Here is a 135,641-nt window from a genome sequence, read left to right as displayed (position 1 = left end):
AGAGCTGTCCGATTTGGCTGTATTTCCCTTCTCGACGCATCCTGTGAAATGCGAGTGAGGAAAGTATTCAAGCAAAAGCAGGTAGGCTCCCGAGGATCGTTGCACAATCTTCAAAACACCTTGAGGCTTCTCTCTCTTCCCCTAGTATTTGTTACGGAGCAAAAACAAGTCTGGTGTTTAACTGGGACAAAGACATCAGCCCTGTCCATGACTTCGGAACAGCAGAAAGGGTCACAGACTCTCGTCTGTACCTACATGCTGCCAGGCAGGCTTAAAACTAGACTTGAAATTCGTCACTGTGCCCCATTCACAGTATGTTGCTATTACCATAGACGATTCACTCCTGTATTTCTTTAAAGCTTTGTGACTACGCTGCCCTATTAAAAGAAAAATACCCCTTCCCAAACATCCTGAGTATTATGTGGAGGGAGGGTTGTGAGCTGGCCTCAAAATACAAACACTCATCATTTGATTGTGCACATTTAGTGCTGTTTGTTTGGTTTCCTTTTTTTTTTTTTTTTTTTTTTTTTTTTTTTTTTAAAGGCAGCAGCTCCTGGAGTCACGTTGTCACCGTGGCAGCCCGGCTGCTGTGTCATTAGCAGGACGGAGGCGCAGGTTCGCAGCGGGGTGAGAGGCGCAGCGCCTCTGGGAGCCAGGCCGACTGGTATGACTGCACGGGGGGTGAGGTGAGGCAGGGTGTGAAGGCACCGTGCCTGAGGTATGCCATAAATACTTGGGTGCATGCTTTTATGCAGAGGCACGTGTGACACACTTTTATCACGCAGCTCGGCTTTACCATCGGGCTGCATAGCTCTGCGCCACGCCGCATCCGTGCACCAACGTGCCATGGCTCCAGAGGCAGCAGCCTGGTCTCTGCTGGGCTGCTAAGGGCACACCTGAGCTGGGAAGGAGTCCTGTCCCTCTTACCAACACGCTGTGGAGCACAGGCGTCTTCAGGGCTCTTCAGAGGAGCACAGACCTGTTTTTTCCAGGGTAGATTCCCAGATTCTGTGTCCCCAGAGTCTGTGTCAGATGCCTTATGGAAAAAAAATAAAAGAAAAGAAAGTAATTATATGCTAGCGTGCCACAAGCATACATATTAAAACAGAGAGGAGCTCGAAATGGTTCAGATTTTAGACCCAGAGCCATGGAGGGGGGGGAACACGCACCTCAAGAGCCAGAGGAGAGGTGGTGGAGGTGGTGGCCGGAGAGGTGCAGCTCGTGCTGTGATTTTGGGAACTGTCCCTTGCCCTCCCCCCGCCCCCGACATCCGCCCGCAGCTGTCAGACGCAGCAAAAAGTCATTAATTATCTAGTGACCTGCTCGGCGCAATTATGCTGAGAACGATGCCTCCTAATTAATGTGACGTGCGAGATCGCGCTCTGCCAACGCCAATCAGGGCCTGGCCGGGCCCAGCAGGGCGGTCACCGGCCCTGCCCAATGTCCTGCCCCCAGCCCAGGCCAGCACAGTCACCCTGGGGTCCCACACGGTCACCCCCATATCCCACACGGTCACCCCCATGTCCCACACGGTCACCCCCTTGTCCCACACGGTCACCCTGAGGTCCCTGCATGGCCACCTCAGGGATCACACCGTCACTGCACCTCACGGTCATTTTGGGGACACATATGGGCAGTCCAAGGAGCCCCCTATCACCCCAAGCTCCACTCCTGTCACCCTGGGGAACTGTCAGTGTCACTCTGGGGTCCCAGTGGCAGGCTGAGGTCCCATGGCAGTCACCTCAGGGTCCCACACGGTCATCTTGGGGACCCACACAGTCGCCTCAGGGTCTCAGACAGACATCATGGGGCCTGACATGATCACCTCGGGGTCTCACACAGCCACCTTGTGTCCCCACATGGTCACATTGGGGTCCCACTGGTCACCTCAGGGTCCCCCATGGTCACCTAGGGACCCCACACAGTCCCCTTGGGGCCCCACACTGGTGACATACACAGCCACCAAATGGGCCCTGGCTGTCACCATCAGGTCCCACATGGCCTCCACAAAGCCCCACAAGCCCTCATTCGGTCACCGGGGGGTCCCCCCCGGCCACCACAGGGTCCCTCAGGGTCCCTCAGGGTCCCCATGGACCGGCCCCTCCCGCCACACCGCCTCCCCAGGACCGCCCTCAACAGCCATAGTAGCGAACCTGCTTTCAGCCGCCTCGTTAGCGCAGTAGGTAGCGCGTCAGTCTCATAATCTGAAGGTCGTGAGTTCGATCCTCACACGGGGCAAAGGCGGATGGCTTTTTTTTTTCCGCTTTTCTTTCTTTCACCAGCGTGACAGGGCTCCTCCCAGCGCTCATGCGGCACCCACAGCTTCTCTGGGCAGCCTCTTCCAGTGCCTCAGCATCCTCTGAGTGAAGAATTTCCTCCTAATGTCTAGTCTAAATCTCCCCTCTTTTAATTTAAGACCACTCCCAACTTGTCCTATCATCTCTATCAGAGTAGAGAGTCCTTCTTTTTTATAATCCCTCTTTAAGTACTGAAAGGCTCTAATAAGGTCATCCTGGAGCCTTCTCTTCTCCAGGCTGAACAGCCCCATCTCCCTCAGCCTTTCCCCACAGGGGAGGTGCTCCAGCCCTCTCATCATCCTCGTGGCCCTCCTCTGGACCCTCTCTAACAGCCCCACATCCTTCTGGTGCTGGGGGCCCCAGACCAGGACTCAGGGCTCCATGTGGGGCCTCACAAGGGCAGAGCAGAGGGGGACAATCCCCTCCCTCCCCTGCTGCCACCCCTCTGGTGATGCAGCCCAGGATGCAGTTGGCCTTCTGGGCTGCAAGCACGCACTGCTGGCTCGTGTTGAGCCTTTAGTCCACCAGAAATCCCAAATCCTTCTCTGCAGGGCTACTTTCAGTGAGTTTTCCCATGTCACCGATGAAGATATTAAAAAGCACCGGTCCCAAGACAGACCCCTGAGGGACACCACTTGTCACTGGCCTCCACCAGAAGCCATAGAACCATTGACCACTAATAAACTAGAATCACAGAACCATTAAGGTTAGAAAAGCCCTCCAAGATCATCTGGTCCAACCATCCCCCTACCCCCAATGTCACCCACTAAACCATGTCCCCAAGCACCACGTCCAACCTTTCCTTGAACACCCCCAGGGACGGTGACCCCACCACCTCCCTGGGCAACCCGTCCCAATAACACACAACTGCAACATCTTTTACAAACCATAGTCGTGTACACATATGGCCCAAGGTGCTAGCCAAAAATCTGTTTTTCTTTTTTTCTTTCTTTTTTTTTTTTTTTTTTTTCCCTCTTAAATATAGAAATAATCACATGTAAACTCAAAGACAATTGCAGTTGTCAAAAAAAGACAGTTTTTGCATCTACTCATTCTGCACCCCAAAGATCTTTGTTTGCTGTTTTTCTTCAAAAAAAAAAACAGTGCTGCTACACTTTCCCCAAGCTCTACTGAGGATCTTTGATGAGTTTTCCAAGAATTTTGGTGCCTGCTAATGTGACTATGGGTCTAGACACAGAGTATGTTAATTTAATAAGTAAGTACCTCTGGCATTTACATCTTCACGGAATTTAATGTGAAATTGGGAGGCTGCCATCTGCCTCAGGTGACGAAGAGGAGCTGTTCAGCGGTATTGCCCAAGCCTGCCTTCCGTGTATGCTTGGCACTCACAGGAGCCCTTCTCTGATACTGCTGCCCCAAAGAGCGTCATCAAAACTGCAGGGGAAGCAGAACACCTAGGCAAGAGGTTTAGGGATTTTTCTTTGCATCCCAGCATCGTTCAACTATCAGTATCACATCTGGATTACACTGCTGCTTTGGAGCTTTTGAAAATGTGTGTTCTTATCTTGGAGCTCAAATGAATGGGATACATAGAAAACTAAAAGGGATTTTCAGTGTATCTGGCTGAAAATGAACAAATTAAGTCCCAGGTCTTTGGGACATAATGTTGTACTCTTGGTTAAAAGCATCAGCCAGTGAAAATCAGCCTTGCAGCACCAAAAATCATTATTTTTATTTAGTTCCTCTCCCTTCTCTCAGGAAATGTGCTTTGCTAATATATATGCATCTAATATATATGCTAATATACACACACATCTCCAGCAACTAGGATTCCACAGCCTCTCTGGGCCCTGTTTTCAGTGTTTGGCTCTTGCTGTCAAGTTTTTTTTTTCCTCTAACTGCAAATATCCCTGCTGCAACTTGCAGAATGCACTTACACATCACTCACAGAAGCAGTATTTTCACAGTGGTTTGTTGCTTCAAGTGATGGCTTTGACCAGAGCCAATAAAGCACACAAATACTCCAAGTGTAATAACAATGGTAAAAAGTGAGTTTATTTTACAAGTAAAAATAGTATTATAATTAATGAGAAAATAACGAGGTTACAAACACTGCACATTTTTCTAGCTAGAATTTTATTTTTTATATAAAAAATATTTCCAAAGGCCTTTAAAATAAACAACCTATGATCAATCTTAAATCACATTACACATAGGGTTTCAGTGATTGATAATTTAGAAGTACAGCTGAGGTCCCGAGCACATCATCTCAAGTTGTCCACTTTGTAGATGAGAGATGAGTTGGAGGATGTCTAACTCGAGCCTGTGCAGTAAGCTTCTGTCTGAGCTGTCTGACTTCTGCCATCAGTTCCCGCTCTTGGCATGCCAGTTCTCGTCTTCTAACTGAAGACACTTAAATGCAAGAAACTCAGAATTAATACTGCAACTGTTTTCCGTAAATACCATGAATGTTTATTGGAAAAGAGGTAACTCCTGTAGAGAGACACTACATTTTATTAATGAATACTGTTGTACTTGAGACAGCCTGACAGCCTGTAAAATCAAGGAGCAATTTTATTTGAAAGTGGTACCAGGGTAAACTATGTTTTGTTACAAAAACGTCAGATGTTGGAGTGCTATGGCAGGTCCAAAGAAACATGTTTTTTGTTGCATGCGGAGTTTTATAGGTAAGATGCAAGTCTGTGCTTTCATTGGCTAGGACAGTCCTTGGGAAATTACTGAAGACTAGTTCTTGACTATAACTCTCTGTAGGATTTTCATGAAAGACAGTTCTACACATGCCCAACATCCCCAAATCATACATAATTATGAAGACACAGGTAAAATTATCAGGTCAGAATAAGACTAAACTAGGCTGAGGTTTAAAATGACTAGTCTCATAACATGACATGCCTCAGGCACTTCCTACCTGTGCTATTCCTGGTAGTGATTTTTTTTTAAGGTGTGAAGTGTAATACAACAATAAACTGGTTTACTATCCACTGATCACCTACATGACTAATAATGACTCTATCACCCACCTAGGTGTTCCAGTAATGCATATGAAGCTAAGTGTGAGGGAAAGGAGGGCTCTAACTTAGAAACTTACCGTATGATGACGACTCTGATGCAGACAAATCATTCAAACACACGTTTCCAGACTTTGGCACCTGCTGGAATTCTACCCCTCTCCCTGTACATCCAGCCTTTAAATCACGCAGTCTCTCTGTGAGAAATGGAGAGAAGGTGTCTTTGTAAACTCTAAGGGTTTAAATTCCTAGTCAATTTTTCTTGCTTGAGGTGAAACAGCTTTTCTGCAGGAAGCAAAACTGGAACACTCACTCCTACGTGCCAAACAGAATTCCCTCAGAATTTAGTCGTTTTCAGTCCATGGGTCAAAGGCATGCATCACTGCACTTCATTTGAACTAATGACAGTTCCACATGTGCTGTTTCTTCCTATATAATTAATCTTCTAACAAATGGGCCACTAAGTTCACGCGGAATATGTCTACTTGTACTTGCAGTTTTAGAAGGAGACACCCATTTTAATAACTTACAGTTGCAAATTACTCAATATTAAAACCATCAGGCAAATTAGGGCAAAGTTGGAAAAAACTTTGCCGAAAGCAATACTAATCATCCAGTCTTAATACTAATCACTAATCTTGTGTGTGTGAGGAGATGTAAGAGCAAGATATTTATCTGCAAACCCACCCAAATGCAGCATTTCAGAAGGATGTAGTGGCCAATCCTGGAAGGACACAAATACCTTTTTTTTTTCTCTGTGAACAAACACTTGGCAAAGTCACTTGGTGGTAGTGTAAGTAAAGAAAATGTTATTTGACTGAGGATTTCTAAGGGATGAGAGTTTATGATTGGTTTAAGCTGACATAAGCCTGTGCTCCTACCAAAAATGCTGTTCCCACCGTTCCCTTTGCTCCCGGTCACAGCACTGCCTCTGTGCTGGTCTGGAGCTCACCACTCTGTGGTGCGAAGTTAGATCAGATGTGACTGAAGTTCTAGTCCTGGAAAATAAGGACTAATGTGCAGTTGGATAGGCAAGATGCTCTAGCCTGTCATGTAGCCTAGGAATAACAGATCTGATACAAGAGCATGTGCCAGGCACAGGAAGAAGAAGGAAAAGTGTCCCTTCTGATGGCAACCTACAAAATAACACTGTTTATGAAATCACAGGGATCTGAAAAATCCTACCTTCTGAAAGAAAGAATTATATTAGCATGAAGACAACATTATGGGAACAAAGGGAAGGAGATAAAGTGGGAGAGTTTGTACTCCATCTTGTGTTCTGTAACTGTACAAAAACAGCCAGGGGAACTTAATTCTGCCAGCTCATCATATGACTGGAATTACAGTTAGGCTGGAACAGTACTGATCAGGTTGGAGGCAGGACTGATGTCAGTGGGATGGTCTGAAAGATATAAATGCCTGATGAAAGACTCCCATATAACCTTTGGTGAAACTATTTTCATCCATATGGAAAATATCTATGCCTCTACCACAGGCACCCCAAGCAGCAGGTATCTTCTAGGCAACCAGAAAATTACAGACTGAGGTTTCCAATCTGATGAAAGATCAGGGCAAACTATCCTATGTTTTCTGTATAAGTCTGGCCTTATATATTGTTTACATGAAAGAACACTGCCAAAAAGTGCTCATGTAAAGTACTTTATCTCTAGTATTACTTTCTTTGTTTGTACTCAGTTGATGAGTCCAGGCCTTCATGCCTGATACCCAGAACTGCATTGTCTCTAAACTCACCAAAATAGGCATCCTCTCTTTGCAGCTTTTCAGCCAAATTTAACGCATCGTTCATTTCATCTTCTAAAAACTGCTTCCTGTGTTCACGTGCTGCAGCAGCAGCCTTCTGCTCTTCCTCCAGTTGTGCTTTTTTCCGTGTAACTTCTTCCCACTGCGCAACAGAGATATTAAGTGCATCTTTGACAGATGTATTACAGGAAAAAGGCAACAAGCAAAACCATCTGGGTTATTACAGACTACACTTCATCCTTAAATAAAAAGCTATGTTATTACACCGAGTGAATGCTTCATTTTCCAAAAGTTTCTCCTTCAAACACCTGGAGAAAGGTTAAGAGTCTTGAGCTAGAGAAAAAATGAGAGAAACTTACACAATTAGGAACATGCTTTCCTAAACCTAAAATATCCTCATTAATTTGCTCTAGTGCTTTCAGAAACTCCTGGTTGAAACGGTAAAGGAGCTGCCTAATAAACACTTCTTATTCAATATCTTTCAGTTTTATGCTATATTATGTTATGGGCAAAAGACAGTTACGTGTGTGCCAGTCCCCCTTAGGAAAAGAAATAATGCAAATACCTTTTTTTCTTCTGCCTCCCTCAAGGCCTTCAGAAGTTCAGCTTCTTTTACCCTGTTGTCGTGAAGGAGCTTGGCTATCTCTTCATAATGCTTCTCACGGTCCTTATCATCGTGCCTTAGTTTATGCAAGGCCTGCAACCTCCAGTCGATCTCAACACATTTCTGCTCTGCTTTGGCTAAATTTTCTTCAGCTACCTAAACAAAAAATCTTTCTTACCAGGAATCCACTTGCTTTATTTCAAGTACACAGCCTTACATACAGATAAGGGAAGATGTTTTGCTGTCAGACTGAAGTGTCCTGCAGTATCACTGTTAGATGCCCCTAGTAGGAGACTGCACCTGCAGTGCCACTCCCCCACTCATTACAGCAAGCTGCCTCATCTGACAGGGCTGTCTTCTGCTTCTTTTACATCCTTGACATTCTTTCTCTCACCCAGGGCCTTTTAAACGAGACATAAGCCCACTCTGTGATTTTGGGGATTTTGCTTTCCTACCACGGATTACATTTCGTTTCCAGGTGCTCCTAACATAAGAGCGATACCTGAATGCCAATACTTCCACCCACATCCATCTGCTTCCAAAAATTGAAGGCTGTTTACAAAAATTCAGACCCATATGTTTATTTCTAGACAAAATATAAATGCAGATGCCAAGCATATGGGTAGTGGGTTAGCTGCAACTATTTTTCCAACTGTGCAGTTACAAGTTCTGAGCTTGAAAATCTGAACAATTCCTAATGTCAAGCCATACACATTCATTACTGTGATCAGGAAGACAGCTTCTACAGCTGAATTTCCTGCCAAGTACTATCAACTGAAAGTTCCTTTGTGGCTTACTTTTGTTTTATTGTGGTTACAAATAAAACATGTTCCTTAACAGGAGGAACTTATACTGAAGAGCACTTTTGAGTCTTACATTCCTTTTAAGTTCTGGAAAACGAAGGAAAATTAATATTCATGGCAGTCCCAGAGAATTTCAGTGTTATATAGCTGCTTGGACACTTCAGTCAGACTTTCGAAAGCGTCCAAATTTTTAGCATGTCATCATGATCTATTAATACAGGTAACTAGAAAATAGATTTCCTTCAAAATATTTTCACATTAGCTCAGACTAGCTAATTGAAATTGAAACGCCATTAACTAGTACCACTTGTACTAGTTAACACACTAGCTTCCCCAAATTCGTGTTAAAATCTAATCGTTTTACCATCTGAGCTTTCTGTTTTTCTTCTCGATCCGTTTCCATCAATCGCTGAACAACGTGATCTTCAAGATCTGCCTTTCTTCGACTGGCATCTATCTCTTCTTTCATTTCCTGCGTGGAGCTCTCTTGATCTTTGATAAGATGCTGCCAAACACGCCAGCATAAGTTATTGTTGCTAAGCTGCTAACCCACTTTTGTAATTCTCTCTTTAAACATTTATTAAAACTTCATTAAACTAGTATTTGAATATATCCACGCATCTCATCCCACTGCATATCATAACCTACCATAACTGTTCAAGGAAGTGATATTCCCTGCTGTTTTACCCACTTGGAATTACACTAAGCCTGAGTCAGCACAGTGATCTCCCAGGTTTATGCTGATGTAATTCCAGTCCATGGATTGCAATGGAACAGGAAAGCAGAATTCCAACTTAAATCAATTAGATTAATCATGAAAATATTCTCCATTTTCACGGCATATCTTAGCCAAAACCTCAAAATGCTTCACAAATATAAATCATGCTCCATAGCACAGGGACTTAAAATAAACACATCTGCAGATTGAATGCAGAGATGATTTGTCAAAATAATACAAATCAGCATTAGATCTAGAAAGAGAATTTTAACTCTTAACAGCTTTTCTTCACATTCATTGGGGCACATCTACATTTTTCTGAAGAAGGCAAAATCCCCTCCCAGTCCTGCTGGAATCCGCTGAGCTGTGTCAGCAGGGTACTTAAGCACAGGTAACAAACACTGCCTCTCAACAGGCCTTCGAAGATTGAATACAGACCCTTGCTGACAGCATAAAACAGTTCAGGGCATGGGCAGTAAAAGCCTGCCTGTACAGGCTCTTGTGGGCAGACATATATCCTTGGTTAGTTAAATAATTGGTGCCTTTCTAGCCTAAAGATGATGGTCACTGTAGAATTAATTCCCTTAACCAGCTGACTTTTCATGGACTGGGACACCAGTGATCCTAGCCCGGTTTGCGTTTTGTAGCCACAGTGCAGCTGGCTGTGTATATAACAAATAAATGCTAAAAGAAATTTAGCCCAGTTATGGTCAGCATAAATTATGAAAAGTCTATGGCCAAAAGCTTTAAGAAGTCAAACACACATTACTAAGTCTGACTGGCAGCCTTGTCAACCATTTTCATTAACTCATTTAACTTATTTTTGAACAATATTTATCAAAATAAAAACCTTTAATGCTAAATAATGATCTTTCTGGATTACAACGTAAGGCATTTGAGAAAGGAACTGCACCTTCCCCACAAACCATCCACTCCTTTTTGCTTAATGATGTTGCTGGCAACGAGACAGTCTTTCATCCACTACATCAATCTGTTACACTGTTCCCTTCAGAAAATGGAGATATATCTGGATACCACAGATGAAAAGGTGGGAGTTTTGGGGATGAGGAACATGTTGTTATAGACTTTTTTTTTTTTTTTCTTATTTACATGTTTCTCACTTCTCTCAGACAGCTGAGTATACAGATAAAGCCTGCATCAACCACATGATGCCTCTGCTCAGAAGAAAAATAAAATGGGGAGGATATGGGCATTTTCTCCCAGTAAAATGGGTAACCATGAGTACTACTACTATTATCAGAGGGTTTATTCAAAAAAGGGTATTAAAAAGGGGGGAAAAAACACCTAAATTTTTCCTCTCATAGTCTGGTTGAATGAATACAACCAAATCTGAGAACTGCAAAGGAAGAACCATTAAATATAAACATCTGTACAGTTCCCTAACAGTTACCTGTTCAAAAAGCTGTCTTTGTGATTCAAGCTCCATCTGTCGTACTTCTACATCTTGAACAGTGGCAGCTGTTTCTTGCTCTCTCATGGATGCCTTGAGGAGAAGAGAAACACATGAAAACAGTGCAAAGGAAAAAAAATCTCCATTTAAAAAATAATATCAAGAAAAATGTCCAAAACCAGAAGCAGCATCCTATTTCTAAGGTCTAGTTAACTTTCTGTTATATGACAAACAACAGAAAATACTGATCAAAAGTGCAGGGTAAGGTAGAGAAGAGGCACAGGAACAGTTTTGCATCCAGTCACACATAAGGGAAATGTCAGGCTTGATCTAGCACTAATAATCTGCAAGATGTAGCTCCAAATTGAATAAAAAGTCTAAATCCTGTGGAGGACAGCAGAGATATGAGAGCAGCCACACCTGTGCAGAGCTGCAAAAAAGAATCTCACAGTTCCCTGACTCAGCAAAGTGTGGTGCTGAGCTGCAAGGAATGGCTCTGCAAAGACTCAGTTCATGCCCATGAGGTTCTAAAGCTCGTGCTCCACTCTCTGCGTCTGCATGATGTCGAGCTTGAGCTAGGAACCCTGCAGGAGCAGAGCCAGGCTTGGCCAAAGGCTGTTTCAGTGCCTCTCAATCAATGGCAGAGTTAATTTGCAGCCTGATTACAGCCCACAGACTACTGTTAATTGACTAGGCCTTTAAGGAGCTCATTACATTTTTCAACACTGTCAGTATACAATAAATCTGGCTTTTCCCAGGAGTTTTGCCAGTTACAATTGCCCTCAATTATGCACTTGTAACCTCACGTTAAATACACTTTTGGGGTCACAAATCACAGTATATCAACTGAAATTTTGGTTCTAAATTTTTTCTTAGTTATTTTTCTGAATAAACCTTCAAGAAAAGAATTGCTTGAGCAATACTCAGCTTTTCTAGCAATTTCATCATCAAGGCGTTTCAGTTCCATTTGGCGCTGATCTTGCTGGTATTTCAGAAAACGCCTTCTTGAGGCATCTAGAAATTGTAGTTCCTTTACTTTCAGTTCTCTTCTCACAGCAGCTAGTCTTCAAAGACAAAACAAACAGAAACATGGGAATTTTTATGACCTTTTATAAAAGGTCAGTAATAAAGAGCACAAGCTTGCACCACGGTTACCCAACAGTTACTAGGAGTTAATCTCTAACTTGTAAGGCTTAGGGAAGTTGCTCTCGTTCTTGTCAACTGCCCAGTTTTCATTTACAAGATGAAATTAAATTCAGAGACACACAGACATCCTCTAATGGCAATCTCTCCCAATTAGGCTTTGAAGCCCTGTGCTCTATTTCTGTTGTACGTTAATAAGCACTAGTTTAGTATTGTAATCATCCAGAGCTGGAAACTAGTCCTTAGAATAATTGCCAGTGTCCTGGTACCTCTTTCAGCACAAAATTAGTCCTATGTTTATTTGCAAAATATCAAACTCTTTCAAGGAACAAAACCACAAACTCAAGAATTACTTGGCAAAGAAAACCCCACTGCTTACTTTTTAAATAAAAACCTACGTTGTAGATTACAGAAGTTTAAGACAAGTATTACTTTTAGTTGATCTAAAAACCTGTGGAGACATTGAAATTCTCTTAAACCTTCACAATTGCAAAACATATGAACTGTGGAATGACTTCGGTACTACCTCAACTCTTTACTCAGCCAATGATAAATAAAGCAGTCTTTTTTCTAAATCCACTAGACATACAAGAACGTGTACAGTATAGCATCAGTACTCTGAGACTGTAAAGGACTCTTGTATTTGCACTTAAAGTCTGTCCACAGTATAAGCCTGAAGTCTCAGTGTGCAAATAGCAATTGACTGCCCACAAGTATTCACAATCTGAAGAGGCCAGAGAAAAGGCTGGGAGCTGAGACAAAAATATGAAGTGTCCTGGCCTCTGATCTGCTGTATTCCCTTGAGTATGGCAGTAATACAACCCAGATCTCTTCATTCCCACACCAAAATCTGACCCACCAGACCACACTGCTTTCCCACATTTCAATTTATACAAACTAGTGGCCATTTCTCCTTTACTCATGGTTAAAAATGTAATACCAGGATACTGTAGCCAGGCCCCTAATGTTTCTCATATTATAATACCTTTGCCTCTGTTCTGCCAACTTCTTTTCTTCTTCCACAAGCATTTTTCGCCTTTGTTCTTCAGCTTCTCGAAGCAATTCCTGCTTTCGATACCAAGCTTCATCTTCTGCCTTCCGTTCCTGTGCTTTAGCTTCTAACTCATGCATTAATTGTCTAAATGGAAGGAAATCATGTCCATATATCACACCAAGTACCAAGCAATTACTTGGTTACTTTGAAATCAATAACTGAAATGTGATTCATGAGACTATGACATCCCCTTTATGTACTGATAAAGAGTGAGAAAGATGAGAGAGATGGGAAAGATCAACAGTTCTGACTTTTACAGACAACAGGGCATTTCAGATGAGTGCAGACATCTTCTTCAGGTTCTTAACAAAAAATTATTTCTAAATGTCTCTTGAAATCATGGTTCCCACTGATTTCAATTTTGAGATTGGAAAGGCCCTTCACAAAGTTGGACGTGACAGCATTAACAGTTTAGGTTCTTACTTCTAAGCTTTCAAGTTTGAGGACTGGCAGCCCAGTATTTAGACCACAAATTTAACTTAAACACATCAAGCCAAGTAACTGTTTGAATGTTAAAGTTATCTTCCCCATTTTTTAAAACATATTGCCTCTCTATTCTCAAGCATACACAACGTAACAGGAAAAGGGAATTGTATCCACCTGTCCCTCCCAGTTTGACACTGTCCTCAACTTTCCCAGTAAATACCTTTCTCTTAAGTATTCAATTTCATCCTGTCTGATCCTCTCCCATTCCTGAGATTGATAATCCACAATGAACTTGGGATATTTATTAAATACAGGGTACTGTCCTTTTGTAAGTGGTATGAAGTCATCAAGCACACGTTGTGGATGGATATCTGGTGGTGTAGCCTCCATAAAATGATAAGCTTCTTTAATCACAACGTTAATGTCCAGGTTGTTACGATGATGAAAGAAATACTGTAAGAGACATGCTTCCATTTACATTCTACAAAAGATTAAGCATGTTTTTAATATACTTATGTAGGAATAATTAGGTAAATTAGCAAGCTCTATATTCCAAACGTTGATTAAAAAAGTGATTAAGTTGGCCCTACTGGTTAGTAAAGTATCGTGGGCTCAAGTGACTTGGCCCAAACGCCTTCAATTTCTAGAAGTATACTTGGGTTCTTTTCCTTCCCTTCCAATGACAGTTGTGAAGAGATCTGGGTACCTTGTTGTGATGTAAGAGTGTCCAGCTGCTCAAAAAGACACTCCTACCACTTGGTTAGACCTCACTCAACTTTTAGTGTTTAAACATGAACCACAGAAGTTCCTCTTCTAGCAGGACTGTTCTTCCCATCAAAGATCTTCATCAAGAGAATCTTTCAGTTGGTATTGAAATAATGTAGCAATAATATTATCTGATGTTTGTCAAGCTGCTCACAAGCACACTGTCAAGGTGGAACCCTTTGTCTACAGAGATGTTTTCATGTAAAAAAATCCTCCTCCTCCCTTGTAAAGCTAAACATCAGAAAAAATTTTTAGCTTATCATCAGAGAACATCAAATAATATTGCCTGACTTCATAAATCTGAAAGCAAAATAATGAAACAACATGACAGAATTACTGTCTTTTGTCTCCACACACACAAATCAATATTGGAACTCCGAATAAAAGGCAGAATTGTTTTGTGGTTGATGAACCATTGCCATTTACTAAATAACTTTTAGTGGCATTAGAAAATTTATGAAAGCTTCTAGAGATCTTGTTGCATGAAACTGCAGGAAATTGCTCATTGTTTTTTTCATTTATTGTACATTTGTCAGGTACTAGATGACATTGTTCAGAAATATAAGAATACATTAATATGAAACTGAAACACCTCCTTCAAAACTCCTTAAGAACAGTTAATGGTGTTTCACACTTCTCTGTAGCAACACCTTCAGGTGACTGACTTCAAAAGAACACATTTACCTCAAAATCCTGTCTTTGATTGCAGTGAAGCAGTGGAGCTCTGGAACATACAATATAGGCAACAACAATCATTAGGAAGTATGAAGGATGGTTAGAGAAGATATTATCAAAGACTTTGAGCCATTCTTCTCTTGTTAGAACCTCAGAGAACAGGGTTTCTAGAAGAGGCCAGGCATAAACCTACATCATTTGGGAAATTTGAAAAAAACAAACAATCCATTAGTAGAATTTTACTATTCCTTTCACAGAAATAATATAAAAATTTATTGCCTTATACCAAGAGCCTATTTATTTATGAAAGAAATAGGAACTAAACCAGAATATTTGAAGATATGCTTTATTCCCCACTACAAACATTCAAAATGAATACAGGGTAAATATACATAATTTTCTTAATTCACTGGATGCGTTTAGCTTTGTGAAGCTAAAATCATCCTTAATGATAAACATGTATAATTATGGTTTTGACTTACAAAATTAATTCATCACACCTACATTGAATTAAAAAAAAAAAGGAAAGTAAAAATACATTTACAATTTGGCCAGTAGATTTTCAAGCACTATACACTTGAAAGGGAAGGATCTCTAAGAACTACAGTAGCATATACATGAGAGTTATGACTATGCAAAAAGAAAAGTTGCAGGAAAGCAATGATACATTCTTTATACTCCTATATCATTCACTATTATTTAATGAAAACTCCTTCAATAAAAGAATTACGTCAAAATAAAACACTAGTGCACTATCTGTCATTCACTGCGATGACATTTCATATGCAAATGTAGGCTAGAATGTTACCTGTGAAGTCACGTTGTATTTTATAAAATGCTGAAGCAGTTCTTTGTCATGATGTGCTAAGATATTTTCCATCATACTAAGGACATTAACTGGAGGATTGGGAAAATACTCAAACCAGTGCTGACAAAAATTAACTGAAAAAGAAACAAAACAAAACACAATCCATTGTAATCCAAAGTGAAGACTCTTGACAACCTTAAGGTTTGTTTATGATGTCTGTGAATTTAAGAGGAAGTTTTAAGTGAAGTCTATTTGAGGCATTCCTATCTCTCCTACCATTTATTCCTAAACCATTTCCACAGTACGCTGCTCCTCCAGCTGCACTGGCATGAGTGTGTCAGCACGCTGTGAACCAGCTTGGGGAATTAATCTGGCTCAAAGATAAAATGAAACAAGTCTGTGTGCTGTGCGACTAGGTGGTTGGAGGCCGATGGGAATGCTTAAGCCAGTTTTTCTGTCTCGTGGAACTAAAGCCTGGATCAAGTAATTTTTAACATACTAAGAATAATTTTGGTAAACTTGGGTACTTATTCACTAACAGTATGTGTTTGCAAAGTGTGTATGGATGCTTGGCAGCACATATCTTCTGCAGATTTAGAAGCAGCTGCAACAACTAATTTCAGTGTAGCGCACTTCAATTTAGTATGTTTCTTCAGAAGACAGCCATAGAGAGCTTTCAGCAAATGTCTAATTTTGAGGTACCACATGTGACAGCTAAACACAGTAAAACTTTAAAAGAGATCATTCCCCTTTGATTGAGGTGGGCTTGACTTCTTTTCCCATAACTCAGATACAGATTTTAGTTATTAAATATGATGTGATTATGCAAGATACAGTCATTTTTATTGGTTAGACTTTACAAATGCTGTAAAACTGCTTGGTTTTGCTACAAGTACTGCAAAAGGAAGTCTAATATCTTGTTTTGATTTAAAAACAGGTTTTGGTTTTAAATGTACAGGGCTATGTATTAATTCCCGGTAATACCTTTAAAAGAGAGTCTGGTAACAACTTAGGAAAGCACCTCATTCATTTCATCAGGAAAAACTCTTTTGCATGGGAAAGCTTAAACATGTTGCATCATCTATGACTTCTGAAAATCGTTGCTTACCTACCTACTACTGTAGCAACAACTTCAAAGCAGATCAGCTGGTTGTTCTGGAATAATTTTACAAATGGGAACGCTAGCAAAGGAATATAAGGCGTCTCACCAAAGATAGCAGACCAGTGAGCTAGAGCTGATAAGGTCCTGTATGTAAAGGCAAGAAAAGGTGTAGAAAACATTGGTCTCAAACAAATGCATTTTAGAACTATCATACTATCATATAATATGTATCATGTATCATACTATCATGCAAAATTCAAACTAGATGCAGGATTATACCGGTTACAAAACCAAAAATGCATCAGGGCATTACTATTTAATTTTAGACTTCTCCTTCTAGCTGATTCCAGCTACTGCATACGCTTCAGATCAATATATGAAGATATAAAGCTATAATATTTAAGTAAATATAAATATACATTTTACCTCTGTAAAACTCTCAGCAGTTTCCTGCTTTTGATCGGATACTCATTCTGAATATTCACAAATGCACTGTGGGTGCCCTTATCTATTAGGCTACTGAATGCTAAGTGGTTTTCAGGAAGTTGTAATAAGGAACGCCAAACAAACATCCTGTAATTAAAATGGAGACTTAGTCAAGCAGCTTCTCTTTCATAGGCCAGTAAACACACGCAAATTGATTTAGTGCAAGCATGAGCATGCACACAAACGTACCTGTATTTTGCTGGATATTCACCGTATCCTTTCAACAAGGCCTGTAAACGTTTCTTATTTAATCCACCTGGCAATTCATTCTACAAAATAGGGAATCAATGATAAAGGATTTCTTGTTCTTTAGCTTTCCTTGCACAGTAGCTAAATAGTGGAGTTCTTAGCATAATATTAAAGAAAAACTATACTATGTACAGCTACATTATCCTAGTTTTTTCAACAACAAAGGTAATTCAATGGATCATTCATTTTCTGCTGAAATCAAACAGCTGACATTGATTTCCAGCAAAAGCAGACAGAATCTGACTGACGAAACTATACATAAATAAATGATGGGTATGGTCAAACAAAGAATATTTACATAAGGAATGGATTATATTCTGCTGAATGTCAGAGGAGAAAATATATATTTGTGAGTATACATGTGTATATATACATATATATATATGCATATATGACTATATATATGAGACTCAAGATAAAGACATAAAGAGAAGGCGGCACGATGATGAGGGAAGGGAAACAAATGTACCGATAACGCATCATCTGAACAATTCCAAAGAATGAAATAGCTTCTAGGCAGACATCTTAGAAGTGCAGTTTGCTAGCAGGGAAGCAGATCAGATCTGGCAAATAAGCAAATGTGTCACAAGTTCCTTGAACAACTTCAGAGGTACCCAAACCTGACTGGAGGAATGGCAGCTCTGGCAGTGTCACATAATACAGGCTGAACAGCGAGCACAAACGGTGTAAAACTCCCTTAACTCTGCTCTAACATCCAAGTGAATCAGTGCCTGAACTTATTTTCTAATGTTTTTTGTTTTTTTTTAATTTTATTTTGCAATGAAATTTAAATGCTGCAGTCTGAAGAACAAAACATCTGTAATTTCTTCCTACCTCTTTATTTTCAAGCGATGTGTTTGCTTGCACTTTCAGCAGTCTCGTTTGAATTTTGTTTCCTTTGGATTTCCAAGGCCGCTCTGACCTTCCTGAAGTAACTTTCGTCAGCTTATTTGCCTCTGACTTGCACTTGGGCCAATCCTCCACTACTTTGAACTGGGGCGGTGGAGGCTAATATTAAGCGAAAATACCTTGGTTAACATTTTGTAAGACCAAATAAATCACACTATAATTTGATGCTAACTATTTTATATGCTATATCCTTCAGCTTGATGGCCATACCATGAAGAAGAGAGCCACAGCTATAACAGAAACAAATGCATATGGTCTGTATACTCCTGAATATATATGCCAGTGAATTAAGCTGCCGTAATGAACTAGCAAGAAGTACTGTGAGAATGTTTATGTAGCTTTTAAACATCAAACCAAACATCATGCTATTTCCTTGTTTAAACACTAAAATACAAGTGGGATAGCATAAATGTGTACCAGGTAGCATTCTGGTTATTTATTTTAGTATGTTTCTCACTGTTACTAAAACACTTTGCATTTCTATAGCACCTGTTAGAAGGCACACAAAAGACCTTTACGAACTTAAATTAATCATCAGTGTCAGGTAGGCATTAATTCAATTTTGGAGATTGGGAAAGCAAGGAACAAAGTGGATATCCCAGTTCATGTCAACCCGGCAGCAAAAGTGCAAATGGAATGCATGTGTGACATCTTTACACATCCTTCCTCAGCTCCAACTCCTTCATTATCCAAAGCTGGTTACTGTTTACTTCAAAGACGTGGTGATTAAAGATACATGGAATTCTGGATTTAGAAACCTGACTCCCATTAATAAATTACTTTAATAAAATAAGAGCTGGTAGTTAGAATGTTTGTTATTTAGGAAGGATTAGGAGTATGATTGTGCCATAATGATGGATGCCGGTATCCAATAACACAGCAAGAAGAACAAAATCACAGTAACAAAAAGACCATTCATGCCTGCAGTTTAAGAGAGCATTAGTTGCAAGGCATTTCCTGGTAGGAAATGGAACAGAAGCAGCACAATTGTGCTGTTTCTATCTCCCCCCAAAGTCATTACAAAGTAAAATCAGTCCATACAAATCACTGTAGAAAGCAACGCCATCTCCCCCTCCTCCCAAAACCAGAAACACAATGATGCACTTTGAAAACATCACGTTACCTGACCGGCTGGAATAACAATGCAGGGAACCCAACAAACCACTTTTTCTCTATTTGTAGTGTTAAAGATGACACTGCCACACTTCTAAGCCAATGGTACATCAGCAAACTACTGCTGATACAAAAGTTACACGGACAAGTGTCACCTTTAATAGGATTTACTGAAGCTATGAGAAATGTGAAACACTGTACCTTATTTGCTTCCTGAGTCAAAGCTTGGACACTGTATAAATTGACACTACCATTTTCCATTACTGATGCAATATACCGTCCGTTGGGGCTAATTGCTGCCGTGCTAATTCCCTCTTCGTGACTCCCAATGGCAAAAAGCAGTTTGCATGTTTCTATATTGATAAATCTCATCATATTATCTTGACTTAATACTCCAAGGACCTGTAAGTTAAAAGGATTCATCAGTAATGCCGTCAATGTAAAACAAAGAGGGATACCAAAGGAATACCAAATTAATGACTGACCTTCCATTAAACTATAAGAGCAACTGAACAAACATTCAGCAAAATAGCTTTCCCCTTCTATGGTATGGGCCCATCTCCCCACTGTCCTCAAAAAGCTCTGAAAGTACTTGTGTTGAATCAATTAACCAAATATCCCCTCTCAAGTTTTTTTATTATTATTATTATTATTTTTAAAACTGACCTGATTGGAGCCCCCGTCAAAACTGTCCGGGAGGAATTCCAGATGGCGAACAGCTCGTACTTTTGTAGGCATCTGGATTATTTTTATCAGCTGCTTTGATTCTAAACACCACAAGTGAAGATGATTTGATTTTCCACCAGCTACAAAAATCCGGCCATCCCTGGATCACAGGGGAGGCAAAGTTTCTCAGTACTCATCAGAATATTAGAATTTAAGCTAGCTACAGAGACAGAGATCATGCATTTCTTTCTATGCCCTCAAATCAGTTGGGAATCTGTCATTATTCCTGCCTTACTCTCCTGAAAGAGCAAAATAGCTCTTAAATAATAAAATTGCTTTTGTAATAGATGAACTTTATTTTAGCGGTCATTAAATTAAATTACTTTATTTCAACTACTATGGGACTATAATAAAAACTGCTATTGATCCTTGCTGCAAGCATCAGTCATGGCAGATTTCAAAAGCTTACCATAGCACATAGCTCAATGCTTCCACAAAACATGACAAATAAGAAAAGAAAAGCTGTTTTAAAATTACAGTTTTTGTGGTTTGCCTTTAGAGTGTTTAAAATAGCAATTTACCTGGTCACTGCAAAGACTTTATACAGTAATGTAGAGCCTTCTACTGGAGTTGGCAACTGGTATTTACAGTGCAGAGTATCAAATTCCCATGCAAAAACAGAATTATCTTTGAAACAGCTGAGGATGGTGTTACTCAATGGAAGGAAAAACACCTGAAAGAATATGAAGAAGGAAAAAATGGAATGCCATTGTCAAGGAAGTATACTTTGCATTGGACCAAAGTGAATGGCAGAATAAAACAGAGCAAGAAAGCATGACAGTATGGATATTTTGGTAACTGTGTAACGCAGCTGCAAGGCGAGGCTTTGATCCCACAAACAGTGGGATCCTTTCTCCTGTAACAGACATGTCTGGCATGCTCTCCCTTGCGCTGGTTCAGAACTTGTACCCTTTGCTGAGCCAGTTTAACTCACCAAAATGACTCAAATCTTTACCTGGGTTATTTTTGTGACTGTCTTACGGAGGGTCCTGATGAATGCCAGAGAGGGTATAACATAGGTACTGGGAAAACGCACCCAGCAGCAGCAAAGGATGGGAGCCAGGAACCAGAACTGCTCACTGAGCACTGGAGGGTTTTGCAGAGCTTGCTGCATCTTCTACAAACTAACTTCAGCTTTCAACAGCCTGCAAATGCAGTCGGCGAAGCACTTACCTTCAGACTTAAGCTCCTAAATTTTACATAAAATTGTTAAATGTTAGAAACACTGTAAAAAAAATTAGCAGTGTGTTCTGCAACTATAAAATGCAGTTTGCCATGAAAGAAAATAAAATCAAAAAGCTTGTAAATGTATTTTTTATTATTATTCTCAGCAGGTGTATTGTTTACATGTAATTCCTTTTGATTAAAAAAATTTGGACAATTCCCCATAGCTATAATTTTGAAGGTTAAATTCCAAGTGGTTTTGGCTATTTGATCAAGGTACTGACCACCTGAAGGGTTCACTAGCTGAGATTTGTGGTCAGTGCCAAGAAGTTCAGAGTTTTGGTCTGAATGGTTTCTCTGGGCCTTGAGCTCTGGATACATGGGACGGGATTCATGTTGCTGAATGTCGGTGACCAAAAGTTGGGTGTTCAGCCCACTTCAGTCACTTGACAGTGAGCAGAAGTTACCTGTGAGGAAAAAGGCTCCTCACCTACCACAGTAATTTCTGTTCAGACTGAGCTGCCCCTTCTCCCTCAGGGACTGAGGAAGCCTAGACAATGAAATGAGAGTAAATGCCTATCGGGCAGACGGATGAAGTTAAGCCACATGATTTCCACCTTTTCTTTATCATCAGAAAAGTCTGTTGCTCCTTCCAACAGTAAATGAAGCCCTAGGAAGGGTTTAAAGTTGCTATTTAAGTTCTGGCAAGCTGGAGTAATGAGCAGTTCCTCATTTTCTGCTTTGTCCTAGCAAAATACCACAAGCTGGTCACACGCAGCTGTTGAATGAGCAGCGACGCTCTGAAAATGGTCATTACAGATGTTTTTTCTTTAGCTCTTCTTCCTCATTCGTCTTTTTTTCCCACCTGCCATTCTTACACCGCGCAACACGGCCTCTGTCATTTTAACTTAGCTTTGTCCTATACCAGACGAACAGAAGGTGTGTTTTTGAGTGCAAACTGGGATTAAATAAAAGGGTTCCACAAAGAACTCTACAGATTGGTGTGAAATTAACTAGCAAGCAGGAGACCAACTTTGGACAATGAGCGTCATGGCTGTGTCTAATAATAAATCTGATCTTTAATAAAGCACTTATCTGTATATCTGGAATCATGACATAGGAGCAAACATCATTATCTCTATTCCAAAATGAAATCCAGATAAAACGGATTACTTGCATGAAGTCCTATCTCACAAATGGCGGAGCCAAACCAAAATTGCAGACTCCTGCTTCCCAAACAGTGATTTATTCACCCAACCGCAGTCACTACTGTTTGGATTTAAAAGTTTCTTTCTGCATTGTAACATCCTGATCCTACCGAATTCCAACAGTCATTCATCAGCAAGCAGCCCCTGCATGTAGCCTATGCAAAGAAAGATGAGCAGCAGAAAAATCACAGAAAGGTTTGGGTTGGAAAGGACCTTAAAGTTTATCGGGTTCCAGCCCCCTGCCATGGGCAGGGACACCTCCCACCAGCCCAGGTTGCCCAAAGCCCCATCCAGCCTGGCCTTGAGCACCTCCAGGGATGGGGCATCCACAGCTTCTCTGGGCAGCCTGTGCCAGGGCCTCACCACCCTCTGAGTGAAGAATTTCTTCCAAATATATAATCTAAATCGACCCTCTTTCAGTTTAAAACCTCTACCCTTTGTTCTATCACAATATACCCTTGTAAAAAGTTTCTCTCCATCTTTCTTGTCAGCCTCCTTTACAAACTGAAAGGCTGTAATAATAAACATCTTGCAAACTAAAGAAATGCAGCCTGCTTTGGAGGGAAGACCTGGTAATTATTTTTGTGATGTGCACTTAAGAGCAGCTTTAATAAAGCAACTAAAAACGTATACATGATCTCCCCCACTAATTGGCAGGTGACTATTTAGGCTGGCAAAATTCCTGCCTGCCCTAGTACACGGTGAAAGCACACAAATGAGGATCCTTGTTCCGTACAGAATCAGCACAGCTGTTCAGTGACCGGTCTGATGAGAACTTTGGTTTGAAGTGGTACGTGTGAGACTACTCACTGTAGGGCAGCACGTGTGTAAGCAACGCTCAGGCACTGCAGTGGCGCTTTCTGCAGTACAAATGCCCAAGTCTGACGTTTGGTGGCGCAAGCAGCCCTATTTAAAGCAGGGTAACACGATGGGAGGCCTATTTAAACCACTCCCCAACACAAACGTACTCTTTCTCCTCCCCTGCGTTGTTCCAGTATTAGTGCACAGCAAACCAAACCAAAGAAACCACCAGGCTGAAATGCAGCAATTTATTTTTTTTTTTGCTGAGTTACTTCTCAGCGTGAACTACATTCAGTGCTTAGTGTGCACAGGAGGAAGAGAAGCTTTGGAATAAGCAGCTGAATGGGGTAGGTGGTGGTGACTAAGTCACCATCATCACCCCCAAACTGTTTTTTGAACAACACCCTTCGAATCACAAATTCATTCAGGTTGGAACTGATCTCTGAAGGTCATCTGAGCCCATCCCCAGGTCAAAGAAAGGCCAAATTCCAGGTTAGATTGGGTTGGTCACAGTCACAGCCGACCAAGTTCTGAGGAAAGATCCTCATCGGTTCCTTTCATGTTCCCAGCAGCTCTCTGCAACTGCTGACCACCCACTGGTCTGGGTGATGTGACTGGCTAACAGTCAGGGAGGTACGCCCAAGGAATGCAGGAAAGATTCTGCTGAATTTTTAGAAGTATCACAGAGTCATAGAATATCCTGACTTGGAAGGGACCGACAGGGGTCATTGAGTCCAACCCCTGGCTCCACAGAGGATGACCCAAAATCAGCCCATGTGTCTGAGAGCATTGTCCAAACACTTCTTGAACTCCAGCCGGCTCAGTGCCGTGACCACTGCCCTGGGGAGCCTGTCCCAGTGCCCGACCACCTCTGGGTGCAGAACCTTTCCCTAATCCCCAGCCTGACCCTCCCCTGTCCCAGCTCCATGCCGTTCCCTTGGGTCCTGTCGCTGTCCCCAGAGAGCAGAGCTCAGCGCCTGCCCCTCCGCTCCCCTCGTGAGGGAGCTGCAGGCCGCCATGAGGCCTCCCCTCAGCCTGCTCTGCTCTGAGCAAACCAAGGGACCTCAGCCCCTCCTCATACATCTTGCCCTCTGTTTTGCTGCCCTTGTACTGTGACTTCAGCATGTGGGATTACTCCTGCTGAGGTATGCTTGCTTGCCCTTTAGCAGTTGCTCTTTACTCACCTTCTGTATACCCACAGAATGACGAACGTTCAGCTTTCTTTTCCTTTGAAAGGTGTCCAAGTCCCAGAGCTGCGCTGTATCACTGGAGGTAGTGATGGCATACCTGCCTGAGCCATTGACCGAGATGGAAGACACTGAAGAATCGTGTCCTCTCATCCAGCTAACTAGCTCCTTGGTTTCTGCAGGAGTTGATGGGAAAATAAAGAAAGAAATAAAAGATATGAAAGTCAAAGTGCAATGAATATTATACTCTCCATTGCCAGCACTACGCTGTAAAAGAGACTTTTAAACACACCTGGTATACGACCATTTACCATCACAATCCAACAAACAAGAAACAAACATATCAGTATTCATATTATTATTACACCTCAGATAAACATAACCTCTTCATCTCTAAATAACAGGCTTAAGTAACAGATTTCATAAATTACTCTCAGTTCTACGGAGATATCCAACCTGCACAGGCTTGTTTAATTTAGGCTAACAATCAATCGCAAGAAATCAAGAATGTTAAGATCAGGTGAATTCAGCATGCCTCGTGGGCAGATTATCTGATGTGAACACTGGCAGAAATATCTAGAAGTTGAATATTCAGAAGGCTGAACGTTCTAGTTAGAGTTCTCCACTTGTTTTGACTTGTGGCCGATCCATGTGAATGATTACGCAGCTATTTACAGGTGCAAGGAAAAAAGGTTTAATGACAATGGGCAATGCCTGTAGAGAAGTACAGTCAGAAAGCAACATCTCATTAACTCTTTTAGAGTCCAAAACATTTTTCTGCTGTGCTCTGCATGCTGAGGAAATAGCTCTCTGACTACATTGTCTCCCACTGGTGACTGCGTGACCACTAATCCTTCCTCAGCAGCTAAACTGCAGTTGTGGCAATCAGACTACGTACACGGGGCAGTCTGCCTGCCTGCCCGCGGGGTGCTTCCGGCTGACCAACTGCTACGGCATCGAGGGTGGGAAGTGGCTGTAACGCAGCTTGTAAAGCCTAACAGCCAAACTTTCTGTTGGCTTACAGAGAATCGATTGTTTAAAGCAGTTGTCACACAGGAGGATGACAAGGGATTACAGAGAAGGGCTTCTGAAGCAGATGGAGCCCACTGACTATTATCGAACACACCTCTAAGAGTAGCTCACCCGACGCTGACTTATGTGAAGATCACTTACATTTTAAAACATTCTTCAGTATGATTTGGTATCTGGAAACTGAGCCATAAAAACATGCAGGTTTATGGGATAATCAGCAATATTTCTTTAAACACATCCAAAAACTATGGTTGGTCTTACCGTGGTTGAAAGGAAAAGCTGGTAGGATTTCAAGGCCTTATCTCCTACTCTTATTTGGGCAAACATTGTTACTTTAAAAACTGCAGTAATAATATCAGACTGGAACCACTCAAATTGCAGGTAAGTGACTCCTATGGCTTTTTAAAAAGACTTGAATCCAGATATGAGACATTACAGCTACAATTTCGACAGGTTAAGTTAGGAAGAATGAATTGTCAATGCCCTTCACCATTTAACTTCTAATCAAGTCAGAGGCACACAGCTAGCCTGTGAAGTTAATTTTTGACATTGTTTATGAATAACGCTACAGATCTGCTGGCATTATTCTCAATACAACTGACAATTCTTTCAGTATATAAGCTTACTTTATTTACGTATTTTACTGTAAACATAGTTTACAACTGGTTCAGTTGGAAACTAACACACTGTTGACTGATTTTGCTTTGATTTTACACAGAATACCTTTTCTATAAAAATATATATAGATTTACATCACAAAAGGAAAATATATAATCCTGATCCTGTGCCAACCTTCAGCTAAACAGATGCCTGTGCAACTCAGTAGGAAAAGGAAGCTCTGACAAAGTGAAGGGCTTATTTACCCCCGGGACTATAACCCATACAGGCCTCACAGGTCTCAACTTGTGTACTTTTTTGTTTTCTGGGGGGTGGTGGTGGTGGGAAAAACACAAGGTATGAGATGCATAAAAGACTTCAATCGATTTGCAAAAAATTGAGATTGAAACTAAAATTATAAAGGCTTTCATAACTATCCAGATAATAAACCTTCACACTTCTGCTTACCCGTATCGAAGCACTTAATAGAATAGTCTGCCAAAGCCACCAGGAATTCCGTCTTTCTGCGAAGATTAAATGCCAAAGCAGTGCACGCCTGCATTGTTCGCTGAACGAGGTTGAACCTATTTAAAAATACACGGCCTCACTGTGTTAGCAAACTTGGGGTCATTATGTCAAGTGAAGTAATGGCTTAAACAGTTTCAACTTATTTCACCAAGAAATAAATTAACTCAAAGGAAGGGAGCAAAGAAACCATATCTACTTACAATAAATACAACAATCACTGCTAATACTGTAAAACTTAGTAGTGTAAAATTGAAAAGACATTAATGTACTTCTACAAAATGATGATCTTTTTTAAGTCTTTAATCACTGAACATCTATGAAACTGCTGGTTGTTCCCTCTTATCTTTTCAGAACAGCTACACTAATAAAATAGTACACAGGGAACCTATATCAGACACTGGCTGGCAGCTTCAGCTCTGAGCAAACCTCCCTCTATCTCCACAGCCACGGAAACCTGAGGTTAAAACCAGACCTGTGGCACAGTGGCAGGCAGGTTCCATGTCCCTGAGTGATGCAGACAGCAGGATAATTACAATGTCTTGATATAAATCTTACCTGTTTCCCTTCAGGTCAAAAACATATATGTTCCCTTGGTGGTCTCCAGCAAGGAGGGAGTCTCCAGAACTGTCAAACGCCACATTCAGGAACCGTATTGTCTTTGAAGGAGATCCTGGGGCAGTGTGAGTTATGTTCACTATAACTCTGTGAAGAAAGCAAGCAAAAACAACCTTGTTTAGAATTGTCTTATAAACATGCATTTTTCCAAGACCTAGAATTTACAGATTCCTAGATTATCATTTTAGAATTCTAATCATTCATAGCGTTCTATGAGAAATCTTCCATAAAAAACACATTTCTAATACAAAAATATACTAAACAGAGGAAATCATTCACTACGTTGGAAGGTAGTTATAGTCAGGAGATGTTAAAGAAAGCAGGCAGGGGGAAATTCAACATTTGCGGTCCTCTTATGTGGCTCCCAGTTAACTGATTTTCATTCATATTATTGAGTAACAATAACGCGTATGCTGGTCTATCATCTACCAAACTATCTGAAAACCCAGTTCAGGGCTCAGCAAGGAACCTGCCTCTTCGTTGTCACTGTAAAGGAACAAGCTAGAGAAAACTGAAAAGCTGTGAAGAATTACCAGAAACAAACAAACAAAACAAAACAGCAATTTTGATTAGATGTAGAGAAGTGGGGGAATAGGGGAATCCATTTTAATATTACTCCTTCCCAGAGTCTTCACAAGCACGAGGCAGGCCATTTTTATCATTGTTCATCTGAGATATTACAGAGCAGAAGCTTCTGCTTTCTCACATTCTCTCCTTGCCTCACGCTGTTAGCATAAAACAAAGCCAGGTGCAGAACAGAACCTCACATGCAGAAGAGGCCAGAACCGGATGGTTTTTCCAGGAAGCAGCACAGGAAGATTTGGGAGGTCTGCTGCTCCTGGATTTCTTGGATAATTCTGGGAAAAACAATTGTTTTGGGAGGTAGATTAGGTACTGCAGGGCCCTTACAGAACACTGTGGCCATGGCAGTGTAAGATTCTGGTGTCAGAAGAGTAGAAAATGTAAGCCAGCGCCTGCACGCAACTGCTGGTGTTTGTACAAAGCGCGAGGGAACCCCAGGAGGGCCATGCAGCGATCGTACAGGCTGGAGATAAAACTCGTTGTACTTTGCCTTGCTATGCCCATTCCTTTCTGGGATAAAGGGGAAGGGCCATAAAAATGAAATTAGAAAGATAATAAGCTATTTCAATTAAGAGTTTGTGATAAATTAGTGTCTTTAACATCATAAAAATAGAAAGTGTGACTTCCGATTCTAAAACACCCTGAAGTGACTTATCAAAGTAGTTACAGCATTTCCCAGGCCTTCTTCAACACCATTTGCTGCCTTTCAAAAGTTTCCTTGCTACCAATTTAACCTAGGAGAATAAAGGGATCAGTTCATGGAGCTGCACTCAGATTTCCCATGCCAAACACCGCACAGGTACCCAAAAGTAGCATTCTTCATTTTGGGCCAGACAGTGTTCACATACTTTTTAATTAAAATCTCGTGGGAATTTGCCCTTGGTATTTAAGGCCATTAAAAATAAAAACAAACAGAAAACAAATTCAGGACAGTTCTGACATTCACAAGCTACAAATAAGCTATTTGGAGCGTTTGAGTTCAAGTAAAATAAGCTATTTCAGCATGTGTAACAGCTGCACCATTAGAGATGTTCAGCCTTTGGAATAAATTATTTGTAACCCTCACATCTAATCCTATCTCTGAGGGCAGCACCTCAACACCTGTGTACTATTTAGCACTTCAGTGACGTACACAGTGACGTTCTCCATCTCTGATATGATCTGAAAGATCACATGGACAACTACACACTTCACACTCCTGGTTACACAGAGGATAAGGTGGAGTGACAGAATCATTATGGTTGGGAAAGCCCTCCAATGTCACCTGGTCCAACCATCCCCTACCACCAATGTCACCACTAAACCATGTCCCCAGGCACCACGTCCAACCTCTCCTTGAACACCCCCAGGGACGGGGACTCCACCACCTTCCTGGGCAACCCGTCCCAGTGCCTGACTGCTCTTGCTGAGCAGAAATGTCTCCTCATTTCCAGCCTGAACCTCCCCTGGCACAGCTTGAGGCCATTCCCTCTGGTCCTATCACTGGTTACCTGTGAGCAGAGGCCGACCCCCAGCTCCCCACAGCTTCCTTTCAGGCAGTTGCAGAGAGCAATGAGGCCTCCCCTGAGCCTTCTCTTCCCTACACCAACCACCCCCAGCTCCCTCAGCCGCTCCTCACAGGACTTGTGCCCCAGGCCCTTCCCCAGCTTCGTAGCCCTGCTCTGGGCACGCTCCAGGGCCTCGATGTCCTTCTGGCACTGAGGGGCCCAAAGCTGAATGCAGGGGATGATCACCTCCCTGCTCCTGCTGGTGGCACACTTCCAGTACAAACCACGGTGTTGCTAAATCCCCAATTACCCAGGTGAGGCATCGCTCCCAGTGCCGTTACAGCGATACGGTGACAGGTGGAGTGCTGCGGAGTTACTTCTCCTGTTTTAATGCTGTAATGTCTGGGGGGAGGGAGCTGGATGCTGGGTGACCCGAATGCCCCAGGAGGGTCACAAAACCAGGGAATAATTCAGGGGAAATTCAGGAGGGGTTCAGGATAGATCTGGAGGGATTTAGGGAGAATTCAGGAGGGATTTGGGGATAATTTAGGGAAAGTTCTGGGGGAATTCAAGGGGAAAGGTCCCTCTGGGGGCCCCTCGGGCCGCCCACACCAGGCCTGGACGCTTGTAGCCCACCCCCCGTCCTCCTGCCTGCCTTCAGATCGCTTAAATTTAATTAAATTTAAATTTAATTTAATTTAAATTTAACTTAATTTAACTCAATTTAACTCGATTTAACTTCACTCCACCCCCCCACGACCCACCGGGGAGCTGCCCCACGGCCCTGCCCGCTGCCTGAGCCCCCCCGTCCCCCTCAGCTCCCCCTCAGCCGCCTCAGGGCTCCCCAGCGGCCGTTACCCGCCGCCCGCCGCCGGGCCGGGCCCGCGGCCCCACAGCGGGCCCTGGCTGCGGCCGCCCAGCTCCCGGCTCGGCATCCTCCGGGCTAAACGGCCGCCACACGGCGGGAAGGGGGGGCCGCGCGAATGGTACGGCCCAACCCCGCTTTGTCCATAGGGGGAAATAGGAAACAGGAGGGTGATCCCCCCCTCTGATAGGATGGGATGGAACAGTCCCCGCCTGGGAGCCGCGGGGGGTGCTGGGAGATGTAGTTTCCGCCCCGCGGGGGTGGCGGAGCCCGCCCGTCACCTGGCAACGGGCTCCGGAGCGGGGCGGGGCCGGAAGCGGCGGCGGCGGGGCCGAATTCGGCGGCGCCACGTCTGGGCTCGGGGCCTCCCCCCGGCTCCTTCCTCCCTCCCTCCTCCTCCGCCGGCCCCGGCCCCGGCCCCGCCGCTCCCCGCCCGTCCCTTCCCTTCACCTGAGGGAGGCCTCGGCGGCGCCATGTCGGACTTAGGCGACTGGTTCCGGAGCATCCCGCTCATCACCCGCTACTGGTTCGCCGGCTCCATCGCGGTGCCGCTGGTCGGCAAGCTGGGCCTCGTCAGCCCCGTCTACCTCTTCCTGTGGCCCGACGCCTTCATCAACCGCTTCCAGGTAGGGGCCGCACTACAGCTCCCGGCGTGCCTCGCGCCGCTCCCCCCATAGAAAGCAAGGGGGTGCGGCGCGCAAGGCACGCTGGGAGTTGTAGTGCGCGGCGGCGGGGCGGTGGGCTGCAAGCCGGGGTTTGGCCCCTCTGTGAGGGCGAAAGGCCCCGGGGCGGCCCCGGGCACCCACCCGGCCCTTCCCCGGCCTGAGGGGGCGCTGAGCCCTCCTGCACCAGCCTGTGCTGGGGCCGGCCCCCGCCCTGCAGCCTCCAAGGTGACACGGGCTGGGTCCGCAGGGCCCCTGCGAGGCAGACAGGGGGGCGAGGTTGAGCTTTTTGGAGTTTTTTCACCTCTCATCCTCGTGTTTTCATGCTTAAAATCATAAAAAGCGTGGCGGTAGCTGCAGGTGACGTGCTTGGCCCCTGTTACGCCACGGTGGGTGAGCAGGCAGGCACGCAGCTGCCCCCAGAGCGAGCTGGGTCTGGGCATATCAGGGTGAATTTTATGCATAAAAAGTGCTTTTTGTGGCCCTTAGCGCTTTATGCTCGTGTTCTGAATGTAAAAGGTCACGTTTGGGGATTGTCAGCCTGGGTATGGCTGACGTAGGTTGACTGCTGAAGTCCTGGAGCTTCAGAATAACGTTGGTCCTCTGTGTTAGAAATGTTGAGGCTGCTCACAAGGCAGACGCGGTCTTTCCTTCTCCTGTTAGGAGGTCACAGGTTCATTTTTTTGGTACGCAGATGTTTGAGTGGATTGCCCCATGGTTGAACTGAAAATGAAAGTGAAGGAAGCAAAGATCGCCCCTCCTTTAGGTTTAGATGTGCTCATTGCATCACTAGTAAAAAAGACTGAGTGAACAACAACAACGAAAAAAAACCTCGCTGTCTGTTTGCTTCATGTATTTTCTCCAAAATGTAATAGCTTAAGCGACTGTGTTTTCTGTAGTTCTGTTAATCCTTCTGGAACTATGATGCTCAGGAGCCTAAAGAGCTATTTGGAAATGTTGCCCATTCAATATCGAGCTCATTCTTAAATGGCCAGACATTTTCTATCCTGGCTACATGCTGCTGTTCTCTGTGCATAATACCAATGGCTGAGAGACTCTAAAGCAGGTAGGAAAAAGCTCAGAGTAGCTTGTGCTGTCTGAAAACATATGCTGAAGGCTGCTTGTGAGATCCTGCCTCAAACAGGTTAGAGAGGGTTCCGTACAGATGCCTTTAAAACAGGCCAGCATCATTGCAAGCAGACCTCTTTTGCACCACGATAAAGACTCAATACTGTGAAGATGTGATGGAAGTGCTCCTGAAAGTTGGGTGACTTCAGCTGTAGTCTTAACAGCTTTGCTCATCAGATTAAAAACCAACTGTAGAGGCTGCTGAAGCAGCAGTAGTTGCTTTTCCATTTTTTTTTTTTTTGTTGTTTTTGCAATTAATTGGTAGCAAGGCAGAACAAAAAAAGCTGTGCATATGAAAGCATTCTGCAATGTATAAATGTGTCCTTCTCTTTTCCTCTGGACAGATCTGGCGGCCGATAACTGCAACTTTCTTCTTCCCAGTGGGACCCGGGACAGGTTTTCTCTACTTGGTGAATTTGTATTTCCTGTACCAATATTCATCACGATTAGAAACAGGTACATTGTCCGTGAAGGTGTGTGCATGTGGGAAACTCTGCCCGGAGTTGATAGAGACCAAGCATTGCCAAACAGCTTCTGTTGGGATTGATGATGGGACTGTGGCAGGTCTGGGTAGAACTGGGAGAAAGATGGCTCATCTCTGTGCCCACTTCTCTCAGTCAAAGGGAAAACTGCTCTAAAAACTGATTTTGTGTCACTGCCTCTTTGCCTGTGGCACAGAGCTTGTTCATTTAGGATCTGAACGTGATATTTCCTTTCAATGGGAAGGTGTGGTGCTTCTAATCATTGATTTCAGGAAACGAGGGAGAGAGACAAGAAGACAGCTTTACTTCTTTTTTCTTGTATCTTATGTCCTTTAACATTGAAGTATGGTAGAGCACGTGTAATTTGTAACCATTTCAGCTTTTCCTTTTATTTTGAAAGCAATGGGGCTTACTTGTATTGTTCTGTAGCATATGTTGAATTGAGAGAGACCTTTGTACAAATGAAGCGTATCCTTCTGTCAAACAGGAATGTGAAAATATTAAGGAACTGGTTGGGTTTCTATCTCTAAAAAGAGATTGTTGTTATGAGGTAGCTTCACGTGGGACTTTTTTGCATCACAGAGTTCATTAAAACTAGCAAAAAGTATTTCAAATCAAGTAAATTTAGGAAGCCAAACTGAAAAAAAATGAAAAAACTGAAAGCATTTATGAACGTAATTCCAGTGTAGTTTTAATGGAGCCTTAGACCTGATGGTATAAGTGGAAGTGGAGGAAATTTGGGAACCCCTGTGGGTGGAGAAGAGGTCCGCAGTCAACCTGTCTTCCAGAGAGCATTGTGGGATCCCTTTTTTAAGTCAAGTAACAGGGAAATGGAGGAGGGTGCCCATTGCATTTGGCTGTTTCTCAATGAAAGCACGTGGCAGTTCAGTTGCTAAAACCAGCTCCTCCTTCTCTTTAAGCCTTTTGGTGTAAAAGGTTATGAACACATGCTACATGAAATAAGAGTTCTCGATCAATATATGCAAATCATAAGACATCACTGCTTATACTAAAAAAAATACTGTAGTTATCTCTGCTATGGCAGGTGGCTCATGGAAGGAAGTCAGGTCTTTCAGCAGTGAATTTACATTCCTGCCACATACATCTGGATTCTGAAGCTGAGAAGTCAGCTGTGTTGTTGTGTGAGGCAATGCAGTTCACCTGCAAGATCAAGATTAATTTTTCTTAGTGTAACCGAAGTTCTGGATTAGGTCAGTGCTTCCTTTCTGCAAAAACTTCTTGGATCCTTTGCACTTCTGCAAGTGGGAAGTTGCTGTGTGTAAGTTGCTGATACGTTTAGAGGTTGAAATCAGCATAGACCTGCCTCCTTTTATCAGTGAAACTGAGGAAGTGAAATTACTGTTTTCAGGGTTGTACACGGCTTTGAGCATGCACTAGTGTTGCGTGCTAACTTCAAATTTATTAAGGGAAGAGCTTCAGTTGCTTAAAAAAACACCACAACCATATGGCTTTAGACTGTGGTTGTGTTTTCCTGACGAGCTGATGTCCAGCTACCTAAGGAAAATGGGATTGACATGGTTTTGCTTTGTTTCTGGTGGTGAAGAACGTAACAAATGCCACCAGGGAGACCGCAGTGGGAATATTCGTTGTTGCCAGCAGTATGAATGATGAGATTCTGAGCCTGCAGCTCCTCGCCAGGTGCTGGATTTCTCCTGGGCCCTGCTGGATGCAGTGGGCTCCTCAGTCCTGTGCTGAACTTCTTGGGAGCCTGTAGCTCAGTTTTCTTAAATATGAACTGGAAATTCAACTTAAATAGATTGTCTTGCTAGTTACTAAACTTCTAAATAATGAGATATTAGAAACTTTTTATTTCCTTTATTTCTTCATGTTCTGGAGGAATTCCTCAGTGTTAGTCAGTGTTAGTCAGCTTCCTTTCTATTTGTTTCATTTGTATGGCAACAATAAGGAGAAAACTCCAATTGATGGAGTTCTCCAGCTTTAAAACTTTCCAGAAGACTTCTTCAAAGTGTTTTTGTTTTTTCCTGTCATATAACTTGCGTGGCTAAACTTAAATAATAAACTTAAAACAAGGTTGCCATTTTAGTGTTTTTACGCAGGCTGAGTCACTCCATTTATTTAAAAAGAATGCTAAAAATGGGTATGTTTTCTTTAGATTCTTGAAGACCTGTAAAATAGTTGTAGGAAGCCACATTGTGCTAATATTACAGTGTCCTCTTGGGATATTTTGATGTTTATTAGCAAGTAAATCAGCTTGCTTGTGGTGTTTTGGATCTGTTTCAGCAGAATTCTTGGTCTTTCCTTGCCTGTGTGAGGTGATATGGAAGTTGATAGGAATCTGGCTCAAATGCTGAGGTCTGTGCCATGGACTGCAAGATTGAGAGCCTGTAATTTTCATGTTCACAAAGAGTTGGGGGGTTGTTTTTTAAGCCTTCTCTCTGCCAGCTCATAAACTGAAGAGGGCATCAAAAGATAATTTCATTTTCTGTGACCTGCAGGGAATGTTATTAGTTTTTTTTTCCACTGTCCTGGAAAAAGCTGACATGTTTTAAACAGGCAATCAGACAAGCAGGTCAGATTGGATGAAGGAACAGAATGCATGGCACGTTTATACTCTCTGTTACATACGTTAACTTCCCTGGAGTGTAAAAAGTCACATCTCTTGAGCCTGACCAGATGATGCAAAAAGGATGCAATTTTCCTAAGTAAGGAGTAGCTTTCATGTGACTTGATCAACTTTGCATCTCTGCTTTTGCTCTGTACGTACACTTTTTTATTGTGTGCTTCTGACTGGCAACTTCTCCAATTTGAAGTCTTGTGAAGTAAAAACTACTTATTTCCAGAGTTAGCATGTTGTTTGTTAGTTGTTTTTTTTTTTTTTTTTTTTTTTTTTTTTTTTTGCAGAGCTGTTGTGTGTACACTTAATGCAATAGGTCTTAAATTTTGGTCTTGAAGGTTGTTATAAAGCTTTTTAAACTTAAAAAGTAAAGATAATAAACCACTGGCAGTAGTTAGTGTAATTCTCATCAGCTGAAGTTTTCTTAGACTTCAGAAGATAAAGTCTTAATTTTTTAACCAAGATACCACACCTGTCCTAACAATTCTTTTTATTTCCAGGGGCTTTTGATGGAAGGCCAGCAGATTACATGTTCATGCTCCTGTTCAACTGGATCTGCATTGTTGTATCCTTCTGTTTATCATATCATGAAGCTTTTAGAATATTTTGGTTCCAATATTTCTGTCTGAAATATGTTGAAAGACCAAGTTTTAGCAGCTAACAGTTCTACAATGTAGTAAAAGTTTATAGGTAAACTTCTGTCTTCCTGGAAACGTAGTGAGTGGCTTGCAGGGACAACAGTAATACGTGTGCTAACACAGGTTTGTAATTTGAGGAGTGGAGTTGTGCTTCGTAAAGCTTCACTCGTGCTGCAAGAGCTTCTGTAGTGCTCACTGTATTACTTCCAGTAGCCACTTCTTGCAGCATGGGCTAGGAGTGAGTTTTAGTGTGCTTAAGCTGCCACGTGCAAGCAGGTCTGATCTCTGCTGTTCCCTCAGTTGGGAATTTGGGGTTACCTCATAACCTCAACCCTTACCTGCTGGGTACAAGTCAGCTAAGGCTGTGAAAGCAGTGCTGAGTCATCTGCACTGAGCCAACTTCCTGAGTCTCGTTAGGTTTCAAACACAAAACTGGGAGTTGCTGGTAGCAGACGGTTGTGCTGCCACTCAGAGGGATCCTGACAAGCTGGAGAAATGGGCTGGTCGGGGGTTTTGGGGAGCCCAACACAGGAAAGTGCTAAGTCCTGCCTCTGGGGAGGAGCAGCCCCATGTACCAGGACGGGTTGGGGACTCGCTGCCTGCAAAGCTCTGCAGAAAAGGCCACGGCACTCCTGGAGGACAGCAAATTAACCAGGAGCCAGCAATGTGCCCTTGTGGCAAAGGTGGCCAACAGCCTTCTGGGCTGCGTTGCCAGCAGGTTGAGGGAGGTGGTGGCTTCTCTCTGCCCAGCTCTGGTACAGGAGAAGCACAGACAGACTGGAGCGAGTCCGGTGAAGGACTGTAAGGACGGCTGAGGAGCTGGAACATTGTATGAGGAGAGTCTGAGGGAGCTGGGAATGCAGCACGGGAGAAGAAAAGGTTCAGGGGTTCATCCATGTGCGTAGCTACCTAATGGGGAAGGATTAAAGGAGGAGCCAGACTTCTCTGGTCCTCAGAAAGACTGAGGGGCAACAGACACAAAATAAACCACAGACAATCCCATTTAAATACAAGAAAGAACCTTTTTACTGTGGCACTGGTCATAGACAGGTGAAGGCTGCCCAGAGAGGGTGTGGAATCTCCATCCCTGGAGGCGTTCCCATTCTGGTTGTGCCACTCCTGGCCTCCTTGCAGCAATTTGCAGTGGCACAACTGGTAGAAAAAAAGGGAGCAATGATAGCATGAACCAGATACAGCCGGGCAAGCTACTGTGTAGAAATGCTGCTGCCTTTATCAATAGAGTAACCATCTCTGGTTACATTCCACTGCATGGAGAGGGAATTGTTATTCCTGCTAGTCCTGTTGAGCCGCAGCTGTACTGGGAAAGCAACCTGTGTTTAGTTGTGTTGTTAAGAAACCCATCAGCCTCGTTGTGGTTGCAGGCTGCTGGCTGTGAGCTATGAGAGGAGTCTGATTGTGTCTTGACGTTCAAAGTGGTCATTTGAAAGCTTCCAGGTGCTTGTTCCGTAGATGATGTAAGGGGTGAGCTGGATGCCTGAGCTGGGAAGGAGCTCGGTGCCATTGTACGTGCGTTCGTGAACTGTTGAAAACATTCTGATCATAGCAAAATTCTTCAGTAATTGTTTCTGCCCAGCAGTTACTACAGCAAGCAAACCGTCTGAGTTCCAAGGCAGGAAAGTGATGTTAAAAATGTCCTTAAGAAATCATTCATTTTCTATGACCTAGTAGCAATATTAGATATTTTCGTCTGATTTGGTATTTCTTTTGTTACAAAGGCATTTTAGTCTTTATAATACAAACAAAGCACCAAAAACTAGTGGAAGAAATGACCTGCTGTTATGAAAGGACTGGCTGAGTTTGTAGCTGGCCAGTTTCATCGTGGAGGGAGGCCAGCGCATCTGCCAGCTGCTGGGGTAATGGCTTGAGGTGATAGTTCCTGTACATCAATCACTTCTCAGTAGCCTTTCAAGCTAAGTGTGCAAGTCTGTAGATCACTGGAGGTTTTTCGTTTTTCCAGTGCCTGACTTAATACTTCCCAAGAACATTGTTTTCATTGTAAGTGTTTAAATTAAAGGCCTTCCCGTTTATGTTCAGTGTGTGTGTAGCTTCTTTTTTTCCTTCAAGTCTGTCAGGTTTTGCTGCTTTTTCCTTAATGGCAAAATGACAGATAACTGGCTTGGCCATGGACATGCAGGTAAGTGCAGTGCAGATTTTTAAAAATAAGTCTTCAGCTTTCGGACTATTTAATGAGGGTCTCAGACTATTTAATGGCTTTTTAGCCAGCATTATCTACGTAAACACAGAGCATGCTTAAGGTAGGTTGGTTTAGTTTATGTCAAAACAGACTGGCTCTGTGTGTATTATTGTTTCTTTTTGAGTTTGAGTAGTTTGGGTTAACCTCAGCTGCCATCACAAGCTCGTTTCTGAATCTTCCATCCATAACCTAGTTAGGGAGTCAAGGAGCGAGAAGCAGCTTTCACAGTCAGGAAGTTTCTGCCTGTCACTGATGTGGACCCAAGATTTCATCCATGTACTGTTTCCTCTAATGAATGTGGATCTGCATTCTTACTTTTTTAAGCTAAAAATGGTTCCTGGGTTCGTTAGTCTTCTCAAATTCAGTCCTTCTACTTGCTGACAGAAGCTCTTTTTGTGAAAAGTACAGCTTCAGATTCCTATCAGAACTGTGAAGTGCAAAATCCTCACAAGAATGATTAAATAGCAGTCTGAAGAAGGAGTTTCAATGAGGGAGCTCTTATCTGCCCAGATGTTAAGGGGGGTGGAAATAAAGGAAGCATTTCTTGAATACAGCAGAGCATCAGATACAACTGCGTGCCTTCAGCCTGCCTCTGCTGTTCCATCCTCATCTTATTTCTGTCCCCATCACCCAAAGCCTGCACCAATATCTCTAATGCTCTGTGCAAGATTATCTTAGTATTTATGAGATCATTTATCGGGCTCCTCTGGTAGACAGAAATAATGATTATGCATCTGCAGTCGGGATTGAATTCTGTGAAGGGATGTCCATAATTTTGCAGTTCATTCTCTTTTGCTGTGGGGAAGACTCCACCAAATTGTTCAAAAAAAGGCTGATGTCATGCTGTTTGAATTTTAGACTCTGTTGGTTTGTATCTTTTTAAAAATAAAGCTAAAATTGTTTTAAGTCTGCACACAAGGTACTGCTTAAAAGAGAGTCAATTGTTTGGTATAGAAATGTATTTTTGTTAGAACTAGGGTTTTTGGTTGTGTAGAATGAATGACTTGAAAAGTGAGATGATAGAGTAGGACATCTGGGCCTCCTATGTCAAATACTTGAGAAACATTTGTTTTTTCATTGAAATAAAATAATTTTAATAAAGAATTTAAGGTGCTTGTGTGAAGAGTCAGACTCAGGCTGGTGAAACTTCAGGCTTGGGGAAGGCCGGGTTGGCTCTGGTATGGCAGCTTTAAAGCGGAGCCTGTGAATTAGTGCCACCCTTGAAGGGATGAGTTTTATCCTCTCTTCCAGTCACCCCAGCTGGTTTGCGGTGTAAAGTCTGGTTATGGCAGTGCTGGTAGCACACTTTTTGGTTCAGAAATCAGCAGCAGGTACCTGAAATAGCCCTTTCTATCTGTTTCACCAAAATACTCCAATCAGCTGAAGTACAGCTGCAGTAGGGGGCAGTATTAGGAACAGGCTCCTCTCCCAGCACGGAGCAGGGGGTGACCTGAAGCTCTTCCAAGAGCTTTGCCTAATCAGGTTGTGATGCTTTGCCGTGACACCTCTGGCTTAGCCCCAGATGAGGATGTGTTGGGGTTACTACCTTGGACTGTAAATAGAAACGAACATGGCACAAACATTGCTGATTGTTGTAGGTGTGCTACCCAGCAGCTGGGAGCATTGGAATTGGCCACGGCTGCTGTTCTGCGTAGTGCAGGTTGCTTTGGAGCCCTTTGCTTTGGTCTTGTGCTGCTGTAGCTACACGGCTTGGGACATAGGCATTTTTAACATGTGTTTAATCATTTTATACCTGTATCAGGAATTGCACCACCACCTATTTTGGCTTCCGTGCTCATCTCAGCTATCATACTGTAGCCTAATGGGGCACTGTCTTCATTAGCAAAGTGTTTTCCAACACAGCAAAAGAGAATGACCCAGGATGTTCTCTTGTTTAGCTTCCTGATCTTGTGAGCAGAACCACGAGGTGTGGTGGCAGAGTTTCTGGGGCAATCTTTAAAGACTTCGCTGATGCATCATTCTTTTAAACCATTTTTGAACCTTCTAGCCTCTTGCTGCCTAAGTTTCTTAGACTTCCGTGAAGGTTATGGTAACTTTTTGCCTCTTTTATTTTGTTTTTAATATTACAGTTGCTGATGATTCCACTCATCATGTCAGTACTTTACGTATGGGCCCAGCTGAACAGAGACATGATTGTATCGTTTTGGTTTGGAACAAGATTTAAGGTAAATCAAACAGGTCGTTGGAAAGGTTTTTGCCTGGAAGATGCATGTGAAGGGATTGAGAGACAAAATATAAGTATTTTTTCCCCTTAAAGATGTCCCATGCTCTCATAAAACTATACACTTGTTTAGAAGCAGCAGAGACAAGTCTCTTGGTCTTTCATATGGTGTCACTCAGTGTGGCTTTGCTGAAAAGATGTTTCAGATGTAAGCTTGGCATGAAACATAGACTGCAAAAGGCACACGTACTTAAATATTTAAGTCAGTATGATTTGTCTAAGCATGTTAGTGATTACTCAGTTTAGAGTATTCTACCTTATTAGTTAGAATCTACTTAATATATTAGGATTTGTGTGATGCTAAAACGTTGAGGTTCTCATCATACATACTAGTGCAGTGGAGTTTGAGCAGGTTTAAGTAGTAATCCACTTGAATTTACATTTTCTGCATTCTTTTTCAGGCCTGTTACCTGCCATGGGTTATCCTGGGATTCAACTACATCATTGGTGGATCGTACGTATTAACAGATGTGACCGATTTGAAGTTACAAAGGCTTTTGCAGCTGTTTCTTATTCCTGAATTTTGCAGCAATGTTAAAATAAGAGGCTTAAAGTTGTATAATTGGATTGATCCCTCTCAGTGTCATATGGTGATTAAGATAAATGCAAAGAGGGAGATGAGGATGTGGGAACTAGAGAGTGTAGGTGAGGAGAAAGTAATAAGAATTTGATTTATGTTCTAGTAGATCCATGCGTTAGGCCTTTTCCTTGCTAAAAGCATGATGACCAGTGAAGAAAGATTTCATCCCATGTGATGAGCCATTATTACTGGTTTTAGAAACAACTTAGCTTGCCTCTGATAAGTGTTGTTACTTCGTTCCATCAGAATCTCCTTCAGTGTGAAGCTTTTATCGGCTTGTGAAACAAGGAAAATGGCAATAACAAGCCTGCGGGGTGCCATATTAGCACTTTCTCTATCTGGTGGTTGGTACTGCATTTCTTTAAGTGCTCTCATGCAGAAATCCCCTCTTTGTGCTCAGCCTTTCCCACCGGTGCCCTGTATTGACGGGGGCCTCTTGGTGACGCTGTAGCACAGCTGGTGACAGTGGCAAGCGATGTGCTGGGTTTATAAGAGGAGGAGATACGAGTGCAGCAAAACCAAATTCCCTTTTCCTGGCTGTGCCTCCCACTGACTCATCCGTCACTCGAGAAAACTGCTTGCTGTTAGATACCTGCTGTTTCTATGCATGACAGCAAATACTCAAGGGCCTCCATTCAGCAGTGCTCTTGCACAATTGGGAACAAAACAGTACAGCGGGAGACAGGTTGTCCAGCAAAAACAGCCGTAACTTCTCAAGCTCTGCAGACTATTATTTCAGACACTAATAGCTATACGGTCTAATTCCCTGAGGTAAACAAGCATTTAATTGCATTTTCAGTACAGTCTGCAGAGATGGCTTGGAAGGGAGGGTGGAACAGCCTGCTGATGTGTTGGCACTGCAAGCTGGCCCTTCTAAAGAAGTGGCTGCAAAATGCTGAGGAAAGGGGAATTTTCCGTGGCTCATGGCCCTGGCAGAGCCCATGGCAGGTGAACAATAGTAGCTGGCAGAAGATGGTCACTCAGTTCTTTTTGTGGAAGATGGCATGTGAAACTCCTCTTTTTTTCTTTTGCTTTGCAGAGTCATCAATGAGCTGATAGGAAATCTGGTTGGACACCTGTATTTCTTCTTAATGTTCAAATACCCGATGGATTTGGGAGGAAGGAATTTTCTGTCCACACCTCAGTTCTTGTAAGCTGGCTTTGTGCTTTGTCTCACCATGTATTTGGACCAATTTTTTGGGTTGTTTATAAGGACATAAATTTGCTAGGATTGCAAGGTGTAAAATACTTCGTTAAACTTAGTCTGCTTCAGACTATGGTAGTGATTGTGTTGCTGTGTATAGATTGAGCCCTCAAAAACGTTGAGTTTCTTGCAGATGGCCGGTGTTCTTTGTTACCACTACAGGTTGCTCGTGTCCTTTACCCACTATTCAGAACAAGAGTAAAGGTTACACCTCTGCTAGTGAATTACTCTATAGTAAAGAGACCTCCCTGCCAATTATCAGAAAGAATCCATCACATTCTTTTAAAAATTTTCTCTTGTAAGTGATCTTTTATCTGTATGTCCATGTATCATTGCAATAGCTACCAGTTTAGCAAGCTGTAACAACAACAGAAGTCTGTTGCAGATTTAAGTGCCATAATACGAACTCAACTCTGCAGTTGGTACAAGTCACCTTGGCTGAGACTTCAGGTCTTGGATTCTGAAGTGCTTTCCTTGTAACTTAATCGTTGTTTTTTGGCACCGAAATATTAAGATCAGAAGCTGAAGATTGTAGCTTCAGTTCCCCTTGTCCTCATCCCTTTTGGGTTGTAAATATTTTTTTCCTCTACCAAACCTTAGTTAGCAATTCAATTAATTAATAGTTTGTCCTTTAAAAAGATTAAAAGATGCAAAGTTGAATTGCCATTATATTTCCTCTGCAAGTTTTAACGAGAAGGGAAGCTTTGTGTTTGCAAGCCCTACTGCTAAACCTGGTTTTCCTTAAAGATTAGAAGACAAATGTTGCTTTAAAATGTCTTTCAGGGTAATAACAGCTCTGAAACTACCATCAATCTTGTTGATTATATGCAATTCTCTTGATTCCTCATATGTGTATTTAATTTTTCTCTATATTTGAGAAGCAGGAATAGAAGTACTGAAAACACCTCTAGAGTGAAATAAATTCTGCTTCTGTACTGTAAAGTTTTATGAAAAAGAAAAAGCTGCTGTCATGAATTACAGATACATTTAGTGTAATGAAGATTATACAGGATCATTTTTCTTCTATAAAGGAATCTGGTTTTTATGTTTGGGGCTCAGATTTTCTTGAAGAGATTCAGGAAGAGCCTTCCAGGGGCTCAGCATAATTACCTATTTATTGTAGACCTGAAATGACTCTGCAGTGATAGCATCCCAGACATCCCACTGGTACCTGCAGAAGCTGTGTTTTAGATCCCTATGTTTAGCTGGTAGCCTAAGTTGGATGATAAGGTCTTACAGCCCTGATTTGCTCCGGCCAGGTCACTTGAACTTTGATTTCAGCAAAAACACTGCATGCTTGAGCCTGTTTCCCTTGGTCTCTGGTCCACAGTTCTGCAGGAAGGTTTATTTAGGGAGCAGTGAGATAATTGGATGCTGTGGTAGCAGGAGCTTTGTAACTATTGGAGAGAGATGCTCATAAGTAATTTGCTGGTTTTTTTATTACTTCTCCAGGAAAAAAAAAGGAAGAGAAGTGAGGGGAATTAAGTTTATATCACAGCATTCATTCTGAACAATGAGACTCCCTTATCATCTGTCTTTTCCCTTAGCTTGGATCATTGTTCATATAACCACATCCTAGGGATGTAAGTTCCCCAGGATTTCTACTTCTCAGTGTACTGGGGTCTTAAATTTGGAAAGAATCCTGTGAGGTACTGCTATCAAAAGCTAGTTGTAATGCAAAGTCTAGCAGCTGAAAGGAAGTCCATGGAAAAATTGTCTGGTAATTACCTCCAAGCTACAGCTATTTCTTAAACTTCTTTTCTTCTGGCTCATCCTAGGTACCGCTGGCTGCCAAACAGGAGAGGAGGAGTGTCGGGCTTTGGTGTCCCACCTGCTAGCATGAGAAGAGCTGCGGAAGATCAGCAGGGTGGTGGAAGACACAACTGGGGCCAAGGTTTCCGGCTAGGTGACCAGTGAAAAACATCTGCCCTTGGAAAACAGCAACTCCTTGTTTTTAATTGCTTCTAGGACTGATCCTTCCTGGTGCAGAGCTTGCTAAAGAACTGAGCTCTCTATAGTGCTGTTGGATATAACCGATTGGGAAGAATTTTTCTGGTGCAAGAGAAAATTACAAAGTCCAGAAGGGAAAAAAAGTAGATCTTACTCCAGGTTGTCCAGTAGTGTCCAATTTGATTCTGCCATTAAAAAAAAAAGCTGCCTTTGTACAGTATTGTCTGTCTGTCACAACAGGCATCCATTTTGCCATCTCCTTCTGTGATGCGATGGAGCAAGCTAACGATGTTCTGTCCCACCTGGTAATTAAAAGCTTCAGCTGCAGAGTAGAAGTAAGAATCCGGTGTATGGCAGTTGGGTCAAACTAACCCCAGAGTTTAGGAAGCTGATTTTTTCATAGCTGTGCTTAAGTCCCAGGGTCTTTGGAAACATTACTTAAGCGATATTTCTGTGCCGTGTTCATAAAGTAAAGTACAAATGTTTTATTTCCACGACTAAGCTATATTTCCAGAGCAATTTTTTCTTGCCATGCATCATTTGTCCAACCTGCTACAGCACGGGATGGGCAAGACTAAGGAAAAGAGGGCTTTCGTTTGATATGGCAATAACAGATACTCAGAACTGAAATGATAAATTCTTCATGTCATGTACAAGGCTTGCTCTACTTAAATTGAAGCTGTCTGGATTGTTTTCTTCCTGAGATCTTTGAATTCTTGGCTTCAAGGTTTCTGTTTTGATTGTAAAATTGGATAGCACAAATAGTAATTTACAGCTAGAAAATGTAACATATCATTGTGGTTAAAGGGTTCTGACTACAGCATTATGTTTATATTAACTGAATCTACGACTTTCTCTTAAAAGCTTTAAGACATCAAAGAATCAAAGCTGGAAATAAACTTTTCCAGGTTCAAGATAAAATAGAACAGATTTTTTTTTTTTTTTTTTTTTTTACTACAGGACTCTCACTGGTGAATGAGAAACTACGTACACTATTTATTAGCGTCTGTATTTTTCTTGTAAAGCTTTTTGACATGGAGAGGGAAATGATTCTGTGCAGGTTTCCTAGTACTGGGTTCCTGTGGGCAGAGCACAGGGCTGAGATCCAGGAAGCTGTAACGCTAGCTAGTTACTGACTTACTGTATGAATCCGAGCAAACTTATTCCTTATCTCCGTTTTCCCAGTTATAAGGAGGACTCGTGCATGTCTCTTAGGATTCTTAAAAAAGAAAAAAAAAAAAAAAAAAGTAACCATCCCTCAACTTCCCTGGGTGGGAGCTGCTAGTGAAAATGGAAGGCTTAGGTTCATGTGAATGACGCTTAACCTAAGCTGGAATATGGTTGCCCCTTTTTTTTTTTTTTTTTTTTTATAGTAGGAGGAAAAAGCACTGTCACTAGGATGAGATCCAAGTCTTTGAATTTCCCTTTTGCTTTTTGTCTTTCTTTTTACTGGGTGGGTAGGGCACAGCAGGCTGTTCTGCCCCAGCGTAGGTATCTCAGGTATTGATAAGTAGGTGAAGTGAATCTGGGCCAGAACGCTTTTATTACTCTGTTTTTTTTTTTTTTCCTTCACTAAACGTGGCTAATGAAGGTTGATAAACTTGTAAATACTTCTCGATGTGAAACTGGGTGGAAAATCAGCAGTCAGACTGGAAGTCTTCAGCTGGCTTGCTTGCAAAATATGCATGCTCCATGTCATTGTTGCAGCTCCCTTTCGTTGATCTGGCTTGTGGACAAATGTGGAAAACTGGTAATGATCACAGTGAGTGCTTAGATTGTACAGGAGCGTGGAGTTCAGAGAGAACCTGCCATTTCTGTCCATTCAGTGATAAGTTTTGAAGATGTTCTTGTCTCCGTCTGTCTCTGTAGAAAACGGTGGGTGGAAAAGAGGACTTCAGTGTTGTAAATACTAACCTGTTGTTGACCAGCACCTGCTACTTGATGGCCAACTCGAAAAGTTTCAGAACCATCAGCTTTAGAGGAGTCACGGTGCAACTGGTCTTTTTAGACATAAAATATCACTGCCTCCAAACTGGTATTACCTTGTCTTCATTTTGAGTCAGGACATAACTGCAAAGTGAAGATGCAGTAGTCTGTGACTCAGCTGAAACTCCGGTACACTCACCTTGCACAGTTCCTTTGTTACAGAAGGAAGGCGTGAGTGGGAGGAAGCACGGCAAAAGCCCTTGTCCTGGCCCTGTGCGGTGTGCTGGGTCTTGCTTTGTTTAGTGCATCCTCCCTCTGTAAATTAAGAGGGAAAGGATTTGTGAGGAAAATTGGCTTCTGGTAAGTCCTGGTTTGCTTTGAGCCGCTTCAAGTCAATTTACATTGCTGTATGGAAGATTCACTGTAGAATTGCATATTATAAATTCACTTTGTTCATTTCTCACCTGTCATTTGACCTGAAGCACTATTTGTCCTCCAGCGTACACTGACAGCGGCAGTCTCTTGCTAAACGAGTACCTCCTTTCTTATTTTGTACAGATAATTTCCCTTTTTGTAATCACTTTTTGTTGGCAAAGTTTTAAATTAAAGTTTTAATCTGTTATTGTCTCCGTTTCGCTAAATCATAATGCGGTTTAGGAGAAGCCTTCTGATGTGCGTGTCTCCAGAGGGTGTCTGGCAGCTGCGTTGTGCCACCAGCTGCTGTTGGTCAAAAGTACTCTCAGGACAGTGACCTGTTTTGGGGGGGAGTCTCATCTCCTCAGATGAGTTGCAAAATCATAAAGATATTTTCTTTGTCTCTGTTCATCACCGTAAGTTTAGACAGTCTGTCCTTCCTGGTTTATTATCCTGTTGCAGTTTTTGGGGGCTATACGCAACTATTCACACTGTTTATTGTCCTCTGGGAGGAAATATCCGTATATTCACACGAGTTTTGTGGGATTGATAGAGATCAGTTAATTTCCCAGTAGCTACCTTGGTATTCTGCAGCACCCTCTGTCAAGCCCGGTAGGCACAACAGCCAGAGTATTTGAGGGTCTGTTACCTCAGATGATTTGGAGACAAGTTTAGCATCATCCAAAAGACTGTACTGGTCCTCGTCCTTCATCTGACTGCACTTTTTCAGCTTGTTACTATAGAGGTGCCGAAGAAGACCACGGACTCATACCTGAGGTGGTACGTGAATTTGTTGAGCTCTTTTAAGCTGGAAAGTCTCAGTCCATGCTAAATACACCAGATACAGCAAAGTGACAAATGCTTTTGATTTTGCTCAAGCTGCATAAGTGGTCAGTGGGAGAGCCAGGAATATGAACTCAAATGTCTGGTTCTGGAACACTTCATCTTTCCTTCCGATCACTCTGTCTTGTCAACAGCTGTTCTCTGATAGTTTAGTACTGTCATGCAGCCAGTGTCTGACTGAGAAATGACCTGTTTGACCCATCTTGTCATCTGAGTGCCACCCGAGGAAAACTGAGGGGCTTTAACTTGCAGAGTAGCATATTTGCAATTTAGTGTAAGGTTGTTTTTATGTTTGTCTGTCTTTACCTTTCCAGGGAGGCAGGCTACATTGCCTTGGTAAGTTAAGGTAGTAAGTTGAAGAGGTGCACCTTAATTTAGTCTCAAGCTTCTGATCTGACAGGTCACCTAATATCTTCACTTCTGCTCTTCATACTTAAAAGGTAGGTGATTCATATTCTTCTCTGTGCTAGGATTAGGATGATTGATCAATTTGTACTTGCCATGGTATGACAGGGCACTAATTTTGGTGGAGATGCTCTTGGGGCTGTTGTTGCATGCAGTAGTAAACAGCTTTTGGTTTTGTGCATCCCTAGGTTCTTATTTTGCCATGGATAGTAACAACGTGACTCGAAATCTGGTATCGAGTCTATCATCGTGGTTTTATTAATGAAATTAATTATGTAAGATGTGCATATTAACCAGAAATACATCTAAAAGATGACAATGTGCTGTTTTCTTATTACTGAGAAGATGAAAGGTGACTTTCATTTCAGAAAAGATTGAAAGATGACTTAATGTTTTTCAAGCACACTTTCTTTGGTGATGAAGGGAGTGCTGTTTGCAGCAGTGGCTCACCCCTTTATCACCTGGAACATGATCTAGGAAGAGTAAATATAATGTGAGCAGAACTTGGAGCTGCCATTAGACCTCAGATTAGCTCTTGAGGCCAAGTTTCTTTAGACCAGTACCTGTCAGATGGTTGTCCTTTGTGATGGGGGTCGTGGCAACTGCAGGCAGCATTTGAGAACAAAAACACTGCAAGCTGTCATCTTGCATGGGAATGTTTGCGTTCACTTCTTAAAAGAAATGTGTTCAGCCCCTGAACTTGCTATGGATTAAAGGACAATGGGTAGATCCCTGTATTAATGAGCATTGTAACCAGTGGTGTAAGGATGTTGCCTGCTCAGAGGTAAAGGAAAGGTAAATCTCTTCACCCTATGGTGTTCACATCACCTTACAGTGGTTAGTTAAAAGTAGAAAGCTTCTTTATAGTGATGCTTCCCTCTGTTTTCAAGTTGTTGTTTTTTTTGGCTAGTTGTAGTTAACCCTAGCAGACCTCTCAGCTTGTTTTAAAGTCAAAAAAACTCACATACTTCAACTGGAAGGGCTCTTTGGGAGCAGTTGTCTTCATTGAGACTTGACTGGCATCGCTCAGTGTTGGAGTCTAGCAGGTGATTAAGTAAAAAGTTTGTTTTGCACCCATGAGAGGGGAGAAGACTGGGGGGGGGGGGGGGGGGGGCTCTGCATTCCTAGTGGAAGTTTCCTAACAGGTCTGCTGCTCTCGTTGGGGTCGTTGTGATCTGCTTTTTAGTTTTCCTGTATGTTTTAGTGAGAACAGCATTACTTCGTTCAGATCTTCCTTTCCCCTTGGTGATCTGAAACTGTTTAAAACTGAAAATGTTTTAGCATAGCACTGGAGGAGGAGCAGGGATGGACTCAGCCTTCCTCCACCAAACCTGCACCCGCTCCCTGTGCTTGCTCCGAGCCTGGTTCTGCAGTGGCAGGGAAGAGTCTCTCAGGAATCACTGGATCAATCACCAGCTCCACCTGCAAAATGTGAATCTGCATCAATTTACAGAGCCCGAGCAGGTTGTAACAGGAACTCTTCATCCATTGCCTGCTGTGACAGCCAGTGTATATGAAGAAGAGCTTCAAACCATTTTCAGAAGCTGTCTTGATACTTAAAATCACGGGCCCAGGAGCAATACTGATTTTACAGCAATTTATAATCTTCTCTTGCTTCTTCTGGTGCCTGTTGTGCAGGCAGTAAATGACCAGTCACTTTTTTTTTCCCCTCTTCAGGGAAGAACCAGTTTAATACCTCTTCCCTTGCTCGCGGTCGTCTCTTTTTCAGCTGTCACTAACTCTGTCTCTCAGATGGTCTGATGAAGGTGAGTAGTAGGGCTTAGAAAATTTGTCCTCTAATTCTATATATGCTCTGGGAGCTTGCACCTGCTTTTCCAGAAAAACTTGTGTCCTTTTTTTTTCCAGCTCTGTTAACTGGGTGTCTAATGAATTCTCCAGACCTTCTCCTAGTTCCTGAGCCAGCCCTAGAAGCTGTGTGTAGGCAGAGATTTGGGATCCGAAGGGCTGTGGCAATGGTATGATGGTGCCATTCTTCCCAAGTGGAAGGAGAAGCAATCAAACCCAGCTCTGCCCACATCTTGCCTGGGCTGCCTGTCCCTACCCTGTGCCTGGCATTACGAGGGTTCACCAGGCTGTGGAGTCCTTGGACGGAGACATGGGGTTTTGTGGTTCAGAAAGACATCCATTAAGGAAAAGTTTTTCCTCTAAGAATGCATTTTTCCCGCACCCTTGCACTCACTCTGCCCTTTCAAACCATTTATTCTCTGTAATGTGCTTGGGGCAGGGGATTGGAAGGATAAAGGAGCAAGAGAAATTGATAGGAGTTGATGCCTTTTAACTTCCCTGGGCAATGTGATAGGGGATTTTTTCCCCTTCAATTCTACTATCAGTAGAGTACATGGTGTGGTGGTGTGCTTGAAGGTCTAGTAAATCCCTAAGAACTGCATCAGTCTGATTTCTTGGAAGCAGACAGGTACACTAGCCGTACAGCTGTGTTATTTGGTTGAGTAACTAAGTGGATGGGGGACGTTTTAGCTGGATGCAATCCCCGTGCTGCAGGATCTTAGCTCTGTGGCTGCCATTAGAGCACAGCTCACCGAGGCCAAATAATTACTCCATAATTGAATGCCAATGCAAACAACATAAGCTAATGCATTTCCTCCCCTATAGAAATGCTTTGTCCTCTAAATCCGCTCCTGCCAGCTCCTCAAAGTCATCCTCCAGCTTTTCATGTCCCCTTGTGCATCTTAAATTAGATCAATAACTTCCTGGGCTGGCTGTGGTGGAGTGGCTCGCTCCACAGAGCTGCTTTCTGAAGCTGAAAGCAATGCAATCCCGAGGAAATCCTGCTGAGTAAGGAGTGTTTCTGGTAATGTGTAATCGAGTCGTGATAAGAGCAGCTAATAAAGATAAGGTTCTCAACAAGCGGCACGGGACAATGAGCAGGGAAATGGAGAATGGAAAGCAGCGTGATTAATAATGACCCCTAGCTGCACTGCTCAAAAAGAGGAGAGAAAAAAAAAACACTAAATATCTTCAAGGGATGTGTGGGCATGTTGCTGACAGGGAAGGAAACTAGGAGGAACATAGCAAAAAGGGGGGCAGGAAAGCAATTGTGTCCATGTAATTGCCAAGGTAACACCTCTGACCTCAGGGCAGGGTATCCAAGTCTTGATGCCTCCACAGCTGGAAAGCCAGAGGGAGTTCAGTTTCATTTATCTGGGTTGTTTCTTTGTTTTTAACCAATGGAGAGGGGCTTATTCCTGCTAATTTGCTGGGGGAGCTTCTGTGGAGTAGGAGTGGGTAAGCACAGGGCTGGGGAGGAGCGCCCTGCCGTGGAAGTGCCCTCAGGCATGAAGCAGGATGTCCTTCCCGTTGGTGGCCTTTCCCTTGGCGTTATTGCCACTGCCAAGGTCACTTGTGCTGGATCTCTACCTTGTTGTATTGCTACTATTTTATTTTTATTTTTCACTCAAGCAAAATTTGCCTGTGGGCCAAATCAGTAGGGCTGACACTTCCTCATTCAATGGTTATCTCGCCTATATAGCTTTGATTTTTCCCTCTTCCAGAGGTGTACCTTAAAATTTCAAGCTGTTGCCCAAATGAGGGCAGTTCTGTGGACTTGCATTTATTTCTGACAATGCCACTGTGTGTCAGGCTTCAGCTTTACTGCGTGCGTGCTAGAAAACAGTCACGGACTGGTACTGCAACCCCACTAAAGAGCTGGTGAACACAGGTGAAATGGGAACAAGAAATAAGTGTATTGGTGTAATCTAGCTTTGAATAGCAGCAGCAGCAGATAGGATGCGGGCATAATTTCCCTCCCCAGTCCCTGTATATCTGTTTTGGAAACTGAGAGGTGATGGTTTTAAGAAGCGTGTAGTCTGGATCATATTTGAAGCATTAATCTAGTGTTGAACAAGCAGAAGTGCCAACAGAGAAATCGTTACTTGCGTATGGTAATTCAGGGAGAACATAAATCCAGAAAAGTGCTGATCTTCCTAGCCCAAGAGTTTGTGTCTTGGCTTGTCGAGGTACCGAAGGCTGTCGTACAGGAGCAGCAAATTAAAATCAGTTCTGCAAGGCATGGGAAGTAGGGCAGATCTAGCTTTCATAGAGAAATGGATGGTGAAAGCCTGATAAGCTCTGAATAGCTCTTCTATTTAATCTTATGCTTGTAACAGCTTTCACTTTTTTTTTTTAAGCATGAACTAAGAACGTGAGTGCAGGTTGCTGAGGAGACATCAGTTTTGGCTCTACCACTTCTGAGAGCTCTAGGAGGAGGCTCGCCGCGTGTTGCTGCAAGAGTCTGCTAACGGGTCGGCAGGAGCTGTTGATGTAAAAACCGCCCCATGCCTGCATCCTTCAGTTCTTTTGCAACAGCGTAGGTAAATCAGCAGCTTTTGTCATGAAATTGGGATGAAGAGCAGACCTAGGAGCTGCAGTTCTGGCATGCTGAGGCCGCAGATGGCCATAAGCAGTGGCTTTGGGAGAGGTGGGAATCGCTCTTTTTCAAAGGGGTGTCAACACTACGGTGAAAATGCACACGCTGTGTGATTTTGCTTGTTGAAGGTCAGTGCGGCAGCATCTGCAGTTCTCCTGAACTGATGGGTGGTGCTTTCACTGGGTGAAACCATTTTTCTCCTGCCAAGGGACACCTGGAAGTTGTTTGCGAGCAGAGGAGGAAAGCTTCAGCAACCTGTATGACTTCAGTTCCCCAGTCGCTTGTATAAAAAATCTCCTTCGAAATGAAAAACGTGAGCGAGAGACTCAAGGAAACAATTCAAAGCCCTGAAAGGCCAGGCATGCCATCAATAAGCCCGTTCTGCAACACGACTTGCTGCGGCGCAGCTGAGGACAAAGCACTGGAGCCATCCTTCAGTGCCACCGCCCCACCGCCTGCTCGCTTGGGGAGAGACGTGGTCCGGCTTTGTTTGGATGCTGGAATGCCCTTGAAAGCAAAACCCACAGAGAGAGTAGGTGGGCCAGAGAGAAATTTGCATTCGTCATGACCCTGTCTGTGACGAGGTGCTGTCATCTGCCAGCGCTACGGGCTGCTGCCTAACGCAATTACACCGCCGCGCCTCCCGGCAGACATGGGCGCTCAGGCCAGTTCCCTTCCCTCGGCCGACACAAAACTGGTGCTCCCCAGGTTCAAGCTTAGGCCAAGTGTGAAGAAAACAAAGCAAAAAGCTCAGCAGCCTCCTGTGATTTAGCCCGGCAAAACAACTCACACCAGGAAAAAAAATTCCCCATGCTCTTTGGGTGAGTGCTTATCGTTCCTGAAGCTGGCACGGCGGCGCAGAGCCGCACATGCTTCAGAAAGCAAAGTAATTAATTCTCCTTGCTCCCAGCCACAGCAGTCTCCGTTGTGCAATGCTGCACCACAACTGGGCATGGAGAAACTTTCTTTCCAATCAAAAGAAGCATTCTTTATTTTTTTTTTCTTTCTCTCTGACACAGCAGGGTTGGTCTTCCTTTTAATATTACTGGAGACAATGCCTGCCTTGCCTTTCTGTGACCTTCAGCGTGTGGCTTCATGTTAAAATTTCCATCTTCTCCCCCCACCCCCTTTCAAACACTGGCATTCATTTAAAAAAAAAAAAAAAGATTAAAATTCCTTTTGTTTAAATCCCTGCTAGGGAGCCTTCCAGCACACTGCTGCTGAGGTGCCAGGGCAGGGGTTGGCTGGGGCTCCTGGCTCTGGGCTGTTCACCTGGGCTCTCACAGCAGCATGCAGCAAAAACCCCATAGGCCCCAACTTGGGTGCTCCCTGCCCACGTTTTTGCCTCTAGCTTTGGTTCAAGCCTGGTGGCAGCTGAAGCTGGGCTGGAGAAAAGGTTTGGAGCTGGGCTTCCCTGACTTGGAGTATGTTCTTCATAGCTGTTGTGGTGCCAGGATCATCCTGGCATCCTCTCGCTGCTGCTGCTGTTCCAGGTGTGCCCCCTCTTAGCACTGCCCACTGTGCTCAACGCCTGTGTGCACTCTTTATTTCTGCATGTGTCACAAGTAAGAATGGCATCACCTGATCAAATTTAGTGCTAATTTTAATTCCAGCAGGCCTCTGTGGTTTTCCAGAGTCAGCTTCCTTGCTCAGCATCCTCTGGTCAGCTTGAGGTGGGCTTGGGGGAGCTGAACCTAAACCTCTGAGGGGCAAACATGACCTATTGGGTGAGGCAGGAGGATGTGGATCACAGGTTGGAGCCAACTCCAGTGAAGGGAGATGTCCAGCTTTGTGTATTGAGATGATGATTTTGTGCATTAAGAAGTTTTACAGACACCCCATTTACTTTGCCTGAGCCAGTTTGCTCTTGGTGTGTTTTTTACACGACACTTAAATGAAGAGGACTGTAATACTTTAATAGAGCTACTGTTTTGGAGCAAGTCTGATGGCAGTAAAAAAACGGAGAAAACCCCACTGTGGCTTCCTGCAGTTGAGCCGGGTGTTTGGGGCTGATGGTTCCCCCTCATCCCCATCATCGCTGAAGCTTGTGCCACCGTTCCCTTTTCCTGCTGTACTATGAATATTTTCAGAATTACACTCGAGGCCTGTAGGCCCCACTTGTAGCTTTCCATTAGTTACCAATCAAATGACCACCAACGTGCTCCATTTCACTCATCTCCACAACCTTAGTCCTCTTTCTCTTCAGGAGATTAAAAAAAGCTTCCTTTCCATCACTGGTGTACACTTTTCTTGCTATCCAGACACCAAGCTGACTTCTGTAATGTTGCTCTATGTGCCTTTGTAATTAATTCTGTCTCTCCCAGGTGACAGTGTTTCTTTTTGGTACTTGTAGCCAGCAGGAGCAGGGAGGTGATAGTTCCCCCATACTGTGCTCTGGTGAGGCCACCCCTTGAGTGCTGTGCTCAGCTCTGGGCCCCTCAATCCCAGAAGGACACTGAGGCCCAGAGCAGGGCTACGAAGCTGGGGAAGGGCCTGGGGCACAAGTCCTGTGAGGAGCGGCTGAGGGAGCTGGGGGTGGTTGGTCTGGGGAAGAGGAGGCTCAGGGCAGACCTCATTGCTCTCTGCAACTGCCTGAAAAGAAGGGGTGGGGAGCTGGGGGTTGGCCTCTGCTCACAGGTAACCAGTGATAGGACCAGAGGGAATGGCCTCAAGTTGTGCCAGGGGAGGTTCAGGTTGGAAATGAGGAGACATTTCTGCTCAGAAAGAGCAGTCAGGCATTGGGACGGCCCCTGCAACAACTTGGCTGCAAAATGAGTTTTTTTATATATAAGTAATGGCTTTGTGAAAAGCAATATAATTTAGGCTGCAGAGAGACTTATACACTGAGATTTCTGCTCTGAAACTTTCCTCCCTCTGAAGTTCTCAGCTCTGTGGGTAGCAGATGGGACTGTGTTTCCTGAGCTCTCCTGCACGATGTGTGCCAACAAAATGTGTCACAAGCGACTGCTGGGGCCAGTGATGCCTGGGGGCACATCACAGCCTTGCTGCGTGTGTCAGCAGAGCTTTGGTGGCTGCCCAAGGATGGCCCTCAGCTGAAGGATGCAGGAAGTGAGAGGTGTTAAATTCATCGATTCCTAGGCAGAACTTCCAAAAACCACAAAATCCAGTCTTTGGGTGTTTGAAGTCTAATCAGTGTGCAGATTCAGGGCAAAACTTAAAACTGGTGTTGTTATGCTTGGGTGAATTCACAATGTACTTAACCAATATATGCACACAGTCTGCAAAAATAGGGGAAAATGTAATTCCTCCTGGAGCACGGCAAACGGGCTGGAGGATGCCATGGGTTTGGCACCGCAGTGAGCAGAATGGGGAAGGGCAGCATGGGGCTGCTCTGGGTGGGTTTCTGCATCATCGCAAAGGAGATGTTCCCAGCACCTGATCCGTGCTCCCTCCGGCAAGAAAACCGGCTGCTAGTAACTCTGGGATGGGGATTTCCCTGCCCAGTCTCCAAGTCAAGTGTTTGTTAATTAATTAATTTTGACACATGGAAGATTTCAGCCAAAAAACGCTCAATTACTTCCATAAAATCGGAGTAATAAATTCTGCTCCCATTAAAAACTTCTGGGGGCGTTGATTTAGGAAAGCTCTAGTGCCCTTCAGGGAAAGGACATTAGGAGGAAAAGGGCCTGTACCGCTTCTGCTTTTCATCACCCCTAGCAAAATACATCCAAATTTGGTCAAATTATAAGCCACTGGTAGCAACAACAAGCTCCTATGGGTTATATGGCTGGGCATATACTGGATTGTCAGGCATGTGTTGACAGGGGAGTTTGTGTGGCCATCTCCCTATGGACTCCTCGTGCATTCTGGTCACCATTGTCCCATGGACTCCTGCCAACATCCCCAAAATATTCCAGTTTGGCTTCTGGTTTTCTCAGGCAGAGCAGTCCCATGACTGCCTTGCTGAGGGCTGGTGCAGAAGATGAAACTTGGCTGGTTTTGGTCCTCCTGGCCCAGCCAGAACAGCAGGGCTGCTGGCGAGGAAGAAATGCCAAGAAGAAGAAGGTGGACTCCGGTCTTTACACCTTCCACCTAGCAGCGGTGGCAGTTTGGCATCAAATTCGTGGCAGCTCATCCTTTGGTGAGATGCTCCTTGGGTGCTGGCTGTGAACATCTAGGATTTGTTTTGCAGGCAAGGTGGGAGCTTGAGGTGCAGCCAGGATCAGTGGTAACCCCCTGTTGTACATTAAAAGAGCTAAAAAAGGCCAAGCCAGCAAAAACACCTGCAGTCCTTGGCTGCTTTCAATCACGTTCTAGTACTGGGAGGACCTGGAAATGTCTGTGCTTCAGCTTCTACACTGCAAGGGGGATCAAGGCCCAGTCCTACTGCTGCAAGTTATTCTGGAAGCTCTTTAATGGTGGTGGAGTCCTGAGCTGCTCAGACATCAGTTAGAGAAAAAAAAAAAAAAATAAAACAAAGAAATTATTTTTCTAAGCAAGGCCTGAATAACGACAACAAGAAGCAAATGGAGTCTCATTTACTGATCATCTCATGGACCAGGCCATGTGTGCATGTAACCAAAAACCATCCTCTTGTCAACTTGTCATCCACAAGCAGACTAAATTAGGAAAGCACAGGGCACCTAATTCAAGTTGTACTTGGATCCTTGTGATGGATTTTTTTTCTTTTCCCCAAGCAATATTTTTTTAAAAAAAGCGTTGCACAAGTGCCTGCCCTAGACAGGCCGTGGAACTGTGCACGGGGAAAGTCAGCATCAGCAGCCTGCTTGCATCCATGCGCAGTGAAACCCCGTGCCCAAGGACGTCCCCGATCTCCGCGGAGCACGAACAACGTCCTGATTGTGCCTCGCCACTTGGCCTCTCCTGGAGCTGCAGTCACCGTGTCGTTATTAATGACAGCAAAGCCTGCTCGCAGTGCCCTCTCTGCAAACTTGCTCAGGCAGCCCTGCTAAAGCAACCTTTGTGTGGCACTGGGATGTTTTTGTGTAAAAAAGGAAAAGGGGCTGGTTTTCCAAGAGGAACCCTCACATTTGGAGGCTTGCTCCCATCCTTAACCCGTGGCCGTGCTGCCGGCACTCCTGGCTGGGGCTGGCAAAGCCCTGCTGCTCTTCTGCAAGCACGTTTGTTTGCTCTGGGAGAGCTTTGGCTTTATTATCTCTGCAATAACAAACTCCGGGGCTGCTGCTATTGTTCTGGGTGAATTGCAGCGATCCTGCAGAGCCCCAGTCCCCAGTCCCTCGGCGGCTGGTGCTGTGCAAATACAGGCAACCCAGGTGGGTCTTGTTCTGCTGAAAACTCCCGAGAGCCACGGGAGTTCTGCTAGCTAAACAAAGTAGGTCAGCACTCCAGACACGCATACTTACACGCACATCAGCCAGAAGAGACACAAACTGGAATATTAAGCTGCCAAGTGGCTGTTAAAAACTGTGCACAAGGGCAATTAAAATATTAGCATCCTTTCATGTAAGCAAAGCAGGCAGAAGTGGCAATTAGCTTCAGTTACAAGTTTGCAGCCCTGGAGGAAAGCCATCAGACACGTTGCCTCCTGACACACACATCCAGCCATCCGACAGCCCATGCAGGGGGGACAGAAGGGGTTGCACGGGACATCTGGCTCCACGCAGGCAGGATCGCCCCATGCAGCCTCGTGTGCTGTTGTGGTCACTGGCACAGCCCATGTTGGTGCTCACCAGCAGGCTGGAGGAGCAGCAGGGGTGGTTTCTGTACCTTTTGCCATCAGATTTTGGTGTAGGATCAGGGTGAGCGCAGCCACTGCAGTGCCGAGCCCCAGAGGGAGGTGGGTGCTGGTTCAGGCCCTTCCAGCAATGTCCTGGACAGCTTTATTGTAGAAAAAGTCACCGAGTCCTCCCCGCTACTTACTGTAAACTTCCCTTGGTGCTTAAATATTGTGCAGACTATTAATAAAAATAACTCTGTGTTGGTGAGTCATGTGGAAGGTTTCTTTCATTTATTTGTTCCTTCCTTCAGGTTGTAAGGGCAACTAATATAAAGGTAGCCCTAAATCCATGCATGCCCCATGCATGCGGCAGGGTTCCCTATTCCCAGGCACTATCTGACCCCCTCACGTGGCGTACAACCATCTGACACCAGGAACATAAAAACCCGTAGTGGACTGAGCTGCTCATTTTAATCTGGCTAGCGTTTGCCAAGCCGATTACTGCAAAACCAGTTCCAACCCTAATCACAGCTCTGAAGCCCCTGAGCTCCTCTGCACAACGTGGCGCTGGCGGAGGCCGAGCTTTGTTTTTCATTAAGAGAAAAAAAGAAAAAAAGAGACAAGAAAAAGGTTACCAAAATGTCTAGCTTTTGTTTTATTGAGTTACAACAAATGAGCAACAAGTTAGAAAAATTGGATTTATTCAAACTCCCTAGCATTGTGTTTGTGCAGTGTACTGAAATATGGGGAAGGTTTCAAAACGCGGCTGGTCCGAGAAACCCAGCGGCCGGCTCCTGCACCCGCTCCCGCACGCACGCTCCCGCTCTCCCTCCTCTTCTTCCTCCTCACACCCACCCGTACAGACACCCCGCACAAAGGAAAATTAGCAGGACTTGAAAAAAGTGCACTCAGGAATCTAGAACTGATCTAAGAATTTAGTGGCAAGGGTTAATCAGGAATTTCTGTTGTGCGCTGCAACATCTAAAGCTGGCAGACAGCCTCGTGGTCATGCTGTCCGTCCCTGTACCAGCCCAAGAAACGCAAACAAGTTCAGATTACGAAGCATCTTCATTTTCTCACTCCAACCCCTCTGGGGGTTGCACTGCGTGTTCAAACAAAAAGTGCTAAAACCAAACAAACAGGAATAAAAAAAAAAAAAGGCATTGTAGCAAAGATCATCAGAGACCCACGGAGTGGCCTCGTTTGGGAAAAGTGAGGAGCTGGAGAAGACTCGCTTCATAGGAGCACAGGAAAGCAGAGATTTAAATACTTCAACCAGTAGAAGATGGCCATAAAACAAAACAAAACAAAAAAGTCAAAACAACAGGGAAAAAAACCCAAAGCCCCAACCAAGCCAGACCGCCCTCCCCAAACCCAAACTGCATTGCGTGGGCTGAAATGTAAACGGCTGCCGGGGTGGGAATCTGGGATCGGATGTCGATCGGCACCAAAGAGATTCCAAAAATTGCAAATTTTTCTTCAAACGCTTCCGAGAGGTTGTAGGGCCTCCCCTGGAGATCTTCAGAAGCTGCCTGGACGTGGCCCTGGGCACCCTGCTCTGGGTCTCCCTGCTTAAGGGGGGGACCAGGTGGACCCAAGGGGGCCCTGCCAACCTAAGCTGTTTTGTCATTCAGTGATTCAGAAAACAATCTCCTCTCCCCCCTCCCCACAAAAGACGCCTCCCTCCCCCAAAACCAACCCTAAAATTTTGCCATGGCATTATATGCAAGAACAACTTGCAACTATTAAAAAGTTAACAAAATTTCCACGTCGTACAAATCTGTTCCAGTACAGGAAGAGGATGGGCAGGAAAGTGGGTGGGAGAGAAGCGAAGGAGAACCCTATATACAAGGACCCTTTTTTCTTTCTTCCTTTTCCTTTCCAATGCAGTAGTAGGACTTTGGCACTATAAACAACCCCATGACGGTGCTCCACTAGAGTATTTCTCACCGTGCCTCCGCGAGCACGGTTTGAGACCTGGAGTCGCAACACACTCTCTCTCACCCCAGGCAGGAAAATAGATTTTTGCTCTATTTTCAGGCAGAATTCCCCTTCATTGTCAGGACAGCGCAGCTGATGAGTACCCCTGCAAAAATTAAAGAAGAAACATATTAAAGACACCACGAAGAGATACTTGGGCTGTTGACTAACACAGCACCCAATTTACATTCGTGCAGCTGCCGTGGCGCTGCATTTGGTATTAACCATCCCCTGAAGCCTGTCCCTATCACTGCTGCTGCAGCAGGGGGCCAGATTTGTTCTGTTGTGCCCGACACCCAGCTAATTCCCCCCTACAGACTGCTGATGGGGACAGACAGCCCGGCCTCGACTCTCACCGATCGCTCGCTGCTGCAAACACCTCGGGCAGAGCCTGCACCGGCTCGTGGGTGACACCCGAGGGCTGGGGGCAGCTGCTTTGTGACCACAGGACAGAGCTAAGGGCAAGGAAACTTCAGGCCTTTCTTCCCCAGCAAATCCTCTCATTATATGGCACAAATTTAGCAAAGAATTACACGAACTCGAAACCAGCCCTCACAAACAGCTGCCTGCCTCCACACGGCCCTATGAACAGATGGGGACATAGGGCGAGGGCTCTCCTACAGGGAGATGGCAAGGGATGTCAGCCCTACAGGGATGCCAGCCCTACAGGGATGACTTCCAGTGTGGTTTTCCCCACGAGTGAAGCGTGAGAGTGCAAGAAGTGTGAGCACCGACTCAGGCTGCAGCTGCAGGCGGCAGCACGGGGTGGTTTCTCCTGCCCCAAAGCTCACCACAACCTTTATTTCACACCTTTTATGAACGTTGCTACTGGCTCTGTCATTTCCCACGGAGGCACCGAGCTCTGTCTGGCATCTGCACCTCAGAATGCTAAGCTTGAGCCAACACAAAAGGAAAAAAAAAATCCTCCTTGTCCCTGCAGCCTTTACTCAGACAACCCCTCTGTGTTTTCTAAAGCACTGCAAATCTGTAATTGCTGCTTTGGGTTTTGCTTCTCCCTCTGAAGTCCTTCATTGCTGGGTCTCCAACACAGCTGGTTTTAGGGGAAATGATGAGTCCCTGAAATGCTTCGGTTCTGTAAAAACCGCTGGGAAGTCCCACACTGCCTTCAGGACGGGGGCTGTGGATCCCACCGTCAGCAGCAGGCGCTGCAGCCAGCTTCATGGATAGAGCACCAAACCACAAGAAAAACGAGAACTCGAACAGAAAGGAAGGGAAACCCCGGTGCTGGTAGCTTTCAGCCATCTCAGACACTGAGGAATGTGCTGGGCCACCAGCATCCGACTGATCTCAGCTCCCACCGTGGTGTGAAAGGAGCTGAGGACACTGGGAGGGCCCAGGTGGCTGCTGATGCTCAGCACCATGCAGCAAGCAAGGCCTGGCTTCTCTGGGGCCTTCTGGTGACCACCTCCCAGATCTTGGCCTTCAACCCATCTCGGCAGAGCTCCCTGGGCTGTGGAAGGGCAGCACAGTGACCCCCAGGGAGTGCTCGTGGCCCTCGAGAGCATCTTCTACCTCAGTAGAAGGCCTTCGGACCTGAAATGGAGGTTGTGAGAGCAACCCTGAAACAGAAAGTTTTCGGTGGAGAAGGTGGTGGTGGTGGGGGAAAAATAGCACATTTCTGAGAAAAGACAAAAGCTCCGGTCTGAGGAAATCTTGGGAAACCCCTCCGGGGAGATAAAGCTGTGAGGCTGCCAGCTGCTCCAGCATGCTCTGCTCCTGGGGCTGAGCTGTGATGTGCTGCATTTAATTTGAGGTGGATTTCTGTGCGTCAGGCTTGTGCAAGTGGTGACAAGAGACCTGGTTTTGACCCTTGCTGTCGGAAGGCAGGAATCTCGCCACGGATGGACAGGGAGCTCAGGCTGTGCTGATAAATGAGGGATGCGAGGCTTCGTCACGCAGCATCCAGGACATTTTTAGTGAGGCCGTGCAGCAGCCACTCAGCATCCCGAAGGTGCCTTATGGGGACAGGCCTTGAGGCAGTGTTCAAGGAAACCTCACTCTGCTCCGTGGAATTCATCTGATTTTTGGCAAAAGTTTCAGATAGGCAGAAGCAGGCTTTATAACAGACCCCATTAGCCTGTGGATGGTGTGGTCAGGAGGCCATGAAAGTCCGGCAGAAGCAACTGAAAATGCATCAGTTTTGAAGAACCCATTTTCTAAGGCATCATGTCCATCGAGACTGTAATACAAATGCTCTCTAATGGTTTCAGGAACTTACAAAACTACCTGGAGGAGGCAAAGAGGGATCTGAGAAGTTCTGCAGTGCTGCAAGTTTTGCAGAAGCTGCACAGAAGTTCAGGCAACAACAGAAGTACGGAGACTGAGCGCCGAAAAATGTTCACTTTAAAGCGCTCCTGTCAGGCTGAGAAAATAGCAACAACGTGAGTATCAAAGGAGCATGTTTCTGCATAAAGTGCAGCAGTGAAAGTTTCACATCATCACTGCAGCTGTGCAAGCGCCAAGAGGAGGAAAAGTCCCTTGTCAGCAATTCAGCGCTTGGCAGCATCTCCTGTGTGCAGCCAGGAAGGTGACATGGCCCCTCGAAGGTACCGAGGGCTGCAGCGTTAGGAAGAATCAGACTTTTACATGAGAACAAGCAGAAACAAGCTCACCGTCAGGTCTCACACGGTCTTTGCTTTTGAGTCATACCCTGGGTGTCACCTCAGATAACACCTTGCTAGTTCAACTCCCAAGTCTCAGTTCAAAATCAAACAAGATAAGCAGGCTTCACAAAAATAAGAGTGTCAGTTTATCCTCAAGGAAAAAGAAGCCAGGATTTTTCCACCGGTCCCATCAGTGCAAGGGATAAAGCTCCCAGCTTTCATGTCACCATGACTGTGACAACGCCTCCCACCCAGGCACTGGCACTTCTGGGCTGAGATGTGCTGGGAAGATGATGTGGAACGAAAGAGAGAAAGGCTCTGGGTTTTTCCCTCCCTTTGGTTACATTAGGGTACGTGTTTATAGCTGGAACACCAAAATGATCTGGAACGACAAACTCTGACAGAAAAATATAAGCCCCACTGTGCAATTTTTCATTGCTCATCGGATTTTAAATACCAGATCAGATCCTGGGTCTGGTTTCCTATGTGACTGCCTGGCCGTGGCACCCCCATGTGCCTCTGCAGCAGCCAGAGCAGCTCCAGGTGACGTCCCCAACCTGTCCCCCTCCCACCTCTGTATTTGCCACAACCTGCTCCTCACACCCCCAGCCAGCAGCTGCTGCAAGCACAGCCCAGGACAGTTTTGTATTGCAGCCTGGAGTTTTAAAATACTTCGTGGTACGGACACAGTGACATTTCTCGAATGCCCAAACTATAGTTCAAAATGCAACCACTGCAGGGTTGAAAACCCTTTTTAAATTCAGAGAAAGCGCCTAGCAGAATTAATTCTTTCTAAAATCCAAGTTCTCTAATTGTTAGTGAGTGGTGCTGTGGTTTCTGTTGGGTAAGTTGTAGTGTAAGGAGACTCCAGCTCAGGAAAGATGGGCTCTGGTCTCGGCTGTGCCATGCACAGAACTTTAAAGGCTCTGGGGAACTCAACACGCAAGTCAGGAAACCCTGACAGAGCTTGCTCCACATTTATACCTGTGTAACTGTGATCAGAAACAGGCCTCAGGTCTCCAAACAACACATCCTCTCACGTTGTGAAAGCTCACATAACCCCCCAGCCCCCTTAAGAAAAGACCCTGCAGCTTGCTTTTAAATTCAGGATCCTGTGAAGAAGAGCTGCTAAAACACCCACACAGCTTAGTCTGGAGCATTTCCTAATCCTCTACAGTGAGCAAGCAGAACAAAGCAAGGCTGGAGACAGTTCTCACCTGCAAGAGGAAGAGAGCACATTTACATGAGCCGCTTGAGGCCCCACAGCATTTTGTGCTTGCTGTTGCATAAAGAAGCATCGCTGACCCGGGCCCTTCCCGCAGAGAGCTTTTATTCTGCTGCAAAGGAAGGACCCGGGGTGCAAAACCAGGCGCTGCAGCCTCTGTCCGTGGGAGATCAGTGATCTGTTAGCAAAAGGGCTATTGGGAACTAGTATCACCTATTATTTCTTTGCATGGCTCCACTGGTGTGTTTTATATCAGGCTCTGCAGAGGTTACACGGGTCATTTGAAGGCAGAAGTTCAGGGCTTAAGCACTTACTGGAAAAAAAATAAAATTAAAAAAAAAAAAAGCCCTTAAACGGGAGTTGACCCCAAATGAAAGGAGAAACCTGGCACACAGCACTAACCCCTCCCTAGCAAGCAGCTGCTTCAATTTATAACCAGGACAGCTCTCCCTTCTGCTCAGGCATCCAGCAGGCACCAGGACCCAGCAGGGATGGTTTTTTGGGGGATTTGCATGGAAAAGGAGCTAGGAGATGCTGGAAACACACCTGGCCTGAGGCCGGCCCGGAGAAGCAAGGCACCACCAGCATTACCTGTCTATACGTGGGCATTGTCTCCCGATATACTTTCAGAGTCAAAGTCCGCCAGCTCTGCCTGGCCTTCGGGTGCCGCCTGGCTCCAGCTGTCCGTACAGTCCGACGCGGCATCATCCTCACCCACCGTCACCTCCACCCAGTTGACCTCGGCCGGCTCCTCGTTCTCCTCGCTGCCGTGGCCATCGTGGCTGTTGCACTCCAGCCTCTCCGCACCCTCCGCTTGGTTCCCCAACAAAGAGTCTTTCAGTGGCTCGCAGTCCCTTTTTGCCCTCACCACTGTTTTCCCCGCGTTCTCTTCGTTCAGCTTTTTGTGCTCCTGGTAATGCTGCCGGGACACCTCGCTACCATTCTTTGGACTCTCAGTGAGTTTTGATCCCTTTTTCTGGTTTTGCTCGTTATGGCCATCAGCAGCGTACTGCTGCTGGTACTGGTCAATCCATTTAAGTGACCCCGTTCTTAGCGAAGACCGGTTTTCCTTGAACCAGCGAACTATTTCAGTTCTTGTGAGCCCAGTCTGAGATGCTAACTGGTCATACTCCTGGGGTGATGGCCACTGAGTTCTTGCAAATGTGCTTTTCAGTAGATGAATCTGCTCCTGGGTTTTCTTGAATGTGGCAGAGGACCCAGACAAAGCACCGGGGAGCTGGGAGCTATTCAGCAGTTCTGCTTGGCTTATTGCACCATTGGGAGTTCCTTGTTCTTTAATTTTTCTGTATGATCCCATCGAGTCCAAGACAGCTTGCTCCATGCTGTCCCTTATCTTTCTCCGCTCAGAGAACCACGAATCAATCTCCCTCCTGCTCAGCTTAGTCTCCACTCGAAGCCTGTCCAATTCTCCTTGGGTCGGAAAAGAGCATCTCAGGAAGCTCTCCTCGAGGGCCCTAAGCTGCTCTTGGGTTTTCTCTTTGAACTTCTGGGGTGCAAAATCTGCATACGGGTGGAACGAGCGGCCGTGCCGACCCAGTGAAGGCGCTATTTGATCTTTCCCTAAAGCATCGCCGGTGACGTGCACGATGCCCCTCTGCCTTCGATACCTGTGGTCGCTGAACCACTTCTTGATCTCACTCCGGGAGAGACCCGTTGCCTCTATCAGCCGGTAGACTTCTGTGTCGTCGGGGAACTGGCTTGCTATGAAGCTGGCCTTCAGCTCCGCTATCTGCTCCTTCGTCTTTTTTCGCTCGCTGGCTGGCGTCAGCGGTACGGCGGTCAGCTTGGCAGGGCTCTCGGGCACCTGAACTACGTGAGGACGCTTGGCCTCCGGGACACTTGCTAGGGTCTGTATCGTCCTCTTTTGCCCCTGGTTTGGGGCAACAGCAAGTGTAATTGGTGAACAGGAAACTGCTGAACCGTTCGACACAGGGGTTAAAACCAGACCGGTCTGGCCCAGTATCTGACAGGGCAAAGCTGTCTGGATGATGGGAGGGGGGATTTTCGCCGTTGCCAAAGGAGCTGGCAGGACGGTGATGGTTTGGGGAACTGCCTGGATAGTACCGTTGAACATCTTCTTTCTCGCCTCCTCCACTTCTTCAGGAGACCAGCTGATGCCGTGCTTCAAACGTTGCGTAGCGAACCAGATTCGGATCTGTTCTTCTGGATGTTTTGAGGCTGCTGTCAACCATGACAATTCTGCTTGCGTCGGGTAAGGGAATTTATTAAAGGAGTTGATCATGGTTGCGTTAGTGTCCAGTGCAGAGTTGTATTTGGTACTATTCAGAGGTACCGGGACCTTGGGGACAAGGTTAATATTTGGTGGTAGCTGTACAGAGGGCATAACATGAGCTAACACGTCATGGAGGAGGTCTCCATTTATACAAGCAATCGCTTCAGTGGCTTCGGTTATGATGCGGGGGAGAGCACCATCCACGTGGTTTTCCGTAACTCCTTCTTCTGGCTTTTTGGGACCCTTTTTGGTTTCCCCTTTAGGCTTTCCCAACTTCATCATCGGCGTTTTACTCACACTAATTCCCCCATGAAGCGAATCCTCACACTCTGCATTTTCTAGCCCACTGCTCGTGACAGTGACATCGTTAGTGGTGGTCTCAATGGACTGCTCTAAAACAGTCTGGTTATTGCGTTTAATTAATTTCAGTTTAAAGTTACTCTCTCCTGGGTGGTATTTTGTGTTGTGGTCAGATAAAGAATCGTATTTTTTGGTTGTGAAATTGCATTCGGCACACACATACAGGGGGTTGAGAATGACATTTGGATGCTGAGTGTCAACATGCTCTGTAAATTCATTTAAGTTTTGTGTAGAGTAAGGGCAGTATTTACACTCATAACCGCCCTGGGGTTTCTTAGACTGATTTTCAGCTGGGGGCTTTGCCTCGACCACTTCACAATCTTTTACTGAGCTTTCTGAAGGCCAAGTTTTTTTAGCGTCCTGCTGCGGTGTGCCAGCCCCCTTCTCTTTAGGAGTTTCTACGCGCTCTGTGACTTCCTGTTCCACCACTTCAGAAGTTCGCACCATACAGGGAGTTGTTGACTTTCTTTTGCTAGCCATGGCAGCTGTTTGCAGCAGGCTGTGGTCCCAAATGGTGACTTTTTTTTTGGCAGGGTGAGCAATAAACTCAAAAGATCTTGCAAATGGCTCCAACCTTCCCGGATTACTTGACTGTTTTGTTTAATAAAGGATTTCAGCCCTGGCTGTGACCATCAGCTCCAACAGCAGACCCATCAGCTGCATGACACCTGTGAAACAAAGCACACACCATTAGGCACTGATCTGTAAAACATGGATTGAGCAAAAAGCCGCAGCTCAAGATATATACATTTAAAATACCGTTTTGGACAATGCTAAACTCTCCCCCTGCTACTCTCCCCATCAACTTAAGAGGCAAGATCTGCCCACAAAGAATAAAAGCAGTGGATAATTCACAATGAAGTGCACCACAGGTAGAAAATGACTTTGAAACAAGGAAGATGAACAGACAGGGGATTTTAATCTCCACTAGAGTCAATGCATTTAGCTGGAAAAGAAAGAAGACACTGCTATAAATACCGTACCTTTTTATAGAAGCTGCAGTTTCTATTAATTATTATTTTGAAGCATGCAGATCTGAAATTGAGTGTGATTTATATTAAACTTAATTACTTCCCACTGTCACTTACCTTGTAAATATGTCTACTAAATGATTGTGGTTACTAATGATGGGTGATTTCTAAATAAAGCTATAGGGACTGCCTCGCTTTTAAAAGTAAAGGCAGAAAGAATAGTTAATGTAAGTCAACATTTTCAAAGGTCTGTGTTTTGATGAGAGGTGGGTTCAAAGAAACTGCACAGATCTGTGGAGGCCTATCAAGTCTCTTCTGGAACAAAAGTTTCCTTAAAGTACCACTTTTCACTGAAAATTGATAAAGGCAGCTAGCAGAGGTCATAGACATCCTTAGATCCCTTTTAAATAGGGTCCCTTCTTGTGACCCTGCTGATATTCCCATTGAGTCCTGATCTGTGCACTTAACTGCCTACAGAATTTAAAAAAAAATCCATTTTAAAAGCACGATTCACATGGTGAGTGGTTTTGGAAGTTCTTAAATGTAAGAATTCCATAAAAATATATGCATTTTAGAAGTGTTATAAATGAAGTCTCAGCTCAACCTGAATTTAGTAATATTTATCAAAGGCAAGCAAACAGCGCTGGGTGCGCGTGGAGTCTATGCTCTACCAACACACACACACAAACATTGAACTTTCTAAATATACAGAACAGTCTCCATTTTCAATTGCTTTTCTTGTCCATATTAAACCCGAGTATGCCTATACATATGTACAACCAGAAGAAGTAACAAACAATCTTTTAAGTTCCGTGACTGGGGGAGCATAGTTGGAGTTGGTAATCCTTGGAGGCATAGTTGGAGTTGGTTGAAGTGCTCCCATATCTTCCATGACTTCATTAATTTCTCTCAGATCATATAACAGTCTCCATTTTCCATTCCTTTTCTTGATTACAAACAATGAAGAATTCCAGGGCTAGTCATGGGAACAATATGTCTTGCTTTAAGTTGTCAAGCAACTCGGCCTTCAGGCCTTATGCATCCTGTTCTTTCTGGATTGAAGGGAAGCAGATCCGTCTCCTTTTCAAGGCCAATAGTTTTTAGTTGCAGAGTCCCACACCTTGACCTCAAGTTGGTTCCATATTTCAGGATCATAAACTGTCTGATTGTTAATGAGAATAAGCTGTAAGGTTACCAGGACAGTCTTTGTTTCCAAGGCCGTATGATTCCCCATAATGCGCAACTGCTCACCAACGAGGGGCAGTTGTGTATGTGGGTCTGCTTCTCTCAGCTTGAGCTTCTTCCCAGCTCCGGTGTGCCATTTCCAGCGACTTTGAGAAGTTTGCTGAGTTTGGCTGAACCCATCTTCATGAGGAGATCAATGTGCCTGGTCTCTGTTCTGCTAGCCTGTCCCTATTCATTCCTTTTTCATTATATCGTGTTTCCTTTTCATCTTGAGGACAGGCTCCCCTCTTACACCCTTCGCCCCACAGCAGTCCTTTTCCAACAACTTTTCACTGGTCAAACAACTTTGCCCGGCAGCAGCAAACACCCTGCGACTTCCACGCCTTACTGGCTGGAGAACAAGCAACCCGAGACTGCATGGCGTCTCCTCAATCACCCTTCTTTGTTCCCTCTATAAACTTTTACATTCCTGATGTCCTCATCGTTAAGAGTCTGATGTTATCATCAACCATGGGGCTTGCCGACCTCCATGGCCACACTCCCACATCTCTCCCTTCTTTATTAATACCAACCATCTTCTTGACATGAATTATTATTTCATATATCACAAAAGGATCTGAAGTCAACATCAGTCAGCACAACCACAAAAAAAGAAAAACTACATCAGCTGTGTTATAATCTACCTGTGCTCATCAGGGGTGTGTGTGTGGGGAGTGAAATTCCATTGTTATAACAGTTTCTATAGAAAAGAAAAAAAGATGTCTCTTTCCTATTTCACAAAATGCCTTTTCTGATCAATTCTTGACTCTAATTTTGCTACTCTTCCTGATCAGATGGGCTCTGGATTTGTAATGCTTCCAGACCTGATGGGAAACTCATTGTTTGACATCAAGGAGTCCATGGGATGGGATGTGGGGGGCACCAGGGCTTACAGACTTGAGGAGGACGGAACGTGGGTAGGGCCTGTGTGGATTTTTGTAGAAGCACATTAAATGGAGAATCTGAATTAGAGATTTTATCTCTAAGAAAAGGCAGACCTTTTCGTGAAGCTTGTAAATGATGAGCTGTGACCAGCACCTAGCAGGATCACCAGCATGAAAATCCAATGAGATAAACCCCACTGCAGTTCCCCCAGACACATCCAACACCAGCGGGCAGTTTCAGACCACCTCGTTGCTGCCCCTGAACCTGCTCTTTTCACCTCTGTATTACCATCAGAGCCAGAAACAATTTCTGCTCAAGCAGATGCTAACCGCTTAGCTCTGTTTGCAGTTTATCAGTACTTTGAAAGTCTCTAGAGCATATTCCTGCTGGTCTGCCCATCGCAGATCCTTCCCCTACTGTATTTACGGAAACCTAAAATGATGTACTGACAGAAGCAGCAGCTTCAGCTGGGGATAAGTGCAAAGACGGCAGCTTCCAGCTCCATTTCCCCAAAACCCAGCGTGAACTGCTTCTCTATACAGCACTTCATGAAGTACTTTTGCAGGTAAGGCTCTGCTGAAACACAAGCTGTGGAACGGCAAAGATGCAGGATGGAGGAGAGGCCTTTCGGAGATGCTATTTGTTACACTGCGGTTGCCTCGGCCTACACGTGCGGTGCTCCACACTTACAGCCACCACCAAAGGCCTGACCAAGACCAGGGATGCTCCTGCACCTTTGCTCCAATTTGATGAAGTGCTGCAACACTGGGTTGATGCTTGAGGGTTTATTTAAGCTCTGGGAAATGGCATATCTTTGCTCAGCTCGGTGAAGTAGGGTTCGGACTGTCTGCAGCATGATCTACCTGAAAGGAAGCTGTGGGGAGCTGGGGGTCGGCCTCTGCTCACAGGTAACCAGAGACAGGACCACAGGGAATGGCCTCAAGTTGTGCTGGGGAGGTTCAGGCTAGAAATGAGGAGACATTTCTGCTCAGAAAGAGCAGTCAGGCACTGGGACGGGTTGCCCAGGGAGGTGGTGGAGTCACCGTCCCTGGGGGTGTTCAGGGAAATGCTGGACATGGTGCTTGGGGACATGGTTTAGTGGTGACATTGGTGGTAGGGGGATGGTTGGACCAGATGATCCTGAAGGTCTCTTCCAACCTTAACAACTCTGTGATTCTATGGCTGTTCCTTAAGCATTTACCTTGGTCAGGATGACATGGTGACACCTTCCTCCAACCTGGGATCACCAACACTATCATTATCATTCCCCAAGGCATCAGCACCTCTGAGCCACCCATGCCTTGGGTTTCCACCATCTCTTCTTTATTTTATTTTTCCCTTCTCCCTTTTAATAATAAGCAAGCAGATGAACAGTGGAACAAATGATGCCTGGTTTTCTGCAGATTTGTGCTGACTGACCTTTAAACTGGATTACTCTGAATATTCTCTGTTATTTCCACATATTCCTTCAAAATTTCCCTCTTCACAATCGTCCTCCCACAGAGTATTTTGTCTGTGGTCTGTCACTTGCTGAGTCCCACTGCAGATGGGATCAGAAGTTAGACACAAACACAACTGTCTGAACACCCATCTTCCTAGCCAACTATTTTTAATGAAGCTTGCAGAACATTAATCATTCCGGAAGCTTCTTTGCTATATCAAATCTGATTTAAATAGGTCAAAAGGTGAGAGAAGGGGGTACAATCGGCTGTCCAAACCAGGCTGCTGCTGGAAATGGGGTGAAGGGAATGGGGTCACCTCACACTGCCCTGCAGATCCCACTCATGACACTGATGAGGGAAGGGAGGTGCAAGCAGCACCCTGGGAAAGGCTGCTGGGGATGAGGAGGAGCCACAGCTCCCTGATACTCCTTTGCTGCTCTCCCTCCCTGGCCACACAGCTTAACTTAATGGTCTGCTCCTTTTCTGATGTGTGACCTTCTGCAAAATTCATGTGGCAACATCAGCAAAAGGAAGAAAATGAAAAGACATCAAAGACGGAGCAAGGCTTACTTACGTTTCACTGAATATCAATCCCCCTCTCCCCCAAAAAAGAAGAAAGAGCTAAGAACAAAAAGATAAAGGAATGGGATGGGAAAGAAAGACTGGAGAAAGAGAAACATCTAGGTTACTACTTTGGATCAATCAAATGTTTCTTAAAAGTCAGGCTAAATGTCCTGAATTCCCCATTCTCTGGAAGCTCGGCAAGCTCCCTGCCACATCGGGTTGCTGTGCCAAACTCCCACCTCTCACGAGGATGCAAGGATCAGCCCCAGGCATGGATGCTCTGATACAGAACATGGGCCAAGGTATCTCTGAAACATGTATAAGTGGGTGGATGGATAACAAATTCTGTCTGCTACAATTTTACTAGATATTTTTACATATTTCTTCTTTTCCTAAGTTCTATTTCACAGTGTTTTTCTGTATTTCTACCTGCTGCTTTGCTAACTCTACACATTGAACAGTTCTACCACACAAGAATCCTTACCCACTATACAAATCAACCCCAAGTCAAATGCTGCTTTTTGGAGGTCAGTAACAAAAAAATGAGTTTCAAGCCAAGATGTGCTTTTTTTTTTTTTTTTTTTTGTTTTGTTTTGTTTTGTTTTGTTTTTGGGAGACCACAACCAGTGAGGGTTTGTCCCTTTGTCCCAAAACAAGGGGAAGAAAGCGAGGCCCACCAACTGTGTGTACGAGGAGTTTATTGGGACCTCCAAGCCGCTGCTCCTCCAGGACCTCGGTAAGTGCCTCACTCAGGATAAATATGAAGTTGCTAAAGCATTTCTCTTGCCTTGGAGCTCCCAATCAGTTCTCACAACGAATATGGACCACCCATGCCACATCTCTGTGAGACAGGCAGGGGACTGCACAAACCTGACTGCACAAACCACCGGCTTTTACCTGCAGGTGGCTGGTCCTCCAGCTGGCAGTGACTCCCCAGATTTTGTGACACCCCTCAGCCACAACCAAGGCTTAGCAAGCAGCATGTCGAGACAGCAACACAAGCCACACTTCACCAAGCCCCTGTTCAGCTTGCTCCAAGGGACAAAATCCACGTCTTGTGCCACACAAACGGGGCTGCACTGGGTACAGACTTCTGGCACACATACAATCTCTGTCACTAAAGCCAGCCTGGTTCGCTGCTTTTGTTTTATTACGGATGGGACCCAGGACCACTGGCCTCCCTTTTAGCTGCTGTCACCACCATGCATGGAGTGCAGAAGTGCTGTTGGCAACTGCCCTACGAGCAGCGAAAGCCCAAACATATGGGGGAAGGCAGCCCTCACCCCTGCAGCTGACCTGCCTTATCTCCTGCTGGGCTTGCCAGGCTGCAAGGGGGAAAAACAGCAGAAAAAATAAATATTGGTTACGTTTGTTTTTTATTTTTAAACGAGCAGATGCACAAAGCAGCCAAAGGCAGCCAGGTTAAAAACAAAAGCGCTCGCCTCCAAGCAGACAGCTGCCTCCGTGAACCAGGTCCAAACCAAACCACAGAGCCCGCCTGCAGTAACAGGAGCTTTCGATTTGCTTTGCTGCTGCAAAGCAATCAGGACGGGAGCACGCAGGTCAGAAGCAATGTGTTCTTTTCGGCATCTCTGCTCAAAAAGTGCATCGTGGCAGTTATGAGAGAGGCCCCAGCCTGGTTTTGTTTAATTTCCAAGAGCTAACGAACTAACCCAGCCACAGCCCTCTGATCTTTCAAAGCCCTGTTCGAATGGCTCTAGAGCATCAGCCAGGAGAACAAAGTGGCAACTCATTTGGTGACTTGGTGCATGACCAGGGAAATGCCAGATTTCCTCGTGGCTTGCTGGCTCCCAGGCTGGGAAACTGCAGAGAACTATGCAGGGAAAATAAACCGCGGTTTTAGGTCTGGCTGTGGCTGGAAAACGTTTGCTTGGGTAGCAATGCCATCTTCCAGCAGCAAAGGATAACTCCTGCCTCTATAGGTTTCTCAAGTGAAGTAAGTTTGGGCAGTGAAAACACTTTTATGCTGGTAAAGCTGTAACTATCCTAGTGCACTTGGCAGTTCAGAGCTGTTAAAAATAAAATCCCAGGGCAGTCTGTGCCAGTGGTACTAAGCTGACTAGAACTGCTCGTGTGGACTGGCTTTACAAACAGCAGAGTTCAAGCAAAGGGCTGGAAAAATAAATCACAAACCTTTCTTGTGCTGAATTTTGCCATCTTCTCACTTTCTCCCATTTTTCCTTTATTCCCACAGCCAGTTTAATACTACCTCCCAACAAATTAAAAGGAAAAAAAGCAAATATTCAAGTAGAGGCTGAACTCCCTGTCACAGGACTCTTCCCCCTGGGCTTTGGTGGCAGGGTCCCCAAAAATATGAGGGAGTCTGCAAAAGCTATCCCAAACATAAGCAATATCAAATAATAATAATAACAATAACAATAACAACAATAATAATAATAATAATAATAATAATAATAATAATCAGATAAAAACTGCTGCAGAAAGGGAAAGGCACACCAGAAACGCCACTATTTCACGCTGTATCTCACTTCCAGCTCAGAGGAGCCAGGACTGAATGAAATGGATGCAATAGAGACCCCGAAGGGGTTGAAATCCCCACCCAGTGCAAATGGATCTGTGTTTTTCACAGATATACTTTTTTTTAAAAAAAATAAAATACTGTAGTGATGCTTGTGTGATTTGCCAATAGACTCCTCTGTTTTTAATCTCACTGGATAACTTGCTCTGCCCTATGCCAGCATCTGGCTGTAGCCAAAAGCAAACAAAACCCCATGTCTGAACATGATGTTCGCTATCACAAAGGTACCAACAACTCCTTGCAGCTCTCCCATTCCCCCTTCCCAGCTCAGGGTTGCAGCAGGAGTGACAGCACAGCACCTGCAGGTGCTGCCTGGAAAGGATTTGTTGGTCACAAGCCTTTCTGCCCATGGATTTTGGGGTGTTGCCCTGCTTTATCATGCAGCAAATCAAAAAACACTTGACTCCAACCAAGATCATGCCCACAGCTTGGCTCTGTGCAAGAACTGCTATTGCTGGAGAACCCTGTAACTCCCCTATGACCATTTATTCCTCACCCATGGAGGCACCCACAGTGTGAAGATGAACAGTACAGCAGAGCTGCTCTCCTGCTTCCTATCAGAGAGGCTGAACTCATATTCATTAATGTTGTGGCAATATTATGCTCCTACAAATGCAAAGAAGAGAGGTGAGAGATACATTCCATGGTGCAAAGAGGAACATGCCTTGGGTGATGTTTTTCCTTCCTTACAACTCTTGTTAGCATGCAGCTGCTGCAGCAATATCAAAAAGCACATCAGCCAGCACAGCAAAAATGCTGTTGCTCTCCACTGTGATAACACAGTTAAAAACATTGCTTAATTATATGCAGGAGAATAAGCAGAAGCAAACCAGGGCAAATAATTCCTACATGATGGATTGGGACTGCAATGATTTACAAAGGGAAAACCACAGAAAGAAAGGAAGGTTTCTGAACTGCAGAGTTGAGCTTTTAAACAGCATTTAAGAGAGAGCAGCCAAGAGCTCTGACTCTTTTGCTCTTCTTTGTAAGCTGAATAAAGCAAAATTAATGGGGAGGTATACAGATTGCCACAGCGATAGTTTTTTGAGACATGAGAAAATAAAATTGGAAATGCTGTAGATTTTTAATTCACATATGTTGATGGAGACATTTCTAATTAGAAAATAACCACGCAGATGTTTGTGGCGGGTCATGATGGCCTGGCGCATTTTCTTTCCTTTAAGACTCAACTGCTCACACATTTCACATGTGAATAGCAAAGCAAAGTGCCCCCATACTCCTGACCCGCATCAACATGACTCGTGAAGCTGGGTGCCAACACCTCCATGAAGCAAGGCAGGAGCAGCCCTGATGCACGCCCTGTCTGGGGGAATCCACGCCTGCAGCACGGCCACCGAGAGGCAAAAATACACACATAAAACACTGATGGGTGGTGGTGATGGGGATGAGTTGAGGGTGGGATGAAATGCAGTGCTCAAAAGGTGCTAACAGTAGGAGAAAACCCCAGAGAAAGGCATGCTGAAGCCAGTCCACATGAACGTTGCCCCTTTGCAATTACAGCTCAGGGTCTACGTGATCATGGTGTGGAGGAAAGAGATGGAGAAATTTATTCTGGAAAACACAAGTGTTGTGAAAATAACCTCAGCAGGCTTTACCAGAGTGAGCTGTGCTAGCCAGCACCGCACACTAGACATCTTTCAGAGTATATTGCTCATATATGGTATGTTCTTTGAACTAAAATGTTCTCATTCACACCATTGCAAAGCCAAAGGCATGGTAAAAACTGTGGGTTTTCTGTGCTGCTGGTTGCATGAACACAAGTGGCCAACCCCCTCCCAGAAATGGGCAAGTTGAACATTGTGTGCTGTGAATTTTCTATCTTAAGTACTCATCTGCAACCACTTTTTTTTTTTTTTTTTTAATTCCCTATTTTAAATGCAGGTTTAAGTAGTTTAGTGGCTAAAATGAGGACTGGGAAAGTGATACAATACCCTACCCATAACGAAAAGCTCCACCTTACAGACTGATTCAATGCTTGCATTGTAGCAATGGCTGCTTTCCGAAACAAGAGAGTGGCCTTTCCCTCAGGCCCCACGGGAATTGTCCCTCTCCAGCCCCCAAGGGGATGGGACAGGCCTGGGACAGGCAGGTGAGCACCAGTGATGTGCCCAACGTCATGTCCTGCACCTGTGGTGGAGATGGGGACAACACCCAGGTTTCCTCACTTCCTGGCCACTGCCTTCTCCTCTGGAAAATGGGCTGGCAACCTACAGCTTGAAGGCCAAATGGGGCATGTGGGCAATCATTATCAGCACACAAGGGCCATGCCTCTCACTGATTATGAACTTGTTTCCCTCAAGGTGTGTGTTTCTGCAAGAGGCATCTGCCCTGGGGTCCTACTGAACACGCAGCTTGCTGGTTCTCTGCTAGCAGGTAGAGGACATCCCTTGCTTCCCATGCATGGAAGGAAAGATCCCCAAATTCCTGTGGAGTCTGCAGCTGCCCACGCTCAAAACTCAGAAGATGCTGGTGGGTGTTCTCCTGGGGCCTTGCTCTCCCACTGGGGAGGGAAAAATGCAGTGTGACCTCCTCCAAGCAAGAGGATGCATGAATCACCCCCCCAGAAATACTGGTGGATGCATCAGCAGTTGTTCAATACCTGCATGGGGGTTAAGCCTCTTCCCAACACCCTCCATCCATGGCTTTCAGGGGCAGCGAGTTCCAGAGATTAGTCACGCACCGTGTCAAAATTATCTCCTCTAATCAGCAGCATGTTTACTCCTAGGGTGGGTACTTGCGTGTTCATCAGAGAGAAATAAAGACCAACAGATTTCTTAAGAGAGAAATAGAAACACTATAAAAACATTCATTCTAATTAGTTTAATTACTTGTCTGTGCAGCTCACTGAATCCTCATCACTGGAGTGGATTAAAGTTGCTGGATTTAAGTAATTCTTCATATTGAGCTTTTATCTAGCACCATGTGGTGGGATGACAAGAGATTCACAAACACAAAACAGAAATTATCTGTACACAGTATCTTCAACTAGATGGCCAAAACCTGGATGTAGCCACATTTGATTTTACACATTAAAACCAGTTTGTTTTGTTTGAATATTCAGTGAGTTATTTTATTTTATTTTTAGGTATGCCTTTAAGGAGCGAACAATTCCTAGGAGGGTTAAAAGCGGTGCTCTTTCCTCTAGCGACTTCTAGAAATCATTTCCCATTTGTTGGGAAAAAAAAAAAACCAACAACAACACAAAAACAAACAAACAAACTAAAATGTTTTAACAGCAACGTCTGGTCCCCTTCCTCCTTCCTGTGATCCTCCATCTAGGCAGCTTTTATATTGATATATTCCTGTATATTTCAATTATTATTATTTATTCTTTCTGTTCAGACCTATGGTTATTAGAGGGACCCTATGCCTGCAAAGCAGGAAGAAGATGGGTTATTACAGAATGAAGGCATTTGACTTCTTTACACACTTGCAAAACGTAAGCAATAGCACAGAAATTTTCCTGCTTCAGGACTTCTCACACTGCTCATTTCCCTCAGCATTTTGTCCTGCCCTGGGAACCGCAGTACCCATCCTTTAGTCAGCTCAGCAGCGAGTTTTTCAAGTAAAATTAAGGCCCTCACAAACTCTTTTGAGCTGCATAGGGCAAACAAAAATCACGTGTGCATACTGGGTGTTCTTCTTGCATGGCTCCAGGACAGAAATAAGCTCTTTCTCAAAAAAAACCCACAACCAACTTAATTTCTCTACAAGCAGCCCCTAAATCTCTCTCCTCCTGACACAGGCAGCACACATCACACCACAAAACACTGAGGGAAAAGTGCCCAGAAGACCTGATGGAGGGGAAGGAACACAGGCTGAGGGCAGGAGACAACTGGTGACCACTTCTCAGCAGGGTTTAGATTTGAGGGAGAGGAAAAGGAGAAATCCAGGCAACCAGGGTGCTGAGTCTGAACAACAGAGGCAATACAGGCAGACTTACAGGATGTGTGGCCAACACTATTTGTCCGACACGGGGAGCATCCCTTGCATCAGCCTCATCCAACACAGCAGCAGCACTTGGAGGAGTCTACGGAGTTCCCAAAAGAGAGGAAGGAGCTCAACAATTAACACAAAACATTAGTAACCTGCGTGTCTATAGCTGCACACCTCCCCCTTTGACTCACTCAAGATGTGGTAGAAAAACGCAGATGGTTGTGATTTACAACGCTGGTGACTCACTGCACCTCTTCCCTTTCCCCCCACCCCCAAGGGCTTCTGTGTGTATCTTCATGTTCCCAGATGAGGAGTACAGATCAGAGGAGAAAACACCACAGACAGGCTGGTGTAACATCTCCCTCCCACAGCATGGTTTTAACATTGCTCCCCAGACCCTCCTGTTCTTCTCTCCTGCCCCCACTTCCCTTTCCACTCATCTATGCTCTGTTGAATTCAATGGCTATCGCTTCTCGTTGTTCAGATTGACACTGCCTATGCAGTCTGAACCTTGGCACCACCAGGAAAAGCTTCAGAAAACAGTAATTTCCAATTAAAAAAAATTATGTCTGGCTTACTATCATAATACCTAAAAATATTCTCCATCTGAATGGAAAGGCCTGAGCTATGGTGCCATAAACTATCACAAAGCAGGGTTTGAGGTATGAAGCAGTGCCTGGGAGCCCACCACGCTGAGGGCTTGCACAGCAACGTACAAAAAAATGTTCACCTTGAGATTTCCAGAAGCAGGAACTTCAACACACCTTCAAAACCAAACCACCCCAAAAACTGCCAGCCAGATTTTCGGGTACCTGGACACCCAGCATCCCCCTAACGCAGGGGGGAATATCACACAAACCTGATGCCCCAGGCACTTCAAGACAGCTCCGATTTTAAGCTGATGAAGAGTCAGCCTTTGGCCTAACTCAGGTGGTTCGATACCCTGATGAATTGAGGAGGCAAACGTGAGGTAAAACCCCACACTGAAATGCCATGTGTTGGTCTGGGAGTGCAGACAGACCCCACCACTGGGTCGGACAGCATGCTGCAGACCCCCACGCTTGCCCATGCTAGGTGTAAAACCAGCAGGTCACATCTCTACGTCCCCATTCACAAGAAAGTTGATGGCTGCTGGTTATGAGGATTTAGGTGCTTAAAAGAAGCACCGGCCTATGCAGTGCTCCACATCCATCCACCTGACCTCCTTGTCTCCCTCCAGCCCTGGTGCTGATGGTTCTGCTGAGGGCCTTTCTGAGCATCTTAGTGTAAATAACTCTCATCCTGTCACATTTTACATTACATTTTCTTGTGCTGTACTTGTTTAAAGGAAAGGCTGTTTCAAGAACGGCCTTGCCTCACACCATGGAAAATGAACTTCCCCGTTCAGAGCCTTTTCTTCTCTGACAGCAATCACACGATGTCCACCGAGTATGTAAGACAGGTAGATTTTCTAGGGCCTTTTTCCTCAAGTAGGAGCCTGCCCTTAGGTAGTTAATGACCTACGGTATTCAGAGGATCCCAGCAGCCCAGCATCTGAAGGCTTTACGGCTGTTGAGGCACCTATCCTCACAGCAGGGCTGTGAATTAAGGCAGTGCCGTTATCCCCATTGCTCAGATGGGCAATTAAGGCATGACGAGATTGTGGCTGAGGCTTCATTAAATGGTCAAGCCAATTTACAGCTTGCTGCTGCCAAATGGGATGGGGTAGAGACAGTGCAAAAAATCATGCCCTACCCACCACGGTCACATGGGAAGTCTGCAGGGCTGGAAATTATATCCAGGTGGTCTGTGCTCCAGGCTATGAAATTCAGATTATCCTCCTGGCTCATGAGTTAAAAATATTTAACAGCCAGTGCAGAACGAGCTGGGACTCTTAGTTTAGGTCCTACTGAACACGTGCTGAAGACACAAAACCACCACAACTCTGCAAAAATCAAAAGTCTGAAGATCAAAAGCCTGAGCTATTTGCCTTCCCTCAGAAATCATTCATCAGGCCATGCTGCAGACAAGCCTGTCTCTGCACGTAGGCTGCAGAGAAGCCCCTCTGCTTCTGACATCTGTCCTTACAGAAGCTCAAAGTTACCTTCCTTTGCAGCTGCAGCAACATACATTGCTAGCAAAGCTGCACCAATACCTCCTGGTCTTCTTGGCTTGAATGCTACAGCTTAAGAATTCTCCTGCCTTGATATATATTTAAAACATATAAATCAATATATAATAAATATATATTTGCCTAAATTCTGGAAAATCCAGTATTTTACGGAGGTTTTCAAAGTGTTGAAGACCTTCTCATGTCAACTCCCTCTAATCCAAAGCCTATCGATATTGCTAATATATTTGTTCTTTTTTGCTGGCTCTGAAGGCTCTGGAAGTCCTGTCCTGAAGCTGCTGTGAGTTTACCTACACTTCCCACATGCTTTTCAGTCAAGGGCATGGTTTCTCCTACTGTTGGTAATACAAACTGAGTGATCCTAGTGTGCATCACATCATCCCTTAATCAGTTCCTTGACCTCAGCTCTGAGGTCAAATACTGAAACAGTGACCCTCTAAAAGATGCTTAGTTGCTGTTTTCTACCACCCTTATCACATGCTGTGCCTGATGAAGTTGTTTTATTACACCTACTGTATTTAATCTTCTGCAATTCCTGTTTAGATCACCTCTGCACACCGTTTTTCTCTTATAGGCTTCAATTTTTGTATCAGCACTTTGTTTTCAAGGTGTATTTAATTATCACTCTTTTTCTTAGTAAGCACCCAGATTTCATACCCATACAAACCACTTTGCTTTAATATAATCCTATTGATGGTATGGCAGAAGCAGAAGACCTAATACATGTTCAGCAGAAAAGGCAAAGAGACAATAAACAGCAAGTTAGACAAGACCCTCAGAAACATCTGCATGTGTCCCTTCCACTGCAAGTCACAAAACATTTTCCCAGCCTTCTGAGTATTTAAGACATCTCATATAAGACCAAAGCCACCAAGCATTCATTATCCATCAGCAGAAGCCAGCAGAAGCACCACTGATGGTCCTGATGTTCACACCATCTAAAGTCTGAAATTAATAGTAGTTTGGAGCTAAACTTAGTCTTAAGACACAGTCTTGTTCTGTACTGCTGTTCTAGCTTCTGTCATCCAACTAATATGCATTTAATACCCTAATATTAAATAGAAATACTTATCTTCCTTAGGATAATCACAGATTATGCATACAACTTTTTTAAGAAAACCCAAACACAGAGTTAAAAAGCCTTTCAAAACTGTGCTGGCTTATGGGGAAAGGGCCTGCCTTGCTCTGCCCTATGCTGAGATTTCAGGTGGGTGTGTGCAGGTTACTAAGTGTCCCTCCTGGTGCCTATCAGGCAGGATGGCAAACAAATGCATCTTGCCCCAGGGCTCTCGGACCAACGGAGCTCCCTTTTCCTCACCACAGCACCCTTTGCTTCTCCGATTTGTCACAGGGCAGAGCTGCTGCCCTCTGCACACAGTGACAGCTTTGCTGTTGGGAGAATTTGGCAGGGCCACAAAGGACCTTTGTTCGTGCCAGGACCTGGGTGCACAATGCAATCCTTCCCCCTTGTCACACACTGTCGGGTTTCCATGGCTGGGCCAGAAGCACTCCCCCGCTACCGCAACATTACCTCCCTCTTCCCACAGCGAGAACTGCAGGACAGAGAAGACAGAGGGGAGCCAGTCGCTGCTTTTTGGGGCACAAATTCCTTCAAACTCCAACCTGACTAGCAGCACAGATGACAGATCTGAGAGTGTCGGAGCTCTGCCCACAGCTTCTTTGCAGGACTTTCACTACCTGGATGCTGCAAAACCACCAGCTCTCCGATTTCCAGGTACATTCTTGTTCTTGAGGCCAGAAACTTGGCAGATAGATGTGATGTAACATTATTCCTCTGCGCCACATTTCTCCGTTTGCTCTAAATCTGCCAGCCTGTGTGTGTATGTCAGCACAGCAGGCCTGGAGCAGGGCTTTGAATCCAGCCTGTCCCACCTTTCCCTGCCATGTCCCTTACAAGAAAGGTGACTGGGTTGTGGATGGGAGCTGCCAGCACCTGGGAGCTCCAGGAAAGGATGCCAGTGGTGGGGCAGGGGATGGAGGCTGAGCACAGCCTGAGCGGCTGCTGCTGGAAAAGAGCGGGACTCGGCAGGACGTGTCTCCGCATTTTCATTTCACCCATGAAATATGCAGAAGAGATGATTACTGGATAACTCAAAAATTATTTAATGTCCCAGTTTGAAAGAAACAGTCCTTCTTTTTGAAAAAAAAAAAAAAAAAAAGCAGGAGAGTGAAAAGCATCTTTGGAAGTAAATGAAGTTTCATAAAATCTGACCACGTACTAAGAACAGCTAAGTGACACACCTAAAAGTAGGATCAGACTAACCCAATCCACACCTTTGCAGACTTTTGCCATGGAGAGAGCCACAAAGAAGGGCACATTTTGTTTCTTCCATTTCTCATTTAAAACATCACGGGATGCAGAACAAACCAGTTCCCATTTCCAAAACCGAGTCTGATTTGGAACACACGAAGTTCAGATGCCTTGGCATCTGGCTGGAATGCCCCTTACACTCCCAAACCACAGAGGGACAATGTTTCACCCAGACAGATTATTTCCATGCCAAAGAATAAACTGCCAGTGACAAGAATTGGCAAAACCTTCCATTCATTTCTTTCTTACCAGTGTAAGTGGTTGCCATCAGGACACCTTAAAACACCACGAAGTGTACTTGACAGTTACCTCCTCCTGTCTCCTCCCACACGTTTTTAATTCGGGCATACTCACTGCTTCCTGCGCAGAGCTGGACTCATTACAAGCATCGGCCTTTTTGTCTCCCTGGATCCCCCTCCGGCTACTTCATAGCGTGTCCAGATGAACAAACTGTAACAATGGCTCTTGAGCAATACTTCAGAAATGCAGAAGAGGAGAACTGCTCGTTACAACAGTGTCTTACTGAGGAATATTTGTCTAAATCCTTTTTTTTTTTTTTTTTTTTTTTTTTTGAAACTGGGTTTCTTCTCCTCCCGTTTCTGGTGAGTAGGAGGGATCTCGGTTGAAAAAGCCAAGGCTGGTTTATACACATAAAAAAACACCTCCTTAGGGGAACACGTCTTAGTTGCCTCTTACAAGGTCAATCAATTATTTCACGTTGCCTTTTGGTATGTCAGAAATCTTCCATTGAGCAATTTTACTCCATTAAAAAGTATCTGAAGGAATGATTTTCGAGTACTTTCTTATACATAATTGATTCTGCCCCAAAAGCAAAAAAAAAAAAAAAACAAACACTAATCACTATTCTACAAATGAGACGACATCAGAATGCAACGCAAAGAAGCCATACGAAGGCAAAACCACAAAAATAGGAATCAGCTCAGAAGGCGGCTACTCTTGCTGCTATCTAGGTCAACAGAAGGAAAGCAAGACCTGAGCTTGAGTTTGTAACATCCCATAAACCTCTTTACTTCGCTTTTCTCCTTATTTTGTATGATTCGTGCTCTTTCCCAGCCCACCTCCCTCTCCTGTTTCAAAGCCCAAAGCTCCCCCTTGCCTGCCGGTCTCATGGATTATCTTCTTGCTGAATTTTTCAGAAAAAGGCGAAAGAGAAGTCAGAAGGAAAGTGTTAACCTGTGTCCGTGCCCTTTGTGGGGTGCAGGCTCCGGTCCCGTTCATGGAGGGACGGGATGACAGAAGTGCTAAGTTTCATTGTTTCCGAAATAACCTGTCATTTGGGCAGCCGTTGCTGCCTCTCTAGCCAAACTGTGCTGGAAATCCTGCAAAACCCTGAGCACAACCAGCACAGAAAGCAACGGCTCATGAAGCTCCCGTGCCAGACGAACCCCAAAATTTCAGAGGGATCGTGTGGTGCTGGCACAGAAATAATCTCCACTCAGCCTATGCATGCTAAGAGCAAAGTTTTGCGAGAAGTTCGAACTCACATCTCCTCCGACACAGTATGTTACTAATCCACGGTGCTGCCTGCCAGGGCCACGAAGCGCGAAAAGCACGAAAATGGCCAGAAACAGGTCTGCAGCACAGCGACCAGAACATGCGCTCATCCCCACTGACTTCAGCAAACACTCCTCCCCCCTTTCCTGTGTGCTGCAAAATAGGCTCCAACCAACCAGTCACTGACATCCAGCGGGACACTAATATTCGGGATTTGTTTGCCAAAACACGTGCGCTCCTTCCAAGGGAGGAAAGAAAAAACAAAAAAAGATCCTTAGCTGCATGATTTCAAGAACCGCTGATTTTGTGTCCAGCTTGCGTTAATTTAGTTTGTCTCCCAGTTTTACAATGTTTGTGAAAATTTCTCTCTCTTTAAAACAAATAACCAACGAAAACCCTGCTATGAGCTCCGTGCGATGTGGCAGCTCTTGCCATGGCAACCCACCAGCTCCGAGAGCGCTTTTCTGCATGGACCTCGCTGCAAAATGAAGGAGGGCAGGGAAGGAGTGTGCTAAAAACCTCCGCTGGCCGAGTCCATCCTGGTGATCCCACCACTAAAACACCCAAGAAAGCGGCCTTGGCTCAAACCATTAACCAGCCGCTCGGTCATTTGCAGGTTGGTTGGTCTGCTTGTTTTGTAAAGCACGTTCAGTGTATTTTGTTTTCCAAACGTCACGGAAAATTACCTTTGCAGCCCCCAAAATGTTCTCCGTGCCAGAAAGGAGCACAATTAAGGCAACTGGGCCATGTTCCCAGATGGTCTCCACATGCTGCAGCAAGGAGCTCGCTGAGGGATGTCCCCTGGCTGGTGTGGGCAGCCGAGCCTGTGGGCAGGCTGCTTGTGAGCTCCCTCGCTGCCTCCGATAGGCATCGCTGGGTGTTGCACCCCGTCTTCTGCTAGCACCGACCTGCCGCTGCTGCAGCACGATTAAACATGGGCTGCACCTTCAAGCTCGTCTTCGCAACCACAACTTATCCTCTGAAGCAACCCCCCTCCCAGGCCTTTAATGAATATTCAGAAATTCAGCGCCCCCAGACATCTGTGGGAGCTAGGACCTCCAGGCACGCCTCATCTTTGGATATTCTTCAATCTAGCCATGTAGCCAAATCCTTTGTGATTTGTGATCCTTTTTGAACCACTCAGGATCCAAAGTTGACACTCAAGACGGTTCCCAAGGACTTTTCCCCCGTTCCTTCTTCCCAACAGCATTCCCTCTCTATCTTATCACCTGCAAGACTCTGCCTTAAGTGCTCCGATTACCCAGGCTGGAGCCATCCAGGGTTATTTCTCCTGAGGCTTTATGTGAAAGTTTAGTTGCACAACAGTTTCTGAGGTTTAGGAAAAACTACGTTCCACAGCTGAACAAAAGCAAGGGCTGATGTTGTTATCTGAAATCACCCAACCCCAAAATCCAAATAAGGTGGGAAGAGAGGAGACAATAGTCCAGCGGTTAAGGCTGGGGATGGCAGAGACCTGAAACCACATCTCCAAGGAGTGTTCAAACCATTCTCTCTCTCAAAGCTGGTATGGGCTTCAGGCAACGTTCCTGACAAAAGCATCGTTGAAACATGCATTTATGTAAAAAGCTTCAACTCCGGCAGGTCAGCTGCCTTCTGGCAGTGAAACACTTGGTCAAAAACATTTCCTAAAGCTACTGCTGTCTCAAGACTTTTGTGATGTTCAGGGGATTAGATCAAGGCTTACTGCATGTTCCTCACATGAAAGAGGACCCTCTCCCCCCAGCTGAATTCTTGAATTACTTTTTATCTTTTCTTCACAAAGTTCTTTTTCTCTTCATCATTTCTTTATCTCATGGAAGAGACGCTGAAGAGGCTACCCAAAGATATTGTGGATGCCCCATCACTGGAAGTGTTCAAGGCCAGGCTGGATGGGGCTTTGGGCAGCTTGGTTTGGTCAGAGATGTCCCTGCCCATGGCAGGGGGTTGTAACTGGGTGGTCTCTAATGTCCCTTCCAACCCAAGCCATTCCATGATACTATGGCCTTGCTTCCTCTCTGACGCCTTTTGCCTTCTCCACCCCCACCAAAACACGAAGGGGGTTGAAAAGCTCAGTCAGGAGGAACAGGACAAACTCCTCACAGAGCTCCTGATCTGTGTGGCCTTTAGCAATACTCCCAAGCCTCTGAGGAGGAAGGGTGCTCCTGCCTTGGGAAGCAATCGTGCCTGTCATGACCTGCTGCATTCAACTCCCCTGGTATCTCTTGTGGCCTCACAACAGTAAGTTAAAGGGTAAATATCTGAGGAGAGAGGGAACAAACAAGAAGTCTTAAAGCCCCTTCCCACCCATACAGGCCAGGGACTGGGTGAGCTGTGCCTCCTCTTTCCTTTTGAAAGATTTCAGCTCCAAAGAGAAGTTATCCCAGGCAAGGTACAGCAAAATGGGAACGACAGCCACGGAGCATGAAAAGGCTACAGAAATGTAATGGAAAATCCTCAATCACTGACAAGTCCTCTCATAACACTTATTGAAATAAAGGGAATATGACAAAACATAACACAATTGCACACAACACTGCTGAGAAATTGGATCTGGCTGCTGAAATCAGTTCCCAAACCTCTTCAAACACACAGCAGCTCTCATCAGGTAACTGTGTCCAAACCACGCCAGGCCAAGAAGGGACAGGCAAAAGGAGGTAGGTCACCAGAACCTGAGCCATCTGCAGAACGGAGCTGGCACCTAAATCTTTGCTGGCCTCTTTTGTCACTTGCCAAGGCTCAGACGTGGCATCTCTACTTGTTTCCTAATGAGAGGCGGCACAAAATGAAAGAGTTCAAGGGCTACGTCCATGGGATTTCTGTCTTAGCTGTTGTTGCATGAGTGAGTGAGGAGAGGAGCCTGAATATTAGATCTAGGAAGGTGAGTGAAAAAAGGGCGCTTTGTTTTCTTCTCATCATTTGTTTTTAATTCCAGATCTCATTCTTTCAAAATTGAGTTTAAACAAGAACAGGACAGATTTGACTCCTTTTGTGGAATAAATCAGCCTAACTGCTGAGGTCGGTGTTTTTGGACCAGCATAGACTCAGCCAAGGAAATTTGGTGCTGTCAGATTCATCCTTTAGGAAGGATGAAAAACAGCCACCCTGGCACTTCAAGTTTCTTCCTTTGAAGATGAAACAATTTAGAGTTGGTATCAGATGGCAGGAACTGAAAACTGTCCTTTTCCAGACTACCCAAAGATACTTTTTCAGTGCTTCAAAAGCTGAGCAAGGACATGGCCCACGCAGCCCATCAGGCACACAACAAGCTGGGGCTCTGAAAGACATCCCTCCTCTGCCTCCTGCCCCAGACTGCAGACAGAGACAGGGGCAGGAAACTGAGGAGAGCCACAAAATATTTAACCCACCAAAAGGGGCTTCAGACGGGATCCAAGGCCCGTGTTTCAGAAGAATCAAAGCACAGGCTGAGGCTTGCATAAAAAACCACACGCAGCAGAAAAACACCAAAAGCAGACTAGGAGAGAAAGAGGGAAAATGAATGATTTGAGATTTTTTTACCAGATCTAAAACAAGAAATCTATTAGTGAAAAATAAGTCTTTCCTCCACGGACAACCCAATTTCAGCATGAAGGTGCACATACACACAATATCTATAAAACTACACAGAACTAGCACATGCCATTGCTGTTTTTGTAGGGAGTAAGTACCACCAGGAAAGAAACACCTTTGAACCCAGACCTCTGTTTGCTTCCAGTCCCAAGTGACCCAAAAGAAGAGCTGTCTGAAGATGCTCAGTAGTGGGTCAATCTTTCCCAGTAGGTAGGAGAGCTATAAATCAATCGCTTTAAAATAAATTATTAATAATAATAATAATAAAACAACAAAAACCCCCGAGGCTTGCTGGGAAGAAGTGGAATTGGGGGAAAAAAGGTAAAGATGAAAAGAACCTGTAATCTCTTTAATGTGGCACTGAAGTTCTTATAAAGAGAAAGCACAGAAATGATAAGAAAGGGAAAGAAAGGAAAAGAAAGCAGCCCATTGACACCAGCTACAGATTTTTTTTTTTTAATGGGCATTAGGTCAGCAGGGCAGCTCCATCTGCCCTGCCTAAACCAGAGCTTTGATGATGTTACACGTAGTATTTTACTATAGATTTCATCCTGTTTGGCTGTAAGTTTATTTTTTTTTGTGTGTATGCATGTGTATCACGGCATGGGTGATAGCACAGGGTTTTCCAGAGGGGAAAAAGGATGATTTGTAGGCAATAATGAAAACAGCAGGCGTTGGGTTGCACCTCAGCCGTCTTTTTTGGGTTGGACAAGGGGAAAGGAGGACAGAAAGAAAGAGGCAGAAGCCAGGGGCTACAAAGGCCCCAGAGAGAAGGGAATAGGAGAATAACTAAGGAATGGCTTTGCCATCAGGCCCCTGCACCCTGCTCTCCTCCTGAACTCAGCTATATGCACAGGAGCCACCATGTCCCCTTGTTGCTGCCCATGCCCACCACAACTCCCAAGGCTCACCACATCAGCTGAGACAACACTAATAAAAGACTTCTCTCTGCTACATTTTCACCAGTGATTTGCATCTACACATAGATGAAAAGAGACCCCAGGCATTCTCCTCCAAACAGACTACAAAAAAGGAAAGATCATGAATCTACACTCTGCTGTTCTTTGAAATTCCACTGTGCTTTTCCAACCTAATTTAATAAGGACTGTGTAAATAGACTGGAGCCTGTAAGAGTTCCCAGTAAATGAGTCGCCTGACTAACACCGACGAAGTTAGAGAACGTTTGCTAGGAGCTGGAGTCAACGCTTAAAACACAGACTGGAGACAGACCGAGCAGATTTGGAGCCTGGCTTTCAGAAAACCTTACCCCACAACCTCAGCAATCTCTTAAGTTTACCTAATGCATTTTAGCATGAAGTTTAGCATAAAGGCAGGTTAGCAATAATTGGACTATACTTTCTCCTAACACGCATGAGATCCCTGGAGAACATCGTTGTTTCAGCCAGCACAGATTCATGGTACACTCAACGGCACGCAACGCACAACTACACGCAACGCCTTCTCATCGAAGAGATCCTAGGAAGCCAAAACAAACCCAGAGCACATTTTTATATCCATTACAATACACAAAGCAGGCATGTTACCCGAGGTGGTCACTGCTTCAGGAGAGCACAGCCGGCAGACACGAAGGACAAAGCAGAAGGCACCCAGCACAGGCTGGGCCCTGCAGGGACACTGCTGAGGGATGTGCACAGACTCACACTGCCCTCGGGCAGGCAAAGCTGGGGCAGAAAAAGGCTCTCAAGACACAATAGGAAACTTCACATTCATAAGTTGCAGCAAGAACAAACAAGGGGTTAATGATTTCTGGCGGTTTTATTTTGCAAGGGGCAAGATAGAAAGGGGGATAAATTTTCAAATTTAATTTGACAATCCCTGTAGATTATATTCCAGGAAATTACTCTGTCATGTGAATACTGTTACTGAATGACATTTTGGTCCCATTATCTCAGACTCTTTTTGGCATGTATGTCAGATGTGATTCACCATATGTTTAATGACATGCAACACACTGGTTCAAATATATCCTACTAATGCACCCAGCCAAGAGAACCTTTATTTTCTTATGTTTCATGTTACAACTTAACTCAGAAATGCCTCAGTTAGTCACACAGTCCTCCTCCAATTTTAAGATCTCCCATGTAGATTTATGGAACTTTAAACAACAAAAGAAAACCTCCCGAGACAGATAAAACTTCTTTTCATAAATTTGAGAAAGGCGGGATACCATTTAACTGTTAGCACTGGAGATGTCCCGATCCTAATATCTTCTCCAGCATTTTTGAGCTATTCTTGTGAAATGGTTTCTCTGTATGATAACTAGATAGGATTTTTATAGTGAGAATGTTTCCCAGACCAATAGCTCTTCCCCAATCCCAATTTGAGTGCTGCAAAAACAAAACAAGCGCCAATCCCTGCCCCACAGAGTTTACACTGTTTCCTTCCTCAAAGAGGAGTTAGGAGGATTACTAGCTGTAAACTGCTTTGAAGATAAAAAAAATTAAAAAAAAAGCAAGTGCTAAATATTGCTGTCCCCATGAGTCAACACATACTCCTCAAAACTCTCTACTAACCATTTATACCATGACAAAAATAGTAATTTTGAGCAATAAGCTCGATGCTTCACAATCGGTGGCTCAGGAACAACAAGCGGCATCAAGCGTTACTGTCTGTGCTAACAGCTCCTCACAGGCAACTCTGTGTGAAGGTTAAACCCAACAAATTTCCACTCGTGCAGTCAAGGCAGATTTTGTTCAGCCCCTTTTGCCCCAAAGAAGGCAAGGCGGTGAGGGTGCTTCTGCCCTGCAGAGAGCAAAGAGCAAGAGGTGTCCACCAGGGCGACCTCAGCCCTTGCTGAGGGGGAACCCTCCTAGGTTTCATACCTGCTCACCTCCATCCAGCTGCTGTTGTGCTGAATTTCCACAAAATAATTTGGCACCGAGCCTCTGCCAAAGAGGGTTTGGGGCAAGGAGTGGCCAAGAAGCACCAGTCACCCCCAGCAGTCCCTGTGAGAAAAGATCCACAGGCTGGCAGCGTGCGTGGATCTAGCCATGCTGTCACTCATCCTTTTTGCCTATATAATAACAGAAACCAAACCCCAAACTCACTCCCAGGAACTCACAGCCCCCCACTGCAGGGCTTCTGATCACCTGCAATAAAATCCAGCATCTGCAAAGCAGCCACAGACTAATTTTCAGATGTGGCCACGACCCAGGTCTCCAAAACCATTTGATGGGACCCCCAGGAGTTCAATGCCCTGGAAAAAAACCTGAGGTCCCATGTGTTGTATACAGGTGTCTGACAGCACTGCTGCTAATCTGCTGACCATGGTGGTGGCTGGGTCTGCACTGCTACCCCAGATGGACATGGAAGAGGCCACTACACCTGAGCCCAGTGCTGTGGATACACCGCAGAGCACAGTGAGGTTTTCAGGAGGAGAAGCAACATCTTTGATACATATCTATTGCTGTGCAGAGACCTGATGGGCACAGCAGCGCGCTGGTTGGGAGGTAAGAGACACATTGCAGAAGGGAGGTGTCAGGAACAGGCGCGCAGGGGCTGTGATTTGCGGGTGTAATTCGCCAGCTAAGCCTACTAGGATTTTTTTATACACGCTACGAAGACTTCCCATTAAACCCACCGGGTTGAGGAAGCGATAAAATCACGCACAGGCAGGATGAGAGGGCAGCTGGGTTGCCAAGAAGCAGCGTGCAGCCAAGCAGAAGGGGATCTGCAACGCGGCCGTGGCACGAAACGGTGGCTGCAGGAGGGGCCGACGAGTCCTGACTGAGACCCCGTGCAGGAAGGGGGCTGTGGGAAATCCCAGCCATCGCTGGAGGCACAGCAAAACCCCTCCTGGAAACCCAGCTCTATGGAGGTCACCATCTCCCTCCTCTCCCTTCATCACATCCCCACCTGCTTCCCAGGCTCAAAACCCACCTGAAAGCCACCAAGATGATACAAGGTGCTGTAGGCTTTGCTAGCCTTGCACCACTTTTAACACACTGAGCATCCCTCCAATTTCCCTGCCACCTCAGGACTGGCCCAAGTGTAACGCCGCCGTCAGAAGTCGATCCAAGTGACACAATTACTCAGCCAGACGTGGCTGGAAAGAGATACTCAGACGTCCTCGTGACACACACGAAACGCACCCTCAGGTCTTCACAGGCAGCAAAGGAAGTCGCTTTTGGAGCTGAGGAAGAGCAGCGGCACAATTTCTGCAGCACCAGACCCAAGCACCATGTACAGCTGCAAGAGGCAGGGCTGCACGTTACGCTGCAGCTGCAGGATGCTGAGGTTTCGGTCCCTAATGTGCACCAAAAGGCTTGAGCTCATTACAAAAGCAGCCCTTACCAAGGGTGTGCTGCCACAAGCAAGCTGCTTCTCACCTGCTCACAAGTGCTTTCTCCTAGTGCTATCCAAATATTTTTGAAGGGGCTGAGCCTGGCTCATTGAATTCCTCTGAAATTTCGCTCCCGACTCCACCAGAAGGGGGTCAGAGAAGGAGGCAGCTCCTTGCCCACACTCCTTGAGCACCAGAGAAATGGTCTGGCCACGGTCACTCAGCGGGCTCTTTTATTTCAGAAAAAAAATAAAGAAAGAAATTAGAGAATAAGGTTGCACCAGCAATAGGGACCACAGAATATTTTAGACCAGAGCTAAAAAAAAAACAAAAAAACAAACAAACAAAAAAAAAAACAACAAAAAACACCACAAAACCAACAACCTCTTTGGTGACAAATACACTTCCCCATGCCGCAGGACCTCAAGTCTTCTCCTGGAGAAGCTGCCGGGTGCTGTCCTTGCTCTTCCTCCCCACCCATGCTCACTGTCCTGCCCGAGACCCAGCTGGGGCTGGACTCGTCCCTCGCAATCCTGACTGGGTGTCGGGGAGCAGCACACACAGCTACAGCCCGGTTTGAGCTCATTTTGAGGAGCACAGACAGGAAATGTGCCGGGTTTGTTTGCACCTGAGCCATGACTAACGCTGGCAGGGAGAACGGAGACAGCTCAGACACCAGCGCAGCGCTCGCTGCGTACGTGATGCTCCTCCCGAGCCTCAAAAGCAGCGAGATGGGGCCTGAACGATGCCACCCGTGCAAGAATCACAGCTGCATCGCAGGCAGCTACTTGGGATGCAAACCCCGTGATGCTCACCTCCACTGCATGCGCCGGGCTGCGAGACAAGGGCGTGCTCTCCAGTACGTAAGCAGACGTGCAGATTGAAGAGCTCCTGCCTTCAGGGTGCCAGCTCCCTCAGATTTCCAGCAGACCCCGTAGGGAGCAAGCAGTCAGCTAGAGACAACGCTACCAAAAACCTCCCGCGGCAGCCGAGGTGGGGGGATTGCATCCTGGGGAGCACAGGGAGCTCCGAGGAAGTTTATTGTGATTTTTGTCACTTCCCATCTTCCTCCTTGCAATTTACCTGGCTCTCTACTCCGTCCCTTGTTGTTCTCACCTTCCAGGCAGACACAAAGGTAGCAGCGTGGGTTTTGAATCAACCAGGACCAGCGGCGAGGAAAGGAAGCAAACCTGGGGCTGGCTTCAAGCATGGGGAATGAGAGTTTTGGGGAGGGGGAGAAGCTCCAGGGTTGGTTAGATGGGGATTTGGGCAAGATTACTGGCCTGCAATACAAAGTGTGAGCAGAGATATTAAACCTTCATAAGGACAGAGGGTCTTGCCTTGGTCTGCCAGAGGTCATGCTGTGCCTCCCAAAATGATGTGCCGGTCCAAGCTTAGTGTAAACTGAAAACCTACACAGCGCCTTGCACTGCTGCTCACCCCTATGAGAAGCCCTGAGTGCTCAGGCTCTGCTGGGGACCAGCTGAGCTCTTCCACTGCAGTCTGTGTTTGCAGCACAGCTTTTATTCCCCCGTGCAAATCACATCTGCCTTTTCAGGAAGACTCTGTATGACACATCTACCCAAACAAAAAAGAAGTTTCTCTTCTCTGCTTCTTCCCTCCTAGAGAAACTCTTCTTTTTTTTTTTTTTTTTTTTTTTTCCACCTCAAAAGCTGTTTTCCAGGGCAGATTGGATGAGCTGGACCTGCCACATCACATGGTGCTTGGAAGCCTGAATCACTCGCAGCCCAGGTCCTGTTCCCCACACGTGCTCCTGGCCCCAGCAGCCACTGCTCACCTCTGCAGCCACCTCCACCTGGGCACAACCGAGCCCCTGTCACCGTGCTCCCCATCACGTTGTCCCTGGCACAGCAGGACCTCCCTCTATTCACCAGCAAAAGTGACCTTGGCTGATGCTTTACAAGCCATGTTGAGACCCCTGCTTGCTACAAAACCAGTCAAATCTGATTTTGCAGCAGGGAAGTTTTGATTCCTTAGCAGTAAGATATTAAGCTCAATCCTCCCCAGAGCCCACAGCAGTCTCCAACACCTTCCATGCACAGAAATATGGGATGCAACCCAGAAGAATGCTTTAAAGAACTGCCCAATGCGCTGTTTGAAATACTACAGCAGCAATACTATATTTTTTGTTGCAATAGCATGCCTTCAGCATAAATAGGAAGGAAAGCCATAGGTCTGACAGACGAGCCATGCTGTTTGGAAGGGGGAAGGATGCCAGCCTTCTGGGAAGCGAGGGACCTGGTGAGACGTGATGGTGGCACGTGATGGAGATACCTCTAGTTTCAGAGTCTTCTGTGTAAGTCAAAACACCGAACAGCCTCCCTTCCCTCCCTGCAGGAAATAAAGGTGTTATTTCCAAATAACATTTCAGTACGAGATGAAGCAATGCGACGAGAATGGAGACGAAGTGTGCGATAGTGGAGTTAATCACAGCAAAGAGGGGTTGTGAGGGAATCCCACGAGACCGACACGTTTATTTCATTATTATATCACAAATGACATTAAGTATCCACCGAGTCCCTCAAGGCAGAATTCCTGCATAAAAAGCATCCCCGCTCACCAAGCGCGGCAGAACCTTCAACCGTTCTATAAATAAAAGGTATTTACAAAGAGAGCTGTTAAATATTTATTTTCCTCTTGAGACCAAGTTCTCTGTTCATTCGTCTCCGCCGCAGTACCAGGGAGCGGAGGAGCTCACCTAAAAAAAGCCCAGGAATTGGTCCAGAGCCCGGGCTGGCCCCGGGCACCAGCCTCTACAAGCTGGCGAGGGAAAAAGCATCCAACCTGGCACGGAAGCAAACAAAACGGGCATGATCTCACCCAGCAGGCAAAGGTAGAGCGAGGAAGTCTGGTGACAAAGCAGCGCTTAATAAACACCATCAAACCGCCCTGTCCCGACACAGCCAGCTTGGCACCGGGCATTTCAGAGCAGCGACAACCTTCAGTTGTCAACTGCGACTGCAGATTTGCATCACATTTGCTTTGTGTCTTGGGAACGCGCACACGTTTCTCACAACTAATGAATTACAGTGATTTCTTTTTTTTTTTTTGGAAACTGACAGTTCTGGGAGGGGAAGGAAAAAAAAAAACAAAAAACACAAATCAACCACCAAAACCCATGGCTAACCCTTTGTAGTAGCGATTGTAATAGTCCCTACCCTGGCTTGCCAAAAGCTGAGTTTTAATTAAATATTAAAAAGCTATTTGTTAAAATAACGTTGCCGTGGCAACTGGAGAAAGCTAAAATACCCCAGCATTTCTGACTCACGGCATATTAATCAACCTCCAGCTATTATATAATGAGCACCCCCCCTGCCAGCGCCTGTGGCCCCAGAGCCGGGCAGCGCTCGCTGCTGGACTCTGCCCCCAGCTCGGCGGGGTTGACCCTGGCCACTCACAGGAGCTCACGGATTTTGGGGAAGCCATGCTGGGGGTGTGCACGTCCCCATGGGTGTCCAGGGACAGGGGGGCTTGGTGTGGGGAGCGTGGGTGGTGGTGGCGAAGGGGTGACACAGCCCCTTCCCTGCCAGCCCCCTATTTCTCATCGGGACACCAGAGCATCCACTCCCCATCTGTTCCTGCCAAGGATTTTCAGAAATTGTTGGAGTTTTGTCCTGCAGCGGGTGCCTTCCGACCCTCAGGCCAACTGTGCAAACTCCGAAGAAGAGAAGAAACCTTGCCAGTGTAGAGCAGCCCTGCCCCTTCACGCCAAATCTCTTTATTTTATATATTTAAAACAACAAACGGGCACTCGCTGCCCTGGGAGGCTTTTCCAAGGGGACACTGCTTGCACTGAAGGCACTGGGACTTCTCCCGTTGCCTTCATCCATGCCACGGTGTCACCGTGAAGGAATCACTGAAGGGAACTGCTGCAGGAGGGAGTTGAACATTGAGGTCCCAGGGCAACGCTGATTTGAGGGAAGAGGAACCAGAAGCAGAAGCACAGCTGCATGGCTCAGAGTCACGGACAACCTTCCCCTTCACAGCGACTTCATTTTGTTCTTTTAGCCCCCCCACTCCTTTTTTTATTTTTATTTTTTTTCCTAATGGAAACTAAATACCTAATCACGTAGTTATTAATCAAAAGGAATGTGGTGAATATTACAGCATTTGTAGGGCAGCTTGGTTTCCTGCTGCTTTGTTTGGGTGTCACAGGCTGTGACTATGACAACCGCAAGCAGTTATTGGACTGATGTCATTAGTGACATCATGCTTAATGGAAAAGAAAAGGAAGAAGAGACACTACCAAAAAAATACAAAGAATGGAACAAAATCTGCTTTATTCTCTTTCCTCCTGCCTCCTGGACCGGATCCTTAGGGATGGCCACATTGGGGCTGCTGGAAAGCCAGGCAGCATCAGCACTGGTCTTAGCAAAGCTCAGGAGGTGCTGAGCACTTGGGAAAAGCTGCCCTCCTCCCTGCCCTGGCCACAGGACAGAGGTGGACTTGATGTTACACGGAGGAAATCTCCTCACCCTCTCCTGGCTGGGGGCCGAGGGCACCATCCAGTGCCTAAGCACAGTGCTGGTATTCAGAGGACACCCCGCTGTCAGAGCTTTGATAGAAAGTATTTGTCAAGTCGTTGCTCAAGCTGCAAATAGCAAAAAAAACCCAACCCAAAACAAAACTAAAAAAAACACCACCACTACCACCAAAAAAAAACCCTGAAGTCCCCCAAATCCATCCAAACCGTATCTGGCAGAGAAAGGTCCCCTGCAACAAGAATCCTCTTCACAGTTACACATCTGGGAGTGCTGATAGAAAATGGGTGAGATTTCCAAGTTACCTTTTCCCAGCTTTTCCAATGCATACAATGTGCTTCTTTGCCCTTCGTGCTCTCCTGCCAGACCTGCCATGTCTCAGCAGCCTGATGCTGCAGCATGCCCTGGCACCACCTCGTCCCCCCACACAGCATCCCAGCATGGGACAGCAGCCACACCACAGCTGCTGATGCTTCTCAAGTGGATCTGACCTGGAGGAAGCTCTCCCCCTGCCTCCTCCCAGGGCTTGGTCCTTCCTCTCTCCCCAAAAACAAAACCCCATGGAGGGGAACTTCCCAGCTGAGCAGCTCTCCCCTCTCTCCATAGCACCTCTCCAGGCTGAATGCCTGGTCCTGAAGCATTTTGCAGGACAGTACAGGAGGGGTAATGCAGAGAGCAGATGTTCCACCTCCGGTTTCTCCTCCACCTTCTACGTGTTGTTTCTCATTTGGCAGTGCCCCGCTGCAGCCATCTCATGCTGCCCAGTTCTTTTTGGCTTTGGCCAAGCAGCCTTTCACATGCCAGGGTGTTACAACACAAGTAAATGGGGATTTACTGTCTCCTTCTACTGCTGAAAAATGGCTACTTCTCACTGCAATAATTTCAGAGCCATCTGAGACCGTACACAAGTCACCTGGGCGGCTTCCAAGCAGCCTGCTCTTCTGTTTTATCTCTCACCCTCTTAACACAGCCGTGATATATCAGAACCTCCTGCACCGCTGCGTTGCTTTGACTTAACAACCCAGACAGCATCCACCTTGGACCAGCCGTCTGCCTTTGAAGAGCTGGAGCACAGCACGGGCAGGTCCCCGTGTTTACTCCTTCTGCAGCAGCGAGCACTGCATGGGTGCGTTAGGACAAGGATTTGTCAGGGCTTCAGAGGTGCTTGCAGAGCAGAGGCCAAATTTCAGCACTGCCTACTTAACAGAAAACAAAATGCTCATCTCAAAGAGGAGGTTGCTCAGCAGCATTTCTAATGGATGGACATATTTTGAGAGACACAACGCGTAACGTGGCACCTTTCTGCTGAATTTATTCCCCCACACCACCTCCCTGCAGCCAGCATGGCTGTAGGGAACAAGGCCAGAGCCCCTTCTGTGTGGTGCTTTCTAAGTGACGGACAAAAAATAAACCCCACAGCTCGATTAGCAGGCCTCATGCAGCATTAAACACCAAGGAGTGGGGAGAAAATGCTTTTGATCCAAAGGGAGACTACAGACAACAGAACTTACTGAGGACAAACCCAAAACACCATCACAATCTCACACCATTTTTCTCCCAGCAAAGGACTTCGTGCTGGTATCCCTCACAAAAAGCTGGAAGCAGGATTCCCTACTGCTGGGTTTCTGCTTACCAATTTCTGAATGCCTGCCAGGTATTTATTTAGCAATTTTTACCAGGTCTTTTTTCCGAACACTGATGGACTCAGTTTCTTTCCTCTTAACATAACAAAGGCCTTTATTTTTTTCAGGCTGATTTCAATTTGGGGTTTTATTCTGCTCTAGCCCAAATAGATTTGTGTTGGTGTAACACAAAACAGGCTGTATGCCACTGAAATATAAATGGAAACAAAATTCTCCCTGATTTCCAAGTAACCATAGATTTGTATCACCACAGAAGAGGGTAAAAATGGAATGGGCTTCGGGCTGCTTTTAAACACCTCAAAAAACCCCAACCCCTGTACAGCTGCTCTGCTAGGAAAACTTACAGAAACGCAGTGATGCCCAGAGCAGTGGTACCCAAACACTCAAATTTTAACCCTGTTTCCCTATGGCCTGGAGGAGCTGCCCTGGGGCACACAGAGGTTTGTCTTGTGCAGCCCCAGCTCTTGCAGCTCAGGAGCTACAAACCAGCCCCGGCTTCTTTGGCAATGCAGAGGAAGAAGCCATGGGGTGGCTGCTGCTCAAATATATGTGCATATACTGATAATCATAGAATATCCCGAATTGGAAGGGACCCACATGGATCATTGAGTCCAACTCCATAAAATATTGGCCAAAGTGCCTTGGAGCAAGGGAGGGAGCCAAGCCTGCAGATACCTCATGTGGTGTAAAAGTGGCTCTGAAGTTATTTGACCAGATTAGGGAAGAGCTAGATACTGGATCATTTTCTGTTTTGGTGACAGGGCTGGGAAGCTGTACACACACACTCAAAAACCACCTCACGGCAAACCCATGTTCTTCTCCCCTTCCAAAACACACAGGCTTTCTTCCTGAGGAATTCCTTGCCTCAACTCTCCAGCAATGTTTTGTCTTTTAATGGCTGGTAGGGCTTGAAAATAACAAACAAGCTTCAGATGGTGCTAATGGTCCATTCTGCTGACCATATTCATAGTTAAATGCATTCATGTGGTTCATATCTGTAGCGAGATAATTACTCAGCCTATGTGGTAATACAATGCTGGCTACATTTTGTGGGTTGCACAGAGGTGCCAAAGACACACAACTGGTTCCAAAGCACTGGAGTTGCTTGCTGTAAACAGTTCTAAAAATGTCTTTTTCTTTTTTTTTTTTTTTAATTTTCTTTTTATGCTTCCTTCTGTTTGAGCAAACTCGGGGTTCTCACTTAAAAGGAAAATAGAAATAAAGCAACTACTCACAGCACTGCGTTTCTTACATCCTGGGAATTCAGTTCTTCTGCCTCTCAAGGCGAGCAGAACTTCAGATACCTACAAAAGAGGGGGAAAGCTCTGTAAGTCAGGGAAAGAAAAAAAAAAAGGAGAAAACTGCAAAACAGCAAACAACCCTTCCACTCTCTGCCCACAAGTTTTTTGACAAGACCTGGGAATGCTGACTGACAGGAACTGCAGCAATGTCCACTGACCACCGACAGGATCATGTGAAGGTTTGGTGCTCCAGCATGTACAGTAACACCACATACCTTGGGGGCCTCTGGGGAAAAAGAAAATCCACATTTCTGAGGCCAAAACGACAGTGGGGAGCACTCACAGAGGGATGCCCTGCCATCCTGCCATGTCGGACTGGAAATACCCACAACACATCTGCTGCAGGCATGGGCCAGAACCAGCTCTGGCTACTGGGAGCTTCAATAAAATGTGCCTGGCTCATCGCCCTTCTCCTTCAAGGGACTCACCTGCTGGGTCCTAAAGCTAAAGTTTGCTTTCTTTGGTTTTGCTTCCTTTATTTTTTTATGTATTTCCCCCCTCAGCGCTGGGAGGGAAGGGTTTGGCAGTAGCAGCTGTGCATGTGTGTGTACACACAACTGAGAAACACCCTGCCTGAGGGGCTGTGAAGAAAAGGAGAGGGGAAAATAAGTGGTCACAGGACCGGGCTGAGAAAAAAAAAAAAGCAATCCATCCAGCTGCAAAAGCAGTACATCCAGCCAAATACCCTGCTCGCCAGACAGAAGCTTATCGATCGCTTCAGCGGTGCCCACAGCACCGCCTGCATCTTCAGCTCGAGCTGAGGAATTTCAGTAAAAAACTTCATGCTCTCCGCGTTATCTGGACAGAGGAAGGCTGGCTGGAAAACCTGACAGCAAATTAGAAAGAAATCACTTGGAGTCTTTCGCTCCTTCCCAGCAGCAGGTCAGGTGTTTTTTGGCTCTTTTCAGAGGAAGCCACTGTTTGATTTCCTGAAGGAATATCAGAGCTACTCGAGGAGCTGGGAGGCCAGGAGCTGTTACACAACCAAAAGATGTTTTCTAAGAGCTTAGAATAGAAGAAGCTGCATGTTTATTCATAGATAAAAGGGAAACTGCTTCCCATTTTGCTCCGCCTCAAAGTAAGGCAAAACATGAGTTTCACTGAATTGTAACTGAGAAACTGGCGTTTACCCCTCTACCTGCTGAAGGGACAGAAAGTGCTTGGCACCAGAATTTTGGGTTAAAATCCCTCAATTCTCCCATTCTGTGCTACAATCCTGGTGCCAAGCAGTTTCTGTCTTTAATGGGCTTAGTCTGCTTATCTTATGTTGAATACACCCTCTGAAATCCTGCCTTTTCAGTGCTGTGTCCAATGCATAGAAGTGGCCCCATGTCTTCCCAACAGGACCAAAAATGCCCTTACAGATAAAATGCTTTCAGCCACTAACAAAATTGCCTGTAGTGCTAAGTAGCCTCATTTCTAACCTCTGGTTAGGGAGTCAATTGAAATAAATACATTATATAAAGTGCCATCGCTTCTTAGGACTGTATAATGAGCTTCACAATTTTTGGTGCTTTTCCTAAAGACTCAGCTAGTGAAGTTTCTGTGAGGATCCCAGCTTTAGGAGATGTAAAGCAAGAGGAAATCTCCTGGGTGATTAAACCCAGTCCCTCGCTCTTGTGCCGCACCACGCAATCCTCTTCAGAATTCACGGAAAAAGTTTCTACCCCTCGTGGCTATGAGAGCATGATTTAAGACAGCAGCTCAGAAACGTGTTGGTAATATACATATATACATATATATGCACACATATCTCAGATCTTACAAACAACCTGACGGTTCTGGGAGATCTGCTGCTGCTTTTGAAAGTCTGGAGTTAGGCGATTGCGGAAGAAGTAGTCACGACACATTTCGCACAGAAATGCCAAATATTTCTTTGCATCCGGTAGGTAATTGCTAATACCAAGGAATTAGGTCTTGCCCAACGTTGTTCAGCCTGAGCAGCTACTCCTGAATGGCTGCTCCTGAAGTGCTTTTTGCATTACCCCAGACCAGCTCAGGTCAGGGGAAGCCGCACTCATTCCTCAAAAATGTCATTTTGCAGAAGTGTGTCACAGCCACGGGACCAGGTGAAGGCAGAACAGATCTCTCCCAGCCACAGACAGGCACCTGTGAATGTGCAGCCACGCTGCCTTTGGACCACAACCTGCCTTCTTCTACATGTGCCACGTACACGGCTGCGTGGTCACGGACAGGAACGGGAGAGATTTGTATCCGCTGGCTCCAGCGTGGTGTCCTGGCGAGCACACGTACGGAACAGGTGACGGTGATTTATGAATTGCCACGCACCACCTGACTCACAGGAATCGCCTCCGTGTGCTTGTACTTGGCCTGCAGCCTAGGGAGGACAACTCCAGCTCCTTCCTTCTCTGCTTGCCAACCAGCAGGCGCAACCCAACCACCAGCCCCAAGCCCCGCTTCGTCACTCTGGACGCTTTCCAAAAAGAAAAGTGGCATCTCATGTCAAAACAACGACAACAAACAGAAAACCACAAATAAACAGAAAGACTTTAACAAGTGTGTCACTCTACGAACATTAGCAGGTTTCTGCAACCCAAACATCACAGCGCTAACCACCTGAAAATGGGATTATTTTTCATTGTTCGTAAGAGATTTCCCCCCAAAAAACAGATTGTTGAAATATCTTTAGTGAACTAAAATGTAAATCCAGAACTGCTGTTAGGGCCGAGAAGAGAAATAGCTGTACTTTTTAGCAGCTTGACAGTAAAGTTCCTTTGAGACTCTTTCAACCTAAGGAAATTATCAATTTTGCAAAAGAACACTATACAAAGAGAAATGGAGTTGGGAGTCCTGAAAGCACTTGCTTTCCCCAGCTGCACTTGAGTCGAGGAAAAATAAAACCCAAACTCCTCCTCGACCTCTTTTCCTGAAAGATGCCAACTGGGTAGTTTGATCCCCACTGCCACTCTGCCCCAAGCATCAACGTGGAGCAGGTCACACCTCCAACGCCAACCCTCCAACAATTGCAAGCAGCCCCATGAGGCTTTGGTGACCCATCACCATGCTCCCAACCTCTGGCTGCCCCAAAATGCCAGGCTTGGGCTGTCCCATGGATTGGGTAAGAGAGATGCAATGGGGAGGAGTCCTCAGCCCTCCATCTGCCTGGTGGCTTTTGGCTTTCCCCATCCATTGACCATGCCCTGCCTGAGACATCAAGGCTATAGGACAATGAAGTCCAAGTCAGCTCCTCACCCCCTGGTGTCTGTATCCCAATAGGCATTTATTAACTTTTCCGTCTAGCTTATATCTAGATTTCCCAAAAAAAACCTACCATGATAAAAATTACAACCTTAGTGAGCCGAATTACTTTGAGCACTAGAATAGAAATGCCTTCTATCAAATTAAATATTCACAGCTGTGTAGGAAATGGGTGGTTTACAGCCTGGAGATTGCAGACTGTTATTATGGCATGATTAGCAGATACAAGCTTTCCTGGAAGTTGTCTGTCTCAATGTGCTGAAAATCCCCATTATCCCGGCGGGTCCCGAGCGCCCCAGCAGCTGCTGGCTGGCGGGGCACTGCTGTGTGCTGCAGCTCCTCCACCGAGCTCCTCCTCGAACGTTCACCCGTGTCTGGCAACCCTCAACGAAAGGGAAGACTGTGGTCATGAAGATCCTTCACTTCCACCCACTTTTATAAAGCTTATGTGTGCCCTATGATCTCCATGTGCTTAAATCACGTAAGAATAGCCCAGTTTGAGCAAAGACATGGGGATGGAAACACATGGATAGTATTCCTGGCATAGTCAAAGTGCTACCATGGGCCAAGCCAGACCACCTCACAGTTTTTCTATTTGCAGGGCAAATGATGAATGCAGAGTTGGAAGGTTCAGCGTAGAGTTTAATTAAACCATCTCCGCCCCTATCCCTAAGCCAAACCCATAACAAAAGTCCAGAGTTTCCATCAAAGAACTGAATATGCAGTGAAAAAGCTGTTAAAACAACCACCACCACCAAACCACGAAACAAAACCCCACAGAACTGCCCAGAGGTCTCTGCAAGCACATGAACCATGTGCCACACCGTGCAACTGGGAACACCCGGTGGTGCCTGGGGATGTCACTGTACCTCTTCATCCCCGGCAACCTCATCCTTGCCCCACTGGGCACTCGGCTGCCCTTCCCCAGCACTGAAAGGGATGGTGAGAGAGGCAGCAGGGACTCCGCATTCTCCTCAGGTGTGATGAAGGGAGGCAGGCGAGGCTGGGAGTGGAAAGGCTGCTGCAGCTTCTGGCATGGCATGGGAAGAGAAGGAGACTCCTGCGAGGGACCCCTCCACCTTGGCAGCATGACAGCCACGAGCACAAGGTCCTGATGCCGTGTCTCCGCTCAGCTCATACAGCCTCTTTGAACCTCAGCTCACCATCGTTTTGTTCAGGGGGAACCAAAGGACTGAACCCAAATGAAAAAGAATGGGAAAGCATCGCTCCAAGCCGATTACATTCGCTTTTCAACACATCCCTAGCTGTGGATGTCAGCACAAGAGAAAGACATATTACTTTCTTTTCTATTTTCTTAACTGTTCCTAGTTTCCCTCAACAAATCAAAGCGTTTTCTTGAAGGGTGAGAAATCTCAGTTTCGTATACTATTTTAAATTGGCAGCAAGGGCTTTAAAGCAAAGAGAAGAATGTTTGACTGTGTAAGAAAATTCAGTGATGTCCTGTAGCGGAATGCTTTCTGGCCAGGAGAAAGTTCATCATTAATTTATTTGGCTTTTAGCAGAGTTAATTTATTTCACATTATTTCTCTTATCCCTTCCATTTCAGACTGCCACCCTCTGGATAGTTACCTATGAGACAAGGCAGTAAAGGTTCGCCCAGAGTAATAAATGCCTTTGGAAAGCGGTTGTCCAACTCTCCTCTGCCAAAACCATGACTGATAACTGTTTTCCAACACAGTGGTTGCTACAGTAGCACTGCTGTAGGACACTTTTGCTGCCCAGCGTAGGTACAGCAGTAATTTTTATTTGAGTTTTAAACAAATGAGCTGTACACTATCCATTTGCTTCTCAGTTTTCAACTCGAAGGGATGCCGAGCCCTGGTGCTGAGATCCATCCAGGTGTTATCAAGCGAGTTTGCTTTAGAGACACAGAGAATGTGGTACGTTGGGGACCAGCCAAGAACCACACGCTCCTTCCTACCCTCCACAAATATTTAAGCTTGGAACAATGGCACTGCTAGAGAGGAAAAGATCAACAGAGAAAAGAAAACTGAAGTGAACAGAAAGCAAAACTACGCTAATGCATGCCAGACCCTACGGTCTGAACACACGTGCCAATTTGGAAAGGACAGGGGTTATCATTCGAGATTGCCTATAGCAGGGATCCCACAGGAACGCATGGCAAATGATGCAGACAGCAGGAAAGCAGCATCACTCCGTGTGTGTACAAACCTATTGGAAGCAGACTGCAGCCAGAAACATCCCTAGTTATTTTCCCCACTTCGATTCACCGTCAGAATGACACATTTTAAAGCCTCCCAGTACTGTTGTTGGATTTGGCCTGGTCTCTCCAGTTTCAGCCTGATTTCCTCACCAAATGAAGCTCAGCCATGCAGCAGACACTCTTTCTCCTGCTCTTAATTCGTTCCTCCTTTGTTTCCCTCAACTCCCAAGCTGAAAAGAAAAGAAAGGCAACTTAAAAAAAAAAAAGGGGGGGGGGAAACAAATCAAAACAACAACAAAAAACAGACCAAGGCCAGCCAGCAACTACATTTTGCTGCTATAAAAATAAACACAAGGGGAAGGGGTTTCCCTTTTCCGGCTGTTTAGACCATTCCTACTTTTGGCTGTAAGCATCGATGTGTTTGCAAATTCCTGCCAAACACAGCAGCCGTCAGTGCAAAAGTGGTACGAGAAACAAAATGAGCATAGGGTGTAAACATAAAGCAAGAAATCACTTCGCTCCTTTCAAATAACGGTGTGTGTGTTTCATCTACTGTTGAAAACTAGCACCAGTAGGTGTTGTTGAGTCTCTTATTTTCAGTAAGAGCATGTATCAACATCTGGGAAGCTGCAGCTCATGTGCCAGTGATGGTACATCAGTGCTCCTGCACTGGGTGCCTTGCAGAAATGCTGTGGAAAGCAGAAATCCTGCCCACACCAAGAACCAAAAAACAGCATCTGAGGGAAAAAAATAAATGGGAGAGATGAGCTTAACAGGGCTGGCATCCTCTGGCAGCACAAATCCCTGTACTGGTGTGGCTCCCCTAGGCTTGGTGGGCACTCAGAGGGTCTGATGGCTCTGTTCGCCCCTGGGACTGAAAGGCTTTTGGGAAAACTCATGCAGCAGTTGCTTTTGTGGACTTTTCTCCCCATCCAGGCAATACCCAGTGCAGCCCGGGCACTGCATCTGCGTATTCTGTTAGGAATCAGTAACTTGGGGCCCATCCTTTCCCTCCAGCTAGATTTTTTTTTTTTTTCAAGCAGAGAACACAAAGAGATGGAACAAAAATGTATCCTCGCAGACCACCAATTTTTCAGCCCCACAAATTGGTCCTATCCACTTATCACCTTCCTGGCAGTGATGGCTGTATTGAACATTGATTTGTTACGCCTCCAGGTCCACACCTCCGAACACCCTCATGCATTTTTGGAAGCCAAAGGAATACAGGTTCAGACACTGGAGCTTTTATACATTTCCACAGATCTAAATGCTGTATTTGAATCAAATTAAGATTTGGAGTCTTGTGCTGGAGTATGTCTGTAGCAGCCGATGCTTTTTACAGCCTTCTACCTGACTCAGGATCCAGGGCATAATTACATTTCTGAGAGCAAATCCAGCTACTATTTAAATACGCCTTTGCCACACACTCCGGTAGGAAAAGGTTCAAACCAAGGAAGATAAAGTGCAATTCACATCCTACTGTGAATAGCTGTTCAGGAGAAACACGCTTTCACCACTTAAAAATCAGACAAAAAGGGATTTCATACAAAATTTATCCAATCTTTCAACATAACCTGCAACATGACATTAAGTCCTTCCTTCTCACAATATATTTAACAAGGGAGAAAAAAAAAAAAAAAAGCACACATGCACACCCCTTTCTCTGGTGCTCCTTGTTATTCTTCCAGAACAATTCTTCAAAGCTGCTGAGATCACTCTGTGTTACCTCCTTTTTGAAGGATCAGATACATTGCATCAAAAAGCATGCAGGAAAAGTTCTAGGGCATGAAACCAATTTCTGCACACTTTTATCTGGGTCAGCTTTTCTATTGATTCTGCAAATACCATATCATTTTTTTAAGCTTTTTTTTTTTTTAGTTTAAAAAGAAGAAAAAAAGAGTATCAGAACTTAAGCCAAACATCCACCTGAGCCAAGGATTAGTTTTGCTGGGTGACTCCAAATCAAAAAGGTAGATTAAAAAGAAAAAAAGAAAAAAGTCAAAAGTCTAACAGCAAAAGAGCATCTGGATCGATTTCTAAATTCAGTAAATGCCGTTTTCCCACATTGCTTCTGTTTTTATTATATACTATTTAATATCTTTGCTGTTACATGCACTCAACTTAGACAGCTGACAATGTGTAGAAAAGCTGACTTGAGAAAGCACAAGAAAAACACTCACACACACATTTTATCATTAATTTATCTCTCCATTTCTCTGCCCTTTGTCAAGTCTTGCTCCATGGTTATGAACTATTTGGCACACTCTTCAGCTCTGTTTTATGTTGTCTCCTCAACCTCAATGTCTGTCTTGAGGTTCTCTGTAATAGAAATAATAAAAAAGAGCTGACCTCAGGTGACAAAAACACTAGATTTTGATTTAGGATGAGGTGACCTGTTGCAGATGTCTTGAATTATCAACTCTATCTGCACACATAGGTGGGAAATGGAGAAGGGGCACTTCTAGGACAATGCCTAGCAACAGGTAACAGTTTGTAGTAGCAGTGACTCAAAAAATTGCTTGCGACTCCAGATGACAGCTGAAAAAAAATTATGAAGTACTTGGGAAGTCTAATTAACTCCTGGTAAAAACAAAGAGCTAATGAACTGGCTCTCAAGTGCTTTTCCAGGACGCAGTCCTTTTAATTCTGAGATGCTTTTTGCATATTTTGTTGGTGGTGCAATGCTGGGAATAACTAAATGTTGCCCAAGAGCCTGATCAGCAAGCTTGCTTTTGCTGGAAGCTGGGCACACACTTTGGCAAGACCTGTTTTTGCAGGGATCCAGGCACATGGCGAGCGGGGACATTTGCACACGCACTATGACTTGTAGCTTGAGAGGGATCTGACTCAGCTGAGCAACTCCTTCCTGGCTCTGGGACACCACTCTGGCACTGGAGGATCATCAGGATGGATCCCTAAGCTCTGTCAGAGTTGCATTTTTACACTCCGTTTTCCTTGTCTGGAGAGTTGAGATGGAAAGATGAGTAATAGTTTCCACCACAGCAATTGTGTAACACGAAAAAAAACCCAAACCCAACCTAACAGATTTACGGTTTCTGATACACGAATGACTAAACTCCAACACTAGGCTGGTGGTTCCCTCTCCCAAGCGCCTCCCTGTCACACCGCATGTTCTCCACCCTCCTCCAGCACCTACAGCTCCATCTACTTTTATTCTAACCACCTTCCCCATCTCCCATTGCAATCTGAGGAGCCTCATGAACTGCTCAGGAGGCTCACCCAAAGAGGTGCTTCCCCAAATCCTGCTTGCCTCCTGGTAATAAGCTCAAGGGGCTGGATCGCTGTCTTCTGGGACAGGCTGCCCTTCTGCTCACTACTGAGCCATGCTGAAGTGCAGTTTTTAAAACACTTCTAATTGCAGAATTGTTGCTATATTACACCCAGACTTCTGCCTTCCACTGTGCATTAATTGATTGCTCTGAGCTTTGCAATCTTTCAAAGAAAATGCCTTGAAAAATAAGGCTGGGGAGAGTCCCATTAAACAGGGAAATGAAAACGCCTCCTTAGCTGCGCTGAAAAAATTAGGCCAGGCTTCTCTCCACCAAATCTCTAGGTATCACTGAAGCAGTAACAGTTGGCACAATTCTTAAAATATGTACAGGTTGTGACAAGGCTGGCTGATTAACGGCCAGCTTGCAGTGCTTGGTAAACTCAAAGCATTGGTAGTGAATTTTAAAATCAGAGAGACACCGCGGTTTCAAAAAAGAACTTCTTCCCACCCTGGGCTGCCCATGGTGACTCTGCCCATGGCTGCCTCTGCTCTGTGGCTCCCACTTCATGCAAAATGTGTTAGGATCACCCTGGGAGAAGTAGAGGTAAAAAACTTGGGATATCGGCCCAGATTCCCACCAGTGACCATCTTCGGGTTGCAATGGGCAGAGGAAAGGAGCAGGGCTCCTGTCACTTCCTCACCAGGCGATGCAGCAGGAAGGGTGAAGGGGTAGGCCAAGCACCAGGCCACCCTGCCAAACGAGGTTGCTACAGAGCATATATTAACATAAAATTAAAAACCTCCCACGCGCCTATCCTACTCAAGCAGGATGCTTTCCACAGGGAGAAGTTTCTTCTCCTGAGCTCCAGAATAACCCCATGTGCCACATTCCCATCCTTCTCCTGCTCCACTTAGATTGGAAACGCCTGTTTACAACCAGCATCCAACCACGGTAGTGGACTTAAAATGGGAGGTATTCTCATTCCTTTATTACTGATGAGATAAAGCAAGGCTGATTGGAAATTTGGCTTCATTGTTCCCAATTAAAGCTCCCACGTTCCCCCCAGCACAAAGCACTGCCTTGCCATGGCACCCAGAAGGCCCCAGTTGCCATCTCTGGTGGCCACAGGCCTGGACATCCCTCACTGCCCTGCATGCCTCACACCCTTGGCTGCCTGCCCAGCCTGTCTATGGCCTCTGTATTGGGATATTTAGGCTGCTGTGCAACAAATACAGACACTTTGTATGCCTGTGCTCTTGCACATGGACTTCAATAAGCTGGTTTTGGCCACCCGTCCCATGGCAAGTCACTTTATATGAGGTGGTCGCCGCAGGTCACCTGAGAAATGCACTGCTGATGCTCAGATCTATACACTACGTCTCAAAACATGGAACAGTGGCTTGGAAGTACTTGGTATAGAGCAAGTTAAGTAACTTTGCCTCACTATTAGTCTCCTTTGTGACACTTTGTGATTATTTCCTAATAACTGTGGAGCAGCAGTGACATTGACCAGAGCAAGACACCAGAGCAACCTCTGCTGTTCCAATGCAAACTGTACAGTTTCGATTTAACTCAGGCTTTGACTTATTTGTATTTTTATGCTAGCATTTTCCAGATTGACTGTGGAGTCTAAGCAAAAGCTTCAGTCAGTGTCTCCACTGCCTTGATCCCAACTCAGCCACAAGCTTTCACATGTCCCATTGAAAGGACCAAGACTTTACTTGAGCCCAGAAATTCCCTTTATTTAGAGCTCTTGCCTCTACAAGGAATTCTGTAATGCTCTGCTCATAGATAACAGCAGTCAAACATTTTATTCATGATGGAAACTGCATTTAAAATATTTTTCTACTGTACTCAGAGGAGTTTCACATTTTTTCACGTGTGACAAAATAGACATGGGTTGCAAGAAGCTACAAATCATGTCTACACAGCACTACCCAATCTAGAGTGTCCTGGACCAAATCTGACTGCTGGAATCAAGATGTTCAAATCACCTCTGGTGCTAAAATAAAGGCAGAATTTATTTGTGGAGGATTGAGGTCTCTCCTTGTTTTGCAGTAGAGCCGAACTAGAAATCTGTCCAGTTTCTAGTCCACACCTCAAGTTGCCTTGTCAGGTTGCATGATCTGTAAGCCAAGGTAGGGTTTTATTGTCAGGGAACATAAACAAATAGCAGGCAGTGCTGCTGATCTATCTCAGCTCGGTGCATATAATTTTAATTAAAGCATTTATGTAAATACAGATGCAAATTAGGCTTGGTATAGCATCTGGCAAATTGCTATCAGAGCCCTGAGGCTAGTGGCAAATTATCAGCATGAACCTCCACGAAGCGAAGGTACCAGATCCAGTCTTTGTCCAGGCACCCTATACTTTATTTGGCTTACATTGGCGGTAAAACTCCACATTGGTACATACATAAGAAGTTAAATAGTCTTCCGTTTGAAAAAGAACTCTTAGGAGGTAAACCAACATCATTAAAATCTGTCCTTTAGATAGCCTATGTCTAGCAAGAAAAAAAAAACACTTTTGCATTTCTGCAACACCTATCAAAGGAACTCAAAGCGTCTCTGAAATGTTAATTAATCCACACTCTCCCCAAAGGAGATCTATTTTAAAGATTGTTATATGCAGTCTGCATTATTCTCTCATTTGCCAAAGGCTCACAAGGGGGAAAGCTGCAGAGATCGAATCTGGACTTGGGAGCCTTGATTGCCTGCTCCTCCACGTCCTGATCACAAGACCTCCCTCCCCAAAAATCACAAGAACTCGCTCACACCAGAGAGGTGCGAACCTCTTTGGCCTAGATATCACTGCCTCAAAGTAGCGTTAACTTCAAAACCTTGTTAAAAGTACACGAAGGCGATTATATGACAAGAAAAATAAGGGAAAACAAATCACAAGGGGAGATTTTTTTTCTTTTTTTTTGAAAATTGAAGGAATCTTTAGATCATGCTGAAAGGATTTTATCTTTGGAAAATGAAAAGGTACAGCCAAGATAATGTTCACAGAATTACCTGCATCAGCTCTGGCTGATTATTGCTCCCCTCAAGGTGCACTTCCATCTTTACAACCTTGTAAGTAGAGATCAATTCCCCTTCTTTCAGAACCTGCATTAAGACCAATGCTTGGAAAGAGGCAATAGCTCCTAAGGCTTAAGTGCACACTTAACTTGATCAACATCAACAATGCTTAAGCACACACTTAACATTTTCCTTGCAATCTCTTGCAAATGTTCCAGTATGAATTTTCCACCAGTACTGAGCAAAATGAAATCACATTTCCAATTTATTCAGAATGGATACAAAAGTATACTGGAAACAATTCTTAATACTTATGGCAAAGAATACAAAAAGAAGACACAGTAAGTTTTGTAGTCATGCGGATACATTCATGATGTGATAAAACGTGACACATACATGACATATCATTACTATGACAACATTGTTTGGAATGCATTTGCAACCAGCATTTTGTAAGCATATGGTCATATATTGGCCCCTTCCTGTGCTCAAAATAAAAAATTGGTGGAGGGTCAGGAGCTAAAAACATCAAGCCACACACTGGCCTGTTTGCATTCCTTTGCCCTGATATCAGCTATAATAACTGCATATTCATTTAAATGCTTTGCTCATAAACTTATTTGTCTTTAGTGTTTAGCCTCAAGGAAAAATAAAAAATAATCAATAAACAGGTAAAAATAGCGAGTGTTGTTTTTCAGTGCTGAGGTGCGTGCATACATCCCTACAGTAACAGAGAACTGCTGGTGGAAGAGGGAAATGAGGAGTGATTAAGGATATTACACTGAGGTCCTGTGCCCTGTGATCTGTTGGGATGAGCTAAATATGAGGGCTTCGTGCCCCAGGAAGCCGAGCATCCCTGCTTTCCACAGCTACAAACAGCACCAGCAAATACATGGGGGAAACTCGCTGGAGAGCAATCACATTTCAGTGTTTCAGACTCACCTTTGCATTTTGACGGCATTTGCTGTAGCAAAATAATTTTTTTGGGTCTATTTTCACAAAGAAAAAATGCAGATTTTCACTGGATCAGGGAAAAGACAACAAAAGATGACACAGTTCCCATTCTTACTTTGGGAGAAAAACAAGCCACAATCGCAGCCTTCCCACATATTTGTTTCAAGTCAGAATCCACGCTCCCCATGGAGACCAAGTTGGGGATCTGAATGTTTTCATGTTGATAATCCCATCTCAATACACTGTTACCTGATCTGAAATTTAGCTGGCTAATGCCAGCAGACTGAGTTACTGCACTAACTTTGCCAAAGGTAACAGGTAAATTAAAAACCACAAACAAACATCAGTAAGAGGTTTGCAAGTCTGCTGAGGCCTTTGCCATCCGTCACACTCCATTGGCACATGCTCAGGGACCTGTTTGGAAATCAGAGCCTCCAATACCGTACTGAGAAACCGAGCTATTTGAATAGTAACTCACAACATGGGGACATGGGTACACAGAAGGAAAAGGACAGGCGGGAGGGTAATGCCCTAGTCAGGGCCATGGGAAGAGAGATTTTAATTCCCCACGGAAAAATGTGAGTATCAGTTTTATTCCTCACTGCTTCTGCACGTCATTCTTCTAAGAAAACTTTTCTGCATCACAAACACATGGATGGAAAATATGCTAACAGCTATCAGGAGCTTTTTTTTTTAAAACAAACAAAACAAAACAAAACCCAACTTTTATTAAAAAAAAAAAAAAAAAAGAGGTTAAAAAAGAGGTTAAAAAAAACACAAGGAACTGCTCTTTTCTCTGGTTCCCTGATAATGCAGAGAATGACCTTGATTTTTTTTTTTTTTTCCTCAAGCAAAGAAATGTGTAACTCTAAAATGCTGGGGGGAAGAAAGGCACAGTACTTCACCAAAGGACCTGTAGTAGCAGTGTAACAACATCAGTTCTTGAAGGAAGCCAAAGATTAAAACTCTGTGGAAAGATGAAGTAGGTGGTAAAAACCCAAAGGAGTTATCTGTGTTCCAGGATTCAAGGGGTAAAGCTGTGCTGGGAAGAGGGAAGGGAGATGCTCTGTCCAAGAGGTAAACTGGTGCTTTGTTTCCTCTGTCTGCATATTTTTCCACTTTTTATTTTTGGATCTTGCAACATTAGACAGTACTAAGTCGTGCACAGCCAGAATAACAGCTGCTGTGCCCTGCCCCAGCAAGTGGAGGGACACCAAAACCAGCCACACAAAGACAGCTGACAGAAGAGGACCTGCAACAGTAAGATGCGGCTTTCACCTCTGATGCTGAGGAGGATGTGAAAACATCCCTTTAAAAATTTTATAGGAACTAAGACCCCCACGACACCAGAAGCTCTTCAGCAGCAGACGAATACCTACACAGTGCTGTCAAAATGTTATGCAGTAGATTGAGCCATTGCAACAAGCCCACCTTCTACAACAGCGCAGCAAAACCAGCTCGCAGGGCCGAGGAAGGGTGGTTTTTCCCAGCGCAAGCAAGCCTTGCCTTGGGGCTGTGCCAGCATGGCTGTGTCACTCAGGAATCACACCTCTTCATGCTTTTGGCCAGTACAGCTTTGCTGGCAGAAGTCTGCGCTGTAGGCATGGCTTAACCCCAAGCTATTTTCAGAAGAAAGCGAGATGCGATCTAACTTTCCAGTGTGCATTACAACCTGCGTCCTACAAAACATAAAATTCAGCCCTTGTGCCTTTCTACGCTGAGCCTCTCCGTTCACGGGAGCGACTGTCAGTCGCTGTAAAGCAAGCATGGACATGCTGATGCTGTGAAATACAAGGTTTTATTAAAAAGCCAAACAGGAGAGTTTGCACTGATCTGTAAACTCCAGATTAGCACTGTTTCAGGAAAGGATTTCGCATGCAGGATGAAGCTGTAACGCTCGCTGTTACAGACAGAAACTAACACATCTCGAAGGATGATTAAAATCCTACAGGACAGCTTCATCCCAGACTTAACCAGAACCCACCGTATTTAAGCCAGCTGAGCAGCTCCTCCATTTCTACCCATAAGCCTGCAGCTATGAGGATGATTTTACCCTTTCTTCCTCTTAATTTAGGCTTTGAAGACATTTCCCTGAGTAAGACTTCACTGAGCCCCAATGTGGCTGCTGGTTGGAGTGACTAAATCAACCTAAATGCACATCAGGCTTCATAACAATTTAAGGTAACACTTCCAAACCTGGGTACCCACCCGGAGACACAAGGCAAATGTGGATATAGCTAATGAACAGTTGTTTTTTACAAGAAATGCTGGAGAACCACAAGTCCCAGTGACCTACTGGCACTCCACTGATCACTTCGATGCTAAGACATTTTAAAGGCTGGACCTCAGACAGCGCTGTTTGAATATGTGAGCAATGGTTTTCATCTTGACAGGGCATGACAGGAATACAGTGCCCCCACCCCCGCCCAAAAAAAAAAAAAAAGGAAGATGAATGATGAGTTTCAGTGTAATCCACAGCGTGGTCTAGTCCTCAGCCTGAAAGTGCTGAAATCAGGAATCTGCCTGTGAGTGCAACCAGACACACATTTTCCTTGAAGTGTCACCCGCAGCTCAGCAGCACGCAGGAGACACATCTGGAATTTCTCTGGCTGCTGGCAGCTCAAGTTATGACACCAAGATCCCACAGCTGACCCTTGGAGACGCTTCCCTCTTCCGCTTATTTCACAGGACACCGTAAGCTTCTGCTTACTGGAAATGCTGATCATCACCGTGCTTTCTCACGTCATCAATACCTGATCCCTGGTGCTTCTGGCAGGGACAGGACACAGCGTTTTGAATTACGTCGGTCTTCCCTCTGCTCTGTAACAGAGATGTTGCAACATCCTTCACCTGTGATTCCATGCCAGATTGAGAGAGGAGTAGCGTCTGTTTTGGGACAACTCCTCCTAACCACCAAGGAAGAAATAAGGAAGGGGCTCCCAAAACTTAGGAGGAGCTTCATGCTCTTGGGTGGGATGATGGGGGAGATGTTCCAGAAGGAAGAGAGCAGCTCTACAGACGGAGGGATAATAGCACTACGGGTAACTAAAAAAAAAACATAGTTGACCAGGATCTGCTCTGCAGCCTCCACTGCAGCTGCTCCTGGAAGATCTACACCAGCAAAAGGGTAGAAACCCTGTTTTTGCATCTATCCATTTTCAAGCTTGTGGAGGAATTGCTTCAATAAATAGGAGTGACAAAAGTCACACAAAATCTGGATGCTGGCTGCAGTCCCACAGGTCTTCCCAAGAGACAACTATGCTAGTTTTGAGGTCAAACCCAAGCTGCATTCAGCACACTGCTGGCACGTTTCTGGAGACTGATGTGACAATGGGGTCCCACCAGGGCCTGCTGCAGTCATATGGGGCATGGTATGACCATGTGCTAACATGAGGTTTTAGTTACCACCAGGCTGCCTAAACAGGCTCTTCACCTTGTCCTAGCAGTACAAAAGTAAGTTGTTAAGTTAAACCCTTGAAGATGATGCTGGTGAAGGACAGGACTTTGAAATTCCATCCCGGATCCATTTTAACTTTGGTCCATCAGCTATAAGTAATGGTTCCAGGAAAGGAACCAAGCATCCCTTGTCCTTTCATATTATGTGGGATAAAATATTTTCACCCCGTAAAAAGTAGTAATAAGAAAGTTAAGTAATAGTAATAAGAAAACTCTGCTAAGGAGGCAGAAGACCAGACAGAAGAGTAGGTCAGCCTGGATAGGAAGCTGCCTGGAGTAATGGAGCACCGAGGGACCAGCTGAGCCAGCGATGCTTCAGCAAGCGCCTGCTATGGGCCTGTCCTACCCCTGCAGCCAGACACACAGCTCGGCAAGCCAACACAAAAGTAAAAAAAAAAAAAAAAAAAAAGAAACAACCTGCCAGCTTCTTCATATTCATGAGCTCTTTAATAATGCTCAACAAAACTTGGAGGCATGTTCTCTGCTGTTGCTCTTGCCCTTCTGCATAGTGAGCAAGTCATAAATATTTCAGGGGAAGAGTCCAGAAAATTTGTGAGATTGGTCCTAGCCTTTTACAGCATTAATGAGCAGGTCATTAATAGTTAATGAAACAGCTGCTGGTGATTTCAGAAGCAAAGGCAAGATGAGAACCGAAGTGTTTGCCCATTCACTACAGTGTGATAATGCAAAGGAACGGCTTGATCTTTCATCAGATCCTTCCCGTCAGGACAGGACCCTGGGGCTGGCCACAGACATCCAGGAGAACTGCACCCAACCCCTCTGCGTGTGGTGGCAGCCTTGTGCTGGACCCAGCAGTGGTGGGTCCCAGGGATGGAGACTGCTGCAAAAAGTCTGCACAGACTGTCCTGATGCTCCAGAAACATCTGCTGGGGGGAGAACACCTCAGGACTACGTCCAACTGAAACACAAGTGTCCCGAACACATGTCCAGGTGGGAACAGGCTATGCATGTGTGCAAGTATATGTGTACCCAGCAGATGAATATATGTAAAAATGTCACTTAAAAGAGCAGAGGTTTGGGGCTTTCGAAGGCCTCAGCTACATGTTCAAAGCTGCATCCTGAAAGCCAAATTCACAATACAACTAGGAGGCTGACTTCAAAGAACGGCTCCTACGATTTCAGCCTTGCATGCAGCGAGGGCTTCGGTGGAAAGGTATTTTTGCTTTGCTTACTCTTTCATGCCTCTGAGTTGACATCGCCTTGCCTGCATGTTCCCAGCTGGGAACGCAGCGAGCGTCTCTCAGCTGTCCCCCGTTTGCTAACTCCACATACAGAGAGCTTCACCCAGCAAAGCCTGAAGCAGCTCCAGCCTTACAGCCAGGAAAAGCAGACAGGGTGAGGAGGACAGGTCCGAGGGAACAGTGTCATTCAGGGAAGGGGACACAGATTTCCAAGTCCACGCAGGAATTCAATCTCAAGAGTCAAATCCAGCGGAAAGCAGCCTACATCAATCCTGCTGCTCCCACAGTTAGTCTCCTGAATTTCAGCTCACATCAGAGAGCTTGACACAGATGACACTTCCTGCTAAACAAATGATAAGGGTCTGCAAAGAAAACCATAAGGGTCTGGAGCTCAGAGGCTCTCCTGAAGGTGGATAAGGACAGCACAGACCCATTTCCTTAATGCCTTTTTTTACACGTCATCTGTTTGGGCTGTACCACTCAGAATTGGCAGTCAGAAGCTTTGTATTTATTGGGAAGAAGACAAGTATAAGAAAAGCTTAATTTCAAAGTCATAGTCTTAATCCTACCCTCTAGAACAGCACTGCCAAGTAGCACTGAAGTCAAGCACAGCTGCAGCATTGGGCCCTTCGTTAAACCATTAACTACAATTTGCCTAATCTATCCACAGGTACCTGCTGAACAGACAAAAGGCTTCTCTATCCCCTAACACCCTGCTTTCTCCTAAAGCCTGTGCTTCTGGACAAGCACCTCCTGGCACGATGTCTTCTAGTTTTTAAGAAAACTGGTCCTTGGCTTTGCTTGCCTTCAAACAAGACTCTGCCTGCCTAATTTCAATGCAGATCAAGGGTGGCCTTAACAGATCCTCACTGTATGAAGACCTGTAAAATAAGAGTTCATTACATTCAATTTGAAGCAATTATTTTATTCTGTAATTTGATTAAAAACTATCATTTGCCAAACTCGCCTCAAAAAAAAAAAAAAAGCAAAAAAAACAACTACTTGGACTTAATAAAAAAGAACATAATTAGCAAAGAACGTTCAGTGCTTCCTTTTAAAACACATAGCATGTAACATTCCTTCCTGCTTTAACTGGGGAGCATCTGAAAGCTGTTATAAACCTTGATTTAATGACTTTAACACCTTGAACTATTTAAATCATGCTAAGGATGAAACTTCATGAACGGAGAATCCTGCCAAACCCAGATGTGCATTGGGCTTTTCCTCATCTGGCATGAACCAGATGTTTTAGATAATTTAAGAACGGATACTTTAAGATCACTGACAAGCCAAAAAAAGGTTAATGACTGAAAAAATACCCAACTGCAAATGTTTCTTAATCGGGTTTCTACCACAGTCGTCTCACTGTTTCATGAAAAACAAAACCGAAAACCAAGATTTGTGATATTTTTCTTCCTCTGCTAGCTACCCTAAAAATTTCACTACTGTGTTAAAATGTACTGATTCCAACTTTTTCAGTGCTTTTCAAGCACAGCACAGACACAAGGACCATCATGCTGCCAGCCAAAAATTCACCAAGTTGCAACCCAACCCAACCCAAGCCTAGGGGCCACCCCAGAAGGTGAACAACGTTTCAAGACGAGTATCTGTGGGTTGTAAAAAACAGAATAAACTGTGGCAAATCACAGTCCTTTCCTCTGTCCTGCAGACCCTGTGAAAGGGAGGTGAGGAAGGATCCTCCAGCAGGGTTGCACCAGCAAGAGGCAATGGGGAAGGATGCATTGGGTCCAAAGCAGCAAACTTTAGCACAAGCTGCAAGCCCAGAAAATGGACAGAGAGAGGAAGCTCAGGTATTCAATAATCAACACACTCTTTTCCTGTGCAAACACACTCTTTTCACAATGCAGCAAACTGCACCTTGCACTGCTGCACACAAAACATCCGAAAGAATTTAGAGAGGTGGTGGATATGGATGCTAATCCCCATCCTCAGGCTGCTTCCCTATACCTTTTGTAAGCAAAGCAGACCACAAACAGCCCCTAAACCTTGGCCAGCAAGTACCACACACTATTTACCACATCACAACCAATCTTTGGAGGCAGCAGTGCTAGCACTAAACACCCAATATCCTCCTTGCGATGCAGCTCGCACACTTTCCAGGGGGTGCTTCTCATTCAATAGCACATCACTGAGCAGGTCCCTCGCTCCACCGTGCACCACAAAAGCTCTTCCCCTGCCATGGTTTCCCCAGCACATAAGTAGAAAGCTACTGAACAGACTGCTTTTTTAAAGACAGGCACTGAATGATGCTGTGCCACAGTGAAATGTGGCCTTTTTTTGGTAGGCGGAATTATAAAGAGCCCCGGGCCGTACCCCACCGTGAATTTTCAAAAGAACTTGGCTCATGTTTACTATGGAAAAAATCAGCTCGGGCCAGCCGGCAGCTCACAGCTCGCTGCTCCCCAGAGCACAGCCTGGGATGTAGGGGACAAGGGCAGCGAGCACCCTGCCTGGGCAGCACCCTGCGCCCAAAGGGATGTGCTGCCCTGCTATGGGAACAGGGAAAGGAAAGGAGGGGAAGGAAGAGGATACTGAAAATAAAATAAAAATGCAAAACATGATCTGAACAACATAATTCCTCCTAAACTGGTGAGGGGATGCAGACAGAGGTTTGTGACTTTATTATTATTTTTTTCCCCAAAAATTATGTATATGTGCATCCCCTGGAGATTTTGCAGTAGGGTGCATTTGGCTCTGCTGGGAGCTGGAGCTGCTGACCCTGCTGAAAGCTCCCATTCTTGAGCACTCTGGCTCACAGGTGCCTTACAGGGAGAACAGGAACTTCCACTTGCAAAGGAGCTAAAGTGGAGCAAAAAAAACGAGTTCAGATTTCAAAAGATTAACTTTAAATCCACCACCTCGGCATTCTGATTTTCTGCTAAGTGAGAAGAGATGAGGCTGGAGCTAAGACCATCTTTACAGTCTAAAAACATCTAAGAACATTTAGGTTTGAATGTAAAACACTTTAGAAAGCTAACTTTTTTTTTTTTTTCCTGTATCTGATTAACTGCAGATTTTGAAACTTGTGTTTGCCTTGAGCAACATTTCCCAAACCACCTCTATCCCCCTGACATAACCACCAGGCACAAAGATGAGACTACGGCAGATCCACAGAGGAGTGGAGCCCTGTATAAACTGAGATTGAGCAAAACTTGAGGACGCTAACTCCAGACAAAAAGAAGATACCAAGTAAGGGTAGCTGAAGAAAACAGCTCCTTCCTAACTAACACATTTAACACTGCTTCCTTGTCACTCTAATTGCTTTAAAACACATGCAGAGCCTATTCCTTCCTTAGGCCAGAAGATCCCATGCAGGCAGAGGGAAGAAGAGGCTCCCTAAGGAAGCAGTTTCCTCTGAAACTACCCGCAGATCATGATTTGCTCATCACCAGCTCTGAACCTGAAAGCCTCCTTGTAAAATCCTGCAGGCCCACAGCAAGCACCAGCCCCGCATGTCTATGCTGTTTCTCCCATGCAGCATCACCAGACACTGTCTCTGGCTTGAAAACCCCACACAGTGCTTTTTCAGCATCTCAACACCACTGACTTCTCAAAGAAAATTAAATTTAACCCTCAAAACAGTAGCAGAATGGAGATGGTGCCTTCCTGAGAAGACGCTGGTACCCGAGCCCAGGTTGGAAAGATCAGGAACTTTACACAAAGCTCGTGTAAAAGGATTTCTGGCTCTCACAGCCTTGAAAAAACCTATGCTGTCCTGAGAGATGAGGAAGAGATCCCTAAAATCTCTAACTGCGAGGCCACGACTCCTCCCAACATCTAGCAGTGCCACACGACAGTATCGTCAAGCAGCATCGTCAACGTGGCAGGCTGCAGGAGATGCCCCAGGAATGCTTGATGGGGACAAGGGAACAGATGTGGGATAAAGGACTGCCAAACCACCTTGGGCTGATCTTCCACGGATTTCAAGGAAACTATAATAAGGCAATGAAGGCGACAAGCACCGAAGCCTGCAATGGCAGCGTGCTCCGAGCATATCATTTAAATAAATCACTTTCTGGAGAGACAAAAGACAAGGAAAAACTCCCTGCAGTGCCTGACAGTTCGTGCTGGAGAGGATGCTGGAAAAAAAAACACAAAACACACACACAAAAAAACAAACCACAACAAAACATATTTGTTTTAGAGGTGGGAGGCAGAAAGAGGGGTGGGGAAGGCATCTTGTCAAAAACACTTGAGGCCAGAACCAACAGGACTCTCCTTTAATTTCTTGTGAGAGTGAATCAGCAGTGCTCCTGAGCCTGGCAGCAAACCTGGGAGATGCCAGTGTGGCCTGCCTCAGCCTGGCATCCCCCGGCTAAGTGCCCCAAACCCTGCAGCATCCGAAACAAAGCAAACTTATGACCTCAAATTAAAACAAAACAAAAACCAACCACCACCACCAACAACAAAATCAACAACTATTTTCCCACTTCTGCTGCCTGAATGAAGTGTAACATAAAGTAACTGAAACTAATAAGCATGAAATTGGGTTGAGAGACACAAAAAAAAAACTCCAAAGCTTGGAGGGTGAGAAAAGGGAACACATGGATTGAAGGCAAAGAGACAGGGCACAGACTCCTTGAGAAATACTAGGATTTTACTGAACCCCTCTGATGGTGCCTTTAGCAGCCGCTCAGAGCCTGCTTCTTTGGAGTGCTATTTAAAAACAAAAACCACAAAACGATTCCATGTAAAAAGAAAGGAATCACATTTTTTTCCCCTATAAAGCTCTGCTGTAGGAGATACACATCAGGTTTCTGACTTCTTCCTCTACTCACCAGACTGTACAAGAGGTTAAATAATTCTGAACTTGAGGCTTCCTCAGTTACGGTCATTGACTCAAAACAGGCAAGAAAATCTCTTTCCATTTAGCTTTTTTTGTTTGTTTTGTTTTGTTTTGGATCCAGCAAGTCAAATATGCAGTTTTAGCACTTAATAGAAAATTGTGGGAACAATAGACAATTAACAACAACAAAAGAGATGCCAAAATCCACAGGTAACTTGAGGTTGCAAGCTTAAAAAGCACTTAGTATCTAAGAGGGGAAATAAGGTCAGGACAGGAAGACTGGGAGAAAAATAGGCAAGGAAAACTAAGACTTCAGGCCCATGATGGCCTAACCTGGGCACAGAAAGCAGGGGGGGAAGCTCCCAACCCACCCCTCCTGCTGTTGACAAGAAGCTAATTGTCCTCGCCCTTGGTGCCAGCTGGGACCATGCCATAGATCACATCACTGAAATGCTGTACTTTATATATATTTTTATAGATAGATAGATAGATAGATAGATAGATATACACACACACACATACCACTTAAGAAGTTCCTACAGTGCCACAGACATTTGCCACGATGCTGAATCAGCCCAGGGCAGCACGTATCCCACCAGCAGCAAGGCCTGTATCAAAAGCAAAAGGGCATCTTGTGCTTACACAGCTCGTCCAGCTCACTGCCTGGCTTTGAGAGGATAAACCCGTGCTCAGTAAATTCGAGGAACAAGTTCTTGGTGTGGCTGTGGGATGAGGACCCCACCAAAGTGCTCATGCCCACCTAGGCCCTAGGTGCCCTGCATAAAGAGATTATAAGCAGCCTGAGGAGGAGACCTACATCACTTCAGAGCTTTTTCTGGATGGCAGCTGCACCCAAGGGTGAACTTGAACCACATCACTGCTCAATAGTGCTGACCACAGCTTTTTAACCCATGGTTTATGGACTTGTGGAGAGGACTTGTGCAAATGACACCACAAAATGTCCATAAAAGTTAACTCGAAGGGCAAGCTGATGGTCAACAGGCTTGGCTTTGCTAAATTGTGTCCCTGCTGGGAAGTCTGCCCAGGGGCCACAGCGGAGAGAAAATGTAGCTATGATGAGGAGGATCAGTACCAGTGTGACACCAAATTCCTTGCGCAAGCCTTGCTTCCGCCACCCTGGAAGTGTGCTACTTGCAGAAAGTTGTCACAATTCACTGAAATCTCCCCACACCCCCCAGATTAAATCCCCAGGAGGACTTCCTGCAGGTCCCCTCCTGTTCACTAATGCCAAAACCTCATCTGCTTACCATCACTGGTCTCCCTAAACAAAAAATGGTCTCCCAAAAAAAACCCTATACCAACAACAGAGGATCTTTCACACACTTCACACAGACACCCTACGTGCTCCAGTTGGACCAGGCCTCCCAGTTGCACCAACATGCTCACGGTACTGGCTGGTTTACATAAAACTGCAACTCCTGCTGCCAGACAGACACCTCAGTTTTTGCTTCAGAGCCATTTTGGGGGGTGCACATTACAGAGAGCAGCTTGCTGAGTGCTGTCCTAACTTGCAAACCACAGTGTTTCTGAAGTGTCTCTCTCTTAACAGAAAAGAAACAACACAAGGACAAAACAACAACATCAACAACAACAAAAAGACCCACAACCTTATGATCTGTAAAGCCATGGTGTTTTGGGGAGGGAGGGCTGGGATGGTGATTTCTGAACTGCCTTAGGACAGCAATGCTGGAATTGAACTCTCTTGGATTAATCTTTTAAGGGCCCTGTTCACATCATTCCCACCTCGGGGTACCACACCAACAAATACTACTGTCTATTAAAAGTATTTGCAACATTTTGGAAATCATTATGTCTTCTAGCTTTTACCGAAGAGCCCCCAAATCACTGTGTACCTCCAATATCACCATATGATGACATCTACTGAACTCCAGGCCTATGAATTTTCACACGGGAGATAAAATAAACTAACACCACACACCTATTTCCAGCTGACATGACACACGTAAACACACCTTGACAGAATCCCAGGAATTACTTTAATGGATTAAAGTTAATGCCTATAATGCTTAATTTTCTTACGTACTTGGAATACCTACAGATACCACCAGGGAGCTGTGCATGTTACAACCCCTGGTTTGCAGTAACTGTTAGGGAAAGGGCACACTAGCTGGATCATGGTTATGCTTGAAAGGAAGTTGAAACTCAAATTACACTCTCCACATAAAAAGGAAATGCAGCTTTGCTGCCACTGACAGCCATGCTACAATCTCAGGGAAGTCAGTTGAGACCATGTCCATTTCTCAACAAATTATAATCAAAACACTATTTGTATTTATTCTCAGTGGATGCCTTCGTTCCTTAAGTCAAGCGGACACACAGAAAAATAACTCAGATATGGGTCAAAACATCCCAGCCGCGAGAGACTCCAAGTGATATCCCTGAGGATCACCCTAGTTAGAGCAGAGCTAAAAGGGATAAAAACGGAGGATGTCGCACATGCAAGCACAGTGATGTCACGCCTGGCATTAAAAGCCTCATTTTGTATGAGGACGAGCAAAACCTGCTGTATTCCAGTCTGCTGCAGTTTGAAACTGGTTTGAAAATGCAAAAAGAAGCGAGTACCTTTGCTATATTTAATGCTAGTTTTCTCCTTTGGGGCTTATATTAAAACACCATGAAGTCCACCTCCTTGACAAAAAGAATCAAAATGTGACACTGCCAGCTTGGGATGTCCCCTGCCATGGTTTACTGGTTTTACAGCCCTTGACTGGAAATCGTGGCATGTCCCTGGGGTGGAAAGAAGAGAAAACCGTGGTACTTGCGGAGAAAGCAGCTGAAGGAGCGCCCTCCTCCCAGACACCCACAGCAGAGGTGTGCTGCAGGACGAAACTCTGACGGGATAACTTTTGTGGTGGCCAGGCAGGAAAAACGTCATTTTATGAAGGCGAGTAATCACATGGACTTTGGGCTGATCGCTTTGAGCTACGCACGTCTGCGAGCTCTTTCCGGGACTGAGTTCATCACAGGTACAAGGAGAGAGGACAAACAGAGGAGAGCTTGTGGCAATTCATTTCTGCACATGCACTGGGGCAGCCTGAGAGGGGATAAACACACAAGTGGCTCCTGAAAAAAAGCAAGAACTGGCCAGCAACTTAAAAAATGCATGTTTTTTTTTTTATCCTTTATACTCTCCCAACCTGCTGGCCAGTGGCTGGCTTTCACCGACCCGGAGATCAATTTGCAATTCTGTGTTTCAAAGGGTTGCTGTGTCCATCCTACAGGCTGAAGCCACATCTACATCAGAAAGGCTTCACCGGGACAGGAATATATTACACAGGCAAAGCACTTCTGTCACAGATACCTCTCAAACAACACAATCACTCCTCTCCTGGTCTCCTAACACCACCACACCATGCACCCAGACACGCTCTGGGAGCTCACGTGCTATTTCCCTGCAAGGCTACACACAAGTTTCTGCTGGAGACGTCCAAGCCTGCTCCTCCTCGCACCTATAAAACTGCCCCGGCTCCAGCCAGGGGACAAACCGGCCTGAAGTTTAATCCCTAGTTTTAAAATAATGACAACTCTTTGTAGGTGAAGTGGACAAAGCTGAGAGCAGCGATGATTTACAATCATTTCATGGAAAATAGTATCACAGAGGCATTTGACATGTTAGTTTTCAGCCCCAAGTTGGAAAGGGGCTTTGCTGGAGTTCCTGTCATTTCTCCTCTATAGGATGTGCTAAAACTTCCCCAACTGGGGTGCTGGCACCTGTGTTATTTGAATCGAGGTGGGACACAACAATCACATAGGAGGTACTGGCTCTGCCTCACTGACATCCCCATGCTGTGCCCTCAGCTTTGCTGTGAGCAGAGGTGAAGCCCCCCAGGGCTCCGTGTGCCCCCCCAGCATCACTCACTGCTCCAGCACTGCTGGCAGGAGCTGCTGGAGGCTCCTCACCCAGCAAATCCCCCTCTTTCTTCCACCCCTGCTTCTCTGGATGCTTTTCCCCCTCCTGCTCTCCACTTTCCAATCCCCCAACAAACTTTTGCTGCTTTTCCCCTGTATGTCAGGGCCCTGGTGAGCTCCTGGGGTTTAAAAGGAGCTCCTGCCCTCAGGGTGGGGATGCTCCACTGGGGAGGTGCCTGGGGAGCCCAAGGATCTGGGGACAAGGGTGATGCCCCCAGCAGCAGAGGGCAGAGGGACCCCCAGAGCCAGGCAGGTGGAGCTCCTCAGCACGTCCCAGCTCTGCTTCCAAGTTTTATTCCTAGCAAAGAGGGGACAAAATCTGTGCCTTCTGCTTTCACCCCTCAGCCCGGAGACGAGACAGAGGGAAGAAAAAAATAATAATAATAAGCAGACAGTTGTGGGCTGGCTTTGGGAAGCCGCTAAAACAAAAGAGAAAGTCACCCCCTCCTGAGGAAGAAAAAAAAAAAAAAAAAAAAAAAGTGGATGCAATGTGCCAAAGGCCGAGTTTCCCGAAATCTCCCGATCCCGTTTTGGGAGAAATCAACGCCCCGGCGAAACGGGGACTTGGGCAGCGGCTGGGGGGGGGGGGGGGGGGGCGGCTCCGTGCCCCCGGCTCTGCCCCGGCCGCAGCCCCCGGAGGAGCGGGGCAGGGCAGGGGGGCTCCGAGCCGCGGCCTGGCGGTGCCCCCTCTCCGGCAGAAAGGGGTCAAGAAAAAAAAAAAAAAAAAAACACAAACAAACACAAAACACAACACAAACCAAACCGAAACAAAATCACAGCCCCTCAAATCCGAAGAAATCCCGGCCAACTCCGGCAGCGGGGCGCGGAGCCCGGCGGCAGCCCCGGGACCCCCTCGCCCGTCTCCTGCAGCCCCCCCCCACCCCAACCCGGGCGCTTTTTTTTCTTGTTCTTTTTTTTTTTTTTTTTTTTTTTTTTTCCCTTTTCCCCCATCTCCCCTCCCTGCGAGCCAGCGGCTCCCGTTGCGACCCCGCACCGCCAAAATCGCCCTGCTCGCCTCTACGTAACGCCCTGTCGAAAGCGGACGCCATATTTTGTGTTGCTGATGTCGACATAGACAAACGTAGACATGTTTTTTCCTCCCCCCCCCCCTTTCCCTCCTCCTCCTCCTCCTCTTTTCCCCCTTCACCCGAACTTGCGATCGGGAGGCAGCGGGGAGAAGGACCGGAGGGGTGGGTGGGAGGGAGAAGGGGTGGGGTGGGGGGGCAGGGGGAAAGAAGCCGCATTGCTAAAAAATAAAAAAGCGATCAATTAAAAACCCACCCCGAGCACCCTCCCGGCTCCCCCCTTTAGGCTCCAGCACCCCCCCAGCCCCCGGTCGGGCTCCCGGAGCAGTTTTTTCCAGGAGCAAAAGTTGGGTGCGAGCGAGCGGGGCGGGAGCGCCCGCAAGCGCATGTGGGCAGGGAGGAGGAGGGCGGCCGAGGAGGGCTCGGGAAGGAGAGGAGAGGAGAAGGAGGAGGGGGGGGGGACTCCGCCTGGGAAGTTTCCTACCTGAGCCCCAAGGCGCTGTCCCCGAAGTGGCTCGGGGGGAGCGGCGGGGAAAGCTCCGCGCACCCGCTCCGCGGCTGCCCGCGGCCGCGGGACCCCGCGCCCCCCGCCCCCGCCGCGGCGCACGGCCCCCCGCGGGCAGCCGCTACGCGCACCCGCACGCACCGCCCCGGCAAGAAGGGAGAGAGAGAGAGAGAGGAGGGGAGGGAGAGGAGAAAAAAAAAAAAAAAAAAAAAAAAAAAAAAACGAAAAAGGGAAAAAAAAAAAAAGGGAAAAAAAAAAAAAAAAAAAGCCCTCGATCGGCGGGGATCTACGCCAAAAGCCACATGATCTCTGACGTCAGCCTGCGTATTTGCATACGGTACCACCGCCGGAGCGGCCGCCGGGGTCCCTGGGCTCCGAGGAAAGTTGGGAGCGGGGTTGTGGCCCCCCCCCGGCTGCCCCGGGCCCGGCCGCGTGAATTTCCCACGCCCCCAGCGCCGCACGCGTGGGTTCCGCCGGTGGCACCCCGCCGGGGGTGGGGGGCTCGGCCCCAGGACGGGACCTCTCCCCTCGTAGCATCGCCCCGTGGGGTTAGGACCCCCCTTTCTCGGTCCCGTCCCCACCCGTGGAGAGGGCACCGGGGGCTGGATGGGGCCGTGCCGCCTCCCTGAGGCTGCCCCTCGGGACACCTGGGGAGGCAGGAGGCATTTCTTCGGGCTCTGCTGGGGATGGGGGGGCTCTGGGGGTGCTGCAGGCGGTGGCTGTTCGTTGCAGGAAGGTAGTGGGTATTTCCAAGGGATGCTGCAATCTCTGCCGCGCCGCAGGAAGCCTGCCCCCCATTTAAAACTGTCGTTAAACTCTTGTGTCTCTTCCCCTTTCGACCCAAGACGCGCAGCCAGCCAGGACCCGGGCTATTTTCTATTTATTACGGTGTATTAATTACAAGAAATAATCCGCCGAGCCTAGCTTGCTGCCGGCTGGCAGATCTTGCAACAAGTCCGGGCTAACAGGACCGAGCAGCACAGCATCCCCGTAACTTCGGGGACACGCTGGCTGCGATGCGCTCCCTCTGCTGAGATGCCCTTAAATTCACATTCCCACCTCGACCTCCCAAGGCTCGGAAGCTGCAGGATGTGGGACTCGGCCGTGTCCCAAAAAGGGGACAGAGCTTGGCTGGACCCCCCCCCCCGGCAGGGCTCAGCGACACCCCCGGGCACCGCGGTGTCCCCAGCCTCCTGCGGGGACGGGACCGCCCGGCATCACTCGGAGTGCAGGGAAGAGGAGCCGGGAGTTATTGCTACTGGAAAGAAAAAAAAAATAAAAAAAAAAATCGCGTGAGAAAGTAAATATGTCAAAGCAATGTCAAGAGATTTCTTTGCGGGGATACCCTGAGCTGAGTAGGCGTGTTTTTGCCTGCCTGATTGAGTGCAGTCTCTGAGAGCTCCGGCTGAGAACGGGACGGATCCCTGCCTCTCTCCACTCTCACCGCTTTGCTTTAACTTCTCGGCTCCTCGCCAGGAGGGAGCTGCCGGGGAAGGGACGAGCGCAGGCGACCTCCCCGGGGGCACCGAAGACCACCTCTCGGGCTTGCTGATGCTCGTTGACCTTTGGGTTTCGTCCCCGGGGATTTAGTTCCTTTCTAATGGAAATTCCGCTTTCTGATAAATACTGCCGAATGCACTTTAACTCTTCAGCCGTGGAAATATTGCCGAATTCTGAATGCTTGGTGGAAAAAAAAAAAAAAAAAAAGCTATTTTTTCTGCAAAAGTACCCCTCCCTCTCCCCCCGAAGGTTTTTTTTCTAGTCTTAAATAATTTTCTGTGATTTGGGAACCGAAAACAAAGAAGAGCCACAGCGTTTTAATGACTGCTACACTTGTTAATGTAAAATACTCTTTACAGGGCAGATCAATGGAAAGGCAAGCGAAAAATCGTCTCCTTGCGGTTGTCCTAATTAGCACTTTCTTTAAGGCCTCTTTAACTTTTTTTTTTTCCTTTTTTTTTTTTTTTTTTTTTTTTTTCACTGCCAAACGCGAAGGGCTCTTTGCCCGGTTAGGTGATGCTGCCGTCAACGCCGGCTTTCAAGTGCAAACGAGGGCTGCCAGCGGGAGCCGGGTGCCTTGCTTGGGGGCAGGCTTTGGGGACAAAGGCACTTCCCAGCCCAGGTCGGGGCCGTCCCTGCGCTAAATCAGGGCCCTCTTGAGGTTCCCCCAAAACCTACATGACGTCATAGCAATTAGGAGCTGAAAAGCCATTAAGGATGGAGTACGGTTCCTCGGTTTTAAGGCGAGGAGGGTGTCGGTTTTAAAATTGTCCCAGTTTATTCAACATTGCTGCAAGGCAACTGTGGAGATTGTGGGGGTAAGGCTAAGGATAGCTGTTCCTCCGTAACTTTGCGTTTTCCCATGTGGAAGTGCAAACCAGAGACCTGGTTTGGCCATCAAGCTCCTCCTCTGTTTGAATCTGCAGTAGTGGGACCAGCAATCCGTGTGGCACCTCTGTCCACATGCTCTCCTTTTGGGAACTTGTGGCTGGGGGGGCATCTCTGACTCCTGCCCTGTCAGATGTAGGATAGGGTAGGATAGGATAGAATAGGATAGGATGGGATGGGATGAGATGGGATAGGGGAGAAGAGAAGAGAAGAGAAGAGAAGAGAAGAGAAGAGAAGAGAAGAGAAGAGAAGAGAAGAGAAGAGAAGAGAAGAGAAGAGAAGAGAAGAGAAGAGAAGAGAAGAGAAGAGAAGAGAAGAGAAGAGAAGAGAAGAGAAGAGAAGAGAAGAGAAGAGAAGAGAAGAGAAGAGAAGAGAAGAGAAGAGAAGAGAATGGCTCACTTGGAAGGGACCTCAAAGATCACCTAGTCCCACTGCCTGATCTCTTCAGGGCTAACCAAAAGTCAAAGCACACTAATGAGGGCATTATCCAGATGCCTCTTGAACACCAGCAGGCATGAGGCATCAACCATCTCTCTCAGAAGCCTTTTACAGTGTCTGACCACCCTCATTGTACAGAAATTGTTCCTAATGTCCAGTCTGAAGCTCCCCTGGCTCAGCTTTGTGCCATTCCCACATGTCCTGCCATCACCAACACCTCCCTCCCCACCTCCTCAGGGAGCTGCAGGGAGCAGCAAGGTCGCCTCTGAGCCTCCTTTTCTCCAAACTGGACAACACGAGTGTCCTCAGCCTCTCCTCACAGGACGTGCCCTCCAGCACTTTTACCAGCTTTGTTGCCATTTAAATGAGATCAACAGAAAGGATCATAAATTTGCTGAGGGATAGGAGAGCAGTATTTGCAATTAGGGCTTTTAATACAAAAGTATTAATTCTTTGGGAAATCAGACTAAAAAAGAAGTATCTATGGTGAAAGTGGTGTAAATACTCTCGCTAAGTCTTTGTATGTAACTAATTTATGGAAGCCTAACATTAAAATGATGCAGGGTAAAGTAAGGAGATGGAAATTGCTTATACAGAATATGCAAAACGGAAGTTTGCAATTATTATTGTTGCTATATGTTGTATTTATTTATTTATTTATTTATTTTGCATAAAGCCTCTCTTTTCAGTTCCTAGCATGATGGAAGCCCCACTGCTCACGGAGCACCGTGAGTGAGCACGCACAATTTCCCTGGGAAGCAAGGGCAGGACATTGGCTTGCTTTAAATCCAGTGCCCTCTTCATTTCCTCCGTGCACTTTCTCTAGATTTAAGGTGACGCCTGCTTCATAAAGACCTCAGATGAAGTTGCAGCCTCCCCTGTGAAATAGCACCTTGGTCAGAGATAATGAACTCTGTGCTGATACGTGTGTCTATATACCCTTAATGGTGAGGAGATGAGCGTCTGACATATGTATTGTCACATATGTTTTGGTCTTATTGAGTGTGATGGTTCCTTTCTGACTGTTTAAGCCTGTGAAATTGCAGGCTGAGTCAGCGTTACAGAGCTCCTTCCCCCTCGTGGAGGTGCAGCTCAGAGCTGCACTCCGAGGAGACTCCGTGTGTATCCTCGGAGGAGCTGAGCGTCCTCTGGAAGCCAAAACAGAGGCATGGAAATAAAAACGGCTGCACGTTGCTCATGTCTCTGCTGGCCTAGCGCCGTGGCACCAGGAGGAGGCTTGTGCATGGGATGCTGCAGCAGAGAGTGGGCTGGGAGCTTCGGGATGCATTTTCCCCCCCCCAGGGGACTTTAGCAGCTCTGGGCTGGGGTCCCAAGCTGCTTGCAGGAACAACCAGGCTCAGCTACAGCTGCTGATCACACACCTGGCTCCTGGCTCCATCCCACCCTGCTCTTTATCACCCACACAGGTACGGCGAGGCCATGGCTCGCAGCTGGTGTTTTTAATTACAGATTGATGCTGGAGTTAGGCTCTTGGTGTGGACATTGGTAGAAATTAAGGTAAAAACAAATTGAAAAGAGGTCAGCAGATAAACACTGTTATTTCTTCCCTCTCTTGCAGAGATATTGGTCTCTGCTCTTTGCAGGAGAGGCACTGGCATTGGCACTGTGGTCAATGACCAGTGCGGAGGAACAGAGCTCTTTCACCTCCTACACTTGCCACTCGCTCTCCAACCCATACACATTTTTCCCCCAGCAAAACATCTACCAAAATTAAGCTTTCTCCCCTGCTAAAATGCTTTGTCAATCCTATCACTTTCCTCAATCGCTGAGCTGTACAAACACAAGCTGAGGTGGAGAGCACCGATCAGACGTGCTGTCTGCAAAATGAGATGTTAAAACAAATGCACAGAAGAGCAAAGCACTGCTGCGGTCTGATCCAATTATAAGGGCTGACCTTATGATCTGTAATGCCCTTAAGCTGGGGGAGGCTGTCAGGAGGCAAGATGCTTCCCCTTCAGCAGGGTTGATGGGGAAGATCAGCTGCTGAGCCTGGATGGAGAGAATCCCCTAAACACAAGCTCCCAGCGTGCCTGCACTCATCGCCTGAGCTTTCAGATGGGTCCTGGCAAGAGGCACGCAGGCATCTGTCTTTTTCTGTTTCAAAAACTCCAGGAGAGCTGATCACTTATCACGGGAACCATCTGGCTTATTCTTCGAGAGATCAACAGTTAGTCACCGAACGAGCAAGGAACATGCTGCACCAAAGTCTGCTCTCCCCATTAAATACGAGGACTCAGCCCAAGGTCCCCGAGATGCTGCGTGTGCTGCCTGCTGCAGGCGGAGGAGAGATTTAATCCTGCCCAGAGACTGCTGAGCAGCTGTGATGTGGAAGAGCTGCAGCTATGGGGATGGCAGCAACTCTGCAATGAGCCGTGGTGGCTGCAGGGATGGGGACCTGGAGGTGGGGACCTTCATCAAGGTCACCTCTGCTGGGGAGGGGCAGCAAGGCTGGAAAAAGCTTGACTTGGTCTGCTCTGCCCCCTTGATTGCTGGTCCCCCATGTGCTGGGGGGCCTGCTGCAGGTCCCCAAAGGGCCAGGGGGCCTGCTGTTGATCTCCAGTGTGCAGAGGGACAGGAGGAACTGGGCTCAGCCCCAGAGATGCTGAGGATGCAGGGCCAGACCAGCGCAGGCTGCTGTATGGGTCAGTGTGGCTGGGGTGGGAGAACTGGGGCCTGCACTCTCCTCTTGGGAGTGATGCTTCACCATGTCCCTGCAAGGACAAAAGTACTTTCTTGGGACTCCAAGCTCCTCATTTTCTGCATTAAAAAGGGCCCTAGGAGTACGTGAGCCAGCTCCTTGTTAAGAACTTGTGCACCCAGGAGGACACATCTCCCCTCTGCCAAGCACTTGGTGCTTTAACCCAGCCTGAGACCTGCAACATCCTCCGCCAGCACCCTGCCTTCCCTACCAAGGGGAGCTGTCCCTGTGCTTTGAAATGTGCTGGTAGGCAGGGGGGGCACCCTACAGCTGGGCAGTGACCCCATGGGGGGAACTGGGAGCAGCAGCCCCTGCTCCCCCCATCCCTGCCTGCAGAATTCATTACCCTTTGCTGAGGCTGCCAGTTTCGGGGATATTTTTTCTTTCTTTCTTTTTCAATATATTTTTTTTCCCCATTGCTCTTGCTAATTACTAAAGCAATTTTTAAAATTTAAATGAGGGCTTCCTCCCTCACAGCCCATCTGCTGTGAAATCATAGCACGCGTCCTTCGGTGACAGCTCGGGCATTGCCATGGCAACGCGCTGTGATGTGATCAGCCCTGAGTTATGACCTCACCGCGGGACCAGGCAGGCCAGGATGCTTCAGAGAAGGAATCAAAAAGCAGCTTCTGCCTTAACAAAAGTGAGATCTGTGCTGCAAGCCGGGGGATTTGCCCTGGAGCCAAAGGGCTGAAGCCTTCCCGGGGGCTTTCTGCAGGACTTTGAGGCTGGAGCTGGGGTGGCATCCACTTGAGAAACCAAAAATTTCTCTCTGTAGAGAACGTTGCTTTCTTTGAAAAGTCATTTTCACCTGTTTATGATACTAGTTCAATCCCCTGGAATTTTTTACAATCCCCCCTGTTTTTTTTTTCCTTCTCTGTACCCACAGATTAAAAGCTGTGGAGGCCAAACTTCCTATTTCCTGTTGGGAGGCAGGTATTGCATGGCCGGGGGCAATGCATGCTTCACCTCTGCTCCCCCGTGGCTTTGCCCCGACCCCATCCAGAAGATAACAGGCCTGGGGGGGAGTGGGTTGGCTTCCCAGGGCATTCATCTCTCACCTCCCTGCTGAGCCTGGCGGGAAGGGTGACAACTGTCGCAAGTCTTTGTGGCCAACTGGAGTGGATTAGTGACCAAAGGCTGCCCCGCAGGTGTCACAGCCTCTGTTACCCATTTTCAATTAACCAAAGACCTGGATCACAGCCCCTGGTTCAAAGTAGTATTTTTTTTCTTTTCTTTTTGTGATTCCTGTGGATTTTGGAGCTGATTTTAATCATCAAGCTGAGTCTGCTCCTCTGGGAAGCTATTTACACATGTAGCTAGTTTGCCGAGACAGCTTGTATGTTTGTCTGTACTTTAGTACGAATTTTCAGGATGTGCCTTTATCCTAGACTAGGATGTAGCACGTTGAAACTGATGGTACAGACAGAAATAATGGGGATATCTGGCAGTGCAGGAATGCAGGCGGATGTGTGGCACCATGTGCCACCTCTCTGGGGAGCTGGAAAGTGAACAGGCAGTCTGATTTGGCTCTTTTAATCATTGCCAAGTGGATACGGTGCTGTCTACGAGGACTTAAACAATATGTGCTTATTAAATGGTAAGAGGTAACAAAGCTGAGTGTGACAGGAGAGGATTTTTGGGAAAGGGAAGGAGAAGATCCAGGGGAAATGGCACAATTCCTCACTGTGCAGCAGAATAGATTTTCGTATTATGGTGATCCTATATGGTGATAATGTCCAGGGAACCCCTCTGGGGCTTTTGTGCCAGGATCTGCATGGAGCACCCAGCCTTTAGCATGCTATAGGCTCCTCTGTCCCTTATGGTGGAGCTGGTGTACAAGGCTGACAGGTCTGGTGCATCCCCATCCCTTTCTGTACGTATATCATCCATACAGCCTGAGTGGATCACTAGTCAGGCCTTTTCACTTTGCTTTACCTCTCCACCTGGCAAACGCTTGCTGCAGCTTTGTCTTTAAGCCATTTGGAAGTGCTGACCTCAAAGACCTCCATAAATTTTTAGGCTCACAACCAAAAAGGAGTGAAAAAAAAAAAGATTCAAGTACAACGATTTTCTCCTTCCAAAACTATAAAAATATTCCCTGGCCCAGCCTGTTTATGCCATTTTACAGCCTCCAGCAAGTGTTTACAGCCGAGCCATGTTCCAGCCCCAGAAACTGCGGTACAGCCCTGCAACTATTGAAGTGCAAATGGCCTGACCCTAATCTAGGAAGATTCCAGAGAAACAGGTCAGATGTTGCACTAAACACTTATGGCAACATGTTTTAACAGCAGGAGGAGAGAAGAATGTTTACCCTGGACAGATTTAATGTGAGAAGATTAATATCTTCTCTTTTCCTAAGGGGGATGTAATTAGTTTATTGGTCTTTGGCTGTGTACGCTTAAAAATAACAGTACTTATGTAGCGCTGTCCATACCAGGGTCTCAAGATGCTTAAAAGATTAACGTGATGAGCATTACAACACACCCATACCACCAGCCCATATGGTTATCCCAAAGTACTGGTGTGAAACTGGGGCCTGGGGGAGCTGGGGATGAGGCTCTCCAGTGCCTTTGGCTCTGGGTGAGCGGTCATAAAAATCAATACCAGAATTGGGGCTCTTGTGGCTTTTGCCAGCATCATGCAAAAACCCTTTGGCACAGCCAGATCTCCTGAGCGTAAACCCACTGGCTTCGCTCCACAGCCATCGTTTGTCTCCGTGGCTGGTCCCAGCAGGAGTGCCCAGCTCTCGGCTCACCGCGTGCTGTGGTAAATATTTATGAGTGGCCTGTATCTTAGCAGTGGCAGCAGGAATTTTCCTGCTTTCACAGGGAAGTGTGCTTGTATCGCCATCAGAAATGCAGAAGCAGAACTGCCGCGCTCGCAGGAATAAATTGGAGCCTTTATCCTAGCACGGCTCCACCAGCGGTTCATAATGTCCTTTTAGTGCGCGCTCTGCCCTTAGGTCCCAGCACACAGATTTTCCCTTTGTGCTGGGGTAGCTCCAGGATTTCATTTCGCCACAAGGCCATGTTGGTAATATCTCCAGGAGGTTCTGGAGAACTGGATTTGAAAAGCTAGCTGCTGGGGAACATGCTAAATTACAGGCTAGGCTAAGTGTATTTACGACAACTAAAGGGAAAATCTTTTCTGAACTTGATGAAACCCAGAAAAGCAGCTCTCTCAGTGTAAAATATTTTGTCACAGTAGCCACCTTAAATGTCACCCTGGTTCAGTGACAAATTGGTGGTGACATTTTTCCACAGAGGTGGTTAAGCTCAGCTCAAGTGCTGCCTGCGAAATACCGATTTCCTCACGCTCTGAGAGCGGCTGGGGAAAAAATGATACTGTATGTAAAATCTGATTTATAAAAACCTGCCTGTTGCTTCAACCTCTGGGCGCGTTTGCATTACAAGATGCAAATTAAATTTAGCGTCCTGCTGCCATCAGCTGTGTGGCATCCAGGGCTGAGCAGGCAGGGGGGGGATCTGCGATGTGTGAGTGGTGATACGGGGGGAAGCAGTGGGAGGACACACACCGGGAGGGCAACTTGCAGAAGCACACACCTTTATAAGGATGTGAACGTGCATTTTGCTGGGTATGAACTGTATAGAGCCATCTGTTTTCAAAACGACTCTTTTCAATATTAAAAAAAAAAAATAAAAAGGTATTTTCAATATTAACACAAAAAAAAAAAAAAAAAAAAAAGTTGAAGGATCCCTCTCCCCCAGCCTCTTGAATTTATTTCTACCTGGAGTCAGAAAC

General features: G+C 45.7%; 3 protein-coding genes across 9 annotated transcripts; 1 reads left to right on the top strand and 2 right to left on the bottom strand.

The window, feature by feature from the left end:
* Positions 1–4,292: 4,292 nt before the first annotated feature.
* TBC1D31 (TBC1 domain family member 31) lies at positions 4,293–30,189 on the bottom strand. 3 transcript variants are annotated; one of them, XM_082755128.1, is made up of 23 exons: positions 30,100–30,142; positions 29,552–29,744; positions 27,113–27,259; positions 26,498–26,613; positions 24,398–24,576; positions 20,562–20,713; positions 19,981–20,140; positions 19,516–19,716; positions 18,127–18,300; positions 17,233–17,312; positions 16,984–17,130; positions 16,568–16,701; positions 15,456–15,589; positions 14,657–14,836; positions 13,428–13,660; positions 12,713–12,865; positions 11,513–11,648; positions 10,585–10,677; positions 8,820–8,960; positions 7,614–7,808; positions 7,040–7,190; positions 5,368–5,484; positions 4,293–4,670 (listed from the first exon to the last, which is right to left on the bottom strand). In XM_082755128.1, the coding sequence occupies exons 4-23, from the start codon at positions 26,589–26,591 to the stop codon at positions 4,528–4,530; spliced, it is 2,997 nt and encodes a 998-aa protein (XP_082611254.1). In that variant the 5' UTR covers positions 26,592–26,613; positions 27,113–27,259; positions 29,552–29,744; positions 30,100–30,142; the 3' UTR covers positions 4,293–4,527. The 3 variants fall into 3 exon arrangements, with proteins under 3 accessions (XP_082611254.1, XP_082611252.1, XP_082611253.1); XM_082755126.1 differs by lacking the exon at positions 29,552–29,744 and having other exon boundaries at positions 30,100–30,189; XM_082755127.1 differs by lacking the exon at positions 30,100–30,142 and having other exon boundaries at positions 29,552–29,995.
* Positions 30,190–30,455: 266 nt separating this feature from the next.
* Positions 30,456–46,349, top strand: DERL1 (derlin 1). Its single transcript, XM_082755027.1, has 8 exons — positions 30,456–30,732; positions 32,241–32,352; positions 35,475–35,539; positions 37,741–37,767; positions 39,918–40,013; positions 40,471–40,523; positions 41,689–41,799; positions 43,632–46,349. The coding sequence occupies exons 1-8, from the start codon at positions 30,580–30,582 to the stop codon at positions 43,768–43,770; spliced, it is 756 nt and encodes a 251-aa protein (XP_082611153.1). The 5' UTR covers positions 30,456–30,579; the 3' UTR covers positions 43,771–46,349.
* An 11,743-nt stretch (positions 46,350–58,092) lies between these two features.
* On the bottom strand, positions 58,093–126,501 carry ZHX2 (zinc fingers and homeoboxes 2). 5 transcript variants are annotated; one of them, XM_082753157.1, is made up of 5 exons: positions 126,311–126,501; positions 98,709–98,777; positions 77,509–77,595; positions 63,876–66,566; positions 58,093–59,541 (listed from the first exon to the last, which is right to left on the bottom strand). In XM_082753157.1, exon 4 carries the CDS (start codon positions 66,376–66,378, stop codon positions 63,880–63,882), a length of 2,499 nt encoding a protein of 832 aa, XP_082609283.1. In that variant the 5' UTR covers positions 66,379–66,566; positions 77,509–77,595; positions 98,709–98,777; positions 126,311–126,501; the 3' UTR covers positions 58,093–59,541; positions 63,876–63,879. The 5 variants fall into 5 exon arrangements, with proteins under 5 accessions (XP_082609283.1, XP_082609284.1, XP_082609280.1 ...); XM_082753158.1 differs by lacking the exon at positions 126,311–126,501 and adding an exon at positions 121,373–121,445; XM_082753154.1 differs by lacking the exon at positions 77,509–77,595.
* Between the last annotated feature and the right edge of the window lie 9,140 nt (positions 126,502–135,641).

Source organism: Aythya marila (genome assembly GCF_965140915.1).
Source record: "Aythya marila genome assembly, chromosome: 2".
In the NCBI taxonomy this organism is placed as follows: domain Eukaryota; kingdom Metazoa; phylum Chordata; class Aves; order Anseriformes; family Anatidae; genus Aythya; species Aythya marila.
The sequence above is the reverse complement of the archived record's forward strand: the minus strand, read 5'-3'. Positions and strand labels throughout refer to the sequence as shown.

Bases quoted from the DNA above. Each gene is read 5' to 3' on its own strand.
- TBC1D31 (XM_082755126.1), bottom strand. From the start codon at position 30,176: ATGCCGAGCCGGGAGCTGGGCGGCCGCAGCCAGGGCCCGCTGTGGGGC. The intron at 7,191-7,613 runs GTATTTGCATTA...TCTGTTGCGCAG, and splicing joins GGGAGGCAGAAGAAAAAAAG to TGGGAAGAAGTTACACGGAA. The intron at 4,671-5,367 runs GTAAGTTTCTAA...CTTGCATTTAAG, and splicing joins ATCAGAGTCGTCATCATACG to TGTCTTCAGTTAGAAGACGA.
- DERL1 (XM_082755027.1), top strand. From the start codon at position 30,580: ATGTCGGACTTAGGCGACTGGTTCCGGAGCATCCCGCTCATCACCCGC. The intron at 30,733-32,240 runs GTAGGGGCCGCA...TCCTCTGGACAG, and splicing joins CCTTCATCAACCGCTTCCAG to ATCTGGCGGCCGATAACTGC. The intron at 35,540-37,740 runs GTATCCTTCTGT...GCAAAATGACAG, and splicing joins TCAACTGGATCTGCATTGTT to ATAACTGGCTTGGCCATGGA.
- ZHX2 (XM_082753157.1), bottom strand. From the start codon at position 66,378: ATGGCTAGCAAAAGAAAGTCAACAACTCCCTGTATGGTGCGAACTTCT.